Raw genomic sequence first — 144179 nt, 5'->3', positions numbered from 1 at the left:
AGGCCACCTACAGAATGGGAGAAACTGTTTGCAAATCATATATCTGATAAGAAGTAAATATCCAAAATATGTAAAGAACTTAATTCAATAGCAACAAACAAGCAAATAACACAAAAAAATGGGTAAAGACCTGAATATACATTTTTTCAAAGAAGATATTCAAATGGCCAATAGGTTCATAAAATGTGCTCAACATCACTATTCATCAGGGAAATGCAATTCAAAACCACGAGATACTGCCTCATGCCTGTTAGAATGGCTATCATCAAAATGACAAGACACAAGTGCTGACAAGGATGTGGAGAAAAGGGAACACTTGTGTATGGTTGGTGAGAATGTAAATTGTATAGCCACCATAGAAAACACTATGGAGGTTCCTCAAAAACTTAAATAGAACTACCATATGATCCAGCAATTCTACTTCTGAATATATATCTGAAGGAAACCAAAACACTATATCAAAGAGATATCTGTACCTCAATGTTAACTACAGCCTATTAACAATAGCCAAGACATAGAAACAACCTAAGTGTCCATTAATAGATGAATGGATAAAGAAAAGGAGATATATATATATATATATATATAGGAGATATATATATATATATAAAGGATATATATATATATATACACTAAACTGACTATGGTAATCATTTTGCAATATATGTAAGGCAAGTCATTATGCTGTACACTTAAACATAGAGTGCTATACATCAATTATATGTCAGTAAAATTGAAAGAAAAAAATAAAGTCAACCAAAAATAAATAAATAAATATTATTTTCTACTCTTGCACAAACTGTGATTTTTAAAGGAGTATTTTAATGAATGAAAATAAATTTAAATACTCATTCATAATTCTTTATTCAAATTTATTCTGAAAAATGTCATGGAAAGCATTTTATCTTATTTGTTAAAATATATCAAGGATCATTTTACCGAGACTATTTCTCCAACTACTTCATTCCTAGTACATGGGATGTCCTAAATAAAGCAAATTCAATCTAAAAAAGCACATAGTAGATATTACAGTTTGCTAAGCATTATGGTAGTACTGTGTGTGTGTGTGTGTGTGTGTGTGTGGTTAATGGGAGTAGAAGCAGAGTAGAAAAGACAGGGAACTTACTTTAAAATGGCTTACAATTTGTTGAGTAAAAGTAGTGGACGAATTGTTATGAAGCATCTAGAATTACTTAGTTCTACAAGTCAATGATTATGACTGAAGGATTAAATTTGAAGAGGGAAAAGCCCATTTGAATTGGGTTTTACAGAATTTTTACAGGCAGAAAATAATATGTAGAAAGAATATTCTAGGCTTAGGAAACAGTGGAAAAATTCAAGGTATATTTGGGGATCTGTATGTTTTTAATCAAGCAAGAAATTCTCAAGGAAATTATGATGAATTTGTGGTAGTTATAAAAGTATTTCCCACCCCCCCCGGGCTGAATGCTATGTCTTAAATGCAGGCATTTCTTGTTTACCTTTCAAGGGATAAGTCAAAGCATGAAAAAGAAAAAAAAAACAACCTAAAATTAGATTAAAAAAACCTACCAGAATAAGATAAAATTCTGAAAAAAACTATATAAAAATGTGAAATAAGCCAGACACACAAAAAATAGATAAATACTAAATGATCTCACTTATATGAGTCATCTAAAATAGTCATACTCATAAAACAAGAAAGTAGATGGTGGTTTCCAGCCAGTAGAATGGTGGGGAATGAAAAAGTGATGGTCAAACAGTACAAATCTTCAGTTATGCAAGATAAATAAGTTCTGGAGAGCTACCATACAGCATGTGCCTAGCTAACAATAACGTACTGTACACTTAAATTTTTCTAAGAGGGTAGATCTTACGTTAAGTGTTCTCAGCACACACACACACAAACACCATATCATCATCAAGGGGATAGGAGGAAGCTTTGGGAGGTTATGGATATGTCTATGGCATTTACAGTGGTAATGGTTTCGTGGGTGTATAGTTATCCCCAAACTCACTGAGCCGTTTACCTTAAATACGTATCAATTTTTACATGTCAATCAGATCTCAATAAACTGTAATAATGTATTTAAAATGATTTTTAAATGAAAAATAAAATATTCATAAAGAATAATACCATTATCTAAATTAAGGTCTCATAACAGTTAACAAATGTTCTATTCCATTGAGAAGACTAGGTTTCTAGACAGAGATACAGTTAGTACTTGAGACAGCCTTAAAGGAATTTAACACAGTGGAGGTGAAAAGAGATGAAGGAGAGCACTTTATTGAAAAAAAATATTAGAGTAAATAAAGTTATGGGACAAAAAGTAGGATATCATGGGTAGGAGTGAGTCAGCCAGTTTGACTTGACCAGGAGAATCCTGTAAGGAAGTAGTGGGAGTCACAGTTTGAAAAGTGCATTTTAGACCTTAGTCCAAAAATATTAGGATATGAAGCTTGCATTTATTGAGTTAAAAGTGAGGAGTCTCTGGAATGTGTGTTTGTGTTTTTTCCTAATGTGTATTATGGTTAATTTTATATGTCAAGTTGACTGGACTAAGAGATGCCTCAAATCTCTGAGGGTGTTTCTGAAGAGATTAGCATTTGATTCAGGAGACTGAGGAAAGAGAACCACCCTCACCAATACAGGCAGGCATTGTGTAATTTGTTAAGGGCCGGAATAGAACAAAAAGGGAAGGAAGGGGGAATTGTCTCTCTCTCCTCATGAACTGGGACATCCTTCCTCTCTGGCTGCCCAAGATCAGAGTTCCTGCTTCTCGGACATTTAGACTCCAAGACTTGCACCTGCAGCACCCTGGTTCTCAGGCCTTGGGTCTCTGATTGAATTATACCACCTGCTTTCATCGTTCTCCAGTTTGTAGATGGCAGACTGTGGACTTCCTGGTCTTTGTAACTTCATGAGTCAATCCCTATAATAAATCTCCTCATATAAGTTTATATATATCCTCTTGGTTCTGTGAGTTTCTGGAGAACCCTGGTTAATACAGTGTGTAGTATTTTCTTTTAATCTTTCTTGTCCCAAGGGGAAAAAATGCAGTTTCTAGAGATATAAAAAATTGCAAAAAGAAAATAGAAATATGAGAGCAACAAATAATTAATTAAATAAAAATATTTTAATACAAAACATGTACATGCATTGTGAAAAGCAAATACAATAGTAAAGTGTAACTTCTGCCACTTCCAAATGTTTATTTGCACATATATGTATAACCTATTTGTTTTTATGGTTTCAAAAAATTATATATATAGGTTTATATTATACTACAACTTGCTTTTCCTTCCAAATACATTATGGAATCCTCTTGTGTCAGTATATACAGAACTGGCTCATTTGTTCACTTTTTCAAAAGTTCTATTTAAATATAATATACATACAGGAAAGTGCACATATAAATGCATAGTGAGATAGATGTTCACAAAGCAAACTTTCCAATAGAACCAGATCTCTGATCAAGAAACAGAAAATTAACTGTGCTCTGGAAGTCTCACCCCCCGACCCCAAGCTTTTTTAAGGTCTAAGTTGTCTGATTTTGAAATTTAAGGTCTTTTGTGTCTGGCATCTTTTGGTCAATTTTATGTTTGTGAAATTTATTCATAATATTATCACTGTAGAACATTCTCATTACTGTTTTAATATTCCTTTGTGTGACTGTACCATAATTTATTTATACAATTTACTGTTAAGGGCTATTTGGGAGGGTTCCTGTTTGGAAATAATTGTAACTGTGCTACTATGAATACATTTGTTCATGTCTGACACACATACACACACAGATACATATATAAATAGACACATTTATATTTCTGTTGAAATAGAATTACTGGGCCTTGGGATATTCATTTGTTCAGCTTTAACTTACTGCCAGACTGTTTTCCAAAATGCTTATATAAGGGAATCACCCCACCAAAGGTATATGAAGTGCTAGTTGTTTACCTCCTCTCTAACATTTTATTTCTTCTGTCTCTTTTACTTGACATTTTCCAGTGAGATTGTGAAAGTATTGTGGATTTATTTTGTATTTACCTGTTGGCTAATAAGATTGAGCACTATTTCCTATGTTTATTGCCATTTGGTTATTCTCTTTAAAAGTTTGAACATACCCCTTGACAAATTTTTTAAATTAGGTCATCTGTCTTTTTCTTATTGAAAAGTATTTTAACAGTGCTTTACATATTTGTACATGGTACTTATGTTAAATGTACTGTACATTGCAGATGTTTTCTTTCACTCTGTATCTTGCCTTTTCACTTTAAGGAGTGTGTGTGTGTGTGTGTGTGTGTGTGTGTGTGTGTGGTGTTTGGCTGGAATTGAGTGATTATTGCCTAAAGGGTTTCTGACTTGCTAGGCTGTCTTTTTCTTGGTACCTTTGCTAGAGACACCAAACTTCAGTTGGATCTTGGCTTGTCTGCGCCTGTTGGCATTTGAGGGACCTAGGAAACAAAAAGAAAATCCATGGAACACCACCATGTTGTTCCTTGCATCCTGAGGTCCCTAGCCTGTCTGCCTTCTTCTCATCATTTTTCAGAGTCTTCTTATGTTTGTTTTATGTATAATGTACACATCTGACAGTTGTACTAAGTGGAAAGAATAGAGAAAATATGTCTACTCTATTACCCAGAAGGGAAAGCCTGATGTACATACCTACCTTTAAATTAGCAGTTTCAAGGATTTTATTGTTAATATTTCTTATATCTCCTTTATTTTATTTTTAAAAGATCTGTTTTTAAAAGAATGTGAATGACTTGTCTTTTTCAAGAAAATTCAACCATTTTATATCACATCCTCACCCTAGAGACTACAGGCTTTGAAGAATGATTTCAGCAAATATATGCTGTTATTTATCCATCTGTAGAAGCTTAATAAATCCAAGGAAAGAATTCCCACCAGACTTAAATCAGCTGAGATGCCATGGGAGTTTTACTAATTTTGTCTGCTCTAAAGCAGTTTGACCACCACCCAAAATATTTGCTTATGAAAATTTGGTATATTTACTAATTTGATCTCAATTTTTTTCAAATGTAAACATTTCCCTAGCTTTATATAGAATAATTATCTATCTCATTTAATAGTGTATTTTAGGCTTACTGTTATACAAATTCAAGCTAGATGTATTTTCAATCTCACAATTTAAGAAACTATTGACAAAAGCATTGTATTTTTACAATTTGAAATCTGTAGCTGAGAAGATAAAATTGAATCCTCTTTTGATCTAACAATAAATAATTATCTCATCATCTTTAATAACATTCTAAATTTTGCTTAGCAGTATCTTATACATAGCCGATACAAAGGTTTGCTGATTTTTATTTCTATACACTGAGGATTTCAGTCATGTTTTATTGATACACCTTTTGTTTTGCTGTCAAATTGTGTTGTATTTTCAGCAATACTTTATATTAAGCTATGTTTTTTACAGAAACATTTTTTTAGAGTATTTTCAACATGAACTATGTGGCAATTCCATATGTGAGCCTTCAGCAAATGGCTGGGTGTATAACTATTTTTATATAAAACAGAAACCCATCTGGGTGAACATTTTTCTTCAGATATTATAGTTATTTTCTAAAAGTTCAAAATATATATTGTAACTCATATGCAAGTTTTATGTAGTTAAATGTCTATTAAAATAGGTAGAGACAATGTGATGACAATAACCGTTTGACTGTAAAGGAGGGAATTCTTTTCTTACGCAGTTGGGAAGAGAACAATGGTTGTTTTCCAAACTCATGTACCTCTTCTTCTATAGGCATAGAATTTTAGGGTGCCAGTCCCTTTTGCAGCTGAGCATGGCTATTTGACTAAGCCCTCAAAACGGAATGTGAGTGAAGGTGACGTGCGCCAGTTTCAGATTTGGTTGAAACACCTTGCTTGTGTTCTCTGCCACTCTTTTTTCTTCCTTGAGGATGCAGTTATGATAACCCAGCCACCTAATAAGTCATGCCTTGGAAATGACATAGTTATTGTCTTCCTAGGTCTTTCAACCTCGGCATGAAACATATTGCTTTTTTCCCTGTCTATGTTGTTGAAAACCCATCCTGGGAAGTTACATCAGAGAAGAAATACTTTTATTAGGTTTGAACCATTATGGTCTATCTATTACAGCAGATTAGTCTAAACTAACACAGAGTATTTAATTCAAAATTGGATTAGATTCTAAATAAATACAGAGGATCATTATGTTTTTACATTGCTATTTATACTAATACAACTATTAAAAAAGGGATGTCTTGAGAGTTTACCACAGTGTAGTATAATTCCTTTCATGTATGCAGCTTTTTGAACTTTGCTTAAAATGGTAGATGGCATTGAGGGATAATGGCAAGTCCTATACAGATGTACCTGGGCCTGTTAAATATTTTTTTTCATTGTAGTAGGATTATGGAATTATATTTTTTCTTCTTTTTCCGGTTTAACACAATGCACATATTTTACTTTTGTAAACCAAAATATAAACAAGTTTATTTTTTAAATTAAGTATATCAATCACATCTTAAGAGAAAGTCTGTTGTCTTTCCTTCTATATACATATTTGTTGATGTCCTTCAGCCAAAGACAGGTACATGGTTGAATAAAGTTGGACTTATTGCCTTATTGCTGAGTGAGAACACATATAATGGGTAATTATGGGACTTCTCAGTGAGAAGGTATCCACAAAATGTATTACATATATGTTCTGTGCTTCTAAGTAATTGGGGGGAGGGTTAAATGAAGCAGGATTTTGCTCTGGACTAGATGTGCTTAGAAAGCAAGAATGATTTTATGTTTAAGTATCTTAACAACTTTTATTTAAAAGATGAGAATAACAAAGTGGGGTTAAGGCTACAATTTTAAAACATGCTGCAGTTACATATATTAGTCAGGAAATGGGTGTTTAGCCACTGCTTTAGTTTGTAAAATGTTACTGTTTTTGTCTGTGCTTAGACATGATTATTAAGTTGTTACACTTTTGTTCTTTTTCCATCATGATCATAAGAGGCCTTGCTTGATGTTTGTATTTTGTACAATTTTTTATGTAAAATAGGGGGTCATCAGAGCTTAGTTGTATCAAACCAACTTCTAGCAACATCGAGTCTTAATTGTCAGGGCTGAGCCAGCTACTTACTGTCAGGAGTTACTTTTCTACTTCTTAGGCCCTGCTTTTGTCCACGGGTACATGAAGTGAGGACACAGGATAGTAATTTTTGACCCAGATATTTACTGTTGCCAAGATTTTTCTCTTCAGGAGGTTGTTCACAGCACATTGCCTGCTGTTTGAATAGAATTATTTTCCCATTCATTTTGGTGCATTTTAAATGACAGTAGAATTTAAAAGACTGAACAAGATACTTCAGCCAACTGCAAGAAAATAGTTTTTGGTCTTTGTGATAGGCCTTGAAGAAGACAGAGGCCTGAATAACCAAACCTAGGCAATAAAAACCTGTCCTAAATCCAGCTGTGCATTTCTAAAGATCAAATAAGCTTTTCTTTTAGCCTAATCACAGGTTATTCTACGTGACCTAAAGTATTCATATATGTGCAGCAAGAAGTGTTTATTATAGGATAACTTCCTCCTTGGCTAGGTAAATAGAAATCAAGGTTATACATTTGTCCACAACAATTTTGACTAATAAATTCAAGTTTAAACTGGTTTGTTGGGTTTCCAGAGCATAAATTATGTTCTCAAAAGAAGAATCATGGGAATATAATATTTATCTCATTAGGAGATAATCAGTTACTGATTATTTTAGGTGGGAAGATTCTTTGAACAAGGTTAAGCAGTTCCTGCAAAGCAGACTGGAATGTCTCCAAAGAAAACAATCTAACTATTATAACAAGGATAAACCCAAGAGTACTTTCCATTCCTGGTGGTGGGCTAGATTTTGCAGGTAGGGTTGTAGTTCTTCAGCACAAATATCTACTGATATGGGCTCAAAGTTCAGTATTAACAAGACTGAAGTTTGGGATTAATTATGTGAGGAAAACTTAAGTATTAGAAGAGACAATTTAAAAATGTTTATCTCCTGAAATGTTTAAAGGAACAGCTATTAAATGTTTTTGTCAGTTAAGGTTAGGTAGGGGATGAAATATCCATCAGTTGGTTAATTTCAGAGCAATCACAGAAGATGATGGTGTCTAAAAGTAACAAGAGGAAGGTAAGAAAGAGCACATTGATAAAACTTTGTTAATTAAAAGTGCATGTCTAATATAATAATATGCAAGAGTAATGACAGAATAAAAAGAAAGAGGCTACTGAAGAATTAGAAAATTAATCTTGTTCTCTTACTTTGCTCAGAAGTTGCCCACTTTTGCAATCATTAACCTGTTCTACTGTCTTGGGAGAAAGCAGACCACTTCTACAGTTAGTTTCTGGTGAATTTCTAGCAATCCCTAATTTGAGGTTTTCTAATGGAACTGATATATGGTAGTCATGAAAAAGTTATTTATGTCTTTTTAGCTGGAAATCATAAATCAAAGGATAAACACTATGGGGTTTTACTGTTACATCAGTTGCTAATAACACCAGATAGAGTCTTTTCCATTGTATTCAAGATCAGTTTTTCTTTTTCAGAAGACTAAATCTCCATGTTCCAGATCATGCAAAGGCTACTTTGGTGATATTTTTGGATATGCAACTTGAATATGTTTGTACTAAAGCTGGAGGTATATGGGTTTCTGGCAGCATTTAGTCATATTGGCCAGTAATAGAATAGAATCTCCCTCACAATTCTAAAATTCATGGGACAGTCTATTATTAACTCAGGAAAACTTGGGGTGCCTAGGTGTAGTTGATTTCATGATCATCAAGGATACAGGCAATACTTTGAGGCTTATAAGTGTTATGCTTTCTAAGACTTTTGATGTTTATAACTGTAGAATTCTATTAGTTATCTTTACAGTTTCTGAACTTTGTGGGAAATAAGGACAGTGAACTTTCTAAGTAAATGACAAATCTTTATGGCTTAAAATAACAATGGCACATAAAAGTGTGTCCCTTTTACTGTAGAGATACAATGGGATACTCAATATGAGGAATACACAGCTTTCCTGCAAGGAAAATCTCCAAAGCAGCCTAAGAAGAAGCAAAAATAGTCAGAAGATAGTTATAGCCCATTGGGAGGTATTCAAATGGGACTTAAGGGTTGGCTCTTTTCCATGTCCTACCTTTGCATTCTTGACAAAGTTATGTAATTGGCAAATAGGACATTCATAGGAAAATACCCTTAATATTATCTCACCAAGTTTGGTTCAATATCATTGCCAATATATCTCTGCTGTTACGAATATTTTCAAGAATCATTTTTCTAAATTTCAGCTTTCTTAGGGTTATTTTCTTAAGCAATAGTAAACTGCATAAAATTTCTTTAATTTGTTGTGCTTTACTATATGTGGTTTCTAGAGACATCAGGAAATATTTGCTTCCAAAGTATTTTAATGTTATCAATGAACCCATAATCATACCTACTATTAGGATAAATATATGCTCTTTTATAATTTGTCAGTTGGAAGTTTTTGGTGAGAGCAATGAATCCAATTGATTAAACTGATGTAATTTCTAGAATACTTTTATATTTCAATAGCAAATTCACATCAGTGATAGCAAAACATTCTTAGTAATTTTTAGACTTTTTTGAAGTATGAACCATTAACAAACAAATTTAATTAAGGTTTATCCATAGGACTTTTAGAGAGTTTAGGTATGGTGTGGATAGTGCTCAACATAGTTAAGAATTATTGGCTTATCTTTCTTCAGATTAGAGAACAAAGGTAGCTGTGTTTAAAGTACTTCTGCAATAGACAGTGATATGTGAATGGGAGACGACGCTAATTCATAGGAGGAAAGGCAACTAATCATGAAGTGGTATATCCTGTCAATAGAAGAGTCTATAGGACAGAGTATCTTTAAGTTTAGTGGAGATCATCAAATGAAAACAACTGAAGCAGTCACCACTTTTGTTGCTACTGCCTTTATACAAGGTGGATATGCCTTGGCTTTTGGATTTAATGGAAGATTGAAATAAACAATGGCTCTTTGATGGTTCCCATGTAATAAGGGCAGAGGCACTTATTGTGCCTGTGCAAACATTTTGTGAACAAACGTAAAATAGGGTTTTTGTGAACCCAGAATCTTGGAAATTAATCTGTTTGTAGTTTGTAGACTTTACCAATCTTTGAATTTAGTCATAAGTTTACTTTTTCTTAACTTGACGAGTACCTAAGCACTCTTGCTCTGCGAAAGACAATGTCAAGAGAATGAAAAGACAAGCTGCAGACTGGGAGAAAATATTTGCAAAAGACACATCTGATAAAAGACTGTTACATGAAATATACAAAGAATTCTTAAAAATCAACTATATAAAAATGAGCAATCCATTAAAAATTGGGCCAAAGATCTGAACAGAAATTTCACGAAAGAAGATACTGGTGGCAAAAAAGCATATAAAAAAAAAATGCTCACATCACATGTCATCAGGGAAATGTAAATTAAAACAGTGAGATACCACTACATACCCATTAGAATGGGCAAAATCTGGAACACTGACAACACCAAATGCTGGTGAAAATATGGAGCAACAGGAATTCTTAATTCCTGTTGGTGAGAATGCAAAATAGTACAACCACTCTGGAAGACAGTTTCTTGAAAAACTGAACCTACTTTGCCCATATGAGCCAGCAAATGCACTCCTTGGTATTTACCCAAAGGTGTTGAAAACTTATATCCACACAAAATCCTTCACAAGGATGTTCATAGCAGCCTTATTCATAATTGCCAAAACTTGGAAGCAGCCCAGATGTCTTTCAGTAGGTGAATGCATAAACAAACTGTGGTACATCCATGCAATGGAATTGAAATATTCGGTGCTAAAAAGAAATAAGTTATCAAGCCATGAAAAGACATGGAAGAAATGTAAATGCATTTTACTAAATTAAAGAAACAAATTGGAAATGGCTACGTACTGTATAATCCCTACTATATAACATTCTGGAAAAGGCTGAACTATGGAGACAGTAAAAAAAAATATCAGTGGTTGTCAGGGGTTGGTAGGGGAGAAGTGATGAATAGGCAGACCACAGAAGATTTTTAGGGCAGTGAAAATACTCTGCATGATCCCATAATGATGGATATATGTCTTTATATATCTGTCCAAAGCCATGGAATAGCCAACACTGAGTGAACCTTAATGGAAACTATGGACTGTGGATGATTAAGATGTGTCAGTGTAGGTTCATCAATGGTAACAAATGTACCACGCTGGTGGGGGATGTCAATGATGGGGGAGGTTATGTATATGTGGGGGAAAGAAGGTATATTGGAAATCTCTGTACTTTCTCCTCAATAGCGCTATGAACCTTAAACTTCTTTTAAAAAATCTTAGTTTTAAAATACACAAGCATTAAAATATATTTATATTAATAAATTTTTAACATAATTAAAATTTTGAGATTTCTAGTCAAGTCTAATTACCCTTCTCTTATAAGATGAATGGAGAAATCTTTGTGTTACCTAATGATCATTTCAGGAAAACTAAAAATGATATAGGCAGAGAGATATGCATTATTCATACATATGTACATATATTCATACATTCATACATATTTCTGAATTTGAGAAAGGTAAAGTTAATAATAGTTTTTAGACAAGATATAGTATATATATTTAAAGAAAAAAGCATTTATAGACGCCATTGTAACAACACTCAGTAATAAACAACAATAATTGTTAGAGACTTAACCTTTTAAAAAGTAAGAAATATTTCCAAATTTATTTAACCATATGTCAAAAGGAAGAGTTAACAGAATATTTTAGTGACAAAAAGGAAGCACTATATATGAGCAGAAAATAACTTAGCCATTTTATAAAATAAATAAAAAAGAAACAATTCTAACTTATTTTATATATTATTCATAAAACAGTTTATATTGAGTTAATTATTAATATACTTTTATATGGCAAAGATGCATAAACATACAAATAGGGAATAAATTTAAAGCTTTTAACTAAAGCTTTAAAATATAATTAGCTATCAGCATTTTAAAGAAAATAATATATGTATCATTACATCTGTTCCCTTGAAAAACTGTAAGAAACTAACACAACATTATAAATCAACTATAATCCAATAAAATTTAAAAAAAGAAAAACTGTAAGAAATTTCTTAATAAACAAGAATAAAGTCATATCCATTAACTTTTATACATATTCATATTTCTCTGTAATTATTTTAGGTAGTTTGGTCATTCACTTATATTAATCATCAACTTTAAATAATGATTTGAACCAAACAGTGGTTAACCAAATTAATAATTTTCTTTTCTTTCCAATACAAGAAAAAAGAAAGCATAACAAACAAAACAAAATAAAAATGATACATTGAAAACTGTTTAGCTATTATTTTTCTTATTGAGAAATCATTTTATATTATTTTGACAAATTTTGAGATGACAAAAAAAGAAATATATACATATGATATCACAAAAGACCTTTACATGTTCTCTTAATTTTAGCCATTCAAATAAATAAGGTAAATTATGTTTAGTGACCAATGTTAAGCACCTATTTCTACTTAGAAATTGACCTGGTACATAAGGCTTATGTCCTAGTTAACATAGTAATTTTGGATAAGGATAATATTAAATAAACACTCTAAAGGATGTCAGTCATTAACATTCCATTTATTTATATATTACATATATTATTTTATATATTTTATATTTATATATTATGTATTATATATACATATAGTTTTTAACAAGTTATAGACACCTGATAATTTACATAACTCATAAACCCAGTGCAGGAAATTCTGGGAGTTTAATCTTAAATCATGAGATACTTTAATCTTAAATCAGTTTAATCCTGATTTTATATGAGCTAAATATTGTGCTGACTTTTTTTAATGGTAAACTAAATTTTAAAGACTCTTTAAAATCATTCCAAAGGCTCTTCTTCTGTCTTGGAACATTTTCTTTGTATCTAGTAGCTACAAATGAAGGCTATTACGCAAAAATACTTTTAAAAGTCATAAAAAGAAACAAAAAAGTTTAATTACTATCCTTTAATTCTTTTAGACATTTTTGACTGCCTTTCCAGATTAGATATTCCTATAGTGTGCATGTAAGAATACAATCATTTTTTTCTCACCAATCTTTAAAATTTCAAAATTGAGGAAAAAAAAAAAGCAAGAAGAAGTAAAACAAAGAAGGTGAAGTGAGATGGAGACAACTTCAGACATATATAAAATTATCATTAAGAAGCACTAATGTTCTTCCTCTGCTAGGAGAAGGCAGAACATTTAGATGCAGTAAAAGGCATTTTGACATGTATACACAAAAAAAAGAAAAAGAGTGGTTGAATTAATAACTTGGGCCCTTAAAAACTTAACAAGCTGCATACTTAAAAAATAATAATACTTACTAATCCCCAACGTAGAAACATAAGTGGAGTACTTCATATGCTAAGCAAAGTATTTTTCTTCCTTCAAAGCTGTTCTTTGTTTGCACTTCTCAGTAGAACAATTCTGTTCACCTCAAAATTCCAAAAAGTAACCACTGCAATTTCAAATTATCCTAATTAAATTGTGCCAGTCTGAGAAACATAATTTAACATTATGGTAAAGAAATATGAATAAAGAGAATGTTTGGCCTGGAAGAGTCACATTTTATATTAAGAAGGCAACATGAGAACAACAATGACCAATAACAATGATGTTTCTGCAAACTTGTGTCTTTGGAAATTGACCAAAGACCAATTGACAAAACTTCTGATTCTGAGCAGATAAAACTGAGCAAAGAAGTTCTCAGAAACGTTAATACAAGACTGAGAAAGAAATTCTTTGTAAGGTTTCAAATGATGAGAAGAGGACACATTTCTCAAAACTCTGGTCTGAGAAGAAATTAAGAACCCCTCGACCTCAGGGTTGGTTTGAGGAAGCTGATCATGCTACCATTCTCTCAGTTTTCCCCTTTTAAAGATTACAAAACAAAACAAAACAACCAAGAAACACTCAAGACAAAAGACAAGTAAACAAACCATAGGAGAAGAAATTAGAAGACTAGGGGAAAAAAAATCATTAACAAACAATAGAAATCCAGACAACCAAAATTCCCAGAGGACTTTATTTCTTGGCAAACAAACAAAACAGAATAAAGCCAGCAATGAAGGGTCTCAGCAAAATACTCGTGCCCCATTCTTAAGTTTACCATCCAGTTACGGGCATGGTAGCCTCATCTCGGCCTCTCCCTAGTGATTGCCTATGTGCACATTATTGTTAGTGCTCATCTGGGCAGTGAGCGCTTTAGCTGGATCTTGAGGGCTTTAGTTAGATCTTCAGCTGGATCCATTTCTCTTGTAAACCTCAGGGAACACATCTGTAGTCAGACAAAATTGGGATTATGGCATCTCTTCCAGGTTGCCCATTTTATTGGCATAGAGTTGCTTGTAGTAATCTCTCATGATCATTTGTATTTCTGCAGTGTCAGTTGTTACTTCTCCTTTTTCATTTGTAATTCTGTTGATTTGGGTCTTCTCCCTGTTTTTCTTGATGAGTCTGGCTAATGGTTTACCAATTTTGTTTATCTTCTCAAAGAACCAGCTTTTGGTTTTATTGATCTTTGCTCTTGTGTCCTTCGTTTCTTTTTCATTTATTTCTGGTCTGATCTTTATGATTTCTTTCCTTCTGCTAACTTTGTGGGGTTTTTTTCTTCTTTCTCTAATTGCTTTAGGTGTAATGTTAGGTTGTTTGAGATTTTTCTTGTTTCTTGAGGTAGGATTGTATTGCTATAAACTTCCCTCTTAGAACTGCTATTGCTGCATCCCATAGGTTTTGGGTCATCATGTTTTCATTGTCGTAAATTTCTAGGTATTTTTTGATTTCCTCTTTGATTTCTTCAGTGATCTCTTGATTATTTAGTAGCAAATTGTTTAGCCTCCATGTGTTTGTATTTTTTACAGTTTTTTTCCTGTAAGTGATATCTAGTCTCATAGCTTTGTGGTCAGAAGTGACACTTGATATGATTTCAATTTTCTTAAATTTACGAAGGCTTGATTTGTGACCCAAGATATGATCTATCCTGGAGAATGTTCCATAAGCACTTGGGAAGAAAGTATATTCTGTTGTTTTTGGATGGAATGTCCTATAATTATCCATATTGTTTAATGTGTTCTTTAAAGCTTGTGTTTCCTTATTTATTTTGATTTTGGATGATCTGTTCATTGTGAAAGTGGAGTGTTAAAGTCCTCTACTATTATTTTGTTACTGTTGATTTCCCCTTTTATAGCTATTAGAATTTGCCTTATGTATTGAGGTGCTCCTATGTTGGGTGCATGAATATTTACAATTGTTATATCTACTTCTTGGATTGATCATTTGATCATTATGTAGTGTCCTTCTTTGCCTCTTGTAATGTTCTTTATTTTAAAGTCTATTTTGTCTGATATGAGAATTGCTATTCCAGCTTTCTTTTGATTTCCATTTTCATGGAATACCTTTTTCCCTCCCTTCACTTCCAGTTTGTATGTGTCCCTAAGTCTGAAGTGGGTCTCTTGCAGACAGCATATATATGGGTCTTATTTTTGTTTTCCATTCAGCCAGTCTATGTCTTTTGGTTGGAGCATTTAATCCATTTACATTTAAGGTAATTATTGATATGTATGTTCCCATTACCATTTTCTTAATGATTTTGGGTTTGTTTTTGTAGGTGTTTCCTTCTCTTGTGTTTCCTGCCTAGAAAAGTTCCTTTAGCATTTGTTGTAAAGCTGGTTTGGTGGTGCTGAATTCTCTTAAATTTTGCTTGTCTGTAAATATTTTAATTTCTCTGTTGAATCTGAATGAGATTCTTGCTGGGTAGAGTAATCTTGATTGTAGGTTTTTCCCTTTCATCACTTTAAATATGTCCTGCCACTCCCTTCTGGGTTGTAGAGTTTCTGCTGAAAGATCAGCTCTTAACCTTATGGGGATTCCCTTTTATGTTATTTGTTGCTTTTCCCTTGCTGCTTTTAATATTTTTTCTTTGTATTTAATTTTTGATAGTTTGATTCATATGTGTCTTGGCATGTTTCTCCTTGGATTTATCCTGTATGGGACTCTCTGTGCTTCCTGGACTTGCTTGACTATTTCCTTTTCCATGTTAGGGAAGTTTTCAACTATAATCTCTTCATATATTTTCTCAGATCCTTTCTTTTTCTCTTCTTCTGGGACCCCTATAATTCAAATATTGGAACATTTAATGTTGTCCCAGAGGTCTCTGAGACTTTCCTCAATTCTTTTCATTCTTTTTTGTGTATCCTGCTCTGCAGTAGTTATTTCCACTATTTTATCTTCCAGGTCACTTATCCGTTCTTCTGCCTCAGTTATTCTGCAATTGATTCCTTCTAGAGAATTTTTAATTTCTTTTATTTTTTTGTTCATCATCGTTTGTTTGCTCTTTAGTTCTTCTAGGTCCTTGTTAAAAATTTCTTGTATTTTCTCCATTCTATTTCCAAGATTTTGGATCATCTTTTCTATCATTACTCTGAATTCCTTTTCAGGTAGACTGCGTAATTCCTCTTTGTTTGTTTGTGTGGTGGGTTTTTACCTTGCTCCTTCATCTGCTGCATATTTCTCTGTCTTCTCATTTTGTTTAACTTACTGTGTTTGGGGTCTCCTTTTTGAATACTGCAGGTTCATATTTCCCTTTGTTTTTGGTTTCTGCCCCCAGTGGGTGAGATTGGTTCAGTGGTTTGTGTAGGCTTCCTGGTGGAGGGGACTGGTGCCTGTGTTCTGGTGGGTGGGGCTGGATATTGTCTTTTTGGTGGGTAGGGCCACATCCAGTGTTGTGTTTCGGGGTGTCTGCAATCACCTTCTACTCTATTTGAGATAAAATGTAGAATATTTAATCCTATCTTCAAGATCCTATTGTGTTTGGTTCTTGTCCTTCTCTCCAGTCCCCTCTGGTACCATTCTCATTCTACCAGTACTTTCCAGACTTACTAGTTTTCCTCTTAACATCAAGGTCATCTACCTCTTTCCTGTACTCACTGCCTAGAACGCCCTTCCCCAATATTATTTTTTACCTAGTTAACTCCCCCTCCATTCACTTGTTCATTTATTACTTTATCAAGTACTTACTGGACACCATTTCTGTGCCAGGCTTAGGCACAGGGGATACTTTCATAAGTGAAACTAGCAAAGTCACTGTTATTTTGCCATTGACTCTCCACTGAGTGCTGCTGTGTCACCTGCTCTCTGTTCCATGGGTTGTAAATTGTCATCTTTACCTTATAAAAGGAGCATGTAGCATAATCTGTATCTTTGGCATATTTCCATCAGTTATTTTCATACTTGTGGAAGAAATATTATACTTCTTTTTGCCTGCTTTTGGACATTTTTACATACTCTTAAAGACAATTTATCAAAGTCACTTCTAACTTTATTTTTTATCAATAGTGTTTACTTAATATCTATTTCCTCTGTGCAGTTTAACAAATGTAGTCTTTTGAAGAAGCATTGTTTTTTCTCCTGCTTTTTTTGTTTGTTTCCTGTCTTGTGGTATTTAATAACACTGACCACAATATAGATTTATTAAATGAATTAATATATATTCTTTTTTTTCTTCTAAATTGACAGAAACTACTCCTTTGACAATAAGAAGGAAATATTATGGATACATCTAAATAAACTTTTAGATTTCTAAATAAGAAAACCTTATTTTCTTTTATTATTCAGGATATATAATGACTACAATAACTACAGATCATGAATTGGTTGGTGTCCAGAATATTGTATCACTGAAAGCAGATAAACATAGATATTATTTGGCTCCACTTCAAGTAGTATTGAGATTTTATGCAAAATAATGTGTTTTGAGTGAACATAAGCAAATTTAGATGATTAGCATTGTTTTTTTTTTAAATAAATATCAGTATCCTCCAATAATTAGAAGTAAGTGAGTACTGTAGGTTTCCTATCCATATCCTTACTACCAGGACACACCCACTTCCATAGATGCCACAATGAAGCAAATAAAAAGAGAGATAAAGAATATCTTTCATCTACTTACCATTTGATAGCTCCGTCATTCATAAACAGTACTCCCTTCTGTCAAAACTTAGCAAAGGAGTTTGGGAAATATTATTTGCTTACCTCTAGCTCCAGTTATTCAGAGAAGGTCATATTTGGGGTGAATACATTATTGGTACATAACTGGAGCACTGGAAGTCTCATCCTGGGTAGAAAAGCATGAAGAGGTCTTTAGATATTTATGGAAATGATTCTAAAATATTTCTAGCCAATACCACAAATTTCACCAGTAAGAGTCTAATTTTGACTCTCATTATGTTAATGATACACATAGCTGAAGTGTATTTCCTGCCTCTGGTACATGGTCTTCAAACCCCTTAGAGTTGTATTCCTCATTAGGGAACAGAGTGCCCCAAAGGCATAGATTAAAACTCACCTCCACTGATATCACACCGCCTTTACTAAAAATAATTAAAATAAATTAGAAATTAATTCAATTCTAATTAAAACAAATTAGAAAACACTTAGCATTATGAAATTGTTTTCTTGCTCTTTTGCTATTTTATTCTAACTTTGCTGTTTCACCATAGGGGTAAGATTATAATCACTACAACAAAACCAACGGAATCAGTTTAATTCAGGGTCCACAGATACTAGCAAGGCTTCAAAGAACTTTTCTTCTACTTTACCAATATTTCCTCCTCCTGAGAGTATGTGAAGAGATAGCTCATGTTTACTGTAATACTTTTTTAGGCTACAATGTGTTCCTTTGCTGTTATCTGCACCAACGACAGCAATATCACTTCAGTGCTGAAATAAATAATTGTCAAGTGACTTCTTATCTTGGTAACTTGTTCAGCTCCATGCTGCTACAATTGTCAATATTGATATTTGTTATTAATATCCAATGGAACCTTAACAAAAAAATTACTCATTTTTTTGCATCCCATCTTCCTAGAACATAAGTAAGAGTCTATGAAAGGAAATATGAAGCACTTCAGGAGTCTAGACATGTTCATTCATGACTGAACCCAAAAACAAATCTAGTTCAGATTGAATTTGGAATCTCTGACATATTTACATAGCTTAATGTTCCAGAAAAGCCCAAAGTGAAAATCTGAGCTTAGTTGTTTGTAGAAGTGCCCTCTTCCAGCTTTTATATGCAAATGCTAATCAGATTATGAGCAACATGTGCTTTGAAGAATAAAGAGGAAGGTATGATTGCTAGTGAAGAAGTTGAAGCGACAAGGGCACTGGAGGAAATTTTATATCTTCCCTCCCACCTGGCCAAAATCATTCTTTATTTTAGTTTTCCATGTAGAGGATGAATAAAGCCAGTAGTGGAGGGAGCCTTTATTTATGAGAGACTTTGTGTATTCCTTTAGGGTCTAGGTAAAAAATGCCATAACAGAGTTGAGGAAGAGCTATTAAGCTTCCTCACATTCCTCCACTTCCAACAAAACATGGAATAATTGTGGCACTCTAACCTGGGTGTTGTGGCTTTCCCTCAGGTCTTGGTGTTTTCACACATGACACTGACCCCACAAGCAGTTGAGGGCTTCCTACTAAAGCAAACATAATGGAATAAACTAACTCAAAATCACTTGTAAGACACTTAGCATTAGATAGGGTTGAGGTACTAATATACCATAACATATTAATGTTACCTTGTTTTTCCTCATTTATAGGTAAATCAGAATGAATGGATTTTCAAGGTTTGGATAGATTGCAGACATCAACTATAGTAATTCTAAGTGTCATATATCAATCTTACTGTTTTCTTGGTGTCTTAAAATAGAGTATTTTACCAGTTTCATAATTTGTATACAAAGAGTGCCTTCTTCTGAAATCAAATCCATGAAATTAATTTTTTCTAGACTGTCCTCGTGGAAAAAAGATAAAATTAGAAATTCTTTGTAAGGCTTCTGAAAAAAGATATCATTGGTATGCAATGAGGCAAGAAATAATAGTTATTGAAGAAAATTAGTCAATCATTATGCGACAAATATATAATAGGATTTTTATTTCTAACCAATTTACTAATCAAATTACCTAATTAACAACTTCTGTAGGAAGATATTAGATTATTTTTGGAAAGACTGTAGCAATGTTTAAGGAGAATCCATTTTATAAGTCAATTTAGCTAGAAATGCTGTCCTTTCCATGTATACAATTATAGTCTTTTGTTATGAATGTTTTTCTTTCTTAAGGCTATTTACAAGACATGAAACTGTTTTACGTGTCTTTTGGGTTGGTGTTAATAGAAAAACATGAACTATACAGATTTTCCCTAAAATAGCAGTGTCCATTCCCTTTAGAAGCTCAAGCCTTTAAAAAGGTAATACAAATACAATTACAATAAATTAATTATTGTGCACATGGCATTTTACCTGAGAAGACAGATTATCTTGGATAAAATTAGGCAAAAGTGATTCTTATTCTATCAAGCACTCATCTTTAGATCAGTGTGCATATGTGTGTTTTCATATGTGAGACGAGTTTGCATATACTTGAGTAGTTGTAATTTGGCTTAAAACCAAAACAAAAAGAAAGAGAAACTAAATGGAATTTCCGTTTACTGAACTCCTATCGTGCCCCAGTCACTGTGACGGATGCTTTACATATGTTAACTCTTTTAATTATTAATTAGTTAATTAATTAATTAAATGATGAAGCAAGGAAGTATTATTGCCTATATTGGTCTCTTAGGAATCTATGATACATTGGTTATAACCTTGTTTAAAAATGTGTATCAAATGTTTTAAAGTTTATGAATTAAAATAATAATTTGCCATGTTTTGATCTATTAAATAAGCTTGTATTAGATTTTCATTAAGTGAAGAATTGTTATAAAATTGGCTGTCTCCTTCATCTCTTGTAGGATATATATATATCTCTTATCTACACATATACCATGCCATCAAAGGAAAATAAGAAGTGTACCATCAACAGAAAAATTATCTTTGGGCACTTCCTGATGATAAAGGCATGCAGAAGATGAGATTTTATTAAAGAAAGAAAGAATGGCCTAAAAGGAGTCTCCTAATTGGCTCTTAACTTGCAGGTTCTGATTGTGAGTAACAAGATAGAAATTACATTGCAGATGAAATTTCAGAAAAGTGAGGGAAAAAATGAAAATTCAAAAATCTTGCAAAGAGGAAAACAATTATTCACAAAGCAAGAGTTATCAGGTTTCTCAGATTTGAAGTTGATGAAAACATAAAATTCTGTACCCAGCCAAAATAAGATTTAATTCAAAGGATGAAATAAAAAAATGAACAGAAATATAAGGATTCAGTGTTTGCAATCCATAGATACTCTTCCAAATAACTCATAGATGACATTTTCAAGCCAAATTAAGATGAATATAAAAGCAATGTTTGGAGTTTAACAATATAGTGCCCAAGGAAACAAACAAAATGATGGAACATATTAATTAAAAAAATAATTTAGGACCAAAATTCAGGTTATCTTAAAAAAATGGAAAGACAAGGGAAATGAAAAAAATTAAAGCATACCACAATTCTTGCATTTTTGACTGAGAGAATAGAGATAGTGATTAATTTTACATTTTTTATTTAAAGTGTGTTTATAGGTGTGCTAAACATTTCAGGCTGAAGACTTCAAGAAGGTATCTGTAACACATTATTTTCAAAATATTAAGGGAAAGTTATATAACAAGAAGTTGACCAATGCAATAAACCTCAAAAGCTATGGAAGTGTGTGTGTGTGTGTGTGTGTGTGTGACCCAAAATTATTGTTAAGTAGAAAAATAAGAACACAAGAATAATTCCAAGCATGGCTGTAATCACAATAAGTTAAGATTAGTTAAAATATCTTATTAGCACACAGGTACACTAGGATTAGGTAAGAAAACAAATTTTAGCTATATGATATTTTTAAGGCTTATATCTAAATAAAAATTAGAATAAAGATTAGAAGATTGAAAATGAAGGGATGAATAAAAGTGTTAACCATAAAAAAAGGAGGTATAGCAACATTCAACAAAATAGCTGAACAACAACAAAATAATTATAAATGATATAAAATCATTTACCAAGACTTTTGTAACAACTATATGTAGACAACTATAACTAACACACATTTTTAAACTCATATGAACATTCACATGATGCCAATCAATCAAAAAATTCAAATTCTATGAAGCAGAATTCCACATCTCTAAGAATAAAGCAAAAATATTATACAACAACAAAACATAGATTAGGAAAGAAGAAAAGCTGTTTAAGTGGAATTTAAATGTCACAATGAAGAAACCACACATCAAAACATATGGGTTAGAAGTAGAGTAAAAAGATGAATGCCAAATGGAGAAAATTATTATTTTACAGATAAAAGTTTAGTATCACTAGAATATAAAGCATTTTAAAAAATTAGTAGAAAAAATTCTAACAATATTCTAGTAAATGATCATGAGATTTCAACAACCATGTCAAAAAATTCCAATAGACTGTACATATGTTTTAAATGCTTAAAATTACTGCAGTGGATAGAAATACTATGTAAAAATCCATGTGTTCATAATGATATTAACAAAATAATCCCATTGATCACTATTGAGCAATCCATAGTGCTCAGTAGGCAACATCCATCCTTTCTAAACACTGAGGAGAAACAAGGGATTAAATGAAACATTTTCTTTCTTTATTGTGTGAACTGTATTTAATAACCAAATAATTGATGTGGGGAGGTCTTCTATACAGAAAAAATCCAGTTAATAAAGACTAAATAAATGATAACTGCAGAGCATTATCATTTTGCAGCCTTTAGGGAATGATGGATTTAGACAGTAATTATCATTGGTTGCAAAAAACATTATATAAAAGGTTCGTGGAAAACTTTACAATGGATGGATCAAGAGGACAACATATAAACTCACTAAACAATCTCAACATCATGAAAAGAAAGATGACCAGATAGCATATATATTTTCTTATATATTGCAATAGATAATACACTGGACTGCCTATAAATTATTCTTGCCAAAACACTGAATTTGAATCTGATAGAGCTTCTAGATCTAAATATCAATTTACCAGCATTACAGAGGATAGAGGCATATATAAACCAATGCCATGACATTGTAATCAGTCAAATCCAGAATGCAGGACATTCTACTAATAAATGGCAAAAGGAAAGATGAGGAGGGGAAGTAGAGATTTACAGATTCACCAGACTCATTATCTGGAACTTGCTTTATTCTGACTTAAAGAAATCTAAGAAAAAAATAAGATAATCATGGAAATTAAATATTATCCGATATTTGTTAATATTAAGAATCAATTTAGAAACTTTTCTGTTAAAAAGAGAAATAAGATAAGGATTCCAGCCATTCTTGCTTCTATTCAATATTACACTGAAAGTTCTAGTCAAGTTAATAAGACAGATGAGAAGAATTAAGATGGACACAACCTCTCATCAGTGGATGAGTGCATGATCTGGCTTAAATTTTCTGGAGAATCTATGTCAAAATTACAGTAATACAGTTAAGAAAGATGACCAGATACAAGATAAATTTTAAAATATATATCCATAGACTTCTACTTTCTAGTTCTGCATGTAAGGAGCTTGGAAGTGGCCACTCCATCCTAACAACAAGTAAAGAGCTGACAGACTGAAAAATTAACAACTCTTCTCAGACCATTATGAGACTGGAGGGCACAGGGCAAACCACTGCCCTCACAAATGGAACAGACAAGTGAATACTCTGCAACATCCTGGAACAGTCTCACAAGCTGAATCCACCAGAGAAATAGAAACTGCAATTGAAAAAATTCTGGAGGCTCAGTGCAGGCAACTCTGAGTTAAAAACTCCAGGGAAATCCAGTCACGGCAGACACCCCACAATATTGGGAGATTTACTTCCAGGAGCTTGACCAGGTTCCCATAGAAAATATCAGAGAAAAATTCCTTCATGTTTCCTGAAAGTAGGGGAAAAGGAACCATTTTGAGATATGTCAGAGCACACTGTTCTTAACAAGACCTGCCCTCAGTTGAAACTAGTTAACCAGAGCTTAACTTGCGGGGTTAATATCAGAGCCTAATTGAACTGGGGGAAAAGAAATACACAACTCTAGTAGGCTCTGGCCTTCCATGTAGGAGAAGAGAAATAACCAGCTCTAGCCCACCTTAGGCATCCTATCCTACCTAAGAGGAGGTGGGGGGAAGAAAAGAGGAACTCTTGTGAAGGTCACAGTCTAGAAGCACAGGTTCAGTACTTTCTGAATGCCTCATTTAAACCATACAAATGTTTTCTAAATTAGGTGTCACTGTTGTCCTAATTTCATAGATGAGGCATAGAGAGATTACGTTATTTGCTCAAGGTCACCAAGCATATAAGTAGCTGAGCCCAGCGTTGAACCCAGGTCTGGTTGTCTCCAGGGTCAATGCCTTATTCCCAAAGTGGTTAATGGTTAATTGTGGAGTAAACATGCTACAATGGAGGCCTCAGATTTATAACAAGCAATGATCTTGGTAAAATCTAGTAGATTGATTAGAGTTGATAGAGTGTGAATGAATTTGAGCAAACACCTTGAGGTGGTGGTAAGATTTAAATAAGAGGATGGAGGTAGCATGGGGATTCCAAGAGAAACGTATTACATAGTAAGTAGCAAAGATCCGTGTTTTGTAATCTGCTACTGAGCAATCAAAATTTGGCTAGTGTGACTGAGGAACTAAATATTTTTTTATGCAGCTGTAATTTAAATTTAAATAGCCTCATGTAGGCAGCGGCTGCCCTATTGGGTAGCACAGCTCTAAATGCTTAAGCCAATTTTAGAGAGTAGAGAATGAGGAAAAAGTTAAAGAAACATAGTCATTTAAAAAAAGTTTATATGTAACTAATTAATACTTGTAATACACAAAATTATAAAGACTATAATACAATAATTGCTACAAATATTATAATCTATATTTATATAAACCTTTCTGTATGTTCAATAAATTTGATTAACTTAAGTAGAATTTTAAAAAGCATGTAATACATTGTAAGAAAAAATTGCTGTTTTCTTAGAAATAAACAGGAAAACAAATCAATGCAAATAAATCAATTTTTTAATTTTAAACATATTATCTAGATATATTTTCAATTTCAAAGTACACATAAAAATAATCTCACTCAAATTTCATTGTTTCTTTTTAAATGTAGAGAAATTTTGGGAACTAATTTCATTTAAAAAGCACTAAACCAATAAATACACCATTACTATGAGTAAGAATTCCAAATCTCTGATTCTGTTGCAGAGAAAAGGTCATTTTAAATAAAACAGAGCATGTTTGATTATTGAGTAATACTTTTCTTTTAATGAATTGGAATTCTGTAAAACCATTGCATAGACAATATCATATACCCCATGTATATATAAATAAAATTATTTGCTTATGTTATTTATGCCTAGATATCTATGAATTTTATTTTTATTAAATAAATCTAATTTATTTTAAATGTGATTATTCATTTCCAAGTCTTTAATGTTATTTCCTACTATTTGTAAATAATTGCTTTTATTTCTTATTTTCTCCAACTTTTTAAATTTAGTTTACTAAAATGTGGAATGACATCTACTAATGAAACATTTGCCTTTTAATTTGGATGGAAAGTCTTACAACTTTTCAGTTTCTTGGGAATCAAATTTTTCATGCGATCATCATTCAATTTTAAAAATTCTTGTTCTTTTACACCAAAAGGAAAAACTACTGAAGGGGAAAAAAAGGCAAAGACTCCAATACCCAAACAAAAATAAAACAAAAATAAAACTGTTTTGGAGACTTTTACTCTAAGATAATGTTCCATCTCAGCATTGCTCAAGGAACACTGAGTAATGGTATGCAGTAAATAACTTCAAAGAACATTGAAAATAACTATCTCAATATTTCAGTAGACTGATTATAAACAGAGAAGATGTATGAATGTTAATAAAGCATAATTTATTACAGAATATATTTGGCAACATATTTCTGTCTGTGGTATCATTATATACGTTTTACTTTCAGAATTTAGATAATGTTAAAATTTAAGATAAAAATTCTTGATGGTGATTATTTCTGAGTAACAGTTAACACAATAAAACACATTTCACATGAAATAAACATTTCTCAGTTATTCAGCTCTTAAAGTTTCTTATAATGGGGAGCATGGCTTAAAGTGTCAGATTATATGATGTTATTTTGAAGAGACCAATGTTAAGTTATTAAACTAAAATATGAGTCCCTTCAAGTTATGATAACTCTTAGAAAATAGTTTTACTTTTAATTTAAAATATACTAATGATTACATAGTAAATTTTATATATAGCATAAAATAACTGTTCAATTATATATTTACATATGATCATATATGATTTTATAATTGATCTTAGTTTGTTCTATAAAATGGAGGGCTTAATCCTCTTAACTTTTAAATTGGACTAAAATTCTTCCCATCACAATTTTAGTTTACTAATTAAATATATATCATTCATATTTGTTTTCAAATCCATGTAGAAAGGGTTGATAAAGAACTTACAATACAGCAGAAGCATTTAGAATATAAGATAAAGAGAAAAGATAATGAAGGGTTTTTCCCCATGAAATCTTTTTCTTCTTGCTTATACTAAAAAACTATTTTTCTATAAATAGATCTCTATTCTTAATGGGGCAGTTGCCTTAAGTGTCATCATGTTGCTCAACTCTCCACAGCACCTTTTTTTCCCTCTTCTATTAGACATGATCATTATGTTTGAAATACTGGATAAAAAACAAAACAAAAACAAAAAAACACCCTTTTTCTTCCTCTCATAACGCAGCTCATTCACAGTTATGCCAAATGCTCTTTAGAGTTGGCAATGAACAAACTCACCACAGAACCTAAGGTTTTAAGAGGTAGTTTGAGCTTTGTCAACTAAATTGATGCTGCCTGTCTCGGCTCATCATTTTATTATGTAGTGTTTAATCAAATTGGACATTAAATTTTTTAATAATGTTTAACCAATAAAATGTAATGCCATCTTACGATATATTAAATCACTACATAGGAAATAATGGATTTATCCATCTTAGGCATGTCCAAAGTTCTGATTCTTTCAAATCATTTCCCACTATTCTCTACCACATATTACCTTTAATGTATCATGTTCATTCCCAACTCAAAATAATTATTTCTATTATTGCCTCCCCTGAAACGTTTTTATCCTTTTACTCTTTATATTACTGTTCATACTTAGCCATAGCTGCCAATAAAAGGTTTCTGTCCATTGATTTATTTTTCCAGCCTCCTCTGCCTGACATTAGTGTCTCATTCCCTGAGCTCCGGATATATCTTTGTGTTATGACATACCCACATGAAAACATGTCTCTCTGAATTGGTTTTAAATATATGGAAAGCAAGCCCTGAATCTAATTTAGAAAATGAAAATTCTTCAGTGCTTAGAATAGATAGACTATACACATGAATGGGCTCAATAAATACCTGTGTAGTGGATGTATATGGCATTCAAATTATAGAGGGATAGAGAAATGTATTCTTTTTTTTGTCAATTATGAATATAGAGAAGGCTTAAGTTTTGTCTACTTCTGAATGCACCCTTGCCACTGGAACTGGTGCATTCCAATTCCAATGCTTATGACATTTAATATTTTGACTTCTAAATGGATATAACATTTCACTATACATGCCATCATTAGATTACTTTTATCTTAAATAGAAAGAATATTTTATTTTTGAATTTTAAAAGGTCATTTTTCCCTTACCTGACTAAACCACACCCTGTTCAAATAATTTTATTTCCAGTTCCTTCTACTGGAAATTGAATAAATTGAAGCACTGCTCTTTTATAATGTATGATAGGCTTGTAAAAAATGGCTGCAACTTTACTGCAGCTGGGGGGAAAAAAAATCTATAAATCAATTGATGGCAGCTTCCCCAGCCAAAGATAGCTGTATGTCTTTTAAATTTTTAGTGAAGATTAAAACTTTGTCATTTCAGTGCATCACTCAATTTAACATCACTCAATTTAACATAATGTTCTCTGGAGAATGATGCAGGATAATGATATGCTAACTGTAAAGATGTAATGACAAATGTCTGGGATAGAAGCTATCCTGGTTTGAATTTTTTTCTTTTTAAAATGCAAAGGTCTTATATAGGCTTCTGAATATTGTTCTGTGATAACTAGCTAATAAAAGTATAGCCTCGGGCTTCCCTGGTGGCGCAGTGGTTAAGAGTCTGCCTGCCGATGCAGGGGACACAGGTTCGTGCCCCGGTCCGGGAAGATCCCACATGCCGCAGAGCAGCTGGGCCCGTGAGCCATGGCCGCTGAGCCTGCGCGTCCGGAGCCTGTGATCCGCAACGGGAGAGGCCACAAGAGTGAGAGGCCCGTGTACTGGAAAAAAAAAAAAAAAAAAAAAAAGTATAGCCTCATCTGTTAACTGGAAATGTGGAAATGATGACATTCTGATAAAAAGTTAAAGATACCATCTATGATAGATGTTTAATAATATGAATAACTCTTCAATTTTACTGTTTTTGTGCTGAAGCTGTACTGATATTGCAGCTCCATTAATGAATGTAAAAAATAAGCTTCAGCAATAAAGACAAAGGAAATATACCTTGAATCACTGATTAGGACATACTCTAAATTCATTTAAATCTTATAAAAATTTGATTTAGGTGTATACATATATATATGGAGATATATATGGAGATATATATGGAGATATATATATATATATATATCCTTTTTCGTGAATAGATTTTGATTGTATGCAAACACTAACAACTGACATTTTTTATTGAACTTATGTATCTGTTTAATAAGTTTCTCCTGTGATATCAGACACTGTATTTCCCTATAATTCTTACCCAATATATGTGCTGAGTTCTTCCTGGTGTACCTAGAAAGTTACTGAGTGACGGACTGCAAAATCATTAAGACTGAATATCTCCTTACTACAAAAGAGATCTTCAATTAATGTGGATTAATTTTTCACAAAAATCACAAAATAAATATTATACTTTTGTAGGCCAATGGGGATAAAATTTTGAAGGTGAAGTTCCTATTTTAAGAAGCAACATTCTTTTCTCCCTTTTATCTTTACAAACTCATTCATTATCCCTCCCCTACCATCTTCCCACAAGAAATTTTATTATAGTCTTCTTGCTGCACTGCTCATCAATTCCTCTCTCATCCTCCCACATTCCTCATTTTACTGGTTAGAGATTTTCAATCCTTTAGCCTGCACTGATACGTTAGAATTTGACTAAATATGATGCTCCATATCAGGAACTGAAGGAGAGTTTTACTGGAATATCAAAGCGAGATGCCCAGGTGTCTACTGGATTCCCGTACATCTCTGGGTGCCCAAAGTGCTGCTTTACATCTTTTGCTGCAGAGAACAGTGTCCTTTCTTATTGAAAAATGAGCTGTATCTTACGCCATTAAGCTTTATTACTCTAGTGTCCTTTACTTGTGACAACAGCAAAGGACCCCAAAGACACTGTAATTGAACCAGTGTGACTCTCTGCTTACTCTTCTCACCTTGGGAAGTCATGCTATGTGATATTTACATTGATTACTAATACAATGCTACATATACAATCTAAATGCCTAATACAAGACCTAGTATTGTGACTCAGTCAACACTAAGTGAATGCAAGTTGGTGAAAATAATGTTGCTATATTTCTAATTGGCTTGTTGGTTTGCAACCTCCTTGGGAGCTGCCCAAGTGTAATCGGCAACCACCCCTGTACGTGGAGGGCAGGGAGAGACTGAAGAAAAGGCAGACTATGTCAGATTGGTAGGTAGCAGTTTTAACAAGCAAGGGAACTTATGGTGCTTGTCTTGGGCAGCGACAAGATTAATAGATTTCTTCACCTACTGGGCAGAATCTTAAAAGTTTATATAGAGGTCTTAACTGGATTCAATCGCATGCCCAGTTCAGACAGCCACAACACCACATTCCTATTTCAAAGCTGTATCCTTGGAGTAGCTGCTGGGAATGGGGGAAGCAAGCAGCACACACATTCCAAGGACAGGGGAGGGGATGGGGAGCCTCCAATTGCCCAGGTTCAGCTCGTGGGTCAACTGGCAGTCACATCTTCTGATGACCTCCTCCAACATGGCTTTGAATAGAAGTTATACAATAGGAACATTAAAGAAACAGATAAAATTTAGTTCAAATTATTGCAAGTGCAACATAAATAGGTAAAGTAGACATGTAAATTTGTGTACAAGAAATGATAAAGTTTCCAATACCTAAATTGTGGGAAAAGTAAATGTGGACTGGAAACATGCACAAGAAGCTGCCACTGTCAAATATTGCTTTGAATATGAATTATGAGAAATGCATACCAGACAAAAAGTATTGTGTATGCATGTGTGTGTGTTTGTGTGTTTGTCATGAAACTCCTATTCAGCACTTTGCATTGGAAAATATCTGTTGATTATCATATTTAGAGACCTTATCTTGTAAAACAGAAGAATACTAGAAAAATATAGAATGAATGTTCTGCCTCTTTGCAATTCTAAGTAAGATAGTCTTTGAAAACTCATAATTCAGAGGAATTCATAGTAAAGAGCATCTTATAAATGAGATCAAATGATTAAAAAAATGGTTGGTGATGAAAAGATATCAGAAAACTTGAGAAGCTTGTGACACCCAAAGACGCAGCTGGAAACTCTCTGGAACATTGCTATAAACTCTCATTACCCTAGCTTGATGACAATTGTTCATGCTTTTCACAGCTGTTTGAATTGCCAGAGCAGCTGTTACCTGCAAAAGATTATTTGAAGAGATTTGTCTCCTGTAGATCAGCCAATAGCCCTCTTAAAAAGACTGACAGGCAGAGAGCGAATAATTCAGCAACAGAAGTAAAACAGATACTAAATTAGGTCTGAGGTGTCAATTAAAGAAACATTGATAATTCATGGGGATTAGTGTTTTGATTTCTCAAACTTGTCTCTCTCAAATCACTAAAGTGATTTCTGTAATCAATTTCTCCCTCCTTTAAAGGAAGAATAACTTTGGCAAATTTATAATTAATCATGATTTGGTATCTTACATAGATAAGTTGTCTTAATTACTTACTATCCTGATAACTGTTAAAACTGAACACTGATTTCTTTTTTTTACATTTTTTGAAAGAAAAGAATCTTGGCAAAATTATCTTTATTTGAGAATTTATAAACATTTTTAATTCTTCAGTTAATTTTTAGACCTTTAGCATTGAACAGATGATCATGATCTGCTGAAAGTTCACTGGTAACTTTCCACCTGTCACGGAACTCTGTTATGAAGACACTATAAATGGCTAATTGTTATTGATAGCATTATTTTTTATCTTTTTAATCTTATTTAATCTGTAGATATTGAATTTGTTTGACTGATCTTAATGAAGTTCAAAACACTGTGTCAAGTCCAGAGAATTCTGTTGTTCTGTGTGCCCTATAGATTTATGTAAATTAGATCTCTTTTCTTTAAGCCCTTTAATACTAAAGGTCTTTCATGTAAGAATATTCCTTTTGATCTCTCTAATAATACAGGTGTGTAAGAGGATTTTGTGAAGGCTTTTCAAGAGTCTTATTCACTTCCTAGTAGCCTCTTCAGTTGTGCACACAAAGGATGATATGGCAAAACAATGAAGAGGTTTTTTTCCTGTAATATTAAAAGATGGCAATTTGTAAAGTTTAAAATAACACTTCAAGTGACTGAGTTTGCTATTTATTAAGGCACAGGGTAGGGTTAAATATACCTAACTTATACTCGCACAGAGTAATTTTGTTATTATGATCATAGTTTTTGTCATGAAATAGCTAATATGTTTGCTCCATCTTTATAATTTGTAGCTAATTTTTTTCTTCATAGTGGAATGTCCATAAAATTTAAAGTAAATATTTAAGAATTATGACATAATATAATCATAATATAGTCCTTGTTATAGGGCATCTATACATCTATATATCATATTTCTTGTAAAATTGAGACATGTAATTGCATTCAATGGAGACATTCTGGAATGTAGATATGAAAATTTATTTCATTTTTTAAAAACAGTGTTGATGACTTCAATTCTATAAAAAGAACACTTTTTATAGAACCACTTTTAGAATTGGTTAAAGTGTTTTTAGTATTTGGATTTGTACAACAGAGTTTAAAATGGGAATTCATATGATTACTTTATTTTAAAATAAAGCCCATTATTTTGAGATAATGAAGCATTAATAGTGCATTTTGGCATTTCTAAAATAACCAGTCTTGACTAGGGAATGGACTACAAAGAAGAATAGGGAACATCCATAGCCTAAGAGAATTATGTTGTCTATATTTGACTTAAATTTTTAGATATTTTTACTTTGTTACAGTCTTCTGCTGATTTGTTTGTCCAGGGAAAATAATTATTTTTCACTTAATTCTAAGTTTAAGACAAAAGTGTGAAAATGTAAATAAAACTAGTCTTTCCTCTTCCATTTAAAATTTGTCATGTTTGCTATATTTTGGCTATTCTACTAAATGTTTCATATGTAATAAAATATTCAATTTTCATAGCAACCCTAAAATACAGATATTATTATTATTTTGATTGTTTGAATTTTAATTTTGGCAGTAAATTTGCATATACTGAAAAGCATAAATATTAAGTACAAAATTTCATGAATTTAGACAAATGGAATCAATAACCCTCAGTAATCAATAATCCTCTCAGAATATATATATATATATATATAGAGAGAGAGAGAGAGAGACATACATATTTATATACACATTTTATATATATATATATATATATACACACACACAGTCACACAAACACACATATACATTTTTTTTCTCCTACTCCCAGAAATTTCCTTATATTTTTTTCTTTCTGGTCACTTCATCTACCAGAAGCAACCACTGATTTTTTTTTAAATCATAGATTAAATTGTCTCTTTTCTAGGCATTAATAAAAATAGAATCATATACTCTATTGTGCCTGGCTTCTTGTGTTGAGTATAGTGTCTGTGGGATCCATTAATGTGATTGCGTATTAGGCATTGTTTTAAGTGCTTGATAGTATTCTACTCCCTGAATTTATCAAAATCTGTCTATGCATTCCCCTGCTGATGGTTGTTTGGATTGTTTCCAGTTATAAATGATTATGACCATTTCTATACAAGTTATTTTGTCAATATACGTATTTATTTTTCTTGGCTAAATACTTAGGGATAGAATTGCTGAGTCAAAGGGTAGGTGCATGTTGAACGTTAAAAGAAAGTTAAGACATTCACACCTGGGCTTTTCCCTGTGAACAGACTTTGAGTACTAATTAATCTCTTCATTTACAATAGCTCTATACAGATTATCTATTTCTTCTTAAGTTTGTTTGGTAGTTTGTGTCTTTCTAGGTATTTGTCCATTTCATTTAAATTATTTAATTTGTAAATATACAATTGTTCAAAATATTTTTTATACTTCTTTGTATTTCTGTAATGTCCAAGTAATGTCACTTCTTTGATTAATGACTCTTGTAATTTGAGACTTCTCTTTATTTTTCTTGGCTCATCTAGCTAAGGTTTGTCAATTTTGTTGATCTTTTCAAAGAATGAACTTTGGTTTCACTGATTTTCTTTTTGGTTTTTCTATTCTCTACTTCATTAATTTCTGCTCTAATCTTTATTTCTTTTCCTGTGCTTGCTTTAGGTAATGTTTGCTGTTCTCACGTCTTTTTGTTCCTCTAGTCCTTCTTTGCCACTTTATTTTGTGTTAAGTGAATATTTTCTAATGTAGTATTTTAATTTCTTTAATGATTTGTTCACTGTTATTGTTTTGTTTTGTTTTGTTGCTTTTTTGTTTGTTTGTTTTTTAGTGATTGCTCTAGGATTTCCCATATATATCCTAGCTTACCAGCTTCAGATTTATGCTATATTTGAAAAGGCATTTTTAGTGTCTTTTATAAGTACTACTAACTTTACACGTGTTCTTTCCTTATTGATGTGGATTCCTAATTACCACTGGGGTCACTCACTTGCTTTCTGCCTGAAAAAATTCCTTTAGTATTTCATGTAAGGCAGTTCTGCTCCCAGCAAATTCTCTGTTTTTATTTAACTATGTAAGTTTTTATTTTGCTTTCATATATCAAAGGTAGCTTTCCTGCATATGGATTCTCAGTTGAGAGTTCTTTTCTTTGAGAATTTTGACTATGTTATGCCACTCTCCTCTTGCCTGCATTATTTCTGCTGAGAAGTTAGCTCTTAATCTCGTCAGGTTTCCCTTGTAACACCAAGTGATTAGAGCAAATATGTTTCATTGAAATACTGAGCTGTTTCCAATAATAGAGAAAACTCTGGATAAGTTGGTTTTCTTGAGAGATGTTTCTTTCTTTCTAGGGGGCTCTGGGATCAGTATAACTGCTGCAATTTTTAACTTATGGGAAACTATCCTCTATGAAAGGAGTGTTTCCATTATATCCTTATAGACAGGGGTCCAGAATAAAAAATCCCAGTCTTACCCCTCACAACTATTTTATTAATTTTGCTTTATTTACTTTTTCTCATTTTTATTTCAATTTGATTTAATTTATTTACTTCTCTCTTTACCACATTTGCCTCTATCTTGTCTTCTCTGTCCACTAAAAAGAGTATCCAAACAAGACTTTCTGCCTCCAATTTTTGTTTGTGTCTAGTTGTCTTCCACATTGCAGTGAGTTACCTTACTGCTGTGCAAAGTTGAAAATACTTTTCCCTGCTTAAAAAATTTGGATGACTTTCTATTGCCCCTATGATAAAAATGAAACTCATTTACTGTTTAGAAGGCTTTCCAATATCTCATTCTTATCCATTTATTTCCTCTTACAGCTTGACTCCCTTCTCTTCACACTCTAAGTTCTAGCTATGCTGAACTATTTTCATTCCTTGAATACACCATATTCACACTTATCTCTGAGCTTTTGTGTATCTTTCCCCTGTGTGGAACTTTATCTTACCTCTCCTTTTTTTTAGTGTCTCAGCTCACCTCACCTGTACCAGTTTCAATGTCACTCTTTCTGAGCAAATTTTTGTATATAATTCCCACCCTAGTTGCACTCATAAAAACATAATTTTCCTGTTAAAACATTCACCTGTGAAGGTAGAAACCACTGGTCCCTTGTACACTATTGTTTTCCACAGCTGTCACAGTGCTCAAAACAATAGTAAACACTTTTTAAAAAATATCTCCAATGACTGTGGCTAATCTTTAAAAATAATTGGACATCAGAAATTTTGAAAATACTGCATACTTGAGAATAGATGCTCTTGAAGTTCTAAAGATGTAATCTGAAGATTTGATGCTGCAAATAATTTATGTAATTATTCACATATATTTAAATTTAGCAGAATTTACCAAAATGTGATTCATACAAAATGGTGGTTCAAAACTCCAGTGAATTGTTATGTAACCATGAAACCTAAAGAGCAAACTTCAACTAAGTTGAAGTATATTTCTCTTTTATTTTATTTCTCTTTTATTTATGAAGTATATAAGTTGAGTATATTTTATTTTTCAGATTGTAAAGCTGTCATGCAGACATGTTTAGTATTATCAGTGTTTTCTGGTACATTTATGAGGAAGAGTTATAGTTTTAAAAGACACTGGATTATTAGTGTATCATCTAAATTAATTCAAAACTTTATATGAAACCTTGCATAACATACTAGAATTAGGCTTTTCTATTTTTCTTTAATTACTATATTTTTCTATTTACTAATTTATTTCATAAAAGATGTCCTAAAATTTTCTTGTTGAAGGTTTTTTATTAAGTAATTAAAATTACATTGACAATGATATTGCCAAATTTTACATAACTTTATGTTCATTTCTCATATTATTTTACATTTTGGGAATGGCAGCCATTTAATATGTTTTTCAGTATCTCTCCAAAAATACCATCTCTATACAATGTTTTATATACTATCTTATCTGACACTTCTCAAAGGTTCCTTGTATATTATAATCTATAGCCTCTAAATGAAATACTGTTTTCTTCTTACCCAAATAATGTATCAGTCAGGGACCTGACAGTCAAGGCTTATCTATTGTAGTCAAGGATAACCTAAATGGGAAAAGAACTTGAAAAAGAATAGATATATATGTATGTATAACTGAATCACTTTGCTGTACACCTGAAACAAACACAACATGGTTAATCAACTATAATCCAATATAAAATAAATTTTTAAAAAAAGGATAAAGAAACCAACAAGGAAAAGTTAAGCAACCCAGGATCAGAAATATCCAAATACTTTTTCACACCAGTGTCTCTTACTGTCACTTCAGCCTGGATGGTAACAGTGTCTAGAAAGAGCTGAACCAATGGGAGAAAAGCTACTCAGTGGAAGACATGGCCATTGGCAGAGGAGCAGGCCAAGACAGAGGGATGGAGGTAGGGAGATATGACTATTTACCTCCTTCTTCTGTGCCTTATGCCCTCTATTGGTCAAAGCCAATCAGATGCCAGAGGGAAAAATGAGTCTGAATGATTAAGTTCATAAAGGAGGACCTCTCAGGGCACAGAGCAGGTCAGAGAGGAAGGTAGATTTGAAAGGGAAAAATCTGTGCTTGTCCTTTGTTTAGACAGAAAAAAAAACAGGTCAACAACTCAGAGGAAATATAAAAATCTCCATCTCTGTATTTTTTGCAAGGGAATATCATCACCAGTGGATTTCAGGTAAGGTAGCAGGAAAAAGTAGATTTTAAATAATTATTACTGATACAACCTCCACTTCTGTCCTTTGTCTTGAAGGTCTAAGATTATATTCAACAGTCCTTCTACCAGCATTCCAGGTTCCCTTACTCTCATTAGCCTCCTGGTGTGTTGGGGAATGCTATTTGGTATGCTTTATAGGGACAAGAATAACAAGAGGCAGACCAGAGAATGGCCAGAATCTTAAGTATAGTCTTACTTGCCTCCACTTCTCTCCTTATAATCAAGATCATTCACCTAGGCAAATACTTGGAGAATTTCTCTTCTTAGTTCTTGAACTGAATTGAGAGTGTCTGCTAATTCAATAGCTGCAAAACAGGGGATGTGTTGATTTGCCATAGTTATGATACCACATCTGGAACCACAGCTGTAATTAGCACCAGGGCCTGAATAAATCTGTGATAACCCACAGTTACTCTCCAAGATCCATCCAATTTTTGCACTGGTCAAATAGACAAATTAAACATGGATGTGATAGGAATTATCACTCCAGCATAATTCAGATTTCTTATTGTACCAACAACTATAATATTCTCAAGTATTCAGTGTTGATTTTGGTCATTATGTTGGTGAGAGCAGCTCTACTTGGCCCTGCCTACAATATTAGCCTTCACTATTCTTGTGAGATTTCTCAGTTAATAAGTATGTATCTCCATTACACATTTTGGAATGAGAAAACTACAGCTTAATTCTACAATCCCACCAAACCCTCTATGACATGTACTGAGACGCAGACTCCATCGGTCACCTGAATTCCATTAACACCACTCTAACTAGAAGACCATAGCATTTTGGTTTCCCAGGAAACAGGAAATCATGTCAATTCAAAGACAGGAGGTCTGGGTATTTTCCTTTCCAGAGGGAAGAATCACTCTGATATATGGCCAACATTCCCTGTGGGGGTAGCTTAGAGAAAAAGGAGGAATTAGAGTGTACATTTTAGTGTTTGAACTGCAGAGTTCATTCTCAGAAAAACGTGGTCTGACCCTTAAGTGTCGCTGTGTCTCTGAACTGGTTTACTATCCCAGAAAATATGACTGAATATAGGCCAAAAATGTATAAACCAAACATTTCAAAAAAGTATATTCTGGAATAGGCAGAACTGGTGAATAAATAGCATGACCTCTCTTTCTTTGTTCCTTCTACTCTCTCGTTGGTGCCTCCCTTTGATTAACTTCAAGCAAAAGATAGATGGCAAAAGGAGTAGGAAAACAAAACCCAGGAAACAGAGCAGCAGTTGCAGTGTTAGAAAGAGAAACAGAAAAGTAGAGAAGTATCATCCTACAGAAGAGCCATGTGGCTGACAGGGTCTTGGTGTTCTGGCAGTGTGTCAGGCCTGAGCCTCAGAGGTGGGAGAGTTGAGTTCAGAACATTGGGCCACCAGAGACCTCCCAGCCCCATGAATATCAATTGGAAAGAGCTCTCCCAGATATCTCCATCTCAATGCTAAGACCCAGCTCCAGTCAACAACCAGGAAGCTACAGTGCTGAACACCCTATGCCAAACAACTAGAAAGACAGGAACACAACCCCACCCATTAGCAGAAAGGCTGCCTAAAATCATACTAATTTCACAGACACCCCAAAACACACCACTGGAAACGGTCCTGCCCACCAGAAAGACAAGATCCATCCTTATCCACCAGAACACAGGCACCAGTCCCCTCCAACAGGAAGCTTATGCAACCAACTGAACCAAACTTACCCACTGTGGGTAGATACCAAAAACAACAGAAGCTAAGAACCTGCAGGCTGCGGAAAGGAGCCCCCAAACACAGTAAGTTAAACAAAATGAGAAGATAGAGAAATACACAGCAGATGAAGGAGCAAAGTAAAAACCCACCAGACCAAACAAATGAAGAGGAAATAGGCAGTCTACCTGAAAAAAGAATTCAGAGTAATGATAGTCAAGATCCAAACTCTTGGAAACAGAATGGAGAAAATATAAAAAACGTTAAACAAGGACATACAAGACCTAAGAGCACACAAGCAATGATGAACAACACAATAAATGAAATTGAAAATTCTCTAGAAGGAATCAATAGCAGACTAATTGAGGCAGAAGAACGGATAAGTGAGCTGGAAGATAAAATAATGGAAACAACTAATGCAGAGCAGAATAAAGAAAAAAGAATGAAAAGAATTGAGGACAGTTGCAGATACCTCTAGGACAACATTAAACCACCAACATTCGAATTATAGGGGTCCCAGAAAAAGAAGAGAAAAAGAAAGGGACTGAGAAAATATTTGAAGAGATTATAGTTGAAAAATTCCCTACTATGGGAAAGGAAATAGTCAATCAAGTTCAGGAAGCACAGAAAGTCCCATACAGGATAAATCCAAGGAGAAACATGCCAAGATACATATCAATCAAACCAGCAAAAATTAAATAAAATACTAAAAGCAGCAAAGGAAAAGCAATAAAAATCATACAAGGGAATCCCCATAAGGTTAACAGCTGATCTTTCAGCAGAAACTCTGAAAGCCAGAAGGGAGTGACAGGATATATTTAGAGTGATGAAAGGGAAAAACCTACAACCAAGAGTACTCTACCCAGCAAGGATCCATTCAGATTTGATGGAGAAATCAAAACATTTACAGACAAGCAAAAGCTAAGAGAATTCAGCACCACCAAACGAGCTTTACAACAAATGCTAAAGGAACTTCTCTAGGCAGGAAACACAAGAGAAGGAAAAGACCTACAATAACAAACCCAAAACAATTAAGAAAATGATAACAGGAACATACATACTGATAATTACGTTAAATGTAAATGGATTCAATGCTCCAACCAAAAGACATAGACTGGCTGAATGGATACAAAAACAAGAACCGTATATATGCTGCCTACAAGAGACCCACTTCAGACCTAGGGACACATACATACTGAAGGTGAAGGGGATGGAAAAAGATATTCCATGCGAATGGAAATCAAAAGAAAGCTAGAGTAGCAATTCTCATATCAGAAAAAATAGACTTTAAAATAAAGACTATTACAACAGACAAAGAAGGACACTACATAATGATCAACAGATCAATCCAAGAAGAAGATATAACAATTGTAAATATTTATGCAACCAACACAAGAGCATCTCAATACATAAGGAAATTGCTAACAGCCATAAAAGGGGAAATCGACAGTAACACAATAATAGTAGGGGAATTTAACACCCCACTTTCACCAATGGACAGATTATCCAAAATGAAAATAAAAAAGGAAACACAAGCTTTAAATGACACGTTAAAAAAGATACACTTAATTGATAATTATAGGACACCCTATCCAAAAACAACAGAATACACTTTCTTCTCAAGTGCTCATGGAACATTCTACAGCATAGATCATATCTTGTGTCACAAATCAAGCCTTGGTAAATTTAAGAAAATTGAAATCATATCAAGTATCTTGTCCGACCACAACGCTATGAGACCAGATATCAGTTACTGGAAAAAAAAATATAACAAATACAAACACATGGAGGCTAAACAATACACTACTAAATAACCAAGAGATCACTGAAAAAATCAATGAGGAAATAAAAAATACCTAGAAACAAATGGCAATGAAAACACGATGACCCAAATCCTATGGGATGCAGCAAAAGCAGTTTGAAGAGGGAAGTTTAAAGCAATACAATCCTATCTAAAGAAACAAGAAAAATCTCAAACAAAAAACCTAATCTTATACCTAAAACAATTAGAGAAAGAAGAACAAATAAACCCCAAAGTTAGCAGAAGGAAAGAAATCATACAGATCAGAGCAGAAATAAATGAAAAGGAAAAGAAGGAAACAATAGCAAAGATCAACAAAACTAAAAGCTGGTTCTTTGAGAGGATAAACAGAATTGGTAAACCATTAGCCAGACTCATCAAGAAAAAAAGAGAGAAGACTCAAATTAACAGAATTAGAAATGAAAAAGGAGAAGTAACAACTGACAGCGCAGAAATACAAAGGATCATGAAAGATTACTACAAGCATCTCTATGCCAATAAAATGGGCAACCTGGAAGAAATGGGCAAATTCTTAGAAAAGCACAACCTTCCAATATGCAAATAAAATGGGCAACCTGGAAGAAGTGCACAAATTCTTAGAAAAGCACAACCTTCCGAGACTGAACAGGAAGAAACAGAAAATATAAACAGACCAATCACAAGCACTGAAATTGAAACTGATTAAAAATCTTCCAACGAACAAAAGCCTAGGACCAGATGGCTTCACAGGCGCATTCTATCAAACATTTAGAGAAGGGCTAACACCTATCCATCTCAAACTCTTTCAAAGTACAGCAGAGGGAGGAACACTCCCAAACTCATTCTTCGAGGCCATCATCACCCTGATACCAAAACCAGACAAACATGTCACAAAGAAAGAAAAGTACAGGCCAATAACACTGATAAACACAGATGCAAAAATCCTCAACAAAATACTAGCAAACAGAATTCGACAGCATATTAAAAGGATCATACACCACGATCAAGTGGGGTTTATCTCAGGAATGCAAGGATTCTTCAATATACACAAATCAATCAATGTGATACACCATACTAACAAACTGAAGGATAAAAACAATATGATAATCTCAATAGATGCAGAAAAACTTTTGACAAAATTCAACACACATGTATGATAAAAACTCTCCAGAAAGCAGGCATAGAGGAAACTTACCTCAACAAAATAAAGGCCATAAATGACAAATCCACAGTCAACATCATTCTCAATGGTGAAAAACTGAAACCATTTCCACTAAGATCAGGAAGGAGACAAGGTTGTCCACTCTCACCACTATGATTCAACATAATTTTGGACGTTTTAGCCACAGCAATCAGAGAAGAAAAAAAAATAAAAGGAATCCAAATCAGAAAAGAAGAAGTTACACTGTCGCTGTTTGCAAATGAAATGACACTATACGTAGAGAATCCTAAAGATTCTACCAGAAATCTAGTAAAGCTGATCAATGAATTTGGTAAAGTAGCAGGATACAAAATTAATGCACAGAAATCTCTGGCATTCCTATACACTAATGATGAAAAATATGAAAGAGAAATTAAGGAAACACTCCCATTACCATTGCAACAAAAAGAATAAAATACCTAGGAATAAACCTACAGAAGGACACAAAAGACCTGTATGCAGAAAAGTATGACACTGATGAAAGAAATTAAAGATGATACAAACAGATGGAGAGACACACCATACTCTTGGATTGGAAGAGTCAATATTGTGAAAATGACTATACTACCCAAAGCAACCTACAGATTCAATGCAATCCCTATCAAACTACCAATGGCATTTCTCACAGAACTAGAAGAATAAATTTCACAGTTTTTATGGAAACACAGAAGACTCTAAATAGGCAAAACACTCTTGAGAAAGAAAAACGGAGCTGGAGGAATCAGGCTCCCTGACTTCAGACTATAACACAAAGCCACAGTAATAAAGACAGTATGGTACTGGCACAAACACAGAACTATAGATCAATGGAACAGGATAGAAAGCCCAGAGATAAACCCACACACATATGGTTACCTTATCTTTTATAAAGGAGGCAAGAATATACAATGGAGAAAAGACAGCCTCTTCAATAAGTGGTGCTGGGAAAACTGCACAGCTACATGTAGAAGAATGAAATTAGAACACTTCCTAACACCATACACAAAAATAAACTCAAAATGGATTAAAGACCTAAGTGTAAGGCCAGACATTATAAAACTCTTAGAGGAAAACATACGCAGAACATGCTATGACATAAATCACAGCAAGATCCTTTTTGACCCACCTCCTAGAGAAATGGAAATAAAAACAAAAATAAACAAATGTGACCTAATGAAACTTAAAAGGTTTTGCACAGCAAAGGAAACCCTAAACAAGATGAAAAGGCACCCCTCAGAATGCGAGAAAATATTTGCAAATGAAGGAACTGACAAAGGATTAATCTCCAAAATATACAAGAAGCGTATGCAGCTCAATAGCAAAAAAACAAACAACCCAATCAAAAAACGTGCAGAAGACCTAAACAGACATTTCTCCAGAGAAGATACACAGATTGCCAACAAACACATGAAAGGATGCTCAATATCATTATTCATTAGAGAAATGCAAATCAAAACTACAATGAGATATCATCTCACACCAGTAAGAATGGCCATCATCAAAAAATCTAGAAACAATAAATACTGGAGAGGGTGTGGAGAAAAGGGAACACTCTTGCACTGCTGGTAGGAATGTAAGTTGATACAGCCACTTTAGGAAATAGTATGGAGGTTCCTTAAAAGCTCAAAATAGAACTACCGTATGACACAGCAATCCCACTATTGGGCATATACCCTGAGAAAACCATAATTCAAAAACAGTCATGTACCACAATGTTCGTTGCAGCTCTATTTACAATAGCCAGGACGTGGAAGCAACCTACATTTCCATCGACAGATGAATGGATAAAGAAAATGTTGCACCTATATAGAATGGAATGTTACTCAGCCATAAAAAGAAATGAAACTGAGTTATTTTCAGTGAGGTAGATGGACCTAGATCTGTCATACAGAGTGAAGTAAGTCAGAAAGCGAAAAACAAATACTGCATGCTAACACATATATATGGAATCTAAAAAAAAAAAAAAAAAGGTTCTGAAGAACCTAGGGGCAGGACAGTAATGAAGACGCAGACATAGAGAATGGATTTGAAGACACAAGGAGGGGGAAGGGTAAACTGGGACAATGTGAGAGAGTGGCATGTCCATATATACACTACCAAATGTAAAATAGATAGCTAGTTGGAAGCAGCCACATAGCACAGGGAGATCAGCTGGGTGCTTTGTGACCAACTAGAGGGTGGGATAGGGAGGGTGGGAGGCAGACGCAAGAGGGAGGGGATATGGGGATATATGTATACGTATAGCTGATTCACTTTGTTATACGGCAGAAACTAACACAACAATCTAATGTAATTATACTCCAATAAAGATGTTAAAAAATAATAATAATAAAAAAACAAGATCAATGGCAAGAAAACACTATTGATACAGATCTTAGAGACTGGCTGAAGGTATAGCAACCAAAGTAGCTTACACAGACCTGGTGGAACAAAAAGAATAAACATCAGAAAAGCAAGTCAATTATATAGAACCAACTCTTCTCTTAAGTGTGAGATTGGGAATAAATTACAGTTGAAGAAATGGCTTAGACAGACCTTTATACTTCACAGAACCAGTAATCATAAGCTCCAAATAAGTGAGAAAATGTTTTAGTCAAATTACTAGCAAATTTTCGAAACATCTGGGAACATGTACATTTTTCCTTTAGAGTTGTGCAGATTGAATAATATTATGTGATAATAATCCGTTAATAAGAGTAATAATACTATATGCAATTGAGAATAAAATAACATGGTGTTCCATGCACAACTAAAATCTGCACATAACAATGCATTTAATTATAAAAACTTTCAACAAGATCGCTACTGATTTCACAGATATTTTATGTTTCACTTAAAATGAAACCTAGAATTTACATCATTTTTAGTAAGCACATGTTCTCAGTACCATCTTAGTTAAAAAAAAAATACAGGCACTGCCATTCTTTTATTTTTGAATAGAACCTAGTGGTAAAATGACTTTATCAAAATTGATCCACTGTCCTAATTCAGAAACTGTCTCTATTTTTTACAGATATCTCAGTTATGCTCTTTGTTCCATATATTTTAACAAACGTTTATCAGCACATTATAAAATCAGTCTAAGCTAGTATCCCAGATATTAATAATTCCTCATAATTTATAATGTGAAAAGTTGCTGATCCCATCTTGGTAATCTGGCATGCAAAGTTTTATAAAATATGTTTGACTGTAATCTAACACAGAAATATAGATTCACATCTTCTACTAGAGCTGCTGTCAGTGGGAGTGATTATGAAAGAAAGAGGCATGAAGTGAAACAAGAATGGATCTGGCATACACAATGATTCATGACATGACTCAAAAGTAGGAGGAAACTTATAAATCATTCCATTTATTTCTAAAAATAAGTGTTAGCAGATTTTTATTGATGCATTTAAAAGTTCTCCACGTGACAACATCATTATAAAAACTTAGAAGCAATATTCCTACAGGTGAAACAGGGGCAACTCCAAAATAACTTTGACTGTGTTTGGCTGAACAATCCCAATTGAATGATTATTCTGGATACTTTCAGTCTTTTGAAGCTATACGGCTTTAGAGTTCCATAAACTGGAAAAATGGAGTCCACTGAAGTCATTGCTGAGTTCCTGAACTAAGGCATCCCTTAAATAACATTCCTGGGACATTTCTAGTTGCAGTGTTGAGGTCACTTGTGAAAGCACTTAGATTTGTTCTTGTCAGTGGAGTGGCCCTGACTTTTCTACTACAATTGCTTATAGATTCACGGAATCACCTCTTCATATAAATCTGTGGCTTAAACCCTGTTTTTAGACATTTTCAAAAGAAAAAAATTATCTATCACAGTTATATAAAATATATATGAATTTTTAATATTTCTTCATCTAAAAGTACATCTATGTTTAAAAGTAAATCTTTACCTTCCTGGTTGACAAGGGAACTTTGAAAACTCTTATAATACACCTCCCTGTTATCCATATTGCTCTAAGCTCAAAAGAGCACCCACCATTCTCAATAAACATCTGTCATCTCTGTGATCAAAGAGGATGTTCCTGTGGTACCCATTTTTTTTTCCCCCAGAGGGTAAGAAGTGGAAGGAGAGAGTGAGGCAACTAACTTTGCTTTCAAGGATGTGAAAGTATACCTCACATACTCTCAAGGAAGTTGCACACCTCACTTTTGCTCAGTTCCATTGGCCTGAATTTAATCACATGGCTACATGTAGTTGCAAGGGAGGCTGGAAGGTGTCATCACCAGCTTGAAAGCAATATGCCCTGCTAAAAATCAAAGTGGAAAGAAAGAGAGAAAGGAAGAGAGAATGGATATTTGGAAACACTAAGAAATTTCTCATACATTGTGCATATGTTGACAATAGGTTACTATTAATCTTTAAATTCTACCTAAAAATAAACATATTCATGGCCTTCTGTGGAAATTTATTTTACACTTTATTGAAATACATTAAATTATTAGATACAACTATAAACCCTCATAATTTTATAAACAAGTCTATTTTAAAGGAGATTTGAATTAAATCATGAACTACATATTCCTCAACTCTGTGACAAAAATTATATGATAACTGATATATTCTTTTAATATATAGATATATATATAAAATCTTCTGTTATGTCTCTACACGATGGTTAAAGTCATTGAGGAAAGGAAATATTCTAACACGTTTTCTTACAATTTCAACTTAAACTTCATACAATAATGGATTTTAATTCATTTGGGATACTATCCAGGGGAATACAGAGCATAAAATATGAAAATCATACGTGTTATACTATCTATTTTACCAACAGAAAAACTTACAGCCCAGATCTCATACATATAATTATAGGGAGACCCTAGTAAATAAAATGACTTTGGGATGTAGCTTTAAAATTCCTATTGATCATCTGTGTGAAGATTCAGTGAGACATGGAAAATGGACCCAGAAAAAGTGCTTGAAGCTCATCCTGAGGATGTTATTCCTGAGAGAAAGCATTGCCCATATTATACTACAGTGATAGCACTGACAGAAGGGAGGTGGTTTAAGACATAGTAGCATAAATAAAATATTTGAAGCTAACTTTAAAAACTTTTAGGATTGGCCCTTAGAATATGCATGTGGCAACCTCCTGCAACGCTATTGCAAGACACAGAGAATATCAGATTGAAATGGATAATGTATTGAATCTACAGGACTCACTGGATCATGTACTTTGCATGTTAGATACATGTTTTCCACAGACTTCTCAGAACAACTGGAGCAATTTGGACTTCAAGTTATGTGAGACCAGAGCACAGAGTTGGGAATCAAGAGATAAGAATTCTGGTTCTCTTTCTTTCACTTAGTAATTGTAACCCTGAAAATCAATTCAGTTCTTGGGTTTAACAAAAACATTGAATGCTTTGGACAAGATTATCTCCAAGGGCCATTCTAGCTCTAATAGCCTGTGATTATAACTGTCTCAGCTCTACCGTCCAGCATTCCTTTCTGGCCAAAATTCTTTGCTTGCCTCAATTTTTCTACCTCCTCTTTTACAGCATTTCTTTGGATCTTTTATTTTGTGAACCAGAGGAAAAATACACTGTTTCTACCAATGGATTTTACTAAACAAAGGATACAACTAATTATATTTTCTTTGTATAGGAAGGGTGAATTTTTCATAGGAGTGTATTTCATATCACTCCAGAAAGCAGGTGGTATAATGTGACAAATCATTGATTTCTTCTCCATTCAATGCATTGTCTTTTTAAAAATATCATCAACAACTTCTTTATGACCCTAGTTAATACTTATTTTACCATTCTATTCTTCACTTTGACTCCTCTTTTATGTTATTTTTCTTTTTGTTGAGGTTGGACTACATTTTACTAAAATAAGTGTGGAGTGTTCAAAATAATTAGTTGTAAACACTGTCTTTATACTCCTTTTTAAAATTTTTACTCAAAAAGAAAAATCAGTTAATCAATGGATTGTCACATGAAGATTGACTTTTTTTAACTTTTCATTTTATATTGGAGTATAGTTGATTAAGTGTTGTGTTAGTTTCAGGTGTACAGCAAAGAGATTCAGTTATACATATACATGTATCTATTCTTTTTCAAATTCTTTTCCTGTTTAGGTTGTTACATAATATTGAGCAGAGTTCCCTATGCTATACAGTAGGTCCTTGTTGGTTATCCATTTTATTTATTAATAGATCTTTATTGGAGTATAATTGCTTCACAATACTGTGTCAGTTTCTGTTGTACAACAAAGTGAATCAGCCATATGCATACATATGTTCCCACATCCCCTCCCTCTTGCGTCTCCCTCCCACCCTTCCTATCCCACCCCTCTAGGTGCTCAGAAAGCACCGAGCTGATCTCCCTGTGCTATGCAGCTGCTTCCCACTAGCTATCTATTTTACATTCGGTAGTGTGTATATGTCAATGCTACTTTCACTTCGCCTCAGCTTCCCCGCCCCACCTGGTGTCCTCAAGTCCGTTCTCTAGGTCTACATCTTTATTCCTGCCCTGCAACTAGGTTCATCAGTACCTTTTTAATTTTAGATTCCACACATATGCGTTAGCATACGGTATTTGTTTTTCTCTTTCTGACTTACTACACTCTGTATGACAGACTTTAGCTCTATCCACCTCACCACAAATGACTGAATTTTGTTTCTTTTTACGGCTCAGTAATATTCCATTGTATATATGTGCCACATCTTCTTTATCCATTCATCTGTTGATGGGCATTGAGGTTGCTTCCATGTCCTGGCTATTGTAAATAGTGTTGCAATGAATATTGTGGTACATGTCTCTTTCTGAATTATGGTTTTCTCAGGGTATGTGCCAAGTAGTCAAATCTAAACTCCCAATCTATCCCTCCCCCACCACCCTTCCCCCCTGGTAACCATAAATTCATTCTCTAAGTCTGTGAGTCTGTTTCTGTTTTGTAAATAAGTTCATTTGTATCATTTTTTTTTTTAGATTCTGCATATAAACTTTTTTATATGCGGAACTTTTAAACTTTGCATTACATTCGAGTAACATTGTACTTGTCAGCTTCAGCCAATCTGCTGCGTTGCCTGCCATTTATCTGGGGCTCACTTACTTTGCCTTTCTGAACCTAAGAGAGGTAGGCCAAGCAATTTTCCCCTCATCAGTTGGCAGGTGAATATATACATAAGATTACCCCATGCTATCCCTGCTCTGTGCTCCCTCAGTACAACCTACCGCCTTTCTTTCCCAGCCTTTCTTCTCAATACACATTGATGCTACTTCTAAAGCTGTGAGATTAAAAACAAATCCACATTTCCTTTTAATCTAGCATAATCCTATGTAAAATAAAACTGTCCTTTATTTGAGTGCCACTATTATACCAATTAAAGCAAAGATAGTTATAAATGACTGATTTCTATTTCAGAGTTTCTTTCTTTCGAAACAAGATGTAGTAAAATAACGTTGTGAGAAAAGAACAAACTATTGGGCAAGCTCCCCAATAGTTCCTAGAGTTAAAATTTACTCCTATTTCTAAAATGTTATGTATCATTACACTCAATATTTGTATTACATTTTCTCAGGTTAAGTTTTATAAGGATTCTGTAGGGTCACAGACTTCGAATTTTTGGGAGGAGAGATAGGTTGTTTTCCAAGTTCAGATTCTAAACTTTTATTTTATCCTTGTAGGTTGCTAATGAACTAAATTAAAAACAGAAATAATTATTAGTCCTGACAGGAAAATTTTCTGTGCTGTCCACATCAAGCAGTCATTGGATATAGTCTCCCTCCGGAAGGCAGCATGACCAAGAATGAGATGTCTCTCATTAGCGGAGGAAAATTCCTGGAAAGCCCTACAGCTACAGGCTATCAGCCTGGAGCACTGTCGCATCTGGGGGAATAAGTTCAGGTAATTACTGGAGGGGCATCTAGAGAGTGGGTCACAGTGTCAATGACAGCCCCCTTTGCACTGCTTGGAAACATTGTTTAAATAAAAACTTCTAGAAGAAGCAACTACAGGATTCTGATGGGCTTTTTTTCCTGGGGGAAATTTACAAGTGGGAATTTGGTGGGACAAACTACAGCACCTGTCATGATAGCTGGTCTTGAGGCCACAGTCAAAACTAGACTTTTTCTTACTTATCTTTACTATCCATTTTAGATTCCCCTCATTCTCAGCTAGCACCTCTGGGGTCTGGGTGGCTTATCTAGTGCAATAACCTCAAATTCTCATCTCTGAGGGGTGTTAGCCACTGGCCACTATGCCATTCTTAAGTAATGAACGCTGAACTTGTCTATTTATCATGAAAAGCAAGCAAAGGGTATTAAGAGGTGCCCAAGTGATGACCTAGAAGAAAACTGATTCCTCCCTGACCCACCCATTTATTATGCAACAGCAACTGTACCTCTTGATTATCAGGAGTCTGGTTTTAAAAGGTTCAGATATAAATTTCAGCAACATTTCTGGTTTGACTCAAGTGTTGTGATTTCTCAGCAAAGGCACTTAGTATAGTTAAGGGAAAAAGTACATTCAGGTTTCATTTTTGCTAGATATTAAGCTGAAAACCAATCTAAGATAATAAAACTAGCACCAAAATAAAAATTAGTGCTTTTAATAAAGAACATATACATGTAGGGGAGCAGAATTTGCCACCCCAAAATACATCTCTTTGGCATATTAATTTTTTAAGCTGGTTATTTTCTAAGAAACAGCAGACCTGGGAGAAACTCTGCAAATCAAGTGGGAATGATCCTTTTGTAAGAATCACTTACATTTATAAGAGGAATCTCCATTTGCAAAAGTGTATTCCTCTCTGTAACAGGAAGAGGAGGATGACCAAATCTCTAGAAACTCTTATCAATGGAGAAGGCAGTGAATTAAATCTGCATTAACAACCTTACCCTTTTTTACTGTGCTTTTTCTGGCAACCTCCCATAACTGACTCTCTCCACCCTAAATATCCTTTTTTAGTCTTTAGCTGAACCAAATATGTAAAGTGAAGTCTTCAGCCATTTTGGCAAGTTACTCGGTTTTCCTGGATCTCTCCCATGTATACAGGTTATTAAACTTTTGATTTTTTTTTCTGTTAATCTGTCTCATGTCAAATTAATCCTAGACCAGCCAGAAGAACCTAAAAAGGTTTAGAAAAATTTCTTCCTCCCTGACACACAAAAACAGGTCATGATTATTAATGAAGCAGTGAGAACGTAAAGGTGTTAGTGCAGCTTTAAAAAAGATAGAGGGTGGGGAAGTGATGGAGGAAAGAGAAATGTTAGATAGCAGAAGAGTCCTCAGCAAGAATGAAGACTGACTACTGGATAAAATGGAAAAGCAAACATATTTATTCATCTGATATATTGTTTTAGACATTTGGCAATGATGTTTTTCATTTGTGTCTAGAAAGATATATTTTCCCTGTGTGCTAGGACCAAAGTTGTTGCAGATGTTTTGTCTTTTGCCTCCTCAGTGCTATTGCCTAATGTTTAAAATGATCTGAATCCTTATAAGGCAGAGTAGCCCAGCAAGAGTTTTGATTTCCATCTAGCCATCGAGCAAGATTCACAAATTTTCTAGTGTATAATTCCACAAACGGACAGTAGGCATACTTCTAAAATCATTGGCAGGAGAAAGAAATCTTGTGTTTTAAAAGAGGTAAAAGAAAATTCTCCATTATATTATGTATGCCCAGGAGTGAGACTGCTGCATCATATGGTAGTTCGATTTATAATTTTCTGAGGAACCTCCATACTGTTTGCCAGAGGGGCTGCACCAACTTACATTCCCACCAACAGTGTAGGAGGGTTCCTTTTTCTCCATATCCACATCCTCGCCAACATTATTTGTCATCTTTTTGACAATGGCCATTCTGACAGGTGTGAGGTGATACCTCATTGTAGTTTTCATTTGCATTTCCCTGATGATTAGTGATGTTGAGCATCTTCTCATGTGCCTGTTAGCCATCTGTATGTCTTCTTTGGAAAAAATGTCTATTCAGGTCTTATGCCCACTTTTAAAATTGTTTTTTTGATACTGAGTTGTATGAGCTCTTTATATATTGGGGATATTAACTCCTTACCACATGTATCATTTGCAAATATCTTCTCCTAGTCAGTAGATTTCCCCATTTTATGATTTCTTTCACTGTGCAAAAGCTTTTAAGTTTGAATATTTTATTAGGCAACAACATTTAAAATTTTTTTACTGGAAGGTAGATAAAAAGTAACCATAAGAATAATTTACTAGGACAGTGAGGGAAAAACTACTTTGGTTGCAGAAATCCTGCTGTATCATCATGAGGTGGGAGGTAGATGCCCCACCCTCACACTCCAGGCCAAGGGAAAGCAATTAGAGATTCATTCCCTGTGGACGATACTCCAAGACGAGAATAGCAGGACAATTGAGAGAGGAGGCTGGACCCTGTCCAGACAGAAGACAAGAGACCACATATTCCTCAAATAAGGTCAAAAAAAGAGGGGGCACTACCCCATAGTAAGTGATGTCAACCTACCCACAGGCCTCTTTGGTGGAATCCATTCTTGGCTGAGAGATGCGTGCACACACATGGAAGGATCCTGAGATATACCAAATATGGTATATCTCAAATATATATACCAAATATGGACTCTGAACCAGGCAAATCAAAATGATTGGCCAAAGAAAACCCGGAAGAGATGCCCCCTATAAGTGATTCAAACTACCATGAGGGCGCAACTCTCTCTCTTAGTCCGCCCGTGTGTCTATCCACACGTACTGTATTCTTTTTCTCCTAATAAACACTTTACTTGTTTCACTACTTTCCATCTTTGTGGGAATTCTTTTCTGCAAAGACGAAGGGCCAGGCCCTTGTCACTGACCACTGGTCTAGTGACTAGGTTTCGGTGCTCTCACCATCATGACCTGACCTCAGTCTCTAGCCAGGAACCAAAACCCTGCTTCAAGCCACTGCAGGCCATGGCCACCAGAGATCAATCACACCAACCAGCTACAGTTGAAACAAAATACCCTGAAACCAAAAATGTGGTACAGGGAATAGCTGATGTTAGGTGTTGGGTAAGAGAGTTTGGAGTTCTTGCTTAGTGTGAATGGTTCATGTAATAAAAACACTGTGTCTTCTAAATGGAGCACCCAAAGCCTATATGCACAAATTATGTTAAATTGCAGATTATAATACAAGTATTTACTATTGCAGTGCACCACTGGTGAGGTAAAGGTTACTGTACAGCTGAGTGAACATTGTCCAGCAACATTCAGCATTACAAAGCCAACCAAATGGAAAAGAGATTGTTATGAAGTTCATGACATCTTTTCATTGGTTATATATTCATAATTTGCATAAAATCAAAAGCAAGTTTAAACTTTGAAATGAAGGGAAAAAAGACAGTATTTTACTTTTTAGTATTTAGATTCTTTAAATAGGAACTGTATTATACCCATAGCCAATATAATGTCAGAGCTAGTGTTAAGCATGTAAATACAGGTTGATAAATATTGAGTATTATAAAGTTTGCATGAATCTACAAGGTTTTAAGGCCAGCACTCTCAGTGTCACTCCTGTCTGTTGAGAGCCCCATCTTGCTGGGCATGTGATGCTACCAACTTTGTCCTTGTTTCATGTAACTTCCTTTCATTCAGTGAATACATTTTTAATGCAACTCTTTCCTAGACTGAAGCTTATTTTTTTATCTTTTTGGACTTTGATCACTTCATCCATTACTTGCTGTTTTAACTGATGTTATTTAAGTTTTATTTTTTCTCATTTTCTGCTTTGTGGGCTAAAAACTTACTATTCTCCAAAATAATCATATCCTTTTTCAGAGTAGCAATCCCAGACATTTTCTGAAGAGCCATCTGCTGCATTTCGGTGATCACATCTTTGTAGATGACATCCTTGTTGTCATATATGATCCACTCGAATGAAGGTGCGTTTCTGCTTGCTGAATAGTAAACACACTAAGGTATGGGTGTCAAAGAAGAGCTCTTCCTCCCAGAAGTGACAGCTTTCCTTTTGTGCTCTAGTGCAGTGACTGACAGAGGAATTAGCTGTCTTGGAGGAAGCAAGAGCTGCAGCTGCCACCTCCACCACCAGGAAGCTGCATAGACAGCACCAGACAGGACGGGCACAATTTAGGACACCACTTGCCTCTATTTTCTGGGGGCATTCGCTGGGTGTCCCTGCCTAGCTACAGGGTTCCCAGTCTTCAAGTCCTAATAGTCTTTTGGGGCTGGTAATGCAGATCCAATTGATGACCTTTTGGACATGGTGGTACTAAAAGCCTGACTGGATTGGATGTTTAGAGAACAGGAAGAAAACAAGCCTCTCATGGAGTTTGGTTCTAAATTGAAAGTGAGCATTTGCCCAGAAGATAAAATGTCCCAGGGAGTTTTTTTGTTTTGTTTTGCAGTAAGGCATATTGCAGTGTGCTTGTATAGGGGAATGATATAACTGAGGGGAAATTAATTATTCAGTAGGGAAAGGAGATACTTTCAAGAGCAAAATCTCTAAGTACATCAGAGGGTTGGGATCCTGGTCAGGACTGGAGTGTTGGACTTGGGAATAGGCAAGGCCAGTTTATGTATTGTAAAGGGGACTGGCAAGGTGGGGACTGTGGGTTCCAATGTTTTATTTTTTAAATCTTGAATCTTTGTTTTTTGTTGCTGGTACTCCTTAAGTGTCTGACAGTTCTTGGATTTGTGTTCAAATTATTAGGAGATGACTGTACTAATTGCAAAAGGTATTTTAAGTGTATTTCATTGGAAGGAAAGGCTGCCTGCTGGCTATCTAGAGATATGGGTGGAATGTAGACTGGAAGTCTCACTGACTAGGGTGTTGACAGAGAAGAGCAAGCAGTCTGCCTCTCCACTATGCTTTTACAGTATGAAAGAGAGAGCGCACCACACTCATCTTCATTTTGGGCAAAATTCCCAGCATATTGTTCACTATCTTTGGATATGATATTCTCAGTTTCCGTTTTGGCCAAATCTACTACTTCTCCAAACAGAGGAAGTAGGGAGAAGAATTCTGACACACCTGATCTTCCATCAACGAATTCTTCTCAGGCCAATGTGATGTTAACACTGATAAAACCTCTCCACTTTATTCTCAGAACTGAGACTTCCCCATGAAGCCTTTACCTTGAAATATTTTTCTCTAATTGTCAATATTTAGTCTCATAAACCTGCTTTATATTGTTGTGAATGTAAAGAAGAGTTATGTTTGAATAGAGACTTACTTATAAGGTTGCTGACTCACCATTTTCTCTTTTAAAATTTTGCAACAGCTTTCTAGCCTTTCATTTTTTTTAACCCTTCCTCCTGAATGTATTTCAAAAGTGGTTGCTTTGATTTGTGTTTTGTTTCAGGACTCACTTCAAATTCAATGAGTCATTTGTTTTTCTGGGGGGGCATGTTATAAGAAAATTATTATTGATATCTGCCTAGACTATAAGGTATAATATAAAAATACCTTTAGTATTTTCATGAATTTTTGCAATTAAAACAAATGTGTTCTGGGTTTTGATTTTTTAAAATATATTCTGAAAAGCGTAGTTGATTCTTCTTATATTTTCTCTTTTTATGTGTAGAAGAACTTCTAAGAAGATTTTTCCAAATGAAGTAATTATTTTCCTACATTCCCAACAAATGCTAAATATGGTAACTGTCCCTAGTGTCAGTAGAAGTTTTGCTTGTGTAAACTGACAAATCAGGTCCCGTGGGTGGAATTTGACAGCTGTATAATGCCATACTGCAAATTTCTCGACAGCTGAGCACAGGAAGTAATTCCATTTGAAGATTTGAAAGTTCAGGAGAAATTTAGTTGAGTAGAAGGAAATTTCACGAATTGGAACATACATAGGATTTTGAAACTGTTTTTGTTTTTTCCTTTGAAAAGTATCAATGACGACAAATTGTTAAGACCTCAATTTTACATTGCTAAGCATATACTGTTCTGCTTCTTTGTCTAATCTTCCAGTTTAGGGACTGAAATAATTCATGGTTTCAATAATAATTTTAAAACCTTTTATGGTCATAAATTGAGTACCTAAGAAAATACTTTTTATTTTGTATATTAATGTAAAATTTAATATCTTGGAAAGAACACAAAGATAATAAATACATTTTGATGTTAGAATTAAAGCTTCCATGAATGACCCTGTTTTCAAATGAACTCTTGCAAATGAAATACTCAATTCGTTCTCTGGTACTGCTGAAATCAATTACATTGTTCTTTCATTCATTTGTTAATTATTAAGTATAAGCTATCTGTCCAGCAATAGTTTAAAAACTAGTAGTCAATCATAATAGATAAGATTTCTGCTGTAGGATTTTAGTCTACTTCAGTCTGTTGAAATAAATTTTCCAAATAATGTGTAATAGGAACTGTTACATAGGGACACTGTGCAGGATTATTAAAAATCAGATAAACCCAGATTAAAATGGTAGCATTACCACTTACACACATAATAAGTTTAGCTATTCAATAATACTATCTTTAAAATTAAAAAGAGAATGCTTTTTTGTGCTTAACAACTAATAAGTATTCAATAAATTTTATCTATTATTTTAGCATTAACATCAGCTATAATTGTCCACAGTTATATGCTACGAGAGTGCAAAAGAGGTATCCCTATGATTATCTTGGAAAGCTTCAAAGGTTCAGTTTTATTTTCCTAGACTTTAAAAGAGTAATAAAAATTTTCTAAACATTCAAGTGTACAGATTTTCCAAAAGTTGAAATAGCCCAAGAAAGGTCTTAGTGGTTTTTAAGGAATTATATGTATGTGTATGACTGGATGAAAGGGTGTCCAGCAAAAAGATAGAAAAGTTAGCTTGGATTCAGATAAATGAAATAATTTATGTGACATAATCACTAATACAGGAAACTTAAGATCCCCTAATTGGAATAAGGAAGATCCTGAACTTCTACCTAGTACATTGGTCTTGAGAGACTACTGAAAATCTTGACCAACTCTGCAACTTTCCTAGATCTCTTAGCTTAAAAAGTATTATTTTAAAAAGAGATAGGGCTTTAAAAGAACAACAATAAAAAGAATTATATATCTTAAAGGAAAATAATAAAATTTTGATACTTAAATTTAAAAAACAGATAGAAAAACATTCCTACATCTATATCTGGGTGAGATAAACAACAAAAAGGAGAAGTTTTAGGTAAGTGATCATTCCAAAGATTTGGAGGAAAGTGAGTTTCTCATCAATTTTTTTGGGGGAAGAGTATTATATAAACCTAAGTTGATGAGGTTTGGAAAAGAAAAAGAAATGTTTGGTGGCCATTTGGTAGAAACAAATGGTGATCTTTCTTTGGCATATAATTAACTTCTGAAGAGTAATATTCAGCCTCGAGGGACAATGAGGCAGTTTTGAACTCCACCTTTTAGTACAGCTCAAGGCAGCTATTGGTGATGCGTCGTTTCTCAGAAGTAAGAGAACTTTTGTTACGCTTTAATTCGTACTGAACTCTTCCAGACAAAATTAACCATGCCCCTCTAATGTTTCTGTTTCTTCAGAATTTCTGGAGTCTGTGTTAGCTCTCAAATGACCTTGTTTAATTTATGAGTGAATTGTGCAGAGTGGTTCACAGGCACAGGAATGTAATATTGTAATAATTATTTTAAAAGGATTTTTTATTATGTAGTTTCAGCTAAAGGCATGGTTATCCACACACTCCGGAGCAAGTGTCATTTTCAGCTGCCCTAGGAATGGGCTGTCCTGGTTATATATCTTATGGCCAGAGGGATGCTAAGCCCTGCCATACCTTCCCAACCCACCAGGTACTTAACATTGACACTGAACAAAACTTGGCATGTCCCAGAAATACACCAGGTGCCCCACAGACCCTTTTAACAATAAGAGATAGTGAAACCACTCAGTTTATAAAGGCAGAACAGCTATCAGAGTGAAAAAAAATCATTACTTTCTTTCAGCTTAAATTTTTCTTGAAAATATTTTTTTAAAAGAAACTTGTCTTTGTGCAGAGGGCCACAAACTTGGAACTTTCTACTACCAGCACTCCAATGTGAGCTTTCTTCAGCCCATAGTTTTCTTCTTCAAATGTTGTTTTGTTATGTCACAGGTTTGTGACATATACAGCAGGCTTGTGTTCTTGTAAAATTCACAGGCTGTAGACTGTAGAGGACTACTGTAAATAAGCAGAGAATCATTTATGTCTCTGAAAGGGCAGAGTATTGCTTTAGTAGACCAGTATGTTACCTGAGCCAAGGTCACACCTAATTGTGAGAAAACTGTAGCTATGGGATTTTGATCTGGGCCATAGCAATTAATGTATACATATATCATCTATTGATCTCTATATATATTATATATATTTCATGTATATCTCATGTTCTTTCATAATTTCACAAGACACAAAGTACAGAAATGTATGGGGATCACAATAATCTTTACCATACTAGCTATATAAAATACTTGTGATAGGATTTAAATGGTGCTGCCAGATGGACTACAAGAAAGGACACCAGCCTTATCTTTCAGCTATTTTAAAATTTGGCCTTTACAAATCTTTCAACCCTTTCCTGAAACCTCTTGATACAAAGGTGACAACTACTATAGATGCTGATAGCCTCTGCATATATATAGAAAATCTCCTTTAATAGGTTCTGTCCTCAGATGTTTATGAGGGATGTATCATGAAAACAATGAATTTGTTTTTTATCAGCACAGTTCAGAAAACTAAGTTATTTATTAAGCAGAAGAATAACTTAAGGACATAGTTAATTATCTGGAACTTTTTACTTAAATACAAGGGGCATCTATTACACAGATAATTGAAGGGACTTATGAGATTCCACAGGGTATACTCATGTAAGGTTTTAATAAAGAAAAAGAATGTGGTATAGCAAGAGAAATAAAACAAAGACAAATATCAGAGAAGCCCTGTTGAGTTACCAGGGCCCATTCTGAACTACACAGGATGCATTCTGTCTTCCAACTATCAAGACAAAAATGCTTGATGCCTTGTTTTAAAGGCAATCACAGTCCTATACACAGGGAGGGGTCTCTTAGACCCATCTGGTCACATAGCTAACATCAGCCTTCATGATCATGCTTAATAGCAGTAACCAAGAGATCATAATGGAAGCCATGTAAAAACTATGAATGTGTATATTTTCTATAAACAATGTTGACAAGCTGGTTCAGCCTGCTCTCTGATCTCTCAGACCTCAGTATAGGATTATAATAATCATTATTTAGTTTGTTTCAATCACGTTTGACCAAGGTCAGCACCATGGCTTTAGGCGTCCCCTGAGATAAACTCCAGGTTGCCACAGAGCAGCTGATATTAACCCTATACCTACAGGAAGGAAAACCAATATATGTGACATTTTCGTACAACAAAGGCAAAAACAAGATTTATAAAAGGAATAAAAGATTCAAAAGACAAAACCACAAGCAGTTTGGAAACAGTGAATTTTGAACATTTAGGAAGGTGGGAGATGATAAGTTATCACTTAGTAGAGGAGTCAGCCTGGGCATTTTATTCTTAATTAGGCTGAACAAGGGTACAAAAAAAAATAATTTCAGTTGTTTACAAATTCTGCCTATAAGATTGATGTACAGAGATGTTGCTGGAAATATACACCAGGTACTTTGCTAAAGGTTTTATCATAGGCTAGATCTATACCAATTTCCTTATCAGAAGTTCTTAATCAGATCTGGGGGAGAGAGAGATCAAGAGGAGAAAGGGTATATTTTACATCATGGGATGCAGTTTTAAACAGAGCCCAGAATGCTCAAACATGGCTCCGTTTTAGACACTGACTATACAGACATGATTTTGCAATCTAAATTACATCCTTGTTGTAATAACTATGATATATTTCAGAATATCAGCCAAATTAGTATAAAAAGTTTTTACAAATTGCTAATTGAATTTGTGAGGATTTTTGATGCAAAGAAATCTAGAGTTGGTATCATAAACTGTTTCCCCAGTCAACTACTATATCTTAATTTTATAGCCAACATAGGTTATGAGCTTCAGCAAAGCAAAGAGTTTGATTTTCAAATACCTCTCCTGTCTCTTTATTTAACATAATAGACATAAATAAGAAACATATTTTGGGTGTTTTAATACAAAATCATCACACTAATCAGTTTTAGAATCAAAAAGGCATTTGAAAATAGCCAGCACAGGAGGAATTTCACTGGGTATCTTCAAATTTCTTGCTTATTCTTGAAACATAACGATAAGCAGCTAATTGTGAAGACTGGAAAGCCTTTAAAATATAAATGCTGTTTCATTCAACCTCATTTTCTTGGTTTCTCACCACTAGACATAGGAAGGAAAAAAAGTAAATGCAAGTGAATACAGGGTTACGCCACTCTGCATAGGACAAATTCAATCAATTGTTCTAGGATTAATTCTTCATTAAAATGTATTCATTGATGAGATCTTTCTGAAATATATTTTATATTGGCTGAAATTACTTAAGATTAGTATCAACAAAAAATTAAATTAAAAAAATACTTATAAAAGGTTGGCCTTATAGTATTAATTCTAAAACAGAATCTTAAAATATGGAATTTTGCCTTCCTTCAAAAATATTGTTATTATTTATTTTAAAAGAATTATGAAAAAGTAAATCTGAGCTCCACTATATGAATGATTGATATAAAATGAAAATGACCATACATACATTGTTTCTATTGACTGTATTTGCATTTGTACTGCTACCACTTACCTTCTGCAAAAGTTATTTGGCTTTTTTCCTTCTGGATAACCACCAGTAAGGTCTCCTCATGCTTTTGTTGTTAGGTATAATGAATTATAAACAAACATTCTCATGAAACACTGGTGACCCACATACAAATAATCTCTAAGAAAACACAAATCTGTCATCATAATAAGAGAACAAGCAAAAAAAAAAGCTGCACTCTAGAAAACTCCTGTAAAATTCCACATCTCAAAAAAATAATTGACTAACTCTACCAGAAAAAGAGCAGATTTTGGTATAGATGAGGACTATACCATTAGCAAGTAAGTTATAATAAATCCATTAACTTTAAAATTAAATTACTCTCTTCTCTTTTTTTAAATGGAAATGATGTTTTGTTTTTATTTCCATATATGTTAATTTCTTTTCTTTTTCTCCTATCATCAAAGGTTAAGTTTCTGTTCCTTTACTACCATTTGACTGATCAATAATTAGATACACAGTCCTCTTTGTTTTGTTTTGTTTGTTTTAGATACATATTCTTTTCCTTTCTATAAGCCCTAGTGTTGTTTGATGTTTATCTTCTTTTATTAAATGTATGTTAAAATCATGACAATAAAATGATAGAGATTCAAATGTTTACTTATTTTTCCTAGAATTTTATATATTACATATATAATATACATGTAAATCAGTGTGGGTCATAGGAGGGTTATACACCAAAGCAAAACAAAAAAAGACAAATTGTAAAAACTCTTACTACATCAGTATCACTTTGACTGTGTCTTATGTCCTAAGATCAAATCACAAAAATAATGATAATAAAATCCCTTACATAATGATAGCACCAACAAATGTGTCTAATTCCTTATCCTGTTGGTCAAGCCTTACCCATCTTTTGTTGTATTTAATTTTCTGGGTACTCTTTGAACAATAGTAAATACAAATCCATATAATAGTTCATCATTAAAATATTCAACAAAGAAGATCCACTATGTTTAATGATTCCCAACTTCACATTTTTTCTTGCTTTGCAATTGCTATAACATTTTTAAACGTTAATTTTATTGCTTAGCATTGGTGGGATATTGAATGTTTTTTCCTTCCAGGAAGATATATTTTAAATTTTAAGAATAAGCAATGTAAAATTATAAATGTCAAAACTGCCAGGAAATGATTCTAAAATTAGGAAAGAAATAAAGATAATACCAGAATTGGATTTTATGTTAGAAATAACATTGTGAGTAACTTGTAATCATGACTAAGATATCAAACAGAGTTTGTAGTATGGATATAAATGATATTTGTGAAAATGATATTAGTTTTATTTCTTTAAATACCTTACTGTGCTAGATTGTGGCCAAACTCAAGAATTCTGGCTGGTGAATTTTTTCTCTCCTTTTCTTTTTTTCTTTTTTTTTTGACTAAAGTGTACTTATTACTAGGCAATTAAAAAGGAAAAAAAAAGCAACTCAAGCTAACATAGTAAACATCGTGCTCTAAAGCAGTTAAGGAAATATTTTGACTTACTGTGTGAATAGAAGAAAATGTCTTTTCTTTCTGATCACTAATAATTTTTCCTTTACGTTGAAAATTCTAATACCCTACACTCAATAAAATATGTTTTTTCTAAGAAGGGTATTTTATATCTCTCTATTGGTATGACAATCAGTGGCATATTTTTTAATGTTTCGTTTCATTGATCATCTTCATACTAAGGGGGACAAAAAAGCATCTGACTTTTTTGTTTTTCAAAGTAAGAGGCTACCTTCTGTGCAGGATGGGTTTCCTACAGATGTGTGAAGGAGGTTTATTAGGGAGTGCAATTGAGAACAACACCTGTGGGGTTATAAGAAAATCAGAATTGTTTAGAGAGAGAGTGAACTGTGATGAAGCTGTGACAGAGGGCCAGCTAATCCTGCAAGTTCAGGAGCTGGTATGACCTCTGAGACATGCTTGGCCTTTGTACATCAACATCAACAGATGGAGGCTGCTACCAGGAAAAGGGTATCCTTGGGTATCATTTCAATCAGGGCAATTCCTGGGGAGAAATTTAACTGTGAGCCTTCAACAGCCAATACGATTTAAGGATAAATTCATTTTTATATAATATATACTTTACTCAAGTGTTTTCTCAGAGTCTGGTCCCAGGATAGGTGTGGGGAATATAGAGATAAGTCAGACATGGTGATGTTTACTCTTAAGGGAAGATACCATAAGAGGGGATGATAAGCCTCTGAGCAAGGAAGTGCAATAGAAAAAATAGATCTAGGACCTCCCTGGCAGTCCAGTGGTTGGGACCCCATGCTTCCACTGCAGGGGGTGTGGGTTCAATCCCTGGTCAGGGAAGATCCCACATGCTCCTCAGAGAGGCCAAAAAAAAGACCTAAATCAGTGACTTTAACCAGGGGTAATGTTGTCACTTGGGGGTAGTTAGCAAGATCTGGAGACACTTTTGGTTGTCAGAACTTGGTGGGATGCTACAGGCATGCTAGAGAGTAGAGGCCAAGGATGGTGCTAACCATCTTACAATGCACAGGACAGTCCTCCCAATCAAGCTTTATCTGGTCCAAAATGTCAATAGTGCCAGGGTTGAGTAACCCTGACTTAGATGCTTTGACAGAAATATATATTGGATGCAGTGGGACAAAGTAATGGATATAGAAATATTAAGGAATTTTTCAGGAAGTGACTCATGGAAAAGGTAATGGGAAGGTGTTCACTGTGTAGGAAAGGTGAGGGATAGAACTCCAGGTATCTATACTGTAAAGACAAAGATGCATAAAATAGACAATGTGGCAAGAACGTCAAAAGTAATTCAAACTAATGTTGGAGACACAGTCAGGGCAAGAGAAAAGAGTTTAAATATCATTCTAAGTGTTAAGCAAAGTCACTGATTGGCTTAAAGAAACTGGCATGTGCCCATTAGTCTGTCCTCACCACACATACAGTAGGTGCATTCCTTTGCACTTCTTGTCAGTTCTCTTACTTCATTCACCCCCTACCTTGTTCCTAGATAGTCATTTGATATCTCTGCTCCCGAAGTAGGTGTTGGCATGATCTCTTTTTCAGATCTCCTCAAACCTGCCATTGATAGAAGAGGAAAGAAAATAATTGATAGGTCAGAGAAATTAAATGTAAGAGAAATTAACCAGTTATTTGTAGGATGGTGTTATAATTATCTTATGCTACCAGAGGCAGCATGTTGGGGGAGGGAGGATTGGATGAAGGTGGTCAAAAGTACAAACTTCCAGTTATAAGGTAAATAAGTCCGTGGGATGTAATGTACAACATGATAAATATAATGAACACCTCTGTGTGTGTATTTTATTTTTTTAACATCTTTATTGGAGTATAATTGCTTAACAATGGTGTGTTAGTTTCTGCTTTATAACAAAGTGAATCAGCTATACATATACATATATCCCCATATCTACTCCCTCTTGCATCTCCCTCCCATCCTCCGTTTCCCACCCCTCTAGGTGGTCACAAAGCACTGAGCTGATCTCCCTGTGCTATGCAGTTGCTTGCCAGTAGCTATTTTACATTCGGTAGTGTATATATGTCCATGCCACTCTCTCACTTCATCTCAGCTTACCCTTGCCCCTCCTTGTGTCCTCAAGTCCACTATCTACATCTGCGTCTTTATTCCTGTCCTGCCCCTAGGTTCTTCAGAACCTTTTTTTTTTTTAGATTCCATATATATGTGTTAGCATACAGTATTTTTCTCTTTCTGACTTACTTCACTCTATATTACAGTCTCTAGGTCCATCCACCTCACTACAAATAACTCAATTTTGGTTCACTTTATGGCTGAGTAATATTCCATTGTATATGACATAAATCACAGCAAGATCCTTTGTAATCCACCTCCTAGAGAAATGGAAATAAAAACAAAAATAAACAAATGGGACCTAATGAAACTTAAAAGCTTTGGAACAGCAAAGGAAAACATAAGATGAAAAGACAACCCTCAGAATGGGAGAAAATATTTGCAAAGTGAAGCAACTGACAAAGGATTAACCTCCAAAATTTACAAGCAGTTCATGCAGCTCAATATCAAGAAAACAAACAACCCAATCCAAAAATGGGCAGAAGACGTAAATAGACATTTCTCCAAAGAAGATGTACAGAATGCCAACAAACACATGAAAGGATGCTCAACATCACTAATCATTAGAGAAATGCAAATAAAAACTACAATGAGGTATCACCTCACACCAGTCAAAATGGCCATCATCAAAAAATCTACAAACAGTAAATGCTGGAGAGGGTGAGGAGAAAAGGGAATCCTCTTGCACTGTTGGTGGGAATGTAAATTGATACAGCCACTATGAAAAACAGTATGGAGGTTCCTTAAAATACTAAAAGTAGAACTAGCATATGACCCAGCAATCCCACTACTGGCCATATACCCTGAAAAAATGATAATTCAAAAAGAGTCATGTACCACAGTGTTCATTGCAGCACTATTTACAACAGCCAGGACATGTAAGCAACCTAAGTGTCCATCAACAGATGAATGGATAAAGAAGATGTGCCGCTGTGTGATATATATGAAAGGTGTTAAGAGGAAATCCTGAGTTCTCATCGCAAGGAAAAACAAAATTGGTATGGGGATACATGTCTTGACAAACTAAAGTTTCTCTCCCCATCTCTCTTATGTTTTTATTCTCTTTGCTCTTTGAAGTTGCACACGGTATTTTTTGGGGGGGGGCATCTCACTTAAATAAATCAGTGAGATGAAGTGTTACTCTTTTAAATGAACTATCATCATCCCCCTGAAGGAGAATGTGTTGCTTCATCATCAACAGTAAAATATCTTAAAATGGTATTGTTCTTTGACATGGAGGTCAACTTCTGAATTTCCATCAGGAAATTGAAGAGAGGTCTGGATCTAATGTAGTACTGAAATTCATTCCATTAATTTGTGTGTCAGATTTTTTGAAATATTTACAAATTAATACAACCTTCTGATAACAAATATCACCCTCTTAAAAATCTACATGCCCTAGGCCACTATAAAAACTGCATAGACCTTGGATAAACTAGGTCCGACTCTATGGCACACGAACTATATTCAATGTCCTGTGATAAACCATAATGGAAAAGAATATGAAAAAGAACCTATATATGTATAACTGAATCACTTTGCTGTACAGCCGAATTTAACACAACATTGTCAATCAATTAAATTTCAATAAAATAAATTAAATAAAAACTTTGTAGACCATAATCAATCTTACTTTTAGAGATCCTACTCTACATCAAATATATTCAACAATATATCAAATGTATTAAAATACAACCATGTTTACTTTAATGATAATATTTCTGCTATAAATACTTGAATAATCTTAAGATGTTACTAGTAAACTGGCTTGCCTGTGTGGAATGCAACTATTATGCCTACTTAAAATTTCTTATGAAATAAGAAACTTTCAGCAATAAAGTGTGCCTACACGGTGAAATTTTAGCAATATTAAATGTAGTCATTTTATTAAATTAACAATGTTACCTTTAAGGTAATTATTAATTATGATTTTGTTGTTTTAAACATTTTTTTAACTAAGTCATTATTCCCATTATTCCCTCAAGTATTTTCACAGACCCTTGAAAATCTTATGGGAATTAGGTGCCTATATGTGTGAGGTGACCATAAAATTTCATATATAAAATGGCCGCATACATACCCTTTGTTATGAAAAGTCAACCTATAAAATTTTATACTAAATAATTGATAAAAATAAGTATAATAATTTGTCTATAAATATAATTATTGTAGAATATTCATTGTTTATAATAGCAAAAATATTTTAATGAGATGAGCTTAATGCATATAGTACATATTTACAATAGAATAATATGTAGATGTTGAATGTGACTATTGTAGAATTTGTGGAATAATGGAAAAATAGTATGTTAAAATTTTAAACACAATTGTGGTATCCACACACTGATTCTTTTTATAACATATGCATAAATATAACATCTGAAGAATAAGTACTGACATGCATAAAAAGAGTGTTTTCTTCTAGTCAGAGATTTTATGACTTTCTTTTTCTTCACTTTTATTATCCTTATTTTCCACTTTTCCTATGAGAGTGCATTAACTTTTTTTTAACAGTCATTCAGTAAATATTTATTCAACATATGTGTTGCACTGTGCCAGTCCCCAAGAGGGATATAGACATACTCTCAATGCATTTTATGGTTAAGTGAGGAGTCAGACATATACATGCAGCAATGTAATAGGGCCTTTTGATGAGGCTGAGCATGAGCTGAGTTCTATGAGTGTATGTATGAAAAATGAAAACAATCATAGTTAAAATTGGTAAAGCATATATAGGAAAGTATTAAATTGATATAAAAAATAGCCCAGTAGCTATTCAATGGCTTCTGAAGCTAGTGTGGTATTAGTAAGCTTAGTATTTGTACCTTGATATTTATGTTATTTTTTAATAAAATATTTTTCAAATTACAAAAAAGCACCCAACTACTAGCCATTGAATAAAAAATAATAATTAAAGATAAATAATAAACTAGAAAACTACAAACAAGTATACTGAGTTTCATTTACATGTTCTAATAATTTTACCAAGCTATCAGACTGCATACGCTACATAAAAGTTTTCTTTCCTTGTAAATTTGAAAAAATAACTACATTACAAAATTGCTATTTATTGATTACTTACTCATTCAATTTTTTGTCTTGTCATCATCTCCTAATTAAAACTGTTCATGACTTTAGTTTATGAATGTCAGTTCCTCATGGAAAAGTTCACACTTTCCTTTAGGAATGTGATACAAATAAGATTCTACAAATGAACTATACAACAATTATTATTTATTGATTTCTTCTTTAGTAATTTACCAAGGCAGGAGCTGTGGGAGTGGTCTGCCATATTGGGAAGAAAATTTTATCATTGACATTATTTAGAATTGATAAATATGGTGATAATAAAAAGCAAACTGAAATCAGCAGGTTTATGATTGCTTTTAAATGGTCTACAGACTATGCTTCCCTCTCACCCTACAATGGTTGCTCATAGTTTGGAGCCCTCCTACCTCACTCCTTTAGCATGCTGTTGTGCTACTCCAAAACATGTATGAATTTCAAAATGCATGAGTAAAAATGTTACAGGTTAATTATGTATTGATACATAAGCTTGTAAGTTTTCTTGGGAAACTAAATTAGACACGTGCAGAAATAATTAACTCAATGACTAATTTAATAATTTGTGAATTAAGATGTATGATGAAAATACTAATTTAGCTTTAGAATCCTACTAGTCTGAGAGAATTCTGCCATTCAACAAGTATTTGTTGGGCATTCACTTTGTTAGTTTAGAAATACAAGTATCAATATGCTAGCCACGGCCACTGCTCTCAAAAAACCTCATACAGTGAGATAAACAGATTACAGGTGAGAATTTCCAAGAGTTTTGAGTGCTATTTATGAGAAAGATTTGGTGTCACAGTTGTAAATGAGGATAATGCCAAAGAAAAAGAAGGACTGAATTTAAGCTTTGGAGAGAATGACTAACTTCATGATATAAATATAAGCAATGATAATGGTGAATAATCCAAAGTTTTCTTATTCATTGCTGACAAATGTATTTTTATTGATGTGTAGCATGAGTGTGCACAATGAATTCCTGCCAAAAAATAATTTAAATAATGAGGTCATGGGAAATTTGAAGTACTTAATTTCCTGAATTATATTCCATATATAAAAATGCTAGTTTCTTTCTCCTTTCTGGGAATAGCTCTTTGTTAAGCAGACACAACATAACAATCTGAGCATTCACTTTACTGATTTGTATTCTCATTGTCTTTATGGTTCACACTTCCCTGAGGCCACAAAATGTCTTTGTTTGAAAATATTTCCTTTCCATTTTCCGCCTAATAAATGTAAATGTGATAGTGCTAAGGACTTAATCAGAACAGGTGACTTAAAAAAAATTAGAGCAAGCTTTGCAATTTAGATGGTCTGAATGTTGATTCAGGGGAATGATCTCTTTCTTAGGTGGGACAAAAATAAAATTGACAAGTTCACTGTAATCGCTTATTAATTGAAAGCAATTTTAGCAGACCATTTAAAAAAAATAGAATCATCTGTTATAAACAAAAAATTAAGTGAAACAACTACTGGAGGTAAAAAGCACCTACCAAATGTTCTCTTTCCCTGCACCATGTGGCAGGATGGAAGTTTACAATTTTTTTAACTTACTCTTGTAACTACCAGGCATATATTCCACATTTCCAAATCTTTATTAGTTTTAGGTTTGAATTAAGATGCATATCACTAGGATGATACCTAACCAAACAAGGAACAATATGACATGTTTTGAAAGCCACTGTGTTTGGAAAAAGCCTTCCACATGTACACAAACACATATACAGTGTCCCATTTATTTTCTCACTGTTTCTGTGGGCCAGTTGAGTCCCTCCTCAAACTCATATATTTAATACAGAACCCCCAGTACATCAGAATGTGACTGTATTTGGAGATAGAGTTTTTTTTAAAAGTTAAAATGAGGTTATTAGTGTAGGCCCTAATCCAATATGCCTGGTGTCCTGATAAGAAGAGGAGATTAGGACCCAGACACACACAAAGAAAAGACCATGTAAAGACAGAGGGAGAAGACAACCATCTACATGAAAAGAAATAAGCCTCAGAAGAAACCAAACCTTGATCTCAGACGTCTACCTTCCAGAATTGTGAGAAAATAAATTTTTGTTGTTTAAGCCACCTAGTCTGTGGTATTTGTCATAGCAGCCCTAGCAAACTAATATAGCATGCAATTAAAAATTGTGACACAAATTAAGCTTATGACAAATGGAACAGAACAGTATAGGGAAAGAATGATTTTATTCCAAATATATTTTTAAAATATATCTTTATCCTATGTTACTCAAAGCACTCTAAGTACTATAACTAATATACATAACACTTGTTAGAATGTGACATAATTGTGCAAAAGAAAAAATTAAATATAATAATGAATATGCCACTCTACAATTGATTTGTTCCCTATATAGTACAAACTCAGATATTGGTCACTCATATTATAGTCTGAGTGAATTTGATATTCATTTATACAAGATGAAAAATGCAGAATAATGAGGCAAAAATAAATAATGATAATAATCTTAATAGTGGGAGAAATTGTATATTTCATTTTCCCCATAGACCCTTTTCTGCCTATTTAATCTTAATTTTTAACTCTTACCTTATCTCCTTATTAAAAAATCTCAGTCCCCTTCTTTCCTCTAAACACTGACCATGTATCTTCATTCTCAGACAAAATTGAAGAAATTAAAAGAGAATTTAAATATTTTCCCATCACAACAAACTCTTTGTATCTGTGTGCACATATTTCTTCTCTACTCCAGTTCCTATGAATGAGCTATGCTTGCTTCTAAAAAAACTTTTCTACCTGTTTACTATAGCCTATCTAATCCCTTCAATATGACACCGATATATTTTAGCAAGTTTCTCTTTTACTTCTGTAACATCAGTTTTCTGCTATATGGGATCATTCCCATCAGAGTACAAACATGCTGTAAATTCTTACCTTAAAAAACCCTCCCTCGATCCTAATATCTTTCCACCACATACTTCTCCTAAATATCTGCATAGAGCTTTTCCACACACAGACCTTCCACCGAGCTCCCACTATCTCCTAAACCCATTATCACTAGGCTTTTATGCCCAATAAGGCAACAGCTCCTTTTTGTATGGACTATCCACATTTATTCCTTAAACAAGCACTTATCCTGCATTTGTTACTTACAAGAAAATATTGTGGACAATGAGGATACAGCAATGAATAAAACAGACCAAGCCCCTGTCCTCCATGAGATGGATAGTAGCTTTTATATTGTTATGAATAGAAATCAGATAGCAGGAAAAGTGAGGGCTATAGAGCTTGCTACTCATAGTATATGCTGTAGACCCCTAGTATTGGCATCACCCGGGACCTTGTGAGAAATGCAGAATATCAGTCCTCATGCCAGTCCTACAGAATCAGAATGTGCGTTTTGCCAAGATCCCCAGGTGATGCAAATACACATTAAAGTTTAAGAAGCCCTGGAAAACAGAAGACACCTACTGGGAAAACGTATAATAGACATCTTTAATAATTTAAAGGTCAGTATTTATCACTTAGCTTAATCCATGATTGTCTCAGTGCTATCTTTGCTTAGTGTTATTTCTATGGTTTACATTATAAATTTCTCTATTAGTTAAGATTTCATTTAGCTGCAAGAATCAGAAAACCCAGTCCCACAGTTGTAAAAAGTTATTGCCATTCTTTCAGCTGCTCAACAGCATTACTACTGATATTTCTCTGATTATCTTAAATATTCAGCAATGTTGCAAGATGGTTTTTTGCCTTTAAGCTAGAAAAGAGAGAAGGAATATACCAGGCATGGCTTTGTTTTAATCAGAAAAAAGTAGAATCTTTCCCCAAAGCACCTCCATCCCAAAACTTATCTGCTTATTTATTGTGTGCTAAAGCTGGGTAATTTGCCCAAAACTAGCTGCAAGGGAGACTAGGAAACTGAGTATACGGCTCTCTAGGTAATATAGAAGGAAGTAGTAAGAGACGTGATTAGAAATGTCTTTAGAGTAGAAGAGCAGCAGTGTCTGCAACAATATTATAGATAAATCTACTGTGTTTTCAAACCTTAAATAGATAGAAATAATTATCCTCTACTACAAATATCACCACCATGTCTAATATCTCCATGCTCCTTCAGAAGCACCATTGTCGATTCTCTCTTAGTGGAGAATTTCAGGAACAACTCAATATCTCCCTAATGGATCTGGTGGTTTAGGTGACTCCTGGGAGTAACGTCATATGCTAGGGAGACAAATTCCATATAAACTATATGTTCTTCACATTTAAAGTGAAAATAAGGAAACGCTTTTGTGGTAGACAGGTTCTCCCTTCCTGTCTTTGAAAAAGTTTGCTGACATGTTTTGAGGTACCTAGGAAGAGATCCACATGGCAAAGTAATGAGAGAAACCTCCAGCTGATAGCCAGAAGAAAGTGAGGTGCTCATCTGGACAGCCTGCAAGGCTAACACTTGGACTGCAGCCTTGCAGAAGACCCAGCCATGCTATGCCTGGGCTTCAGCCTATAACATGTATTTAAGGATTATAAGGCACTGTTTGGTGTTGTACAAACTACAGAGATACTAAAGACTTAGCATATGAACAAGGAGTGTTTTTATAAAAAGGGATAAATGGAACAGGTAAAATCCAAGTATAGCATGGTTCTCCTTCAATAAATAATCTACTCTTCTGGTGTTGTAAGAGTTCAAGTGAATATTGCTACTGTTAATGAATAGATAAATGTCTGTGTCCCCCAAATAAGTGGCCAAATAAACACAAAATAATATTAATGTGGCTCTTTCAATACAACTTTTTCAATATATCTATATCAGCATAATTCCTTATAGTGATTGTCTCCGGTCATTGTACTCTGTGCTTAAAATGTCAACAGAAAATGGGTAATTAGAGGAAGTATCTGTGTATTGAGAATTTCCATTTCACTTACAATAAGTTTAAACCCAACAGTGGTCACTATAACCAAATCCAAAACAAACATAATAGTTGAATTTGAGAATAGCAGTGAGTAAGTCATAAAGGCTAACTTTCACTGAAAGATTTTATAATGTTAAGTTTGTTCTACATGGTAAATGTATGATTCTGAAAGGTTTAAGATCAGCACAGAGAATAATCTCCATTTGGAAAGAATATAGGAATTGAATGGAGAACCACAATGGTGGGAGTATTTGGCATTTTTCAAATATAGTACATGTACACTACTAGATGGCTTTCCCAAGTCTTCACTGACATTTAGACAGGAAGTAGTGGACTTAAATCACAAAAAGAGAAGGTGGAGATTAAAAATTCTTATTGACTTTCATGGTTATGAAATGGAATACTATCCTTTCCTGCAAATTTTTTATAAAAATAATTTCAGTATTCAAGTGTTTTCAGTACAGAGTAGCCAAACTACCAAATGAACTCGGTCTTTTACCTTTACCTCCATATTCATTAGCAAAACTAATGAAAACTAATCCAGCTAACTGCTCTCAGTTTTAAAGATACCTTTGGCTTAATACATATTTATTTAACTAGAATTAATCAAAATATATTGATCATATACAAACAGTATGCTTGACATTTAGGAAGTCAAGGTTTGCATACTTGGAAGAGAGAAATCTGAGGGTAGGAAATCATGTTATTTATGGGATGAGACACCTTCAGATAAGCTAGAAACTTCAAAATGAGCCTAAATAAAATGATGCATGTGAGTAGAGAAGAGGAAAAACACTAACATGGGAGGAAAAGTTACAAAAGATATTCAAGGTATAATAAGCAGATTCTTCTTTCTGAGCTAGAGAAGGTACCTAGTAAAAATATGATATACAAAGGTTGAGAAAGAACAGCCTTTATTGATGTTCTAACTTCTAACCTGAAAAAAATGTCCATTTTTCAAATAGACATGTTAGGAGAGTGGATAAGTGTCCATGTTAGTAACCATAATAATAATAGAAAAGAAATACATTGTAAAATGTATACAAGATGAGGTAAATTTAAATTAAAATTTTAAGTGTGTATTTCTAGTAGCCCAATATTTCTACTTGCCACCTTTACATTAGGGAAGCACTCAACAAGTGCAAGAAAACATACACAAGAATGTCCAGGGCAGCAGTATTTGCAACAGCAAAAATAACATAAATACCTAATGCCCGCCAGTAGGAATACAGATAAGCATTGGTTAAACCATACTTTGGAATACTATGAGAATTTGTGTAGCTCTATGTATACTACCATGAAAACATTACTAAGATGTACTGTTAAACTTAAAAAATCATAATAAAAATAAAAACCATTACCCAACTATTTATTAAGCATTGATTATATGTTACTCACTATTTGGTTGTTTATTTCTCTACCATAGGAGCATTTTAAGGATTTTTAAACCAGAAAGAACTTATCATACTAATATTTGGGCTTAAAACCATACAGAAAATTCTTCTCAGCTTAGGTTTTTTTCTTATTTTTTATATTTCTTTACTTTCCGACTTTTCATTATACTCTTTGTGTGGCTGGGATGACGAAAATTCCTGGAGTCCTTTTCTCCATCTGAAGTACCTTTCATGCCCTGTTCAGTAGAAATGATCTGCCAAAAATGTAGATAAAGAGATACGTCTTTAATCTTACAAGCTGTCTCCTTGCAAAGGATCAGGAAAATGATTTTTCTTTTAACAGTTGTCAGCATGCTTGACATCTGTCACAAAGGCTTAGGCTCTATTTTTATTTTTCCTATTGAAATCATGCTCTGACACCTGCCCCTTTGATACTTTTAGACTGATGCCATGAAGAACTGAGGGTTTTAAGTCAAAGAACCCACCATATTTCCTTTCTTTTTTGTTTGGTTCAAAAATAAGATTAAAAATAAAACTTATTTTCAATAGGATAGATGTGTAGAAATATCTAAATTAAATAAAAATACATCATTATCCTATGAACAATGATATTTCCTTAAAAAAGTTATAGCTGATCTTAACATATTCAGTCTTCTCAAAAAGTTTGAAATAACATGTATAAAATTATCTTCTATATTTATCAGAACACCATTAGTGGTACTCAGCATAAAAAATAGGCATGTATGTTTCAGTTGTTTCTCAGTAAAACCTAATGACAAATGCTACAGTAACCATACACACAGATGTAACAAAAGTGCAAGTATGTTTATGAATTTTAAAGTGGTACTTTGTACTATCTGAAGAAAAAGTTATTGTTTTATGTGACATGGCAGGAGGTGTAAAGAATGTGGGTGTTTGCATGAGGAAAAGTAAGACAGTATCAAAGGTCAAAGACATTAGCCTCACTTTCTCTTTACAAAATTGCCAAAAAAATATCCCCTAGTAAAGGAATCATTACATATGAGGCTGCTATTTTGCCGTAAAAACAACAAAATAATGTGTTGGATAGGGACATCAGAAAAGTGATAGAGTAAGCAGCTCTAAACATTCATCTTCCACGAACATACATATATATATACATACATACCTATATATATATATATATATATGGCAAAATCTGTCAGAATCCTGTCAGAACTCTGAAAAACAAAGATTTACAGCAACACAGCAAATACTGAATCAAGAAAAGAGCAACTTGAAAAGAGTAAGAAAGTTGTGGTTGTTTTCATTTTCACTTGCTCCACCCGATTCCCAGTGTGATAGCCGTCTTGAAATGGCAACAGAGTGTGTTCCTAGTGTGGAACACGGATCCCTGGTTTTGGAGGGAGCATAAGATCTTATTTACAAATTACTGTAAATGTTTATAATAACCTGTCTGAGAGCTACCTGAAGGACTAATACAGGCACTCAACTTTGTTTTGCCTAACTTAGAACTCAGGCCAGAAGTGGCAGGCCTTGCTTAACAAATGCTGGCAGGCAAACTTACAACTTCAGATGTTTAGGATTAAGATACACACTAGACAAACTAAGGCCTGGGAGGAAAAGCTGGGGGAGATCCTTAGAGAAGTCACGATATTCAAAACAACTGAGCATTCAGGGACATTTAGAAAGCCACATGCATGCACAGGGCAATAAATATGCTTAGAAAACAACTAAGAAGAACATAAGTTTTACTCTGGGCTGATCCTTAGGCTCAAACCTACCAAACAATGAAGGAATGTACCAGAATAGAGCTAGTCTGCAAAGACTGGGAGATGAGTTTGTTTATTATTGTTTTACTTTCATTTTTTTGGTATTATTATTGCTGTTTTTATGTTTTGTTTTGTTTCTTTTTAGCTCTTTCCTGTCAAGGAAATATCTGTGAAAAATTAGCTAAACCATGAGCTAAGGAACAGACTTCAATGACTGAACATGACAAGAAATACTGTCTTCACAAAAATAGTTCTTAAAAGTTACTATAAAAATGGACTAAAACAGCTTTTCAACATTCAAAAAGTCATCAATCTTGAGAATGGGGAACTTTATTTCCAGTATTACCACGTTATAATATTTCAATGTACATTTTTCAACAGTAAAAAAATCATAAGGCATATAGTCAAGGAAATATGGCCCATTCATAGATATGAAATAAATTGATAAAAATCATCCATGAGGAAGAAAACATCAGATTTTTAAAAAAAATCCCTTTAAAACAACTACCTTAATTGTGTTTAAAGGACTAAAGGAAAGCCAAGACAAAGATCTAATAAAATCAGGAAAATGATGTACAAACAAAATGAGACTATCAATAAAAGGATAGAGATTATAAAAAGAAAACAAATAGAAATTCTGGTGCTGAATAGTAAAATAACTGAAATGAAAACTTTAGAAGATGGGCTCACATCAGATTTGAACAGGCAGAAGAAATAATCAGTAAACTTGAAGACAGGACAATCTAATTTTTTGAGTCTGAGGAGAAGAAAGAAAAAATAATAAGAAAAAGGAAACAGTCTAAGTGACCTGTGAGACGCTGATAAGCAGACCAACATATCCATTATGGAAGCCCTGGAAGAAAAAACAGAGAGAGAAGAGACATGAACAATATTTGAAAAAACATTTCCCAAACATGTCCCACATTTGATGAAATACATAAATCTACAAATAATAAGAAGATCAATGAACTCCAAGTAGGATAAAGTCAGAGATCTATACCTGAACAAAGTAAAAGCAATTGGTTAAAAGCCATAACAAAGAGAGAACCTTGAAATGAAGGTGAAGAGAAGCAACTCATACTGTACAGAAAAAATTAACAGCCAATTTCTTATCAGAAACTATGGAGGCCAGAAAGCTATAGGATAATACATTTAAAAGTACTGAGGGGCTCTAGGAAGATGGTGGAAGAGTAAGATGCAGAAATCACCTTCCTCCCCACAGATACATAAGAAATACATCTACACGTGGAACTGCTCCTACAGAACACCTACTGAACGCTGGCAGAAGACCTCAGACCTCCCAAAAGGAAAGAAACTCCCCACGTAACTGGGTAGGGCAAAAGAATAAAGAAAAACAGAGGCAAAAGAATAGAGACGGGACCTGCATGAGTGGGAGGGAGCCATGAAGGAGGAAAGGTTCCCACACATTAGGAAGCCCCTTTGTGGGCGGAGACTGTGGGTGGTGGAGGGCGGAACTTCGGAGCCGAGGAGGAGAGCACAGCAGCAGGGGTGCAGTGGGCAAAGTGGAGAGACTCCTGCACAGAGGATCGGTGCCGACGAGCACTCACCAGCCCAAGAGGCTTGTCTCCTCACCCACTGGTGCGGGCTGGGGCTGGGAGCTGGGAGCTGGGGCTCGGGCTTCCGAGGTCAGATGGCAGGTAGAGGACTGGGGTTGGCGGCGTGAACACAGCCTGAAGGGGGTTAGTGCACCACGGCTAGCTGGGAGGGAGTCCGGGAAAAGTCTGGACCTGCCGAAGAGGCAAGAGACTTTTTCTCCCCTTTGTTTCCTGGTGCGCAAGGAGAGGGGATTAAGAGCGCTGCTTAAATTAGCTCCAGAGATGGGCGCGAGCCACGGCTAACAGGGCGGACCCCAGAGATGGGCATGAGATGCTAAGGCGGCTGCTGCTGCCAGAAAGAAGCCTGTGTGTAAGCACAGGTCACTATCCACATCTCCACACCCGGGAGCCTGTACAGCCCGCCACTACTAGGGTCCCATGATCCAGGGACAACTTCCCTGGAAGAACGCACAGCGTGCATCAGGCAGTTGTAACGTCACGCTGGCCTCTGCCACCACAGGCTCACCCCGCCTCCGTACCCCTCCCTCCCCCGGGTCTGAGTGAGCCAGAGGCCCTGAATCAGCTGCTCCTTTAACTCTGTCCTGTCTGAGCGAAGAACAGATGCCCTCAGGTGACCTACACGCAGAGGCGGGTCCAAATCCAAAGCTGAACCTCAGGACCTGTGCAAACAAAGAGAAAGGGAAATCTCTCCCAGCAGCCTCAGAAGCAGTGGATTAAAGCTCCACAATCAACTTGATGTACCCTGCATATGTGGAATACCTGAATAGACAACGAATCATCCCAAATTGAGGAGGGGGACTTTGGGATCAAGATATATTATTTTTTCCCCTTTTCCTATTTTTGTGAGTGTGTACATGTATGCTTCTGTGTGAGATTTTGTCTATATAGCTTTGCTTTCATCATTTGTCCTAGGATTCTGTCCGTCCATTCTTGTTTTCTTTTTCTTCTTTACTTTAAAAATTTTTTTCATAATAATAATTTTTTATTTTAATAACTTTATTTTATTTTATCTTACTTTATTTTATCTCCTTTCTTTCTTTCTTTCTTTCTTTCCTTCTTTCTTTCTTTTTTCTATTTCTTCTCCCTTTTATTCTGAACCGTGTGGATGAAAGGCTCCAAGTGCTCCAGCCAGGAGTCACTGCTGTGCGTCTGAGGTGGGAGACCCAACTTCAGGACATCGGTCCACAAGAGATCTACCAGCTCCACGTAATATCAAACAGTGAAAATCTCCCAGAGATCTCCATCTCAACGTCAAGACCCAGGTTCACTCAACGACCAGCAAGCTACAGTGCTGGACACCCTATGCCAAACAACTAGCAAGACAGGAACACAGCCCCATCCAATAGCAGAGAGGCTGCCTAAAACCATAAGGCCACAGACATCCCAAAGCACACCACCAGATGTGGACCTGCCCACCAGAAAGACAAGATACAGCCTCATCCACCAGAACACAGGCACTAGTCCCCTCCACCAGGAAACCTACACAACCCACTGAACCAACCTTAGCCACTAGGGACAGACACCAAAAACAACGGGAACTGCGAACCTGCAGCCTGTGAAAAGGAGACCCCAAACAAAGTAAGATAAGCAAAATGAGAAGAAAGAAAAACACACAGCAGATGAAGGAGCAAGGTAAAAACCCACCAGACCTAACAAATGAAGAGGAAATAGGCAGTCTACCTGAAAAGAATTCAGAGTAATGATAGAAAAGATGATCCAAAATCTTGGAAATAGAATAGAGAAAATGCAAGAAACATTTAACAAGAACCTAGAAGAACTAAAGAGGAAATAAGCAATGATGAAAACCACAATAAATGAAATTTAAAATACTCTAGGGTCTTCCGTGGTGGCACAGTGGTTGGGAGTCTGCCTGCCAGTGCAGCGGACACGGGTTTGTTCCCCAGTCTGGGAAGATCCCACATGCCGCAGAGTGGCTGGGCCCGTGAGCCATGGCTGCTGAGCCTGCACGTCCGGAGCCTGTGCTCTGCAATGGGAGAGGCCACAACAGTGAGAGGCCTGCGTACTGCAAAAAACAAAAAACAAACAAAAAAAAAACTCTAAAAGGGATCAATAGCAGAATAATCAATGCAGAAGAACGGATAAGTAACCTGGACGATAAAACAGTGGAAATAACTACTGCAAAGTAGAATAAAGAAAAAAGAATGAAAAGAACTAAGGACAGTCTCAGAGACCTCTGGGACAACATTAAATGCATCAACATTCGAATTATTGGGCTCCCAGAGGAAGAAAAGAAAAAGAAAGGGACTGAGAAAGTATCTGAAGAGATTATGGTTGAAAACTTCCCTAATATGGGAAAGGAAATAGTTAATCAAATCCAGGAAGCACAGAGAGTCCCATACAGGATAAATCCAAGGAGAAACATGCCAAGACACAATCAAACTATCAAAAATTAAATACAAAGAAAACATATTAAAAGCAGCAAGGGAAAAACCACAAGTAACACACAAGGAATCCCCATAAAGTTAACAGCTGATCTTTAAGGTGAAACGCTGCAAGCCAGAAGGGAGTGGCAGGACATATTTAAAGTAATGAAGGAGAAAAACCTACAACCAAGATTACACTACCCAGCAAGGATCTTATTCAGATTTGAAGGAGAAATTAAAACCTTTACAGACAAGCAAAAGCTGAGAGAGTTCAGCACCACCAAACCAGCTTTACAACAAATGCTAAAGGAACTTCTCTACGCAAGAACACAAGAGAAGGAAAGGACCTACAATAACAAACCCAGAACAATTAAGAAAATGGGAACAGCAACATACATATTGCTAATTACCTTAAATGTAAATGGATTAAATGATCCCACCAAAAGACACAGACTGGCTGAATTGATAGAAAAACAAGACCCATATATATGCTCTCTACAAGAGACCCACTTCAGACATAGGGACACATACAGACTGAAAGTGAGGGGATGGAAAAAGATAGTCCATGCAAATAGAAATTAAAAAAAGCTGGAGTAGCAATTCTCATATCAGAGAAAACAGACTTTAAAATAAAGACTATTAGAAGAGTCAAAGAAGGACACTACATAATGATCAAGGGATCAATCCAAGATATAACAATTGGAAATATTTATGCACCCAACATAGGAGCACCTCAATACATAAGGCAAATATAACAGCCATAAAAGGGGAAACTGACAGTAACACAGTCACAGTAGGGGACTTTAACACCCCACTTCACCAATGGACAGATCATCCGAAATGAAAATACATAAGGAAACACAAGCTTTAAATGATACATTAAACAAGATGGACTTAATTGATATGTATAGGACATTCCATGCAAAAACAAGAGAATACACATTTTTCTCAAGTGCTCATGGAACATTCTCCAGGATAGATCATACCTTGGGTCATAAATCAAGCCGTGGTAAATTTAAGAAAATTGAAATCATATCAAGTATCTTTTCCGACCACAGCACTATGAGACTAGATATCAATTACAGGAAAAGATCTGTAAAAAATACAAACACATGGAGGCTAAACAATACACTACTTAATAACCAAGAGATCACTGAAAATTCAAAGAGGAAATAAAAAAATACCTAGAAAAAAATGACAATGAAAACACAATGACCCAAAACCTATGGGATGCAGCAAAAGCAGTTCTAAGAGGGAAGTTTATGGCAATACATTCCTACCTTAAAAAACAGGAAACATCTCAAATAAACAACCTAACCTTGCACCTAAAGCAATTAGAGAAGGAAGAACAAAAAAATTCCAAAGTTATCAGAAGGAAAGAAATCATAAAGATCAGATCAGAAAATAATGAAAAAGAAATGAAGGAAACGATAACAAATATCAATAAAACTAAAAACTGGTTCTTTGAGAAGATAAACAAAATTGATAAACCATTAGCCAGACTCATCAAGAAAAAAAGGGAGAAGACTCAAATCAATAGCATTATAAATGAAAAAGGAGGAGTAACAACTGACAGTGCAGAAATACAAAAGATCATGAGAGATTACTACAAGCAACTATATGCCAATAAAATGGAAAACCTGGAAGAAATGGACAAATTCTTAGAAAAGCACAACCTGCTGAGACTGAACCAGGAAGAAATAGAAAATATGAACAGACCAATCACAAGCACTGAAATTGAAACTGTGATTAAAAATCTTCCAACAAATAAAAAGCCCAGGACCAGATGGCTTCACAGGCGAATTCTATCAAACATTTAGAGAAGAACTAACACCTATCCTTCTCAAACTTTCTCAAATATAGCAGAGGGAGGAATGCTCCCAAACTCATTCTATGAGGCCACCATCACCCTGATACCAAAACCAGACAAAGATGTCACAAAGAAAGAAAACGACAGGCCAATATCACTGATGAACATACATGCAAAAATCCTCAACAAAATACTAGCAAACAGAATCCGACAGCACATTAAAAGGATCATACACCATGATCAAGTGGGGTTTATCCCAGCAATGCAAGGATTCTTCATATACACAAATCAATCAATGCAATACACCATATTAACAAATTGAAGGAGAAAAACCATATGATCATCTCAATAGATGCAGAGAAAGCTTTTGACAAAATTCAACACCGATTTATGATAAACACCCTCCAGAAAGTAGGCATAGAGGGAAATTTCCTCAACATAATAAAGGCCATATATGACAACCCACAGTCAACATTGTCCTCAATGGTGAAAAACTGAATTTCTACTAAGCATTTCTACTAAGATCAAGAACAAGACAAGGTTACCCACTCTCACCACTCTTATTCAGCATAGTTTTGGAATTTTTAGCCACAGCAATCAGAGAAGAAAAAGAAATAAAAGGAATCCAAATCAGAAAAGAAGAAGTAAAGCTGTCACTGTTTGCAGATGACATGATACTATACATAGAGAATCCTAAAGATGCTACCAGAAAACTGCTAGAGCTAATCAATGAATTTGGTAAAGTAGCAAGATACAAAACTAATGCATAGAAATCTCTGGCACTCCTATACACTAATGATGAAAATCTGAATGTGAAATCAAGGAAACACTCCCGTTTACCATTGCAACAAAAAGAATAAAATATATAGGAATAAACCTACCTAAGGAGAAAAAAGACCTGTATGCAGAAAATTATAAGACGCTGCTGAAAGAAATTAAAGATGATACAAACAGATGGAGAGATATACCATGTTCTTGGATTGGAAGAAACAACATTGTGAAAATGACTCTACTACCCAAAGGAATCTAGAGATTCAATGCAATCCCTATCAAACTACCATTTGAAAACTGGCATTTTTCACAGAACTAGAACCAAAAATTTCACAATTTGTATGGAAACACAAAAGACCCCGAATAGCCAAAGCAATCTTGAGAAAGAAAAATGGAGCTGGAGGAATCAGGTTCCCTGACTTCAGACTATACTACAAAGCTACAGTAATCAAGACAGTATGGTACTGGCAGAAAAAGAGAAATATAGATCAATGGAACAGGATAGAAAGCCCAGAGATAAACCTACACACATATGGTCACCTTCTCTTTGATAAAGAAGGCAAGAATATAGAGTGGAGAAAAGATAGCCTCTTCAATAAGTGGGGCTGGGAAAACTGGACAGCTACTTGTAAAAGTATGAAATTAGAACACTCCATAACACCATACACAAAAATAAACTCAAAATGTGTTAAAGACTGAAATGTAAGGCCAGACACTATCAAACTCTTAGAGGAAAACATAGGCAGAACACTCTATGACATAAATCTCAGCAAGATCCTTTTTGACCCACCTTCTAGAGAAATGGAAATAAAAACAGAAATAAACAAATGGGACCTAATGAAACTTCAAAGCTTTTGCACAGCAAAGGAAACCATAAACAAGACCAAAAACCAACCCTCAGAATGGGAGAAAATATTTGCAAATGAAGCAATTGACAAAGGATTAATCTCCAAAATTTACAAGCAGCTCATGCAGCTCAATAACAAAAAAAACAAACAACACAATCCAAAAATGAGCAGAATAACATTTCTCCAAAGAAGATAACAGATTGCCAACAAACACATGATAGAATGCTCAACATCATTAATCATTAGAGAAATGCAAATCAAAAGTACAATGAGATATCATCTCACACCGGTCAGAATTGCCGTTATCAAAAAATCTAGAAACAATAAATGCTGGAGAGGGTGTGTAGAAAAGGGAACACTGTTGCACTGTTGGTGGGAATATAAATTGATACAGCCACTATGGAGAACAGTATGGAGGTTCCTTAAAAAACTAAAAATAGAATTACCATACGACCCAGCAATCCCACTACTAGACATATACCCTGAGAAAACCATAATTCAAAAAGAGTCATGTACCAAAATGTTCATTGCAGCTCTATTTACAATAGCCAGGACATGGAAGCAACCTAAGTGTCCATCAGCAGACGAATGGATAAAGAAGATATGGCTCATATATACAATGGAATATAACTCAGCCATAAAAAGAAACGAAATTGAGTTATTTGTAGTGAGGTGGATGGACCTAGAGTCTGTCATATAGAGTGAAATCAGAAAGAGAAAAACAAATACCATATGTTAACACATATATATGCAAACTATGAAAAAAAAAGTCACGAAGAACCTCACCATTGTAAAGCAATTATACTCCAATAAAGATGTTAAAAAAAATAAAAAATAATAAAAGTACTGAAAGAAAAACTGTCAACTAATAATTCTATATCTGGCAAAACTGTCTTTCATAAATTAGGGATCTATTTTTGACATTCCCAGACAAACAAAAGCTGAAGTTGTTCATTTCCATTTAGACAAGAACTTTGAAAGGAATCCTTCCAGCTGAAATAAAATGACACTAGACAGTAACTTGAAGTTGTATAAAGAATTAAAGCTCTCCGGTAAAGGCAAATATGTGGTCAAATATAAAAGTCAGCATTGTTATAATTTTGGTTTGTAACTGCATTTTTATTTCTTACACGATTTAAAAAGCAAATGTATAAATATAATTATAAGTTAATGCTATTTGGGCATAAAATATAAAAATGTAATTTGTGACAACAATAAGATGAGGGTGATGAAGCTGTAGAGGAGCAGTGTCTGTATGTGATTGTAATTAAGTTTGTATACACAAAATTAGACTGTTATAAATTTAAGATGTTAAATGTAATCCTCAGGGTAATGACAAATAAAACACCTAAAGAATATACACAAAAGGAAATGAAATGGGAATCAAAATGATTCACTATATAAGTTAACTAAACACAGAGAAGGCAGTAATGGAGGGAATGAGGGATAAAAATATATCAAGCATACAGAAACAAACAGCAAAGTGTCGAACATAAGTCCTTCATCATGAGAAATTACTTTCAGTGTAAATGCTTTAAACTTTCCAATCAAAAGACAAAGATTGGCAGAATGTATTAGAAAAATAAGAGATAAGTATATGTTTTCTACGAGAGACTCACTTTAGATCGAAGACAAAAATGGTTTGAAATTGAAAAAATATATTCCATGCAAATAGTAACCAAAAGATAGCTGGGTGTCTTTACTAATTTAACCTTTAAGACAAAAACTGCTACAAGAGAAAGACATTATATATTAATAAAAAGTTCAATTCATTAAGAAGATATAATAATTATAAATATATATTCACCAACCTACAGAGTCCCAAATATATGAAACAAACATTGACAGAAATTAAAGGGTAAAATAGACTTTGATAACCCACTTTCACATGATATGATTCCATATGTAGAAAATCTTAAAGAATACACAAGAGAGCTACCAGAACTAATAATTGAATTCAGTAATTGAAGGATACAAAATTAACACATGTAAATCAGATGTGTTTCTAGTCACCAGGAATGAAGAATCCAAAAAGTACATTGAGAAAGCAATTTCACTTACAGTAGCATCTAAGAGAATAAAGTACCTAGTAATAAATTTAACCAAAGAGGTAAAAGACTTGTACACTGAAACACTGCAGACAACAAAACTAGACACATTGCTGAAGATCTAATTGAAGGACATTCCATTTTCAGTGACTGGAAGACTTAAGATCGTTAAGATGTCAATGCCATCCGAAGATTCAGCCCAACCCTCTCAAAATTCAAACATAATTTTTTTGCAGAAATGTACCCTCAAATTTATACAGAACTTCAGGGGACCCCAAATAAGTGAAATAATCCTGAAAGAGAGGAAAATTTTGGACACTCACTCTCCCTGATTTCAAAACTTACTATAAAATTGCAGTAATTGAAAAAATTTGGTACTGATCTTGGATAGACATATAGATTGATTGAACAGAATTGAGAGTCTAGGAGTAAACTCATACCTCCATGGCTGATTTTTGACATGGGTGCCTAATCCATTCAATAGGGAAACAACAGTCTCTTCAACAGATGGTGCTGGAACAACTGGATAGTCCCATGAAAAAGAATGAAGTTTGACTCCTACCTCACACTATTTACAAAAATTAACTCAAAATGGATCAATGACCTAAATTTAAGGGCTAAAACCATTAAACTCATAGAGAAAAACATAGGGGTTAATCGTCACGACCTTGGATTTTGCAATGGACTCTTAGATGTTACACTAGAAGCATGAGAAACAAGAAAAAATAAAGTGGATTTCATCAAAATTAAAATTTATGCATGAGAGGACATGATCAAGAGTGTGAAAAGAGAACCTACGGAATGGGATAAAATATTTGTACGTCATATTTCCTATGAGAGTCTCATATCCAGGATATATAAAAAAAAACTCCTATGAAACAACAAAAAGGCAAACAATCCAAATAAAAAGTGGTCAACAGGCTTAAATAGATATTTCTCCAAAGAAGATCTACAAATAGCCAATAAGCACATGAACAGACATCAACATCATTAGGGTAATGCAAATCAAAACCACAGTGAGATAACATTTCACATTTATTAGGATAGCTTTAAAATTTTAAATGTTACGTAACATGTGTTGGCAAAAATGTGGAGAAACTGGAATGTTTGTGCAGTGTTAGTGGGAATGAAAAATGTTACATCCACTTTGGAAAACAGTTTGGCAGTTCTTCAAAAAGCTAACGACAGAATTACCATATGCCCCAGCAATTGTAGTCCTACATATATAACCAAAATTATTCCAACAGGACTCAAACAGATACTTGTAAGTGAATGTTCATTGCAGCATTATTCAAAGTAACCAAAAGACGGAAATAACCCAAATGTCCATCAACAAGTGTATGGATAAACAAAATGTGGTATATACATACAATGTAATATTATTTAGGCATAAAAATAATGAAGTTCCAATACATGCACAATGGGGATGAACCTCGAAAGCATGCTAAATGAAATAAGGCAAGCACAAAGGACAAATATTGTATGATTCCACTTATACAAAATATCTAAAATAGATAAATTAATAGAAACAGAAAGTAGCTTAGAGGTTGCTAGGGGCTGGGAGGAGGGAGAAAAAGGGAATTATTACTTAATAATTACAGAGATTTTGTTTGGGGTGATGAAAGACTTGTGGAAATAGATTGTAGTGGTTGCTGCACAATAGCAAGACTGTAATTATGCCATTGAATTGTATACTTAAAGTGGTTAAATGGCAAATTTTATATCATACACATTTTAGCACAATAAAAATGTATTGAAAGACCTACCAAAAATTATATCACGATTTGTTTTTTATTTTACTTTTTTATCTACACAGAATTGATTTTTTTCTTTTGGTGAACAGTTTTGTGTAACTTTCTATTACTGTGTAACAAATTACTACACAATTTGTGACTTAAAAATTACACACATTTATTATCTCACATTTCTTTGTATCTCTTTTCAAGGTCTTACAAGGCTGCACTCAAGGTGTTGGCCAGTGCTGGGGACTTATCTGAAGACTCAAGTGGGGAAAGATCCACTTTCAAGCTTATGTGGCTATTGGCAGAATTTCAGTTCCTGCAGGTGTACTGCACTGAGGGCCTTAGTTCCTAGCTGGTTATTGCCCAGAGACTACCCTCATTTTATTGCCACATGGCCCTCACCAACACATCATCTTAATTCGAAAGGCAGCAAGGGAGAGAACATGCTATCAGAACGGAGTTGTGATCTTATATAACCTAACCATGCAAGTGACATCCCACATATTTGCTGTACGCTATTAATTAGAAGCAACTTACTAGGCCACTCCCCATTCAAGGAAAAAGGATTACACAAGGGTTTAATTACCTGGGAGCTGAGATCATTGGAAACCATCTTATCAATTGCTTACCATCAGTTTTACAAAATTTAACACTTATAGATTTGTGTAACTACTACAACAAATGATACAGAGACATTCCATCACCTCCCCCAAATTTCTGCATGTTCTCTTTTAATAGTCACAACCAGCAACATACTTAACCACTGGTGACTACTTATCTGTCATCTATTGCTAGAGTTTAGTCTTTTAAAAATGTCAAAATATATATGGAATCATACCGTGCGTAACTTTTTGAGACAGGCTTCTCAAAATTATAATTATCTATTATAATTCACATAATGCCTTTGAAATTCATCCAAAGTAGTGAATGTGTAAATAGTTTGTTCCTTTTACTTGCTGAGTAGTATTCCATTGCATGGATATGACACTATTTGTTAATCCATTCACCCACTGAAGCATGTATGGACAGTTTCCAGTTTTTGACTATCATGTATAAATGTGATATGAACATTTGTGTAAAGGTGTTTGTGTGATATAAATTCTCATTTTTCAAACTTTTTTATTTTTTTGGTTTGGCCATATGAATTGCTTTGGACAACTGATGTTAACAGACACCATATGAACACAACCTTGAACTGTGCTCACTCATTTGGACTATATATTTTATGCTCCTGCATTTAAAAAGAAGCACATGTCTCAGACAGTTCCTGGTCAAAGGAGGATGGGAAATTGTTGGAGCAGACCTGAACTTAACTTTCAGATTGTAGACAAATCTACCCTAAGTCATCCAAAACCCTGACTACCCAATGAGTTGACAGGAAAGCAAGCAATTAATGCAGATGATTGCATACCACTGAGTTTGAGGGGTGATTTCTAATGTGGCATTATTGGGCCAATAACTGACTAATCCTATGAATAAATGGAAATTTTATTAATAAATAACATGCCTAAAATGAAGTTCCTTTATAATAAAATGTCTATTTCCATACATAAATACATAGGCATGAATGTACAATAACAACAGATGGAATTGGATACAGAAACGTTATATTGGCAACTCTAGTGAAAAACTCTTGGTAAAATTTGAAAAGAACTACTATAAACAGTGTCATATACTTTTCCTTCAGTACTTATATCCTGAAAAGAAGATAAGTCTATTTGAAATTATGTAAAATATTTTTTATTAATATATGAGAGAGTTAAGTCTTGGGCTGAGATAAGCTATAAACAGGTTTATCATCCATATTCTGTCTTGTAGTCCATTTGAAAGTCCTGAGGCATAGTGCTTACCTGTGTAAGACAGTTTTAATGTGTACCAAGATGTTTAGCATCCTTGTTCCCTGATTATTTAATATAAGAAGAACTCACAACCATTCTGAGAAACAAAAACACTTCCACAAATTTTTAAAGTGTCTTTCTAGTAGACAGTAAAAACCACACATGAAAATCACTGATTTAAACGTACAGTAAGCCTCAGAACAACTCAGTCATTTGAAGGGAATCTGGATATACCTACATCAACAAATACTTACAATTATACAGGAAGTATTTCCATGATTTAATAAAGGGGAAAACTTGAATTTCAAAATATTTGCAACCTGGAGTACAGAGGGTCCCCAAACTACAAAGTAGAAGACCCTCACAGCATCAGGTATACACCTGGCTGCTGTAAATATAAAAGAAAAATGCAACAATGAATAACTTCATTGATCTAAATAAGAGAAGGACAGCAAAGGAAAAAATAAAAATTAATTGGAAATGATCTTAATTAGCAGTTCAACTACATAGACCCACAAAACCCTTCTGTTACATTTATATATATCTCAAAGGGGAAGCTTCATAAAGAAGCGACCAAGTGTTCTCTGACACATATTTCAATTCCAGATTCATATTGATAATTGTACCATAAATCCAAGTAACTATCTTAGCAAATGCTCTGATGTTAATTAAAGTACACTTAATGGATATATCCCAACCCTCTGTAGTGTCAACAGAGCCACCTTCCCGTGCATTTAAAGCAAATTGGATAATACAACTTCACTGTTGTCTGTGACTTCAGATACATATGCGGTAAGGGAAGCAGGGCATTTCAGAAAATAAATATAGAAAAGGAAGAAAACTATAAAAATAGTTTTTAATTCAGGTTAATTGTTTAGACTGATGAAATAACTCCTGGTTGAAGAGAAAATTATGCCTACAGATCATTATTCAAAATGGTGAGAGGTCCCATTTAAATTCAATTTAGTCCAGGGAAGAGAACCAGGAATAATACCCTTTTGAACAGGGTGGAGGGTGACAGGTTATTTTAAGTGTATTTATTAATAGTCTTTTCCTCAATATTTCAGTATTTTTTTTTTTTTTTACAAATTAACATCTCTAAGGTTAGACTGTGTCTTACAAATTGTGGTTTCTTAGATAAAATACAATAGTGTGTCAATCTTTTCTAATTTAAATAGTCTATTTTAAGTACTCACTTGGGTAAAAATCCATTTTTTCCTGAAACATTCTTTCCCTCCCTATAAGGACATTTGGCTTACTCAGGGTAGCATGAAATTGCACTGGAAGGAGTAGGGAACCTGGGACTCACACAAAAGAGTTCAACTGTTTTTCTCTTTGCCCTTTGGCTTCCACATTAGTGCCTTTTCAGGTTCCTGTACTGCTTGTTGGCATCTGCTACTGAAATAAGTGTGAAAAGGCAAGACATCTTTGCCTTTCAGTCGTATTCTCCATACAATCTATGGGGCAGCAAGTCCGTCATAAAGCCTCTGCAGCCTGGTACCTCTCCTTCCGCCATAGGGACTCTCCTGCATGGTGCTGGATCTCAGTTATCTGAGATCTTTCATTCTCTGGGGCTTTGGGGAACATATGCATAAATTTCATGCTACCATGAGAATTAAGAGAGGTCAAGGAGGACTATTTCATGCCTTTTCACTGCTGATCTACTCTGTGCTGACAGTAGAATTCTCTGTTTATTCTAGGCTTTATTGATATGGATCCATTTGGTACAGCTCTCTCCTCCGAGGGATATAAACTGAGAGCTAGTACAAAACCCTGTCCCCTCTTCTTCTCCACAAACATATTCGACACCACCATTCTGGTTCCAAGAAACAAAGCAGAAAAGTGGTCTTAATGAAAAAAAAAATCTTTTCTGATCACTTCCGGGAAATAATCTACCAGAAAGATATGAAGGTTACTTTTACCTCTGTTTTGGATATATCCTACTATCAGAGATCAATGCCACATACAATTAAATCAAGTAATTAATAATTTTTACTCTAAGTCCCTTCTCACCAAGGGACTTTTTGATAATTTCCTTTTCTGTAAAGTAACCTGCTCAGAAAACATCATACTCGAGCATAGTCACAGAACAAATTTCTTAGGTCTTATATTTATAATTTAGCTTAAAAATATGCAATATATGGTCTGTATATTTTCAGTCCTTGGTTGGTTTTTTTAGTATGAATCAGTATTCTGCAAGACTCTCAGAGACTCTAACAAGAAAGAATTTATGAAGCTACAAGTCTGGGATCAAAACTGAGACTATAATGACTTCATGAAGATGATATGACTCTTTGAGGACATATCTGAGTAGCTATTCAGATTTCTGTAAATACCATCTCCCTACTTGCCTGCAAATTTTAGTCTTTTGCATCCAAATTCTCACAAATATTTCTTATCTCTACCACAGAGTTTGCTTCAAATCCCCCATCTAAAATATTCCTAAATAGAACTTAGGGTATGGATTAAAAGCCTTTACCATATTAGACCAATTGTTAGAGAAAAAGTTCCCAAAGCATACTATTGTCCACAATAAGTAATAAAGTGTTCATACCTTCAAAGTATTAAGAATGATTTTAAAAAGAAGGTTAATGTAAGATTAAGTTAGTAAGATAATTTATTTATAAAATTCAACCTTAAGATGTCAATATAAACTAAATATGTGAGACAAATACGAGCTTGATACTTTGAGACAAATATTTAATTTTAATTTAAGTCTTTTATCCAATGACCTGTAGGAATTTAAGTTAAATTTAATTTAATTTAAGTCTTTTATCCAATGACCTGTAGGAATTTCCACAACTTCTGGAATTTTCAAGCCAATCCACAATTTCTGGATTTTTCAGGAAAATTCATTACTATTTTTACTTGAACATCCAGAATTTTAATCCATGGCCTCAATGAGATGTTATTATAACCCAGAGTTTATCTCCTCCTGCTACTCTCTTTGCTCCATATCAACTCAGATGTTTTCTTTTTTTTGATTTCCACTGGGTGATGGTGGTAGTGGGGAACTTATAAGGTATGTGTACTGAACAGGATTTACTATAAGGTTGTGTAAACAGAGGAAATGTATATTGTAGAAAAGCAAACTATAAAAAATTTAATATTATACACCAATGCTTATAACAATTCCTTAATCAACTTGGAAACTAATTAGGGTTAGATTAGGTCATGAGGGTGAAATCTTCTTGGTGGGATTAATGCCTTTATAAAATGAGAAAGAGACAGGAGATTCTGTCTCTTTCTCTCCTTCATTCCAACCCCTTGTCCCCCACCATGGAAGGGTACAGCAGTAAGGTATCCATCTGCAAACCAAGAAGAAGGCTCTCACCACAAACTGAGTCTGCCATCACCTTAATCTTGGATTTCCCAGCCTCCAGAACTGTGAGAATGTTTTTTGTTTAAACCACCCAGTCTATGGTATTTTGTTATAGCAGCCTGAACTAAGACAATCATCTTTCTCCATACACTCCGATATTCTGGCATATTATGTAGACTTTGTATGCTCTTTTCCACTCTTAGTATGCTCCTTGTTCTTAGATGTTTTCCAAGTCATCTTCATTACTAATCCTGAGTAAGATATATTGTACTTTTGACATTGTCCCTGAGGCTTAACCTGAAACCCATAAAGGGCACATTTTTCTATAACCATATAGGAAATTATAGTTTTGTGTCATATGCCAATAATGTAATCATACAAAATTATCAACATACAAGTTTTTGATTTCAAAATTTATTTTGATGTTATTGGTCTTTGACCAATTTAGTTATACTGCAGGACATAATGGATCTATCCCAGAACTGTATTATAAAATAAACAAAGAAAAACTAGCAGAAAAGTAGAACAATTCATCAAAAAGTTGATGAATTTAAATATCCTGGAAAAGTGATTATTTTCTAATTTACATTTTTGACAGTTGCCCTTTTCTGTGTATGTACTGGATCAGCTGAAAGCCAGAATTACAGATTGATAATAGAAGTGATTAAGTTATCAATTGGATTAACTTAATAACCATGTTTTAAATAGGAATATATTAAGCAGTTTCATTCTTAAGGAAGAAAAAAATATAGGCTAAAACTAAAAAGTATAAAAAAATCAAAATTAAGTACAGTGAATTAATTTTGTGTCTTTCCTTTTCCAATAAAAATTTTTTTCATCTGAATTGCTCTTTCCATCTATCATCTATTTTTCATCTGAAAATATTTTTTCCCAAGTTAAAGAAAAGTAGTAGGGAATATCCTATCCAACATACATTTATAGACCACATATCAAGTCATAAAATTTAATACATATGTTCACATAGGTACACTTTGAATGAAATTATTTAAACACCTTCAAGAAATTGCATTTAGAGTATATACAAAAAGAAGACTAAGTGTGAGGTCTCCTCTACTCTAAATGTATCATTCTCTTTGATCAGTAGATTCAACACTCTGATCCAGTTGAATAGTTGCCTGCTCCATTTCTCCATCAGTATCTGTACTGTCAACAATAGACATCTTCTTAAAAGAGAGAATTATCCTTCAGGCAAACATTGTCAAGTGGCTACACTGTCCTTCTAGGAACTTATTTCTGTGCTTTGAAAACATTTATATGTTTATTAATGAATTTTACAAAACAATTCTTACTTCAAAAATATTTTTTATAACTATTGTCAAAAATATATTTCCTTTATCACATTTATATGCATATTTCCTATTTTTAACACAAATAATCTGTCATTTAATATCTTAGACTTTTATTTGACCAATGAAAAATGGTTTCCTGAAGGAATGTCACATAAATTGGTCATAGTTACATTTTTTTCTCTTTTAGTTCATCAGCTGAAAATTCTTCGTATTGACTATAATGCCCATTTTCATGCATATACCACTGAAGAATTTAAAAAGCAACTTATGCATAGTGACAAATTTAAAATGACTTCATTCTGAAACTGCCATTTTAAGGCAGTTTCTGTAGTGTGATTAAAAAACAGAATGTTGCAAGATTTGAAGTGCTTTGGCCTTTTCCATTTCTTAAAAATAGCCTTTAGATTCCCTTTTGACTTTTAAGAACTGACCAAGATGATCTTTTCCCAGAAAACTTTGTCTACTAAAAGGTCAAGAAAACTATTGCGATCCCTTAAGAAGTTGAATAGGAACTTAATTTTAAGAGCTGTTATTAAGAAAATGATATTATTTATTGTTATTAAATGTTAAATAACATTTAAAATGTTATTAAGAAAATATGCACTAAGGTGGTGCATATTCGTCAATTTATAGGAATTGTTGAAACTTTTTGAGAGTTATTTGAATATTCTCCTCTTTTGCAAGAATAAAGAAAGTGTCATTGAAACTGGGGTTTAGAAAATTCAAAACTAAATCATTTTAAATTTACTGTCAGGGTTTTAAATTCATATATTATATCAGACTGTAATGCAGTTTAAATCTAGTTATCAAATCTTTAAAACTGTGATCCACCAATTTTAATCACTGAAAAACTTCAGACTGTGATCCATCTGATTCTCACTGTACAGTGCACAGTGCCTATGTTCTAATATCAAGCCATTTCATGAAAACGGGTTCTATACCTCTCCTCTGTTGTCTCCAACACATCAAAAACAGGTTCAATTGTGCATGTAGATTGCTAGGACATTTGGAAATTTGTGCTAATATTTCATTTCTTTATTAAAACTGTTGACAGAGAAACTAAAACTTGTTTTCTCTGAGGGTTCCTATCTACTTTCCTCTTTTCGTCTTTCTCTACTCTATGCCACTGTATCAACTCCAACTTTGTCTGACTCACATGTATTGATCATCTTTTAGTCCTAGCTTAAGCATTACTTTTTTCCAAAATGGCATAAATGACCCCCAAACTATGCTTACACACTTTCCCAGCATTACTATGTTTGCCTTTTTTGGTATTTATCACACTTTAATTGTGTAATGGCCATTTTTCATGCTACATTTTAAGCTTTTTGAGGTCATGGACTATTTTTTTTTCCACTGCATCCTAAGGGTCTAGTTCAAAGCCTAGAATATAATAAAATATATAATAACCTGAAAATGGTTTGTTGACTAAGGAAATTGCCTATGCTTTTCTTTGCTGGCCAGGACAGGATCTTCAGGCTCCCTTCTCCTGGCAGTTCCCTAAACACTTGTTTTATTTTTTTTCCTCTCTGCTTCTCCTGATGCTCCAAATTATTCTCTTTTTCTGAGTTCTCATGTTCTATGCAGACTATTACATGATGGAATTTACCAGTGCCCTCCCTGTCTTAGTCCATCTTTCCTTCTCCCTCTATATTTTATTCCTAGATGACGCATTCCTAATTTTACCACAATTACTACCCATAGGTCCAAAACTCTCACTATACAAGAACAAATGTTTGTATTTGCATCCTCATGTATGTCTTGCAAGAAATTAAAAATACAGAAGGTCAAAACTGATCTTATGATGTCCCTCTCAAATCTACTTATCATGTTCTTTAGCTTATTAGATGATAGTTCCATTACTTTAATCTTATGATCTGGAAAAATAATCCCATATATATTTTTATTTCACCCTTTAATATTTTTTGACATCATTTTCTTCATTCCCACTGACTTCAAACTAGAATGGACCAACACATCATCCTTATAACCATTTCCTGCCATATTCATTCCTGATATAAATAGAGTGAGGTTTGGAAGAATTGATCTGTGTGTTGGAATTTTAGAAAGAAATGGTTTGTTAGTAGTTCAAGATAAAAATATCAAGCAAGTGATACTCAAGAAGAAAATGGTCCAAACAATCATCAATGTTTATTGAAGGCATACTTCTAAAAAGAAGACAGACATTTTAGGGCAAAAGATTAAGGGATTAAAACAAGTAAAGAATAGTGCTTGTAACTGAGTAAATATACCATGGGTCCTTTGCCTCAGGCCCTGTGATGGGGAGGGGAGAGTGAGAAGTTATTATGAGACTTATTTTTATCCATACACGATTCCAATTCAAGACAGTAAACTGAGCATATAAAATTTTATCTTTTTTTCTATTAAAATCCCATATAATAAGATAAACACAAAATTAAATCTACAATAGCCTAGTTAGAATGTTACTATTAAAAAGTATCATTTTAAACAAATTTTAGGAATATGAACAGTGGATGTGAGTGTATAGGTGGATGAAACAAAGCAAGAGAACTGAAATGAATTTGGAGCATGTCTTTTCAGAATCCTGGAGAGGGTTGGAGTCAAGAGATGCAGAGAAGTGAAAAGTAAGGCAGCAGATTGAGTGATTAACTGAAGATGCACGGAGAAACAACTTTATCTTTACCCCACTCCTTCCCAGCACAGCAGTTTTCTTTTTGATCTCTAGGCAAAAGTCTCTGAGGAAACTGAACAAACTACTTCTGGGGTGCAAGGATTTTAGTGAGAGTACTGCAGAGTAAAAGCTGCTCCCCTTGGGCAGCTCCCCAAGTGGGTGCTCCCCTTGGGCACCTCCCCATAGAACCTAAAATGAAGCTTGCTGAGGAAAATACTCTACAGATGGGTATTAAACTTCTAGCTAGTTACTAATTCAAAAACTGTTGGAGGATATAATAGCAAAGGAGACTCCTGCCTACTGCTATTTTAACCAGCCTATTCTTTCCATTTTAAGTATAATGCCCAAAACAAGTATCAACAGATACACACAAAAATACAATATTAAAGAGAAAATACCAAAATGAACAGTGAAAATTCAATTGAGGAGAATTTTTATAAAAGTAATTAATATCCACAGACAATATTTTTAAAGATGAAATCTGTTAACAAAATAATGACACTCTGAAAAAGAGGAATGGAATAAGAACTATCTGACATTAGTAATGTCATTTTTAATATAAAGTGTTGATTAAAATGGTTAAGGGTTGACTTAAAGAGTCTAGAATATAGCAAACAAGCAAATAAATGGGAAATACAAGGGAAGAATAAATGCTATAGGGGGGCCTACCTAATAGTTCAGCAAAGAAAAACAGATAATATGGGAGATGGAAGTTATTAATGAAACAGTTTTTTAAAAAAGTTCTTTTGAACCAAAGAAGTAAAAAAGAAAAAAAACTTAAAATTCAAACAATCTACTGAGCAGCATGAATTAACAAAAATAAAACTACCTGTGGCATTGCAGACCACCAAGGATAAAATAGACAATGCTAAAAGATCAAAAGTGAAATTAATCAAGACAATAAAGGAGGGTATGCTAGAAAAGAATGAAACTCAGATTAGCATCGGTCTTCTCATAAACAAATTATTTTCTATCTAGAATTCTAAAATGTAAATTATACATATATATACAATCTCACCCTTGAGAGATAATACATATGTGTGTGTGTACGTATATATATATATATATATATATATATATACGTACACACACACATACACATACATATATACATACACATTAATAAACAAAGGAGCAAATAAAAGATGCAACCAAGAAAAAGGGTAATAGAAGAACTGGAAAACAGCAGATCTAATACGGAATTATAGTATAGGAAAACGAAATGCCGAGCTTAGTGTTTTGAAGCAAGTCTTCTTCTGCAAGTCTGCTCCAAACTGGAGCAGAAAACAAGAAGTGTCCAAAAGGAGGATCACCTTGGTGGGAATATGAATCTTATGATTTAAAGGATAAGACTGATGATGCAGATAAACTTGAGAATATGACCAAGGCATCTTCTATCAATAGCAATAAAACAGAGTAACAAAAACATTAAAAAAGACTTAGAAATAAGATTTTAAAATGTACAAAAGAATCATGACCAAACAGGAAGAAAATTAAAATGTGCTATGGTTTTTCACAATTGATAGAATGTAAAAAGGCTAATTCATATAACACTGAACATCCTCTTAATGCTTTCAATCAGAATATTGACACCGGGGTTGGGAACAATATTTACATAGCAATAATCATGTAATTATTTTCATTTTTAATCAATCTATAGGAAAACATCATTTTGTTTTTAATTATGGCTTCTGTGCTGGCATTCAGCAACAGTAATGACAGAAACATAGAAGACAAAGTTATTTATGTCTATGAAAGTATTTTTAATTAAAAGATGAAAATCAAAAGGGTGCGAATTATCTACGTGTACAGAGGAAATTACACAAAGCTAGGCAATGTGCATACTCTCAGTTGGAGGTACAAGATTCCATGGCTCTTGGAACCACTTAAGAGACCACAGATGACAGTTACCATCTGGTTCCATCAAGTACATTGAAATACTCTGCTTTGCCATTCTCAGGTTTTCTTTTTCTACCCGTCTGGCCTATCCTGACTGGTATGCTGAGCTTGTCTGCTTATATGGCAGGTAAACTAATTCAAACCAAACTCAGCACGTTTGTGAATGCCTAGATTGAGACCAGCTGAATAAAAATGCATCCTAGGCATCCCTAGCTTTTAGTAAGACCAACCTAGAGAGCTGAATACATATATTGTTAATATTATCAATGTTAAAATAATAATGCAGTTAGCTGAAACTGTGAAACAGAAGTGGGGAATAGATGGGGGAAGAGAAATCAAGGATGATAATAACCATATATCATAGATGAGGGGGTCAAGAGTGTCTGAAGCTAGCAGAATAAAATATAAAACTTGAAATATATTATGAAATGTTAAAAAAGATTTAAAAATAACAGGACAATATAACTATCAAAATATGGAGAGAGTGAAAGTTATATAGGAGAAAGCTGCAGCTATCCTACTGTTTCATTAATAAATAATATTTATAGTTAACAAAATCAAGAAAGAGATTCATAAACATTATTTAGAGCTATGCAAGGAGCCTCACTGGGAAAAGAGTGAATTTAGGAATGTTGGTGTAATTGACCCCTATTTTAAGTTTAAGTTTCTGTGGGTGGATTTTTTTTTTTTTACCATGTTATATCACTTAGTTACTTTCTTCCATAATGCTGTATAACAAAGACCTGCAAAATCAGTGGCATGAAAACAATAAGCACTTATTTCTTGCTAACATAGTTGCAGTTTAGCTAGTGTGACTCAATCTTGGGCTCTGCTGGGCTAAATGTATCTCACTGTGGAAGCCAAATTGTAGTCAGAAACTACCCATGTATTTCTTCTTATTGAGATGACAGAAGCTCAAGGGAACAATGCCAGTCATATAAGCACATCATAAATCTCTACAAACATCATGCCCACAAACATTCCTTTGGCCCGAACAAGACAAATAACCTAGGCCTCTGTCAAGCAGCTGGGCAGTACATTCCACTATGAGATTTTGACAAGGATATGTACATTGTAATTTCATATAGGGGAGTGAAGAAGGATCAATAAATTAAATTTACCATACATGTCCATAAATTACTTTGAAGAAAAGAATACTTGTTAAAATTTAATTTTAAATAAATATAAAGAAATACACCTTGTCATGTCCTTACTCTGACCAAAACCTTTCAATGCCTTCTATCTTCATCTGAATAAAAAACTCCAAAATAATTAAAATATCCTGAAAGACATTGCATGAGGTGGTTTTTATACAGAAGACTCAGCCTTATTCATTAATCACATTGGACTGCTCTTTAGTCTTTCTTTATATGTATGCTCTTTTATTCTGCCTGGCTTGCTACCCAGACATGCCTTTGGTTAGTTAATTTTTAGCCATTCTTTGAGTACTGCTTGGGCTTTAGATTAATGATTTGTTGTGATTGCTGTTTGTTTTACTTTTGCTCTATACTTCTCATATGAAATGATCAACTATCGTGAAATTATTTGTTCAGGGGCTTTTCCTCCCTGTTAAGCTACTGGGTACATAAGGAAATGACCTTTCCTGGACAACACATCACCAGGATATAATATACTGCCTGGCACATATTTATAGAATGAATAACCTATCAGATTTTCAGTATACAAAATTCATCCATTTCTACTTGGACACATTCGATGAAAAAGTGGAAGATTTAAAAAAAATTTCCTCACAAATGTTTTATTTAACCAGATAGTACTATCTATGTTTAATCTATGTTATATTGGCTGAAATTAATATTTTTAATTCATGCATTAGCAGAACACTTATTAACTACATCTACCTTGTAAATTACTGTATAAGACTTGTCAAAATGCAGACTTTAGAAAAATGTCAAAGTATATAGAGTTAATAAAATAGTGTTGATGTACTGAACTGTATTAAAAACAGTAATTGTATTTAGCATACCTGTTTATCTGTAACTCTTATACAAACAAATTAAATATGGTAGGTGCTCTTGTGTGCTGTTACTTCCCTCCATACAAGTCAACACAAAAAGTCAAAATGATGGATGGGCCTAGAGATTATCATACTAAGTGAAGTCAGTCAGACAGACAGACAAATATATGTGAAATCTAAAATATGATACAAACGAACTTATTTAAAAACAGAAGCAGACTCACAGACAACAAACTTGTGCTTACCAAAGGGGAAAGGGGAGCAGGGAGGGATAAATTAGGAGTTTAGGATTAGAGGATACAAACGACTATATATACAATAGATAAACAACAAGGTCCTTCTGTATAGCACAGGGAACTATATTCAATACCTTGTAATAAACTGTAATGGAAAAGAATATGAAAAAGAATACACACACACACACATATATATATATATATAACTGAATCACTTTACTGTACACCGGAAATTAACACAACATTGTAAATCAAACATAATTCAAAAAAAAAAGTCAAAATGAATTGATTCCATACCCCACCTCCCCATACACTTCACTATAACATATCCCTAAATTATAGTTATGCAATATACAATTTATTTTTTACCTTAAACATTATTATAAAACTAAACGAAGAGTTTAGTTTCTTTTCTTTTTCTCATCTGTTTAACAAAGATTTATTGAGAAGCTCTGTCAAGCATTTGTGATTGGGGGTAGAGTATTAAATAAAATGGACAAAGTTCCTACCCACAGAGAACTCTTATTCTAGTAGGGGAAAGAGAGAGAGAGAGAAAAAAATATATATATATATACTATAATATCAGTAAGCAATAATTACTATGAAAAATAATAAGATGTATTTAGAATGATGAGAACAATCTTTGATAGAGACTTCATTTGAAACATGCTTATCCATGCACTGAATTGGTCAGTGGAACAGTTATTCTTTCATACAATCTTTGATAGGAAGAAACAAAGAAAACAATCTTTGATAGGAAGGCTTTTTTGAGATGATATTCAAGTGAAGATTCTGAAGATAGGAGTGAGCTACATGAATAACTGGGGGAGCAGCACTGTAAAAATGATATAGAAACCACCTTATGAGAAACTTTGTGAATGCAATTGAGATATTCATGAAAGAAAGTTATTAAAATTTGAATTAAAATGACCCAAAGTATTATTATACTCATACCAGAGTGTTATTGGATAAATAACATTTTTTTCTATTTTATGAGATTGTAAAAGACTTGTAACTGTTGAAGAGTATTTACTGGAATATGAAACATCTGTCATGTGATCCTCTCTTGTCTTATTTGGTAAGCAATAAAGAAGAGGATGATTTTTGAAAGCTACTTGAAGCTCTTAATAACTAATTAAAATTCCAGAGAAAAACAGCTCTTATTTTAAACACGGAACCACTAGAGTATTAGGTACTTGAAATTGAGTAAATATGAAAACACTACACACTGAAATCTAAACAAATCAGAAGCCTTATTACAGCTGCTATTATCCCTGACATTCTGCCACTGACTATACAAGTATTCAATTTTTATCATTACAATATCTATGTGCACTTCTGAAGATGGCCAAGTAATTTGGTGGTTTACATCATTTTCATTTATATTTAATTGGTTTTTACCATTGTATGAGAGAATAACTGTTCCACTGACCAATTCAGTGCACAGAAATCATGTTTCAGATGAAGTGATTGGAGATTCAAGACTAAAGAGAGAGAATAAAAGAGACTGAGGAATATTTATGAGAAAGAGATTAAGGAAAGCAGAGAATTAAAAATTGAGTAGTTTCACATACACACAATGTGAATGAATACAAAGAGCCTATTTGGAGCAAAGAAATTCTATTAGAGATTTTCTGACTTTAAAGTGTGATTGAAATGCAATTAGAGAACTAATAGAACAAATGAAGAAAGAAAAATAAGCAGATAATAGCAGTATCTTAAAGATAATTAAGATATAATGACCATAGGGTATTTCTTGTTTAGGATGATGGACATAACGTGTTCACCTACATTCCTTTACAAACACACCATTAAGATGATGAAAATTTAATAAAAAGGTAAAAGTTGAAAGAATAAAAAGAACTGAAAGGGTCTATCAGTGAATGAAATATTTCAAAAGCAATTCGTAAGATGAAAGGCATATACAAGGCTATGACGGTAAAATTTGAGACAGAGGTAAGGAAGTCAGAATCTTTGTGAAAAGTAGGAGCTCATTTGCTCTGCAGAATCTGCAGCAGCCCAGGTACTAAGAAACTGTAAGCCTCACAGATGGCAGTAGTGAGATATGTTCTGCAATTGCAATAAAAGATCTATAAATGGAACATCCTCCACACCCTCCCCCAACACACCACAAGCACACACGTGTAACATCATGAGATGAACGCCCATTCACTCATTCATTTTTACAGGTTCATTTTTACAGAAGGCGAATAAACCCTCTGAGAAGAAACTGTGTAGATAATGTGTGTGGGCATTAGTTACCCAGGGCACATATCTCCCAATCTATCTATTTATAGGCTCCAAAACAAATATTTACATTTTCAATTATAAAAAATCAGATGCCTAATTACAATTAAGTGTACTTTTTTATTGTAAATTATATGGCAATCAAGAATCACAAGACACCTGAGGAAAGCTTGCAAAATGAAGGGAAAAAAACAATACATAGAAGAAAGTACTCCTTAAATATGTCAATTATTCAAAGAACATGGAAACAAATATAATTTCTGATAAATAAGACTTTTAATTTGTTTTGATATTGTATTCACTAAATAAGTTTCTAGGGAAAGGAACTTCCAACACAAGAAACAGTCTTGGGAAATTAAAAAAAAAAATTTCAACAAATAGTGCTGGAACAACTGGACATTTACAAGCAAAAAACAAAAGCAAAAACAACAAGAGAAAAGGAAATGAATCTAGACCCAGATCTTACATCCTTCACAAAAATTAACTCAAAGTAGATGACAGTTCTAAATGTAAATTTAAAAAGTCCTAGAAAATAACGTAAGAGGAAATCCAGATGACTCTGAACATGGCAGTGACTTTTTTATATATGACACCAAAAACACAATCCATGAAAGAAATAATTGATCAGCTGGACTTGATTAAAATTGAAAATTTCTGCTCTGTGTCCAGAGAATTAGAAGGCAAACTACAAAGTTGAAGAAAGTATGCAAGATACATCTGTGAAAAATGCCATTGGAATTTTGATAGAAATTGAATTAAATCTATAGATGGCTTTTGGGTAGTACAGATATATTAATATTCATTCTTCCAATCTGTGCACATTGGATAACATTTCACTTGTTTGTGTCTTCTTCAGCTTTTTTCATGAAAGTCTTAGTTTTCATTGCACAGATCTTTGACTTTCTTGTTTAAATTTATTCCTAGGTAATTTATTGTCTTATGAATGGGATGGTTACATTTCTTTTTTAGCATTTTTGTTGTTAGTGTATAGAAACTTCACTGATTTCTGTATGTTGATTTAATATCCTGCAGCTTTATTAAATTTGTTGATTAGTTCCAATAGTTTTTTCAGGTTGAGACTTTAGGATTTTCTATATATCAGATCATATTACCTGCAAATAATGACATTTTTATTTCTTCCTTTCCAATTTTGATATATTTTATTTCTTTGTCTTGTCTACTTGCTCTAGCTAAGGTTTCTAGTACTATGCTGCATAAGAGTAGTGACAATGGGGAACTTTGTCTTATTCCTGATCTTGGAGGAAAAGCTTTCAATATTTCACCATTGGGAATGATGTTAGCTGTGGATTTCTTATATATAGCCTTTATAATGTTGAGGTATGCTCCTTCTATGCCCAATTTGTTGAAGGTTTTTATCCTGAAAGGATGTTGTATTTTGTCAAATACTTTTTCTGCATCCATTGAGATGATCATATGAATTTTATCTTTCATTCTATTAATGTGATGCATCACATTTATTGATTTGCATATGTTGAACCATCCTTGCATCCTAGGGATAAATTCCACTTGGTCATGTTGTATGATCTTATTAATGAGTTGTCAAATTCATTTTAATAACATCTGTTAGAAAATTTTTGCATCTATATTCATGAGAGATATTGGTCTATAGTTTTCTTTTTTCACAGAAATAGAAAAAAAATCCTAAAACTTATATGGAGTCACAAAAGACTCCACTTAAGTCCAAGCAATTCCAAGAAAGAAGAACAAAGCTGAAGGCATCACACTTTCTAATTTCAAACTATACTACAAAACTACAGTAATTAAAATGGTATGATAATTGCATAAAATTGGACCTGTAGACTGATGGAACAAAATAGAGACCCTAGAAATAAACCACCACGTATATGTTTTATATCTATCTATATATATATGCCAATATATAATGGACACTATTTTATATATATATATGTATATATATATATATATACACACACACACACACACACACACACTCACCAATATACGATGAACTACCATTCAGCTATGAGAAAGAAGGAAATCCTGCTATTTGCAACACTGTGGATGGACTTGAGGGCATCATGCTAAGCAATATAAGTCACATAGAGAATGACATACTGTGCATCACTTATACATGGAATCTTAAAAATCTGAACTCAAAGAAGCAGAGTGTAGAATGGTGATTACCAGCGCTGGGATGTGGGGGAATTGGGGAGATGTTGTTATGGGGTACAAACTTATAACTAGTACATTAAAAAGTTCCAGAGATGTAATACAGAGCATAGTGATTACAGTCAACAATACTGGATTAAAAACTTCACAGCTGCTGAGAGACTTGATCTTCTTTTTGCCACACAAAAAATGATAATTATGTGATGCGATAGAGGTGTTAGCTACATTAGTAATCATATTGCAATATATAAATGTATCAAATCAACACATTGTACACCTTAAACTTATGCAATGCCTTATGCCAATTATATATCAATTAAAGATAAATCTGACAAAGAACTATTATTTTAAATATACAAAGAACTCTTAGAACTCAACAATAAAAAAACAATCTGATAAAAAATAGGCCAAACACCTTAACAGACAACTTACCAAAGAAGACATACAGATAGCAAATAAGCAGAGAAAAGATGTTCTACATCATATGTCATCAGGGAAATGCTAATTAAAACAACAATGAGATATCACTACAAAACCTATTAGAATGGCCAAAACCCAGAACACTGACAACACCAAGTGCTGAAGAGGTATAAAGCGGTGGGAATTCAAAATGGTACAGCCACTTTGGAAGACAGTCTGGTGGTTTCTCACAAAACTTACCATATAACAATGCAAATGCAAAACTTGGTATTCACCCAAGGGAGTTGAACACTTATGTCCTCACGTAAACCTGAACATGGATACTTATCACAGTGTTATTCATAAATGCCAAAACTTGAAAGCAAACAAGATGTCCTTCAGTAAGTGAATGGATAAACTGTGACACATTCAGAAAATGGAATATTATTCAGTGCTAAAAATAAATGAGTGAAATCCAATCATAAAAAGACATGCAGTTACCTTAAATGCATGTTACTGAGTGAAAAAAGGCAACATTTTAGGTATATATAAAATTTACAGTGTAGTTAAAGGAGTTTAAGACCAGAAGAATAATTTTGCAATATATACAAATGTTGGATCACCCACGTTATACACCTGAAACTAATGTTATTTGTCAATCTTATCTCAAAAAAATTCAGGAAAGGGCTTCCCTGGTGGTGCAGTGGTTGAGAGTCCGCCTGCCAATGCAGGGGACACGGGTTCAAGCCCTGGTCTGGGAAGATGCCACATGTCACGGAGCAAGTAGGCCCGTGAGCCACAACTACTGAGCCTGCACATCTGGAGCCTGTGCTCTGCAATGAGAGAGGCCACGCCAGTGAGAGGCCCGCACACCTCAATGAAGAGTAGCCCCCGCTTGCCACAACTAGAGAAAGCCCTTGCACAGAAACAAAGACCCAACACAGCGAAAAATAAAAATAAATAAATTAAAAGAAGGCTCAACATTAAAAAAAAAAAATCAGGAAGAATAAAAGCTTCTCCTTTTTCACTTTTTATACATGTATTAATTAAACTTTGAACAAATTTAAGAAATATATTAAAAATATTTCAGGAAAGATTGAATGTATCAATAGCTAAGAGGTCCAAACTCAATTGGTCATGTAAATAATGTTTAAATAATATGTACATATATTATTTGCATACATACTTTGTAATTAAACTTGAAATTCTGACCTTAGTGGAGCTAATATTAGCATTTTGAGAAAAATTTTGGTTCAATTGAATTAATCAAAAAGTAGGTAACAGTTCCAACTTGGTTGAGACCAAATGATTGACTTTATGTGGAACTCAATCAAACCCTCTAAAATAGTTTATCTTGAGTAATCTTTCATAGTCTTATTTAATCTATACACTAAATAATAGTAAAAAAAAACAAAAAAACTTTTTTTAATTTTTAAATTACAAAGCATTTAGATATGGTGGGGAAAAAGCAATAAAGCATTCACCTGAATAAAATATTTTATTTCTAGAAAAATTATATTGTAAGTGAATCATATTTTGAAAATGTATCAAATATGTTTTGAAGTATTGTTATATTTACTTACTTTCTTGAGTTCTAGGTCAAAACAGGTATCTGACTCTTTTAAATTCAGTTTGTTATAAAACAGAAATATAGATCAATGGAACAGGATAGAAAGCCTAGAGATAAGTCCATGCACATATGGTCACCTTATCTTTGATAAAGGAGGCAAGAATATACAATGGAGAAAAGACAGCCTCTTCAATAATTGGGGCTGGGAAAACTGGACAGCTACATGTAAAAGAATGAAATTAGAACACTCCGTAACACCATACACAAAAATAAACTCAAAATGGATTAAAGACCTAAACGTAAGGTCAGACACTATAAAACTCTTAGAGGAAAACAGGCAGAACACTCTATGACATAAATCACAGCAAAATCCTTTTTGACCCACCTTCTAGAGAAATAGAAATAAAGACAAAAATTAACAAATGGGACCTAATGAAACTTAAAGTTTTTGCACAGCAAAGGAAACCATAAAAAAGACGAAAAGGCAGCCCTCAGAATGGCAGAAAATATTCGCAAATGAAGCAACTGACAAAGGATTAATCTCTAAAATATACAAGCAGCGTATGCAGCTCAATAGCAAAAAAACAAACAACCCAATCCAAAAATGGGCAGAAGACCTAAATAGACATTTCTCCAAAGAAGATATACAGGATGGCAACAAACACATGAAAGGATGCTCAACATCACTAATTATTAGAGAAATGCAAAACTAAACTACAATCAGGTCTCACCTCACACTGGTCAGAATGGCCATCATCAAAAAATCTACAAACAATAGATGCTGGAGAGGGTGTGGAGAAAAGGGAACTCTCCTGCACTGTTGGTGTGAATGTAAATTGATACAGCCACCATGGAGAACAGTAGGGAGGTTCCTTAAAAAACTAAAGATAGAATTACCATACGACCCAGCAATCCCACTACTGGGCATATACCCTGAGAAAACCATAATTCAAAAAGAGTCATGTACCAAAATGTTCATTGCAGCTCTATTTACAATGGCCAGGACATGGAAGCAACCTAAGTGTCCATCAACAGATGAATGGAGAAGATGTGGCACATATATACAATGGAATATTACTCAGCCATAAAAAGAAATGAAATTGAGTTATTTGTAGTGAGGTGGATGGACCTAGAGTCTGTCATACAGAGTGAAGTAAGTCAGAAAGAGAAAAACAAATACGGTATGCTAACACATATATATGGAATCTAAGAAAAAAAATAAAAGTCATGAAGAATCTAGGGGTAAGATGGGAATAAAGACACAGACCTACTAGAGAATGGACTTGAGGATATGGGGAGGGGGAAGTGTAAGCTGGGACAAAGTGAGAGAGTGGCATGGACATATATACACTACCAAACGTAAAATAGATAGCTAGTGGGAAGCAGCCGCATAGCACAGGGAGATCAGCTCGGTGCTTTGTGACCACCTAGAGGGGTGGGATAGGGAGGGTGGGAGGGAGGGAGACACAAGAGGGAAGAGATATGGGAACATATGTATATGTATAACTGATTCACTTTGTTATAAAGCAGAAACTAACACACCATTGTAAAGCAATTATACTCCAATAAAGATGTTAAAAAAATCATTGTTGTGAAAATTATGTTTGCTACATTTTAACATTAAGCCACTCATTTTTAGAAAATAAAGCATTTTGTCCCAGTCTTCAGAAACAATTACTTTTAATGAGGTGACACAGTTTTTGACTGAGTCTGTCAGAAAAACTTATATAATGCTCTTGCTGTAATAAATGGGATATTCAGGCTCTAGTTTCCATAAAAATAGATTTTTGAAAATAACAATTCTGGGATTTATTAGATTTTCTAGCAAAACATTGTAATTATCTCATACATCAACCATAACTAGTGCTTGTTACAAGTGCCAGTTGTGATCATTTGCTGATTTTGTTGATGTTCAAGGAATATCATAGATGTATTTGAAGTTTACCTTAAAATGATGAGTTCAGAGCACTAAGTTTTCCCTTAAATTTTTTGATAAATATTTTTATAGAGAATGTAATAATTTTCTATCAGAATTTGTATGCAATACAACTGCATGGTGTTTAATTCTTTTTTCCCTTTGATCCTAGAAGGGCATTAAGTATCTATCCTTGGGGATGTGAAATTCAGAACCTATTTTCTGTTTTGTTTCACATCCTCTGATTTTTCTGGCTGTACACTTGACTGTTCTTCAAATTAGCTGAACTGATACCTGAGAGTAGCTCATTGTATCAATGAGAAAGCTTAGATCAAGGGCGAAATACAAGCAGACTTCTTGAATATGATAAAGCATTTAATAATTAATTAAAAAGCACCCAAATATAAAGTTTCATGCACTCCTCTCACCAACTTTTAAGAATTCAAAAATATAAGCTAATATGATCACTCTGAATACTCTATAAATTTAGGTGTTATATGCACTATTTCATTGATATGTAAAGGTTATTTATAACTTTGTAGAAGATGAAATAGAAAAAGTATGCATTAATTATCTTACCTTTGATGAGTATAGTGATTTATTTGATATTTTTCCCAATTGTATTTATATTTTCAATGAAATCATGCTATATGATTCTGGAGTGATTGATGATTAAGAAATAGAAAGATAAAACTTAAATGTTACTACAAAACTGACAAAATGATTTATAGGTATGTTATTGATATAAACTAGGGCTCCTAAGGCATATTTAGGTGAAGGTAGTTTTAAAGCAATATTATTAGAGGCTTTGACAACAAAACAAAGGGTCAAAGTAAAATACTGCAGATTTATCTTATGCTCCTATATCTCCCTCTCATAGATTCCCAACGAACAGTAGGTGATTAAAGGACCTGAGATACCCTGTAATAGAATACTGCTTACATTTTAGTAGTAATCATTTGAAAAATAAAAATAAGCCCTACTTTTGGAATGACATTTTTTAAAGATTACCTATTAACACTACTCAGAACAAATTTTTCTTAGCACTAATTGTAGCAAAGTGGGAATTATAAGGGAGTTCAAAAATCTATGGCATTTCATCTCCCCTAACCTCAAAGATCTGATGCCAATTTTAAATGTATGATTTAGCAGCATGATACACATCTAAGACTCTGAAACTATACAAACAATTCTTAGCCTATGGTTCCTGAAGCAATATAACTATTGCACCTGCTTTATTATCACAACCTGATGAATGACTGAGTTAGAAAAACTTGAACATCTAGTAAACTCCTGAGTCCCAACAACTATTTCATTCATTAAAAAGGGTGAATAAATCTATATGTAGTCTTGTACTATAAATATGTGACCACCAGTTAACAACTCAGTATCTCTGGTGGCTCAGATCAAAAATCTGTCTTATTTTTAGAATTCAGTACTTTAGAATATCCCTAAACATTTTACTAAAGGTTAAATTTAACAATCCCTAATCTAGGATAACAACCCTTGGACTGTCATTTCATTTTCACTTCCTCTTCTTCTTCCCACCTCTCCATTAACTCCATGCCATCCAAAAAAAAAACCCAAATCGTATGCTGTACCACTTGATGACAACTTATATTCAACAATATAATAGGCATATGAAATAGGTAGAGATTTATTTACAATTCCAAGTTGATATTTTTCTAATTTTCCTTGTTATACAGAGTAACTCTGCATTACATTATAAATGATCTTACTTTGTATATGAATTTGATTCTACTTTGACTAGTTTTCCGGCACCATGATAAAATAATAACGTAATAATTTAAAATTTATTTTAAATCAGATTTTTAAAAATGTGTGCACCGATTAACAGGAAACACTTTATGGACAATGCATTACTTTAAAAAATTTAATAAAATCTTGATTGTTCTTTAGGTGGTAAAACTAGTTTAACATCTTATTTTTCTGGATTTATATTCTTATAAAGGAAGTGAAGATGTCCCCAGTAGATTTTTCAGAGCACAAGGGCTTAAAGATGGAGAATATATATTTGATTGTTAAATTCTTTGACAAGCACGATAAAAAAAACAAACATCCTCTTGATGAGGTTTTATAGATTATTGAATAGAAGTCAGATAACCCAAATCCTGCCTGGTGAAGAGAGGACTTTATTGAAATTATATTCATATCAAAAAAAGATTAAAAATTTTCAGAAAATCTCAGAGGTAGTTATCCAGGCAGCTTCTGGCATGTGATTGTTTGCGTTTGAAACATATTAGAATCCCCTGAGCAGCAGCGTTAAAAGCTTAAGTCTAGACATGAGGTCTTCATCCTTCATCATCACATTCTATGGAAAGAAAAAGTGATATCCTGGTGATTAAAACATAGGTACTTATTGATAGGGCTTTTCATTGAAAAGTTATTTATTTTTTCTTGAATTCGTTGTGACTCCCAAATCTGAGGTTTCATGTCATTAGTCAACTTGGAAAATCATGTGTTGTTATCTCTTCAAATAATAATTTTCTTCAATTCTCTCTACTCATGACTTCTAGAATCCTACTAAACTGGTGTTGATCCTTCATAAAGCTTTGGAAGCCTATTTATATTGCCTTACCTCCAGGATCAACATGAATAAATTGTACTGTTTTCTTTAATGTGAGTCAGGTCTGTTGTACCCTTGCCAAGAGAGAAGGCCTGAACCTGGCAATTAGGGCAAATTAGCAGCTATAGAAACAGTAAAACCTCAATCAGGAAGCATGTGTGCTATTTGGAATAGTATTTGAATCAGTTGGGACTTCTGTTTGCAGGTAGCCAGAGAGCTCACTTCCAACTGACTATTGAAAGAAAAGGGCATTTATTTCATAGATCACATACTTTCATAGGTTACATATTCCACACTGGTTCCTTGCCATTTGCTTCTGTTCCGCCTCCTTTATCTCTTTCAATTTTCAGATACAGCTCATTCTTCAAACATCCACATGTCATCAGCTGTCACCCTAAGTGAATTACACTTACATGAACAAGGTGAAAAATGGTTGCCAGAAGTTAGGCCTACATCCTCCCAGATCCAATAAAAAGGAAAGAGATTTGGTTTAGTTTTGTTTCTTCTGACAAGCTTTTACTCATGTCCAGGATTGATTCTGATTGAAACATTTTAATGGGTATATTTCAGCTGACATGGATCAATGGGGCCAGAGTGGTCAAACTGTGCTGTTTGGAAAAGGTTATGTCACACTGTGCCTAGCGAACATTTGTGCTCTTTGACCCTGGGCAGAGTCACATGCAGCAAACTTGGAGTTAGTTATACATGTAGCACCATCTAAAATACATGTACCCCCAATGGGTAAGATGTAGTTCCTAAAAGACATTTCAGGCACTCTTACCAGTAGCAAATGGAATGGTTGTTAGATAAGCAAAATCAGTACATGTTCACCTTAGTAAGACATTTAAGGTAATTGACCAGAAAACAAATTTCACAATTTCTTACACAGAATTAGTAAAAAAAAAAAAAAAAAAAAAAAAGGATGTATATGATACATATTAATTGAATTCAAAATTACCTAAATATGAAGTTAATATACTTATTATATGCTAAATTAAATATATGCTTGTGATAGGTTTTACTAATGTTTGATAAATATTTAACTTTTTTTCCTGTTGTGCTCCTCTCTGAAATGGGATTTTTTTTTTTTTTACATCTTCATTGGAGTATAATTGCTTTACAATGGTGTGTTAGTTTCTGCTTTATAACAAAGTGAATCAGTTATACATATACATATGTTCCCATATCTCTTCCCTCTTGTGTCTCCCTCCCTCCCACCCTCCCTATCCCACCCCTCTAGGTGGTCACAAAGCACCGAGCTGATCTCTCTGTGCTATGCGGCTGCTTCCCACTAGCTATCTATTTTACGTTTGGTAGTGTGCATATGTTCATGCCACTCTCTTGCTTTGTCACAGCTTACCCTTCCCCCTCCCCATATCCTCAAGTCCATTCTCTAGTAGGTCTGTGTCTTTATTCCTGTCTTACCCCTAGGTTCTTCATGATATTTTTATTTTTTCTTAAATTCCATATATATGTGTTAGCATACGGTATTTGTCTTTCTCTTTCTGACTTACTTCACTCTGTATGACAGACTGTAGGTCCATCCACCTCATTACAAATAGCTCAATTTCGTTTCTTTTTATGGCTGAGTAATATTCCATTGAATATATGTGCCACGTCTTCTTCACCCATTCATCCGATGATGGACACTTAGGTTGTTTCTATCTCCTGGCTATTGTAAATAGAGCTGCAATGAATATTTTGGTACATGACTCTTTTTGAATTATGGTTTTCTCAGGGTATGTGCCCAGTAGTGGGATTGCTGGGTCATGTGGTAGTTCTATTTGTAGTTTTTTAAGGAACCTCCCTACTGTTCTCCATAGTGGCTGTACCAATTCACATTCCCACCAGCAGTGCAAGAGTGTTCCCTTTTCTCCACACCCTCTCCAGCATTTACTGTTTGTAGATTTTTTGATGATGGCCATTCTGACTGGTGTGAGACAAAGTGAGAGAGTAGCATTGACATATAGACACTACCAAATGTAAAATAGATGGCTAATGGGAAGCAGCTGCATAGCACAGGGAGCTCAGCTTGGTGCTTTGTGACCACTTAGACGGGTGGGATAGGGAGGGTTGGAGTGAGACACAAGAGGGAGGGGATATGGGGATATACGTACACATATAGCTGATTCATTTTGCTATATAGCAGAAAACAACATTGTAAAGTAATTATACTCCAATAAAGATGTTTAAAAAAACTGAATTCTTGAAGCAATGAACTTATTACTGTTATTAAATCTCAACCACAGACTGCACGCATTTTTAGAAGGGAGGTATACATAAGGTGCTTCTGCTGCATACTAAAGCATGATGATTGATTTGAGAAAAAGCATTTGTGCAGTTTTTTGAGTTGCAAGCTAAACTAGCTGTGTTTTTCCTAATGAAGCACCGTATTTATTTGAAAGAATGACTATCACACAAATTATTTTTCAGAACTGGGTATTTAACAGACATTCTTCAAAGTAAAGAAAGCTTGTCACTTCAAGGGAAAAAAAAGCTGACTATATTTTAGTGATAAAATTTGAGCCTTCAAGTGAAAATTGTAATTTTGAAAAACATGTGTCTAATACCTTAGCTTGCTAACAGCCTGATACATAAAAATATTAAAAAAATTAAAGTCTTTAACTTATTTTTATTGAAGTATAGTTGATTATAAAAATTTTTCTCATGCGATTGCTAGTGATATCAACATATGGTTATTTTTGGTATTACATAATAAAATATGTCAGCATTCGGAAGATGTGCGTAACTCAGTGAACAGATATGCGTAACTCAGTAAACAGTATTTTCAAAATAACTGGTGATTAATTCTAAAATCATCCATTTAATGAGTCAGTCCAAATGCAGGATAGATCAATGGATTTGAATGTAATTAAACAAAATAAAAAGTTCACTGATAATGTTTCATAATTTACACTGCAGCTTTTAAGAAGCTAGCAATTGCCACGTTTTGGTATAGCACCAAAGAAGAATATACACTGTTACCTAAAAAAGTTATTCAAATACTTCTGTTTCTAATAATGTAACATTTCTGAGTAAGGTTGGATTTTCTCCATACACATCAACATAAAAACACATTCTGCATAGATTGAATAAAGAAGATATGAAAATATGTCTTCTATTAAGGTAGAAATAAGGGTAATAATGTCACTTCTCTCAAAAATAGTTTTTCAAAAATGTAGTTTTTAAATGTCTTTTATACCAACCTGTAATAGACTTATTAATATTTTATATAAGTTAATATTTTAAAAAGTTTTCATATTTAATATATAAATATCAATAGATACAGTCAATGATATACTGAAGTTGACTGGTACATGAGAACTAATTGCTTAATATTCTAGAATTTTGAGAGGCAATTGTTAAACTAATGACAGCTAGAAATCTAAGATGATATCAACATTTACTTCATACAAATCACAAAGGTTACAAATCAGGGCTGGTTTTTTTTTGTTTTTTTTTTTCTCAGATACCTGGTTTATCAGCTACCACTGACATAGCTCACCTAAATAAAAGCTCTGTGGATTTCTTGGTAATTTCAGAGTATAAAGAGTTCCTGAGACTAGAAAGCTTGAGAACTGACTTCAAATATATGATATTATTATATTTATAATTAATCACAAGTTCTAAAACTAAATATAATTCAAATCCTATGATAAGTATTAATAGTTACGGGGTGACTTAAGAAGAGTATCTGAATTATGGGCAGAGTTAGGAAAGTAACCAATACTTATTGAATATCTAACATGAGCCAAAGTATCATGTGATATGATATTCCATATTTTAGTTTGCATATGAAGTAACCGTACCTATAAAGGAGTATTAGAGAAAAGCATTAGAGATCCAGATATAAAGTGAAAATTTCTGGGATGCTTCTTTTGTGGTATTTCAAACTTAGGGGGCTTTGAAAGATGGGAAAGGATATTTAACTGCAGTTGAAGTAATCAAATACACCCAGAAATTAATCACTTCTCTTGGTCTTTGATGGTATCACCTCAATTGCAGCTCATCATTCCTCATTTGGATTATTAGCGTGAATTCATCAAAATATCTAGAGTGTGTAATCTTTTGCTTAAAATTTCCCAATGGCACCCCATCTCATTCAGAGTCAGTCAGAATCTTAGTAATCATCTACCTACCTGCCTTACATAATCTGGTCCCCAGATAACTGAATACTTGCACTATTATTCAACCACTTACTTCTACCCATCCTGCCACATGTGATCTCATGCTATTATATGAAGAAATCAGACTCGATACGCCATTAGGGCCCCTAAATATGCTGTTCTCCTAGCCTTGAACTTCCTTCACATAGATGGCCACATGGCTTTTACCACACTTCACATGCCTTTACTCATATCACTTTCTCAGCCAGTCTCACCTCATCACTCTATTTAAATTGTAACTCTGCCAAGTCACCCTTCTCCCTCTTCCCTGCTTTATTTTCTCTAATTTTATATCTTCTAACATAAAACTGTTATTAATTTCGTTTATGTTCTGTCTCCATAACTAAAATGGGTGCTCTTCAAAGGCAAAGATTTCATGTTATTTTAGCAATTTTTGTATATTCAGCGATAATAATAAAGCCCGATATGTAATTTGTGTTTATAAAATATAATTTGAATGTATGAATGAACAAACAAGGACAGAAAACAGAAGGTTTTATCTAATATTGTGTTTAGGGGACATCCAATAATAAAGTTGGCAGAACTTAAGAACATATGTGTGCAGAGCAATAGGAAAGGATAGAGCCAGGGGATGAAGTAGGCAAGGTAAAATCATAAAGGGTTATTCATACCATGTATAAAGTATTAAATAAAGACAGTTTGAATCACAGGAATGTACAATAATCAGAATTAAACATTGTAAAACAGATAGAAGGAGGAGAAGAAAGTGAAGGAGAAAAAGAAAAGGAAAGAAAAGTGAATAAAGCAGAGGAGAAGGAAGAACTAGAGGTCAGGAGAAGGGTAGAGGGCTATCTAACTAAACTGAGTAATAATGAAGGCAGAGATGGAAGCTGAAGTCATGAGATTTATATAATTGGTTTAATTTCCATTACAACAGACAGAAGATAAGGCTGAGAATGGAACCCTTGAAAAATATAAATGTTCAGGAGATAAATAAAAAAAAATAAAATGAGAGTAGAGGGGGCAAGACTGAAGAACAACAGTGGCTTTGTCAGGTAACTGTATATTGGAAGAAGTGGTCCACAGGGTCCATTTGGTTCGGCACCTAGGAATTCATGTAAACCCTTGATAGCAGAGTTCATTAGTGTGGTAGAGAGAGAAGCCTTCTTCTCATATTCTAAAATGAAAACTTACAATATCCAATGGAATGGCCCGTGCAAAACTCCTCACATGCTATTTCCCAAGATCTTAATTTTGCCAAGATCTAGTTTCTTATCACTTGACTAAGGGTTTTCCCTATCTAGAAGTCCTTTAGGTATGTGGACAATAATAATTAAAGCTAGAATCTCCCAACAATATTCATTATGTTATATTAACCTCAACTTCTGGGAAACCTAGTAGTAGTAAACATTACTAGCATAAGCAAGTTGATGCCAGTAAATGAATTAGAAGTAGCAAGACTTGACTTTACTGCAAGAAGTAGACAGGTTATGGGAAGGGTAAATAAAGAGTGATTTTTGACAGAAACAAACATTAAATACGTTTTTTAAGGCAAGTATGCTTTCAACTATATGTGCAGTACACAAGTGCATATATGTGAATGTATATGCTTGGTAATATGTTGATCAGATACTTAGTTCAAGAGAAGAAAGGACACAGTATGGTGTCTCCTTGGCAAATCCTTTAAGTGTAATTCCGTTATTTAAGAAAGTATCCCATTCGACTATGAAAAAGTGACGATATTTGCTACATATATTTCATCTACAATATCTCCTCATAATAAAGCTGGTTATTGAACACATTTCACAAACAATCCATTAGATCGGCAAGAGAAGATGCTTCTCATTATCCCATAAGATCACTTTAATATTACTTTAGTGCTGTGCTAATGAAAATAGGAAATGCAGCAGGAGCCTATATTCCCAAGTAGGAAAACGTAAGCACAGATGACCAATTGATTTTGAAAAAGAAATTAGCACTCCACTTTTTGTCCATACCCTAACTTTCAGAGCTGGTTATTTTCTTCTGCCCTGCCCCCATACAGTAGGCATGTGAAAATATAACAAAACTTTTGACAAAGTTTAAAGACTGATGCAAGGGAAGAATTCGAAGCATTTATCTATATCACTAAGTAACTCCACAGGAAAATAATTAAACATTTGTAATCGTCTTCAATTCAAAATCCCACTAAAGAATTTCAAAATCATTTGATATTCTTTCCAATTTTGTTACATGAGCTATAGCGAAGGTTAGTGAATCTGATCTGTATAAGAAATTGATGCCACCGAAAGAGTCCTTCTCATGGAAAATGCTATATGATCTTGGACAAAAAGTAACTCAACAGTGACTAACGTTTACTACAAGTCAGTAGATCCTCCCCCATTTTACTTTATTGCTGTATAAGCCCCAGGATCCTAGTATAAACTAAGGGAAAGAGAGAATACCAAAAGGACACATACTGTGGACTTCTCACTAACCTTTGCAAGTGGAAGCTCAGAGCCAAGTTTGATTTAAATTGAATGCCATAAATCTTGCAACTCAAAAATCATAAAACAATTTATACCTGTTTCCTGCAAAATTCCTCCTAGTCATCCAGTGCTTATTCTGATTATGGGTTACCAGGAATAATTTACCTTAGATAAAGCCTGGTAGATAAATTTAACTAAAAGTAGAAAGTTGGTCAAGCTTGGTATTGACAAATTAGAAAAGTAAAGAAGCTATTTTATTTCAAATGTTTCTTTTAAATCTATTGAACAATTTATGCTTAAAATATCCACAGTATGTGTATTAAGAATATGACTTGGTATAAAAAATATGGCAAAAAGGAGTTTTCACTAATGGAGAAATGTAGCAAAAGATTTTTTTTTGCCTATTAAACTCGGCAAATAAATTTCACAATCTTTGTGTTCATCTCTAACCAAATTCAAGTTTTCAGACTTTAATTAATGATACTAAATAAATCGCATCAAAATGAAATAGATTGTTTTTCATGATTTAAGGTGAAAATGTAAAGAAAAATATCTTACTATCATTATTTAAACCTCTACTTATGTCATTTGGCATGAAATTTTGCACCCTTGTTATGGAAAAAAGGTTAACACATTTTTTAGTAGAAATTGAAGAGTCTCTTCATAGATTATTTAGCACATAGCTTTAACTTCATTGAACAGGGATCCCAAATAGCATTATCATAAACCATATAAATGATTTCTATCTGATATGACAGTCTAGACCCTAGAAGTATGGTATTTTGACACAGTACACAACATTGACTAGAATACAGCCTCCTTCCATATTGTGTCATTATCATCCCCAAAGTGGTTACTTTGTCCACATGACCTAAAAGGTCTCCACCACAAAAAAACATGGTCTAGAAATCTGATAAAAGAGTAGGGAAGGAAAGACATTCTCTTTCCCTTTAAGGACACAACCTGGACATTTCAAAAACCACATCTGCTCTCATCCCAATGACCCAAACATGATGCAGACCTAGCTGCAAACCATGCTGGGAAATGTAGTCTTTATCCTGGACAGCCATGTATACTGGTAAGATTTGGAATACTGTATCTGTGAAACACTGTATCTATAAAGTGGAGAGTGAGTGTTGGAGAACCATAGCTGTCCCTGCTACGTTGTCTCTGCATCATGTTCTCTTTCAGTTTTTGTCCCCATGTAAATAAAAATCTAGAAAGAAGTCATTTGTTCAAGAGAACTGAATTTATAGCAAGAGCTTTTCATACTTTTAAGCAGGTGAGTAAAAAGCACTTTCATGTTCTTGAAGTCAAGTGTATAGAGGTTAAAAAGGGAAATAAATAATTAAGAGAAAATCAAGGGTACTCTTTAAAATTAGGAATTTATTTAAGTACACAATGTTGTACTATAGATTAGTCCATAGCAGACATTAAAGCTAACTGGTTTGAACATATTCATTTATTCTCTGTCACTATCCAACAAAAGTCTTTAATGTGACTCAAGTATTTGCAACAGAATAAATTAAATAAATAGATTAGATAGGTGATATAACACCTGAATGATGGAGAATTAAAGTCAACTTTCTAAAGAGGAACTAGAGAGCCAGTTGGCATACAAAACTCATACTGTAGTATTTAACAATTTTAAAGTGAGAATTCTTATTAGGATCTGGATTACTTTTTTTCTGTACAAAGTCACAAAGTTAATTTGGAAGCATATGAATTATATAATTCATACTGTCCATAAGATGAGGGCAAATTACTTTTCCAAGTATAAATTATAATATAAATTTTACAGTTCCTCAAGAAGAGGTATGTGTGTGTGTGATGTAGTAAACAATGTTTCCAACATCATTAATGATAAAGCAACTTGAGTAGTTGACACACCCTAAAATTTAAATCCCACAGTGGTAAATATTTAAACATCTAGCAACTGGCCAGCTGTGTAATTTAGGCAAGCTGCTCACCCATTCAACAGTTGAATTCTCAATCTTAAAATAATGATACCTACATCAAGGTCATTGTGGCAAATTAATGATACTTTATATTAAGAATTTAAAAGAAGGTAATTAGCTTTCCAGTCTATATACCAAATATTTATAAAATTTACAATATAAAATTGTCTACATAAAAATATTTCAGTATTAGAATCTATTTGTTGAGACCTCCTATTTTTTCATTTATTTCAAGTGTGTGTAATAGCTCATTGAAGTGTCTGTGTCGTCTAGGTCTTGGCATCTGTGGATAATTTTTCTCTCATTCAGGTTAGGTTTTTCCTTGTTCTTATAATGATGAGTAATTTTCAATTGAACCTTGGATATTGTGGGAATTATGTTGTAAGATTCTGCCTCTTATTTAAAGATTCCATTTTATCAACTCTCTTCTGGTACCATACCGGTGAACAAAGGCGGGTGGTCTCATTACTGATAGATGTGGAGGAAGTCCAAGTTTCTTCCTTGAACACATTACTGCTGGTGGAAGCTCCCACCTTGGCCTCCACTGATATCTCCCTGGTTGAGAAGGGTAGGAATGCCTCTTTACTGCTTTCAGTGTTATGTCCATTGACATGGTGAGGGGTAGCCCCATTACTCCCAGGCAGTGGTGAAAGCCCTAACCCTCCACTGGGCCTCTTCTGACGCCATCCAGGAGGACTGTTATTGTCAGGTGAGAGTGGAACTCCAAGCTTCCCACTTAGTCTCCATGGCACTGAAAGTGGAAGGAGGCTTTTTGCCAACCAGCAGGGATGATAGTCCTAGCTCCACACTTGGCCTTCATGCACCACAGATGCGTGCCTGTGTGTGTGTGCGCTCACATGTGAGTGTGTGACAAGCCTTTAACAGTCTTACAAGAGAGAAAGCCTAGGCTCTTTATTCAGCCTTTGCTGGTGGATGTGGAGTCATGATTTTTTCTGTGGTGTTTTGGCTGGAATAGAGTAGTTACTGCCTGGAAGTTTTGTGTCTTGCCAGACCTGTTCTTCCTTTTCCTTTGGCTAAACACACCAGTCTCTTGGGGGCTTTTTAGCCCACTGGTATTTCCAGATTGCTGGTTTCTCTAACATTGAGGCTAGGATATATGAAGAAAAGTGAAAACCCAGGGGACCCACCATCATTTTGTTCCCCAGATCCTGAGGTCCCTCGCTGGTATGCCTTTTCTTTCTACCCTTCAGAGTTTCCATATGTCTGTTTTATGTATAATGCCCATGTGATTTTAGTTCTACTTAGGGAGAGGAATAGGGAAAAGTGCATCTACTTCTTTCCAGAGGTAAAAGTTCAGTCTTTTAACTATAAAGAAGAATATCTGAAACCTACAAAATAATACTGTAACAGTTATGTAATTTTTAAAGCATGTTAACATAATGAACACCTCTTCATTCACTACCTGATCCTAGAAGGACATAAACCTGTGCGCATCCCCCAGCTTCCAGGTATAAAATAAAATTTGTATTTATCATTTCCTTCCTTTTAGTAGGTTTTTCAAGTTTCACCTATTTTATATTTAAAAATAGTATTTTTTCACACACAAGCATACATGTGTCTTTTTCTTTTTAAACTAATGGGATCATCTGCATACTGTTCTACAATTTGCTTATTAAAGTAACTATACTTTGATGTATTTGCCAGCTCTTCCTACAAAAGTCTATTCTGGAACAATACTGTTCTTGACAAAACAGAAACTGAGAATTAATATTAATGTATTATACTTGGCTTTACTCAGTTTGGCAAATATATTGCTCTTTTTCATTTGACTTTCCCTCATTTGACTTTTCCGTATATCCACCATTCCTTTGAGTCATATACATAAGAATTAGAGTATGCTAGCAGTTTTTGTTCATTGCTCTTCATTTTCTGGGTAGGCATATTTATGGAGGCATGGTTTTAGCTTGCTTAATATTATTCACATGTGCATTCACAGAGCAATAAATTGTATCCTGAAAGGGGACATGCCACTGAACTTATTCCAAATGTCACTTCTCATTTCAGCATCTCAAACTGGTATAAAGGAAACAGTCTGGATTTCTCACCTGTCACATTTTTTAAAATCAAAGCCGAAGAGCACATTCTAGTTAATGAGTACAAACTTGAACCAAATAAGTTCATGAAATTCACAGACAGTATTGTTTAGCTGCTGCTTCTTCATACATCTGCTAGTTCTTTGTTCCTTTAAATAAAATCTACATTTGCAGGGTATTCAGAACTGAAGAATGCACTAGAAGCTCTGACATAAACTTGCAGTTTTTAGCATTATTAAAAGTGAAAAGACCTATGAATCTTAATTGGCTTTTGATTTAATTATAGTATATCATCCATAGTTACTTCTAATAAATCTTAAAGCTTCTATTTATCAAATTTCAAAAGTTTGCTAAATTTATAATAAAAGTTTATTATGATTAAAATTTAGTTTGATTAGGGATAATATACACTTATTGGTTCTTATTTTCTTTTAAATGGAAATATATTTTGGAGTACATCTTAATAAAATAGAAGTATATTGAGGAAAAGTAATCTTTCCTTTTAAAAATGTTCAAAAAGTTATACAAATCCATTTAAGAAACATATATATATAATATATATATATAGTACTCAGTGTGTCAGTAACCTTTTAAGTATTTTATAAATTAAAAATTTTTTTCTATTGGGGTATAGTTGCTTTACAATATTGTGTTAGGTTCTGCTGTACAGTGAAGTGAATCAGCTATATGTATACATATATCCCCTCTTTTTTGGATTTCCTCCCCATTTTGGTCATCACAGAGCATTGAGTACAGTTCCCTGTGCTATAGGGTAGGTTCTCATTAGTTATCTATTTTATACATAGTAGTGTATATTTGTCAATCCAAATCTCCCAATTCATCCCATTCCCTCTTTCCCCCCTTGGCGTCCATACGTTTCTTATCTACATCTGTGTTTCTGTTTCTGTTTTGCAAATATGTTCATCTGTACCATTTTTCTAGATTCCACAAATATGTGTTAGCATACAATATTTTTTTTCTCTTTCTGACTTACTTCACTCTGTTTGACAGTCTCTAGGTCCATCCACATCTCTGCAAAAGGCACAATTTCATTACTTTTCATGGCTGAGTAATAGTCCATTGTATATATGTACCACATCTTTATCCATTCCTCTTTTTATGGATATTTAGGTTGTTTCCATGTCCTGGCTAGGTGCTGCAATGAACATTGCGGTGCACGTATCTTTTGGAATTATGGTTTTCTCCAAGTAAATGGCCAGGAGTAGGACTGTTTTGTCATATGGTAGTTCTATTTTTAGTTTTTTAGGGAACCTCCATACTGTTCTCCATAGTGGCTGTATCAATTTACGTTCCCCCCAACAGTGCAAGAGGGTTCTCTTTTCTCCACACCCTCTCCAGCATTTATTGTTTGCAGATTTTTTGATGATTGCCATTCTGACCAGTGTGAAGTGATACCTCATTGTACTTTTGATTTGCATTTCTCTAATAATTAGTGATGTTGAGCATCTTTTCATGTGCCTCTTGGCCATCTGTATGTCTTCCTTGGTGAAATGTCTATTTAGGTCTTCTGTTTTTTGATTGGGTTGTACTGAGCTGCATGAGCTGTTTGTATAGTTTGGAGATTAATTCTTTATCAGTTGCTTCATTTGCAAATATTTTCTCCCATTCTGAGGGTTGTCTTTTCATTGGTTATGTTTTTCTTTGCTGTGAAAAAGCTTTTAAGTTTCATTAGGTCACATCTGTTTATTTTTGTTTTTATTTTCATTAGTCTAGGAAGTGGGTCAAAAAAGATCTTGCTGTGATTTATGTCAAAGAGTGTTCTGCCTATGTTTTCCTCTAAGAGTTTTATAGTGTCTGGTCTTACATTTAGGTCTTTAATCCATTTTGAGTTTATAAATATTATAAATATTAGTTTAGGTCATCTATATAATAATCCTGTAAGGCAGGCACTATTAGGATCTCCATCTTATAGATGAGGAAACTGAGGCACAGAGAGTTAAGTGATTGCCAAGGGATGGGCAGCTAGTTAGTAGTAACTAGGAAACAAATCCAGGCAGTCTGCCTCCAGAATTTATTATTTACCATTAAACTATGCTACCTCGATTATACACACACACATCCCTAAATACTATGGTGATAATAAAAACAAGAAATAAACTTCTTAATATTTAAAAAACTAGAAAAGCAAAGTTCTTCCAAGTAAATTTTTTGAGACATATTTTTATTTTTCTCTCTAACCTTACACATGCGTTTTCTACTTCTGGTTAACACCAAATAACCATTACCTTTCTGATCAATAGTACTTGCTAATCTACATCTTTATCTCCATTAAAATCTGACTGTAATTACCTTTATACAGTATTTCCTGAATAACGAATCATTTCTTTAGTAGGTATTTTTTCATGTTTCTTCCATATTTTTATCACCTGTGTACATGTATTGGTTGACTGTACTCTTTAAGTGAGTTTGTGTGAGTGCCTGGATGTCAATTCAGCTGTTTTGAAAAGAGTGTTCAAAGCAGGCAGTGAGGGGAGGGGCCCAGGAAAAGGGCATGCTCCACAGTCTCACTTAACAACAGCTGGGCCATGGTCACAGAGAGAAAAGGGAAGTGGAGTTCATTTTCCCTGCCTGAGGAGATTTCTCACCTTTTGTTTGCAGTTAAACAAGAATGTATATGTTCAGGAATCTAGAGTTTTCCAGGTTAATTGGGCCTTCCCTTATTGACTACAGGTGTAGACATGACTCAGCTATCTTTGTGCGTTTCACTTCTGCCCCTTAACAGTATTGTAGCAGTCAATTAGTTGTAAAGAAACATCAATGCAAGACTTCCCTAATGGCGCAGTGGTTGAGAGTCTGCCTCCCGATGCAGGAGACATGGGTTTGTGTCCCGGTCCAGGAAAATCCCACATGCCTCCCTGCCTGAGGGTTATCCTAGAATTTTTCTTTTCCTCCAGTCAGAGGAAAGACAACCTCTCTGTCAGCTGCCTGCCAAAGTGGCCTTAGTTTTACTGGAGAGAAAATACAGTCATAACAATGTGCCTCCTCTGTGTATAGTTTGTTTTTGTTAGGCACCAATAAACGTGATTGGTTGATTCACAGCCACACTTTATATTGATATTAACCAATCAATTGCAAGCAGTCAATGTTCAAACAAAATCTTATATTAGTGTAACAAGTGTATTTGTATTTTAAGCCTGATACTTTTACAAATTTAGACAAAAACCTGGTGAATATATATAAAAAGGCTAAATGAGATTAAGCCTCAAGAGATTTTCCCAGTATGTCTTCCAAACACAGTATTTATTTCAGCAATTTGCATTTGGGAGACAATTAGGTGTTTGAAACAAATATTATTTGAACCAACAGATGTGTGGATAATAAATGAACATAACTCAGAAATGATTTTTGTTGTTACCCATTACCACTTGTCAATAAAATTATATATATAGAAAAATATACACTGTTTGGGATTAAATGATACGAGGATACAATGTTCTTCCTGTATTGGATACCCACCCACCCACCCACCCACCCCCACCACACAGCCCCCACTGCAATCACTTTCCTATTGCTGCTGTAACAAGTTAGAACAAACTGAGTGGCTTACAAAACACTAAGTATTATCTTTCAGTTCTGAAGGTCAAAAATCCAAAATGAAACTTACAGGGCTAAAATCAAGGTATCAGCATGGCTGATTTCTTCAGGAGGCTCTAGGGCAGAATCCACTTTCTTGCTCCTCCCAGCTTCTAGAAGCTGCAGGCATTTCCTGGTTGCTGGCCACAACACTCCAACTCCCTTTCTCCTCCCTCCTACTTATAAAGACCTTGTGATTGCATTGAGTACAGCTGGATAACCCCATGCATTGAGTACAGCCAGATAACCCCAGCCTCCCCATCTGAGACTCGTTAACTTAATCACACCTACAGAACCCTTTCACACGTTGCAGGGATGAGGATGTAGATGTCTTTGGGGAGCCATTATTCATTCAGCCTATTTCCTCACCCACCAAAAGTACTCAAAACCGTGTGTTTCCAGCATGTCAGTGTCATTAACAATCATGGATAACCAAATGTATTTCTGCCTCAAAGAAAAATCTTCAGGAATCTAGAGTTTTCCAGGTTAATTGGGCCTTCCCTTATTGACTACAGGTGTAGACATGACTCAGCTATCTTTGTGCATTTCACTTCTGCCCCTTAACAGTATTGTAGCAGTCATTTGGTTGTAAAGAAACATCAATCGAGGACTTCCCTGGTGGCGCAGTGGTTGAGAGTCCGCCTGCCGATGCAGGGAACACAGGTTCGTGCCCCGGTGCAGAAAGATCCCACATGACGCGGAGCAACTGGGCCTGTGAGCCATGGCCGCTGAGCCTGCGCGTCCGGAGCCTGTGCTCCGCAACGGGAGAGGCCGCAACATTGAGAGGTACGTGTACCGCAAAAAAACACTGATTCCCAGCTTCCTCATTATGATTACTGCATTATGAGATACACTGTGGGCATAAGGGCGTGAAGATAGATATTTTGGAGAGGCATTCCCTACCTCCTCTTCCCCATCCCACAACGTTTGAGAACTATTACACTATACACATAATGAACAATGAAACTCCCAGAAGCAATGCACCAAAACTATCCTCTAATCTTTATACAAAGATTGTCCATGAAAATATTGAGAGATGTTTCCTATACCACTTACTACATTTTTGTTTAACTGCAAACTAAAGGTGAGAAACCTCTAATTAATGAGCTCAAGGAGGTGTAGGGAGTATGTGTTCAAAATAGGTGACCCCTACATTACTCAATAAGAGATGAGTCTTTTAAACTAAGAAAAACTCTACTGAAAGACCCAATCATTTAGAAGAAATATCAGCTTAAATTGATTTACATACCTTTACTGAGAAAGATGATGAGAAAGAGGACCATTAATTACTATGCCTTTTATTTCTACAAATTTAATGTCTGGGGGGAAAAGCAGTCTATTTTACTGTATACTATGTTTATAAAGGATAATTTACAGTTCTTGTTCAAGGAAAAATATGATACCTTCCAAAATGTAACATATTTTTGGTTATACATGTTTTGCCTACAATATTCTCCCTGAAAAAACAACAACAACAAACCTGACACATTCCTTTATTAAACTTTAGTTGTAATAGCAGGAACTATCTTAATTTATTCCTCTAATTATCTCAGTAATCTCATGGTGTTTAATATAGAAATAAATTAGTTAATGAATTATTTTATTCAATGTAACCTGTAAAAAACTGTAGTGGGTAGGAAAGCAAATGTTCCTTTTCACTAGAAGGAAGCAATTTAAATATCTTCAAATTTATTCCTTTTTTTTTTTTTTCAAGAGAACATATAGAGTAAGTGAACTTTTGAGACTTAGTGCTATGGCTTTTCAATTATATTCTCTTGGCTTGCTGAGAAAGGAAACAGTAAGCAGGAGGCAATTGAAACTGTAAGATTTATAGTGGAGCAAAGTAAATCTGATTTGGAATAATGAACATTTTCATGCCATCAAGAAGAGTGCTTCTGTATTTCCATAATTTTTGGCAAGGCACTTTTATATTTTAACAGTCTTGTTGTTTATCAATGAGATAATCCTTAAGGCCATTAATTTTTATACCATAAGATATTTAAAAATTCTCATTTACTAGAATTACTATGTATGAACAGGTAACAATGAATTGGAATGGACACATTATGTCATACTAGAACATTACAGGAGATATAAAAATATTTTAGAATTAAGGTGTCAGAAGTTGACAGTGGTCTAGGAAGGCGTCTATTTTGTTTCTGTTCTGAAGTTTCACATTCCTTCTGAATGGAATTGCCTTTACCACATCCTCAAGACTGAGTAGCTTAAATCTGTATCTGCACACAAGTAAGTAGGCTCTAGGATATGCCTGTTGGAATTCCCTGGTGGTCCAGTGGTTAAGACTCTGTACTTCCACTGCAGGGGGCACGGGTTCAATCCCTGGTCAGGGAACTAAGATCCTGCATTCGCTCGGGACAGACAAAAATTTTTTTTTTAAAAAGGATATGCATGTTGAGTCATTTTAATGGCGGAGCACTAAGTTTGCAATAAGGGATTTCACGTTTCTATAGGAACAACCATTGTTCTTCAGAAGTTAATCAGTAGAACTGTTATTAACATGCTAGAACTATTGCTGTGTGTTATAATGATATTACAGACTCTGTGAGACTTAACAAAAGGCTCAAGTTTCCATAGCTATCCGTAGTCTTAACCTACATTTCTAGAAATAAATGGGATGATTCTGTTCCTTGCAAACTGGAAGAGTGTGCGAAATTACTCAAACACCAGTCACTGTAGCAAATAGTGACTTTTCAGGGTATGACGGTAGTTTAGGTAAAGGCAGGTGATGTAGAAATTCTGTGCATAGGGCCTAAAGTAATGTAAAGTTTCTTACCAAATTTTTAAGAATGCCTGTGTCCAGAAGAAGTGTTCTAGTGCCTAGACATCAGCTTGATAACAGTGTTCAACCATTATGTCTATACAGTACATTAATAAAGAACATCATGTGGAAGGTGAGAATTATTTTCACACATTCTCTATTGTTAAGCTTTTTGAGAGAAGAAAAAAATGTAAAAGACTGATTTTAAAATATGACATGAGGATGCTGAGCCTCCTAGTAAAACTTACACAGTTGGGGACCTCTGGCTTTGCTGTTTAGTAACAATGAGGCTAGTTTACATGACACTTTCATGTAGGAGATTATCTGAGATTTTAAAATGTGAATTATAGTTCCATTGTACTTCCACTGAATTATGAGCCAGGGAATTGTTTAATATTATTGGAGTTGGTCACTCGGAAGCTGATTATATGTTCTCTTTTGTGCGTTAATGAAATATGGGATTTCTTGCATCTGCAGGAAAACTTCAATGTCATTCTGAGAATTCTTTTTCAGGTAAATTGCATATTTCACTGTTACTTTGGTAAAAAGAATTCTAATGTGAAGATAATGTTATTAAAACTAAAAAAAAACAAGGGTCTTCCCTGGTGGCACAGTGGTTGAAAGTCCGCCTGCCGATGCAGGGAACACAGGTTCGTGCCCCGGTCCAGGAAGATCCCACATGCTGCGGAGTGGCTGGGCCCATGAGTCATGGCCACTGATCCTGCGTGTCCGGAGCCTGTGCTCCGCAACGGGAGAGGCCACAACAGTGAGAGGCCCACATACCGCAAAAACAAACAAACAAACAAACAAAAACCACACACAAAAAACAAGGGAGTATTATAATTTCTTAAATTATTCTCAGACTTTGGAAATATAATTAAATATTTTGTGACTAATTTAATATAGGTGGCTATAATATGGGGGAAGGTATAAGGTATATTTTTCAGAGCTGAGTGTGGGGAGGGGTGATTATGCTTAAAAAATAAAAGATCTGAGTAAAATAATAGATCTGGATACAATAAAACTTGGTCCCACTCTGCAGTTTACAACCCAGTATAGTTCAACAGAAAGACTCAGAGCTGATTTGTATATAATCTAATAAAATGCCATTTCTACTCATCTTTGCTTTGTTGTACTGTTTCCATGCTACAAACTTGTAGCAGTTTTTCCTCATTCTGATTTTTTTTGCTCTTTACACAATCCTATCATTACATTGATGATGCTAATTACAATCTGATTGGTATAATTATACATGGAGCTTTTACTCTGTACCAGACTGTGTGCTAAGCCAATCAATCCAATGCAATAGGAATCAACAGAGTGGTTATAACTGGATTGGCTCTGGAGTCAGATGCACATGCTCTATTTTCTGATCTATCAATGATGAACTTTGTGACACTATTATCTACCTCTCTATGTATTAGTTATCAGTAAAATGGAAACGATAATAACATGTACTATTAAGACTGTTGTGAGAATTAAATGATTGCTTGGCATGTGATAACCAATTCATAAATTATAGTTGTTGTTATTAATATAATTAGCTCTATTTTACAGTTGAGAAAACTAAGGCTTAAAGATGTAAAGCAATCTGTCAATATCATATAGCTACCAAATGGTTTACACAGGGTTTGGATCTAGATCTTCGTTCTGACATCAGAACCACACTTTTAAATACTATGGCCATACTAGTGTTTAATATCACTAATCTAGTTTTGTCAATTATTTTCATATTTTAACCTTTTATCCATGGAGAAACGTAAACTCTCTATATAAGGAGGCTGAATGTTGACTTAATATAATTGAAGATGGAAATATTATGCTTTATGCTGGGTATGGTAAATGTTGACCAATATTGTATGTACATAGATGAAGAATTTATGATCTTCATATATTGAGAAATGCCCCTTTGCTAGCACATATGCATACTAAAATATTTCTTGTTGGAACAAGGAAATACCCTTGTGAACAGATTCATGAGTTCCTATGTATAAACTGAAAAATGAATGTAAATTAGAAATTGTGAGTTGTAGGATGGAAAAAGCATGGCAACTGGTATTTATGGGGAAATAAAACTAACAATTACTGACAGAGTACCGTGGCTCTACATGTTTATTCTGATATTAAATATCAAATGATCCTGTAAGTCATTATTATTCCTGTTTTAGAAGTAATAAAACAGATACACATATACGTTGGGTAATTTGTTCAACATCATAGTAATGAAAACAAAAGATTAATAGAGACCAACAAAAGAAAGAAAAAAAGAAAACAATTTATTTAAAATACATACATCTGTTGCAATTAAACCTAAAGGTCATTTAGAATGATATTCTAATATCTGGTGACAGTTTTAATTAAACACCTCCCAGATGCATCGTTGGATGGTTTTGGCTAATACAATTACCAGCACCAAACCAGAGATGAGCTCCATTTTCCCAGTGTCATTTAGTTCAGTGGTCCGCAACCTTTTTGGCACCAGGGAATGGCTTTATGGAAAACAATTTTTCCATGGACAGCGGGTGGCAGAGGGGGATGGTTCAGGCAGTAATGTGAGCAATGGGGAGCGATGGGGAGCGGCAGATGAAGCTTCCTTCGCTCGCATGCCGCTCACCTCCTTCTGTGCAGCCCAGTTCCTAACAGGCCGCGGACCTCTGACTTAGTTGACCCAGCTCTTCAATTCGGTATGCATTTCACTTATCTTAATGTGCAATCCTATATACGCACGGAAATTTGATTGTGTTTTTAAGCAAAATTGTTCCATTTGGTTAACTTAATCTATTTGGAGGATTGGTAAATAAATTACTAAAAACAAAACAAAAACTACTAAGATAGAATTAGTCAGAGCTGATCTTGGTCAAAATCACTAAATGATAGAAGCAGGCCAGTATTACAGGGAGCATGACAATATTACAGGGAGTTTGGGGCTGTGGGAGCACTGTCACCAACTCGTCAGTGGAAAAGTCATTCAACAGAAAGGAAGGGGTCAGCTAGTATCCCCTGAGAGAGTCCCCTGGAAGACAGTTCTATTTGCTATGATTGAAAGGTGGAATAAAGTAAGCACAAGACTGTAGAAAAAGTATTTATGCTGTTAAATGCATTTCTTCAGTTTTCGGAGACAACACTGATTTTATCCCAAGGACAAAAATACTATTGTAAGAAACGGGAATGTGAAGGGAGGATGAGTTTCAAATTAGACAGGAGGATAATCAAGGCAAGGAGATCACCTAGTAGTATTATTTCTAAAATAGAGATAACAATTACTTATAGGATTGTCCTAAAGATTAACCTAGATCACATGTAGGATAGTGTCCATCACATAATACAAACTGAAATTTTATTTTGTTCTCCTCTCTCAAACTCTTCTACACAGATATAAAAACAAAAGCCCCCATTTATGGATTAAGTTACTCTATCAAGTCTCCCTCAAGGAATATCAGTAGAACCACAATTTTTTAAACATTCTTGTCTTTTGTGATCTGCTGCTTTTAGTAATATCTCCTTGCACAGCCAGAGTTCCTGACAGGAACTGTGTGTTTGCTTTGGGAGCAAGAGACTCCAAACTAAAATGTGAATTTCCTGTGCTGTAAAACTTGCAACGTACGTAGGCAATAATGGCATGCTGACTTTAGCCAATATGGCTCAGTTTATTGTGTTGCCTATAGATATTCCTTACCTCGAGGAAACTGGGATTCATTCCCACAAATAAAATGCCTGAGCTAAAGACTAGGGGGGTAGGGAGAAACACAACAGGGAGTCTTATTTTCTTCTCTATTTCTTGATTTGAAGTCAGCTTCAAGTGAGTGGATGAAAGCTTCAGAGATACCCCACTGGCTAAGAAACTTTAGGACCCTCACTGAGGCCATAATTTAAAACAGATGATTTGTATTATCAATTAGATAATAAAAATAGAAAACTACCCATCTTTATACTATAAAATGTAAATATGGTAGTAGGAAGACAGTGGTAAATTTTTAATTCAAAAAGTTTTTAGTATTTTTTTAAAATTTGGCTTAAATTTTTTGATCTCAAGTATCTTAAAGTATACACTGTATTCCTTTTCTTTTCCATCTGTGCATGTTCCATTCCCTTGTTTAACCATTTTTATAAATCTGAAAACTATTTTTTAAGACTCTATATAAGACCCTACATAAGACTCTAACTTCTTATTTTTAGTATTCACATGTTTCAACAAACCCATGATTTGGGTTTGATTGTAGTATAGACATATTTTATATCTTTCTCTCATTACATATTATATTATATGTAATTTATTCAATGTATGAATTAATTAGATATTACTCTACCAGGTAAGAGGAATACAATGATGACTGAGGCATTAGACCCTAATCTGTAGGACTTCATAGAGAAACCAGAGAAACCTCTGGATATGGTGAAACTGAACATGTCTATACTCTATGACTCTGATTCCAAGACTAGGTATTTTTCCTAATGAAATAATCAGACACATATACTGAAGCTCAAAGAAAATACTGCAAAAATGGAGACAAATATCAATTTTAATTTTTACATATTATTGTGAAAACAGTTCAGTGTATTTTCAGAGCTTCTAACTTTACCCTTCCACTTGAAAATTTGTCTCTGACAAATATTTTTATAGGATAACATTTGTCAAATAAGTTGTCTTTTTGTATGAGTCTTTTTAATGTTCACTAGTGTGTCAAAATTTGGGCCTTAATTTCACTCAATTCTGGTACAGGTGATACATTTATCCAATAAAAACAGAGTTTCTCAACCTCAGTATAGTTGATATTTTGTAATGTAGTTCTTTTATGCGGGTCTGTTAAGTACATTGTAGAATGTTTAGCTGCATACTTAGCCTTTACACACTAGATGGCAGTTGCACTATCCAAGTTGTAACAACCAAAAACACCTCCAAGGCACAGTCAAATGTTCTCTGTGAGACAAAATTGCCTTTGGTTGTAAACCATGTATAAAGAGTGGTAGATCCATCAAGATTCTTTCAATATATTGAGAAATTCAAAAGTTTAATTATAGATTTGCAAAATTAAACCTTGTCTACAATCTGTTCTATCATCTTTTAATTTGGTTTCACTCTGCTCTGTAGAGATAAATTTTAAGGTCTTCCCATTTGTAAACTTTGTTTCCAATAATTACATCTCACTAGAATCTACAAAAGATTAATTTTTTAAAGCTCCATAAAGTGAATAGTCTGTTTCAAATATTTTGCATATGTTTAACAAACTGCAATCAAATTTAGGAAAATTATGAAAATATCCACGCCACTGTAAAATTACACTTACTAAAAAATAATTGTGCATTAATTTTGTATCCTGCAACTTTACCAGATTCATTGATTAGCTCTAGTAGTTTTCTGCTGGCATCTTTAGGATTTTCTATGTATAGTATCAGGTCATCTGCAATCAGTGACATTTTTTCCTCTTTTTTTCCAATCTGGATTCATTTTATTTCTTTTTCTTCTCTGATTGCTGTGGCTAAAACTTCCAAAACTATGTTGAATAATAGTAGCAAGAGTGGACATCCTTGTCTTGTTCCTGATCTTAGAGGAAATGCTTTCAGTTTTTCACCATTGAGGATGATGTTGGCTGTGGGTTTGTCAATGGTACAAGATAGAAAGTCCAGAAATAAACCCACACACATACAGTCACCTAATCTAGGACAAAGGAGGCAAGAATATACAATGGAGAAAAGCAGTCTCTTCAATAAATGGTGCTGGGAAACTGGACAGCTACATGTAAGAGAATGAAATTAGAAAACTTCCTAACACCATACACAAAAATAAACTCAAAATGGATTAAAGACCTAAATGTAAGACCAGACACTATCAAACTCTTAGAGGAAGACATAGGCAGAACATTGTTTGACATAAATCATAGCAAGATCTTTTTTGACCCACCCTCTAGAGTAATGAAAATAAAAACAAAAATAAACAAATGGGACCTAATGAAACTTAAAAGCTTTTGCACAGCAAAGGAAACTGTAAACGAGATGAAAAGACAACCCTCAGAATGAGAGAAAATATTGTCAAACGAAGCAACTGACAAAGGATTAATCTCCAATTCATGCAGCTCAATGTTACGAAAAGAAACAACCCAATCGAAAAATGGGTGGAAGACCTAAATAGACACTTCTCCAAAGAAGACCTACAGATGGCCAAGAGGCACATGAAAAGATGCTCAACATCACTAATTATTAGAGAAATGCAAATCAAAACTACAATGAGGTATCACCTCACACTGGTTAGAATGGCCATCATCAGCAAATCTACAAACAGCAAATGCTGGAGAGGGTGTGGAGAAAAGGGAACGCTCTTGCACTGTTGGTGGGAATGGAAATTGACACAGCCACTATGGAGAACAGTATGAAGGTTCCTTAAAATACTAAAAATAGAACTACCATATGACCGAGCAATCCCACTACTGGGCATATACCCTGAGAAAACCATAATTTGAAAAGACACATGTACCCCAATGTTCACCGCAGCACTATTTACAATAGCTAGGACATGGAAGCAACCTAAATGTCCATCAACAGAGGAATGGATAAAGAAGATGTGGTACATATATACAATGGAACACATTAATCAGCCATAAAAAGGAACAAAATTGGGTCATTTGTAGAGATGTGGATGGACTTGGTGTCTGTCATACGAGTGAAGTAAGTCAGAAAGAAAAAATAAAACAAATATCGTATATTAACGTATATATGTGGAATCTAGAAAAATGGTACAGATGATCCTATTTGCAGGGCAGGGATAGAGATGCAGACATAGAAAACAGACATGTGTACACAGGGTGGGAAGGGAGGGTAGGACGAATTGGGAGATTAGGATTGACATATACACAATACTATGTGTAAAACTGATAGCTAGTGGGATCCTGCTGTATAGCACTGGGAGGTCAGCTCTGTGCTCTGTGATGACCTAGATGGATGGGATGGGGGGGTAGGAAGCAGGTCCAACACAGAGGAGGATATATTTATACATATAGCTGATTCACTTCATTGTACAGCAGAAACTAACACAACATTGTAAAGAAACTATACTCCAATAAGACAAAAAATTCAAGAAAAAAAACCTTGTCAAAACCTCCAAATATTTGTAAAGTATTGATGATAGGAAGCAAAAAGACCATGTGAATATTGACCTCCTAAAACATATCATTTAAATTCAATATCTAATATGTTGCAGAATTTTTCTAATTAAAATATTATATTTTTCTATGTTATACATACTCGTGCATTTTGAAAATTATGGCTCCTATTTTGATTGGTTATTATGTCTTTATTAAATACAATAGCAAATGATTAGTGTACTACAACCAGTTTAATATACATTGTATACTATATTGAGTTTATAACATAACATTATCTTGAGCACAATTCCTTTAAAATTTGTATTTTTTTCTATGCTGAATTTTTTAGATGAATTTTCAGTAGCATTTATAATAATATCAAATGTTTCCTCTTTGACCAAATCAACTTTGAAATCTTTATTTTGAGTACATGAATTGTATGAAATGATGGAACCATTATTAGAATAAATTGATTTTCTATTGGAACCTGATGACACTGGCCCTATTTTAAGTGTTTGCAAAGCCCTTCTTCCAATAGAGCCAACACTTCATAGCTATGGCTTCACTTTTTGTAAAAGCACAAAAACCATGGACTAGTTTAGTAAAATGTACTCAGTAGAGCATCCTTTGATCTAAATGGAAAGCGATGCTCTACAGGGTGATGTGTCAAAATGCTTCCTGCAGCTCTCTGTTAAATCATCAGCTTCCAACACATTCTCCTTTGAAGTGCTATTAATTTTGAAGTCTTTGGTGATTCTTCCTTAATAGATTTATGTCTTTTAGTTTTTACATGGTTATTAATACCATTATTACTAATTATACTTTCATCATCAAATTTCTTGAGAAAAAAATATATTTAGCGCATAATTATTAAACTCACTCTTCTGTTTTCTTAAATTCATTGCTTCCAAAAGTGTTTTCCCCCAAAATAAATAGGATCAACATACAGAATGAAATAACAATTGCAGATTTATTTCAGTGGCAAGTTTTCTGTGATACAAGTGAAGCTTAAGCTTCAAATTTTTTCAGTTGCACCTGACTTTTCCAATGTCCTAGAGGTAGTTCTAGCAATGTATTCACAATTTTTTTTTTAATTTGCAAAACTAGGGTACTTTACCCACCATACTTTAAGATTGATCTCTGTTTCTCTTCCCACTCCTAACCACTTTTTTCCTCTTGTTGATGTTGGATCAGCTACATGCTATTCTGGGATATAGCATAATTTGAGTTGGAAGCACATTTAACATTTACTAAGCTATATTTAGATGCCTTGGTGTCCCTTTTGCATATATTTTCATGGTGTAGGAATGTCTTATAGAAAATCTGCTGCACACTGTTCAGACATATCTGATATCACGTGCCTTGAAAGTGAAGTGCCAAAGGCCATATTCCAATGTGAACAGGACCTACAGAGCCAAGTATCAGAATAATGTGAGGAGTGGAGGAGAAACAAGGTTTGACAAATAAAGAATGAGAAACCAGTCTATGAAAATTTTTTCCAATGAACGGGTATGTAAAACTATAAGTGGAGGATTCAGTTTTCATTAACCTCTAGTCAGAATGGAAATTCTCTCCAGTCAGAAATATAGGAATATACTCTGAATATAAAATGTATAGCAATAAATGTCACACACTTGGACACACAGACACACATGCATGCACACATGTTTATAATAAAAAATAAAGCTTATCAAAACTGAGTTTTAGAGAATAAACGGAAGTTCTATAAACAGCAAACCTGTCTGTGTATAGAGTTTCATGCATTTTGCATCTCGACATGTCAGATCATATCTTAGTGTATCTAATACATCACTTTGTGGTGAAGAGTGCCTATTCGAAACAACATGCCAAATTGCCACCATGTGTGGTAATACAGTTTGAAGAAAGAAGTATTCCAGTGACAAATATCCTACACGTATCTGTCAAGAAGTCAATGTAGGTACTACAAGATTAATAGATTAAAAATTATGTAGATCAAAACAACATAGTAGCAATTTAAAAATTATTTGAATTATTCTTGTCTATGCTATAATTTGAGATTGATTTTGTATGTTCTTTCAGAATTATTGATTACAGTAACATTTAAAGTAATTATTGTAAAAGTGCATCCCATAGTAAATTAATATATTATGTAATATTGCCAAACTTCAAAATGTTCTAGTTTATTTTCCAAAGGTAGAAAAATACTCACTTTGTATTTAATTTTGTTCTCATAATGTAGTTTTCTAAAAAAAGTCTTCATCATTTTATAGATTTCTGGTCTTATAAATCTTAGGTCCATTCCCTGATTTAAACTATGGAAAATGACAACCATTTTGTTAAGATAATTTATATTTCTCTTTCTACAGCTGGGCTGTTCAAGCTCTATTTCCCAAGTATTTCATACCTACTGTATAATTTCACATAAACACTCATAAACCATTACCTTTCTGAGCAAACAAGGGTGTAGTGTCGCTCCTCTGGAAGCAGCAATAGTTTTGGATTTCTGCCCTTTGAATTTTCTCATTTTTATAGTGGAGTTAATAATAACACATATTTTCCAGTAATGTTTTGAGAAATTAAATAGAATGGAATAATTTTTACCCTAAATTCCAGATGAATATCACATCTATTATCATTCTTCTTGGTGTGTGTGTGTGTGTGTGTGTGTGTGTGTGTGTGTTTTTCTGTCCATGAGACCAGCTCTCAAAATAAGTTAGCTTAACCTAACCTCGTACAGCTCCAAATCCTCTGACTCAGTTTTGTCTTTCATTGCTCTTTATGTACTCTAGGAAAGAACCATTTATGGCATTAAATACTATTCCATTTTCCTTCTTTTTTTTCATCATCACGAGTCCATCAAACAGGAAAACATTTTGCTCTCAGATCCTTTAGTTGGTTGGTTGAATGCCAGGTTAGGTTCGGGTAAAGCTAACTCTAACATGCATTTCCTTTTAAAACTGCTACTTCTCTTTGGATACAAAAAGGTTTTCTCTCTTTCTAAAGTAAATTAATGTGAATTTACCAAGTATGGAAGAGTTTCTTTTTTTTTTTTTCTATTGAGTTACATAGGTCTCTGAAATGATGCTATGTTTACTTATGAATTCTTTATTCTCTTTCCTATTTGCCCAGGGAAAAGAAATTGAGGGTTGCCCTGGAAATAGTTATTTGAGAGTTGTCTCCCATTGCTGGATAGAGGCAGTGAGGTCTGTATCTCCTTCTCATAGGCATCTTCTTGTCAATGTCCTGTCCTTCTGTTTAAATCTTCTGGCCCAGGAAGCATTTCATTAAACGCTCAAGTATGTTGGTTCCTATTCTTCTAAAATTTCATATACATAGTATATCAAAGTTCGCCATCTTTTATAAATAGGTGTGAATAATTTGGACAATTCATTCATTTAATACAATGATTCCCAACTGAAAACCAGTGTGTCAGACACCTTCCAGCACATCATGAAAATCTTTATATCCATTCCAGCACACTAGTCCTTACCTGTTTCCTTTTCCAGTCCTTTCCTGCATGAAATACTAGACACTTGTATAGCCATGTGCTCTTTGCCTTTTCTTCAAAGTTACTGCAGGGCCCAGTACACTTCTGTGTACTGTGTACATAAGTACACTTCTCATATGTGTCTCCATGTCTTAAATGAGAAAGGATAATGGTAAGTCTAGGTACAATTTTAAAGTTAACTTTTGGTGGACTCTTTCTTGAAATGTGACCAAGCTTGGCCATGTAAAATTCCAGTGGACAGTGAAAATTGGGAAAATCTGGGAACTGAACCCAAGAACTATTTCCAGGTCCCAGACAGATATCTAGAAAAGATTTTCAAATGTATATTTTTCCAGGAGATCAGTTTAGTTGAGGATGAAATGATATGGAAAGAGCTACTTTTGCTGAAGCAGGTCAAAGGTAATGGGGTTCAAATCAAAGGACTATAGAGGGTTTTCTAGGAGGACCAGAGAACCCAGAGACAGGGAAATTAGGAGTCAAGAAATTTATAAGTTTGGGGCAGCGGTTAACAGTATCTCATCTATCAGACTTGAATTTAGGACAAATTCAGTTCTTTGTGGGGGAGGAATATGCAAAAAGTAAGGAAGAGCCCTGAGCTAGAGAGTCTGATATAGTTTGTAAGTAACAAGGCAAGAAATAGACCCAGGAAAGTGACACTGGGAAAGGAAGTTACCATGAACCCACCTACAACCTTTACTTACTAAATATGTAACATATTATTTTAATACACATAAATATACATATATATACACATACACAAGCATGTCTACTTTACCATTTTATTAAGTTCATATAAGGAAGTTTAAATACCATAGGAAGATCTGCAAGTAAATAAATTGCTCTACTGAAAAAAGATTTATTATATATCATGTACTATCCAGTGTATTATATACTAATTATTCTAAGGATACTAATGCACATTCACTGCCTTTAACAAGCTCAAGGTCCAGTAGGAGAGACAGACTATAAGAGAACAATTACACATGGAACTAAGACGAGGGTAGGTTATGCAGGACTTCAGGATAACAAGTAACCAAATCTTGGTTGTTGAAGTGGTAAGGAATGGATTCGTGCAGGAGGTGATCTGAACTTGGATCTTTTGTGAATACACACCAATAATTTTAAAAGTGCACACTGTATCCTGAATAACACTATTTATTACAATGCTGAAATCCAGTCACCATTTCTGAGATGCAAAGAGGAAGCTGGAAAAGCTCATGTCTCAATTCTGAGATTCAAATGTTGGACTGCAGTTATCTCAGGGTATTTTGTCTCAGAGAACCTTTGGCCTTAGAGTCAAGACTGGGTTTAAGCTAAAAAAAATCCAAGTATTTCTGCTATGGGGAGAAGGGAATACCATGCCTGGAATTTAATCAGGGCTTGGTACAGATTTTCCCAATAATATATAGTCTTTTGTCTCAGAAAGATAGTTAAATTGTCAATAGTTTAGACTATTAAGAGTGTTTATTTTTTACATTTTAAAATAGGACAATGGGGGATAATTAGGCAATAATTAATGTAAAGTGCAAAGATTGAAAATTAGCATATCACTGAAAAAAATAATTTCAACAAAGAAAACTATCATCACAAAATGCAATCAATATGTACATATATATTGAATTCCTTCCTTCTTTGCTCCCTTTCTTCTTTTTCATTATCACATCAATAGGTAAACATAAAAATTATATAACAGTAAACTTCCAAACACTGTAACTAAGTGATGTGATCTTACAATCTCCCAATAGATAATTGTTGTTGAAGGATTGAAATAAAATTTGGAAAACAGTACCATTCTCCTTCCCATGTGAAATATACCCACTTGGTTCCACAATTACCATCCTGCCTGCTCTCCTCAGATGGACAAATTTATATTTGTATCATGTATGTTTTCACTGAACACAATATTTCAAGAATATGATGGCCCACTGGAGTCTGCTATGGGTCAAGTTGTGTCCTCCACAAAAGCTGTGTTGGAGTCTTAAAACCTAGTACCTCAGAATGTGACCTAATTTGGAGATAGGGTCTTTACAGAGGTAATCAAGTTAAGGTGAGGTCATTGGGGTGAGCCCTAATCCAATGTGATTGGTGGCTTTATATGAAGGGGAAATTTGGAAGACATATACAGAAGAAAGACAATGTGAAGGCACAAGAAGGATGTGTTCTATAGGCTAAGGAATGCCCAAGGCTACCAGAAGGTAGAAGGGAGGCATGGAAGAGATTGTTCCTCATAAACCTCAGGAGGAACCAATAACTGCTAACACCTTCATCTAGGATTTCTAACCTCCAGAACTGTGAGACAATTAATTTCTGTTGTTTAAGCCACCTACTACTTTGTTACATAACATCAGACCTAGGAAACTAATATAGGTTCAGAGAAAAAAATGGTCAGCCCTCTCCTCTACATAATTTTCAATCAGTCTCTTAAGTTTGCATTCGCCTATTTCATTTTGCTATCTGTCGAAAATTCTTTTGCTAACTTCTAAGTATGAAAAAAGAAAAGGAGTTACAAATTATTACTTTGGAATTCACTTTAAATCTTAGCAATTAATGTTATGTGTAAGTCATAATATAACTTTAAGCTAAATTATTCTGTCTAAAACAGATCGTTACTGTTTGAGAAATAATGCTATACTATGAAACTAATAAAACTTTTAAAATAAATACTGCTATGGCTTGTGAGATACCACAGATCCTTAATGAGCTATGACACGGGATTACTTTACATAGAATACATGTTTAAAAGCTTGAACAGTACAAATAACTGATTTTCTATGATGCTATATAACTTTTCTATGCCTGACTAGCTGCTTGCATTATTTATAGCTCTGAATTTGTGATGGAAACATAGGTTAAGAATCATGAATCTTTATGTCTCACTTGACAAGGCAACTAATACATCACTAAGCCTCCCCATTCTTGTAAACTTACCTGTAAACTAATAGTGTCAGTCCTGAATTATTTTTGATATTGAATCTATTGATGAACTGAAAAGGTTAAAATTAAAGTCTGATTTGTGCTGTGATCAAGAGCATGGTGTTAGAGCACCAAGTGATCTGTTCAGATTATAACCACAAATATACTTCAGATTCAGCTTTGTACCTCTGCTATGAAGCTCTAAGTTCCCTTTCTATCTCCCTCAAGGAGATTCCTTTGGAAAAAAGGGCTGATAAACATCAGTCTCTCGAATCCTGATGACTTTGTGAACAAAGCATCTGATTTCTCCCCCTCTGTAGTTTGATTCAGGTGGAATTTTAAGATTTAACAGATGAATTTGACCAAGGTGATCTGTGCTCTATTACTTGTAGGCAAGTATTATGGATCAGAAAACTACTCATTGTGTTTCATAGAGGTTCAGAAGCGCTTGATATCTCTCCTGGTTAAGGGAATAAATTTGTGACTCATTGAAAGCTTTACTTTACCACATCTCTAGGCTCTATTTGAAGGCTAGAACATTAATTCTCTCCAGCTTATCTCATTTAAACAGACAGGTTTCAATGATAGCAGGTTATCAAGAGACATGTAGACATAGATGAATTCAAATATGCAAAAAAAAAGATAAACCTACTGGGCCAAGATAGCAGAATATCAACAGCTGTGTATTAAGCTGGAATTTCTTTTGGGTTATTTTAAATGTAAATGAGTAAATATCATCAAGCCTGAGGATGCTGGCAGCAGGGCTCTCTGAAATGCTATTACTTCCTCCCAAATATTAGATATGACCTAACCAGCCCATGGGATTGTATTGATAGCTTAATCATTTTATCATACCAACAGATGAAAGAAATGAGATTTTTGCCTTCAATTTTATTTTCTGTTTTTCAATCTTGAAGTAAAAGTCAATGAGCAGCATTTCCCTTGGATTAAGTGCTTACTTTGTGCCTATTTATGGATACTATTTGATCAAAATTGTAAGTTTTAAAAGAGTTATCTCTGGATTTATTCATATTTTGTGCTTATGAAAATACACATGTAAATACATTTTAATGATTATAATAAAATCACATAATGTAATGGACATCCTTATCAAATTGTAGAAATAGTAGTGAAAATAGAAATAATATTTACCTAATAAATAAGTGGTCAATTGCTGTGTCTAAAAATGATTTGAAAATGAATTATTTTCAATTTACTGGGGAGACTTGGGGTTTAAATATATATAACATTAAGAATCTCTTCACAGAGTAAAGAGTAGTATTAATTAAAGTTTAAATTTTCTCAAAAATGTAGAAATATATATTTTCTCACAGATATTAATAAGCTTTGTTAAATGCAAATAAATTCTATGGAGAAAATAGTGATAAAATATTTTTATTGAAACAACTATATTGATAGCATTCCAATGACTAATTTTATAATTTCTATTCAATAGGGACTTAAGAGGAAAATTGACCCTCAGAGAATGACACTTTCAGGGGAGTATAGTTTTTTCTTGTCTGCCTTGAATGGGGTAACATATCCTTGAGTTCTTCAAAGAAACAATCAAATTTCCATCATCCAATAAATGCACAAAACTCAATTAATAACTATATAAAATATAGCATTATTTATTCAAAATGTATATTTTAGGAGTATTAATTTATTGTTTTCTGTGATCAAATGTTTAAAATTTTACTCCATTTACATATTCATTTTAATGGTCAAGGGTTTCCCGTGTATTTTCTCATAGGAATGAAATTATATATAGCCTAATAAAGTGGTCCTTCATCATTTGATTGCCATGATATACCTTAATACATCCTCCTCTCAGGAACACTGGCTTACTAAGCAGTGCCAATCAAACCAACAAAGTGGGTTGTCAGGCCACATCCTCCTCCTTCCCTGGCAGAATGGGCATATGTTTTCTGAAGAAGTCCCACACTGCCTACCTTTATGGTTTTATTTTTTTCTTTTTTCTTTTCTCCATTCTCCTTTATTCCATGAACACCTAGTTACAAGCTGCACAAATCAAAAAATAAAGGCAGAGAAGGGTGTGGGGCAGATTTTTATGATGTGTAGCGGCTGGGAAGGAAGACTGGGTTGGGAACTGGTCCTTCCCTCCACACACAGCCCTGGACCAGGGCTATGTCCCCTGCAGTGGGGAATCTGGGGAGGAGGTGGGCAAAGATCCAGGGTCGCTGAGACCCCTAAACCCACAGCCCATCCCAAAAGCCCCTTCAATGCATGGCAGGGGTAGAACAGGGAAGGGAAGGAGTTTCAGAGATGGAGAAGCAAAGTGAAAAATCAAGTTAGTGGATACAGAAGAAGTGGAGTCATCATGGTAAGGAGATTAAAGAAGGAAAAAGTAGGTAAAGGGGCAGTGAAAGGTTCTCACTGAGACCCCCAGGGAGAGGTGGGGGTCAGCTGGCCTGTTAATTTAATATTAAATTGGGAGTGGGAGTTGAAGAGGAAATCTTCAACTGGAAATCACTGGCTATGAAACAGATGTATTTAATCATATGAATATACACAAATATAAGCTTTAGTATAACATAAAAATGACTATTTTTTCAAAATTTTTTGTTTAAAATGTGTTGTAATTTTTAAAGGAAAAGTTCTTTCTTTATATTACAGGTATAAAGAAGAGTGAAGCTCTTCAATAAGCATCAACATTTACTAAATTTTAAAATCTCACCAGATGCCAGAGATATAAACATAAATAAGACAGTAGCCTTTTCCTTTCATTTAAGAGAGACTAGGGACACCAAATTTTCCATTTGCTTATCTACCTTTCTGAGTCTTTCTTATAGTTAGGTTGGGTGCCATGTGACTAATTTTAAACAATGGGCCTTGAACAGAAGTAATGTGTGCCACTTTTAATTCAAGTACATAACAGCTGTTTTCAGTTGTCTCTGCTGTTACTTCAGCTCTCAGAATGACATCAGGATCAATGTATTAAGATGGTACTGATCCATAAGACTGATATGATTTGAAAACTTGAATCACTTCCTGAAAGGGAAGTGCACTGGAGAGAATTTAGGCCCTTGGTCAAGCCCCTGAGATAGTGTGGTTTGCTTGTTATTGCAGCATAGCTTATTCTATTCTAACTAATGGAGTCCATATTACTTCAATTGCAAGGGATAGAAACCTAATTTGAATTAACGTAAGTAAAATAAATGAAAAGTATCACTATGATACTGAGTTTACCTCATTTGAATGGTCTATCATCTCAACTACAGGGAATGTAGGGACACAGATGGGCCTTAAGGATAACTGTAAACAGTGTTTTGGACACCTCAAAAGTGCATGATCTCTAATCTCTGCTTCTCCATATTGTGACACTATTCATTTCACTGCCAACAGGCTTCCTCCACATGGGAGTAAACATAGCTCTGGGAGCTACACAACCTTAAACATGTAATGTCTGTCACCCAAATGCCCCCCTTAACTTAGTAAAAAAAAAAAAAAAATCTAGGAGAACACACTGATTTGGTTACTTTTGTTCAGTTGCACTTGCTCAGATAAATCAACTTTAGTCACCTTAGTGGAGCTCAAACTGAGTCACAAAACCAAGTCTTAATAAAAGAAATATGGCAGATAACTAGACTATGGTAGCTCACATATGAATCACTTGTTTAAAGTAATGAAGTGAAGCTTTACTAAGAAAAACATAGTTATTTCTAGGAGTGGGAGTGAGTGGTATTTTTTAAAATGTGTATAGTTTCCTTCAATAAATTACT

Source organism: Delphinapterus leucas, chromosome 4, assembly GCF_059928025.1.
Source record: "Delphinapterus leucas isolate spDelLeu-1000000601 "Yukka" chromosome 4, BTC_Dleu_Yukka2, whole genome shotgun sequence".
Classification (NCBI taxonomy): domain Eukaryota; kingdom Metazoa; phylum Chordata; class Mammalia; order Artiodactyla; family Monodontidae; genus Delphinapterus; species Delphinapterus leucas.
This window is presented reverse-complemented; position numbering follows the sequence as displayed.